We start from the raw sequence: 124,077 nt of genomic DNA, 5'->3' as shown, positions 1-124,077 counted from the left end.
TACACAGAATCTTGTTAACTACACAGAATCTTGTTAACTACACAGAATCTTGTTAACTACACAGAATCTTGTTAACTACACAGAATCTTGTTAACTACACAGAATCTTGTTAACTACACAGAATCTTGTTAACTTCACAGAATCTTGTTAACTTCACAGAATCTTGTTAACTACACAGAATCTTGTTAACTACACAGAATCTTGTTAACTTCACAGAATCTTGTTAACTACACAGAATCTTGTTAACTACACAGAATCTTGTTAACTACACTGAATCTTGTTAACTACACAGAATCTTGTTAACTTCACAGAATCTTGTTAACTACACAGAATCTTGTTAACTTCACAGAATCTTGTTAACTTCACAGAATCTTGTTAACTTCACAGAATCTTGTTAACTTCACAGAATCTTGTTAACTTCACAGAATCTTGTTAACTACACAGAATCTTGTTAACTTCACAGAATCTTGTTAACTACACTGAATCTTGTTAACTACACAGAATCTTGTTAACTTCACAGAATCTTGTTAACTACACAGAATCTTGTTAACTTCACTGAATCTTGTTAACTTCACAGAATCTTGTTAACTACACAGAATCTTGTTAACTTCACAGAATCTTGTTAACTTCACAGAATCTTGTTAACTTCACAGAATCTTGTTAACTTCACAGAATCTTGTTAACTTCACAGAATCTTGTTAACTTCACAGAATCTTGTTAACTTCACAGAATCTTGTTAACTTCAAAGAATCTTGTTAACTACACAGAATCTTGTTAACTTCACAGAATCTTGTTAACTACACAGAATCTTGTTAACTTCACAGAATCTTGTTAACTTCACAGAATCTTGTTAACTACACAGAATCTTGTTAACTTCACAGAATCTTGTTAACTACACAGAATCTTGTTAACTTCACAGAATCTTGTTAACTTCACAGAATCTTGTTAACTTCACAGAATCTTGTTAACTTCACAGAATCTTGTTAACTTCACAGAATCTTGTTAACTACACAGAATCTTGTTAACTTCACAGAATCTTGTTAACTACACAGAATCTTGTTAACTACACAGAATCTTGTTAACTACACAGAATCTTGTTAACTACACAGAATCTTGTTAACTTCACTGAATCTTGTTAACTACACAGAATCTTGTTAACTACACAGAATCTTGTTAACTACACAGAATCTTGTTAACTTCACTGAATCTTGTTAACTACACAGAATCTTGTTAACTTCACAGGCAAATTCTCGCTGTTTAAGTTAGGCTTCCGCTGGATCATTTATAGAATCACAGCACTGTGATATTTCCATGATTATTTAAGTGATTTTTATAATATATCGGTCAAGTTTTACTTCAGATGTAGCAGAGTATATTTAGCCTGTATTGGTTCAACAGTTTTGTCATCTATTGAAGAACATATTTGGCAATTGAAGAACATTAGGAATGCATTTATGTTCTCCAAGTGTGTGTAGAATGTGTCGAGAGAACAGTGCCACGCAGAATACTAGGACCAGACTGCAACTCTGGTATAAGCAAAGTGTTAAATTCCTCCTTTGTTAGGTAGGTTAGGTTAGGTTAGGTTAGGTAGGTTAGGTTAGGTTAGGTAGGTTAGGTTAGGTTAGGTTAGGTGCAGTTGATTGAGGGGAAGAATGGCATCGTCCCTTTACCAGTCTGTTGTTTCAACAACCCGTTCGGAGCCGGTCGGCCGAGCGGAGAGCATGCTGGACTTGTGATCCTGTGGTCCCGGGTTCGATCCCATTCGCCGGCGAGAAACAATGGGCAGAGTTTCTTTTACCCCTATGCCCCTGTTACCTAGCAGTAAAATAGGTACCTGGGTGTTAGTCAGCTGTCACGGGTTGCTTCCTGGGGATGGAGGCCTGGTCGAGGACCGGGCCGCGGGACACTAAAGCCCCGAAATCATCTCAAGATAACCCGTTCTCCTAATAGCACGTCGCGTTTTGACGAATATACTCTACCTAAAGCCAAAAATTGTCGTGTTAGAAAATGATAGCAGCTGTGTACTCCCGACTGACTAGTTAGGTAACTTACAAGAGCTACTTAAACAGGCATCACATCAACAACGGTATTGCAAGTCTCAGCAACACTGTGCAACATGGCCAGTTGTGTGGTTACTATATGCTCCATATAGCTCCATATATAGCTCCATAGCTCCATATAGCTCCATATAGCTCCATATAGCTCCATATAGCTCCATATATAGCTCCATAGCTCCATATAGCTCCATATAGCTCCATATAGCTCCATATAGCTCCATATAGCTCCATATAGCTCCATATAGCTCCATATATAGCTCCATATAGCTCCATATAGCTCCATATAGCTCCATATAGCTCCATATATAGCTCCATATAGCTCCATATAGCTCCATATAGCTCCATATATGCTCCTCTTGACTATCATCACGGGCAGACAGCAACACAAAATCACATTTAACGTAAAAATAAATGAGACAATAATATAAAAATGAAGCCTCAACTTATAGCGAATGACTTGACAAGGACTAACTCTGTGCTGCCGCACCAAGTGGACGAAACCAGGAATTACTTCAACAATTTGCTCAAGAAGCACCATCAACTTCATAACAAACTTAAGTCACCACTGTTGCAAACATTGAGCAAGGCACGCTAGTCATTACCAAAATAATGCCCGAGAAAATATATATTTAAGACAATGAATCCACACGGCACCTCGGGTGCATTTCCGATGGTTCCTTTCGTATACAAGGGGCGACGCCGAGGAAAACAAGCCTCGCGTCTCTACCAAAAAGACGCCCGCTAACATCCTAGTCTCCACGTAACTAAAAATATTAAACATCGCGGCGTTCTCTCACTGTGTCCTTGGTGTATAAATGTTTATAAATGCCGCATAATATGTTGACCAGACCACACACTAGAAGTTGAAGGGACGACGACGTTTCGGTCCGTCCTGGACCATTCTCAAGTCGATTCTCAAGCCGCATAATAATAACACTGTCACAGAAAACTGTCACCATGCTCAGTAGAAATCTCAATGACTCATGAGGGAAGACTGTCACGCCAGCTAAACTACCCTTAAATTGGACAGCCTCATCATGCTGACCCTTACACATGCTGAGCCCTTCACCCACTTTGCCCGAAATTTCTTGCGTTGCATCGTTGCTCACTGTCCCTTTGTCACCACTACAATCCTGTCACTTTTCCTTTACAGTGATATCTTGTATCTTCGGCTTTTTAACCCCCCATACACTGGTCCATAAACGCTGTTGTAAACTGTCTAGGGTTTTGTCATGAATTTGGTGTTGGTGGTCTTTTAAATGTTGTCTAGGGTAAACAGCCTATTACAAAACACACACACACGCACAAAAAAAAATATATATATATATATATATATATATATATATATATATATATATATATATATATATATATATATATATATATATATATATATATATATATATATTTATTTATATTTATTATATATATATTTATTTTATATATATATTTTTTAAGAAATATATATAATTTTTTAATATATAGGGGGCTACCACCTCTGGTGCAATTATAGGGACCCACAGCCTTATAGAAGGGAACACAGAGCATTCAAGGGAAAACTTGCCATTTAACTCTGAATACGTAAGAGTGTTCGCTTCTCCTGCCACCCCCCTTTTTTATGGTGTACACTTTATTATACAAGGTTATACAGTTACATATCTGATTTTATACAAAAAAATGAACATTAAGAGGACACAAAAAAAAGTTCGCTTCCTAGAGGCTGTAGATTTCTTCGAACTCCTCCGACGTCGGGCAGGAACCGAGGATGCAGCGAGCATTCCCCCTCTGGATCGCTACACTGAGGCGCTGAAAGAGAAAACTTGCCGCTCTAGGGTCTCTTGTGGTGTCAATGAGCTTGGAACCAAGATCCTTAAGAAACCTTCTTGCACTCTCTTCCCATGGGCCTAGGGTCTCAGACCCTATTGGAACGAAGTTGTACCGATGATCTAATTGCCTGTACTTGGCTGACTTGTCTCTTTCTCTGTGTGTCGCCGCGGCTCCTGCTGTGCCGGCAGAGAGGTTGATGTATGTGGTTTCCAGGGTGGATACGCAAGTATAGTCCCATGCCAACTGTCTGCCACCCTTCCACGGACGCATTGTGATTCCGTCTGGTCGGCCGGCAAAGCTAACAGAGTCACGGTTCAGTAGGTTGCGGGGCTCTCTCTCCGCTGGACACTGAGCAGAGGCAATGCTTCTTTTAATGAAGTCATTGACTTTGTCGTGTCTAGTGTGCCAACCACCAGATTTTCCACAGTGCAGGCCATGCAATCCATATTCGTCAGCATCTGCCTCGCCGCAAATACACCTATGAACAGTGTGGATAGGGGCAGCAAGACGGAGAGCGACTGCAATACGGATCTCCTGCGGATCAAGACGTGTGCCTGTCGCAGACATAGGGACTGCCAAAAGGAAGTCCCCTGCATGGGGAGCCTGCACAGCTGTGAGGCGTGCACGATCACTGGGGGTTGATGCTGCCTCCAGCAAAGCTGTGGCTTCTTTGACAATGGGGCTGTCCCAACTGAATTGTTTCTTGGCTTTCGGCATGGCTGGTCTGAGTGCTGGGTCTGTCATGGCACCCCATTTCGTGTCGCATTCCGTGTAGTGGGGGTCCTGTATCCCCGCTACATCACTCAGGGTGTCAGGTAGAATTTCCTTAACCAGGACATCTGATGCTGAGGAGGAAGACACGAAGGCTGGGACAGCAATTTGGGTGGCAGTGCGGACACCCAAGCCACACAGCCTAACTGGAAGAGTGGCTTGTTTCCACTGGCATTCGTTGAGGGAGAGGTTAACAACTTTTTCCAGCATGGTCTTCAGTAAGAGGTCATACTCTTCAAGCTTTCGGTTGTCGTAAGATGGGGCGCACCTCAGAAAGTAGGTTAGCCTCGGAAGGAATAGGCATTTGGTGAGGAGATTAAAAGCATCGTGGGCATCGATGTCACCTATTCTGTCTTCCATCCTCCTAAGGTCTTCGATTTTCTTGTCGAGGATCTCCTCAATGGTGTTAGACCCGAGGGGGGCTCCATGGAGGGTGCTGTTCTCGGCCCTAATGACATGGGCTCCAGGCAAGGCAGACCTTATTCTAGCTACGATGTCTGGGTTGGAGGAGACTACTTCACACTTGGAAGGGTTCAGGACGAGATCCAGGCTTACTTCTTGCTCCCTTATTTTCCTGATATCTGCAAAGAGGTGGTCTATGGTGCCAGCTATAGTGCCATCATCCAAAAACCAGATGTTGCACTCGCTGGACAAGCTTTCGGTGATTTTTTTTAAGACTAAGCAGAAAAGAAGGGGAGCAAGAGGATCACCTTGCTGAACACCTTCACATGATCTGATTTCATGTTCACCAAAGAGCAGTTTTGACTCGCCACTGTAGCACGATAGTATGAACGGGTAGAGGGTCCGGAAATGGCGATGTACGGCACAAAGTACTGCATCTCTTCTGACCATGTTGAAGGCATTCTTAAAGTCCAGTTTGAGCAGAGCCTTTTCATCAGAAATGTTGGTGATGTATGCTCGTGCTGCATGGGCAGCCGCTTCACAGCCTTGAGGGATTCCAAATCCTAGCTGGATTGGTTTCAGCAATTCAGCCGCTTGCTGGCTGACTACCCTCGTAGCAGCCTTGGCAATCAGGCGTCGGAGAGTGTTGCCAACAGCGATTGGCCTGATTCCTTCGTCCTTCTTTTTGAGAGCACAGAGGGAGGCAACCCAAAAAAACCTGATGACCTCAGGTATATCACCAGCCAGGCACGTGTTGACGAACCTTGTGAGTTCCATAAGAAGATCTTGTGCAGCATCACCAACCGCAGGATTTAACATTTGCTTGATGTGTTGAGGTTTTAACCCTGTAAAGCCGCCTGCTGACCCAGGTGGAAAAGAAAGGGCTACTTTGTAGACCTCAGATTCACCAACGGTTAATGGGTTTGAAATGGTGTCGGCTGATGGCGGAACGATGCTGTCGCCTTGAGGGGCTCTGGGTGGGTGCTTGCTTTGCAGGGCCCGTGCTGTGGCTGAGTTTCGAGGAGCAATTTTCTCGTCACTGGTGAGGACTCTAATAGCACTTGCGGTATTTCCCTCTTCAATTTTCTAGGTAATTTGTGCTCTGATTTTGTACGTTTCTGGTTTGTTGTTGTTACCATTTCTGCGGTGGGTGTGTTTTACGCGGAGAGGCAGGCGAACTAGGTTATCCCCCCTTGGGAATTCATTTATCGCCCTCAGGACCGAGGAAGCAAGTGATTTGTCCCTCCTTGGAGGGACGCTGAGGCATACATTGCCAAACAGAAGGACATTATGCCGCGCTTGAATGTTTTCCGGGCATCATTGACCCTTTTCAGAAGATTACAGAGTTTGGCTGCTGCATTTCCAAACAGAAGGACATTATGCCATGCCACTAATTAAGGACAGAAGAAGAAGGACATTATGCTTATGATGATGGTATTAAATGATGAAGCTCTTAGACCGGCCCACATCCCATACCCAAGGCTTTCCAATTTATTTGACCCAATAAATTTCTTACGTTATTGAAATTAGCTTTTCGAAAATCAGGTACTTTAACAGAATTTTCTCCTACAGATCTGTTCCATTCTATGCTAAATCTGATTTCTTTATGATCACTGTTCCCTAGCTCACTCCCTATTTCGATGTCCTTAATTTGTGTTTCCCTGTTAGTTAACACTATATCTAAAAATAAACCCCTAAGGGCTCACCATAGCCCGTGCTGCTTTGAACTTTGTTCCAGGTATCGAATCTTTAACAACAACAACATATCTAAAATATTATCTTCCTGCGTTGGTTCCTTAATGTGTTGCGTAAGAAAGCAATCGTCAATTAATTCTAGAAAATCTTCTGCTTCATTATTCCCTGTTTTGTTCAACCAGTTTATTCCGCTAAAATTAAAGTCACCCATGACATAAATACTGTTAGATCTAGATGCTCTAGATATTTCATCCCATAGATGCTTTGCTTCCATTCTGTCTAAATTTGGTGGCCTATATATAACTCCTATTATAATATTATTTGCTTTTTTGTTTAATTATATCCAAATAGTTTCTGTGTGTGGCTCAGACTTGATTCCCTCTTTGAGACTACATTTCAAATTGTCCCTAACGTATATGGCTACTCCCCCTCCTCGTCTAATATATCTATCTGTGTGAAATAGTTTAAATCCATTTATTTGATATTCAGCTAATAGTTCTCTATTTTCTACATTCATCCACGTTTCGGTAAGCACGATAATATCTATTTTTTCTGTGCAGACAAGAGCATTTAATTCGTTTATTTATTTCTTAGACTTCTACTGTTAGTGTAATATACCCTAAGTGAATTGTTATTTTGAGGCCCTTTTCTTTCCCTGATCATTTTGCCAATTCCTTTCTCCCACGAACACATACTTTTATTACCTCCTTCCTCCAAATCAATTCCCATACCACTATCTACTAACAGTTTAAACCCAAACAAACACCTCTAACCACTGGTTCCAACGAGTTCGCAACAACAACAACCCCAGCCCTCGATAGATGCACCCCATCCCGAGCATACATTTCATTTCTTCCATAGAAGTGTTCCCAGTTGTCTATAAAAGATATTGCATTAGATTTGCAATATCTTTCCAGCCTGCAATTGACACCAAGTGCCCTCGATATCCATTCATTTCCCACTCCCTTTCGTGGAAGAATGCCACATATGATCGGGATTCCTTTCATGCTCCTAACTAATTCTATTGCTGTCTTGAATCTCTGTATTAGTTCCTCACAACTGAATTCGTACAACTGGTTAGAAATACTAAAAAAGAGATAAGGAAAGCAAAAAGAAACTATGAAGTTCGCATAGCAGAGCAAGCAAAAACAAATCCTAAAGGTTTTTTCCAATTATACCGGACAAAGATTAGGGAAAGAATAGGTCCATTAAAAACTGAGACAGGTCAAATAACAGATAGTGATGAAGAGATGAGTAGTATTTTTAATAAATATTTAATATCTGTATTTACTAAAGAGGAACTTAACAATATGCCTTCAGCCGAACAAGTATATGTGGGTGGGGACGAGGACAGGTTGACTAGTTTAGCAGTTACCAGGGAGGATGTTCTTAAACAAATAGTTAAACTCAAACCAAACAAATCCCCAGGGCCGGATGAAGTGTTTGCCAGGGTGCTTAAAGAATGCAAAGAGGAGCTTTGTGACCCACTGTCTACCATATTTAATAAATCAATAGAGTCAGGCAGAGTGCCAGAGTTATGGAAAGTTGCTAATGTGATACCAGTTTTTAAGAAAGGTGACAGATCACTTGCGTCAAACTATCGACCAGTTAGCCTAACGTCTATTGTGGGAAAGTTACTCGAATCTATAATTGCAAATAAAATTCGTCTTCATCTTGAAAAACATAAATTAATAACTGAGTTGCAACATGGTTTTATGAATGGCCGTTCATGTTTAACAAATTTGTTATCTTTTTACTCCAGCATAGTTTAGGCAATTGATAGTGGTAAGGATTGTGATGTTGTGTATCTTCACTTTAGCAAAGCTTTTGATACAGTGCCACATGAAAAACTGATAAAAAAGATAGAGGCTCATGGTATTGGGGTGCTATATTAAGCTGGATTAGGGCATGGCTATACCAAAGGAAACAGAGAGTTAGTATAAATGGAGTCAAGTCAGAGTGGGAAAATGTTGTAAGTGGAGTACCTCAAGGCTCTGTCCTGGGACCTCTGTTGTTTATAATATATATAAATGATTTAGATTCAGGTTTGAGTAGCAACTTTTGCAAATTTGCCGATGATACAAAAATCGGTAGGGAAATTAATATGGAAGAAGACTCACTATCCAAGTTGATCTAAATAGGGTTTTGAAATGGTCAAACGATTGGCAGATGCAGTTTAATGCTGATAAATGTAAAGTTCTGAGGTTAGGTAATGAAGATAGAGTTACAAGATACGAGCTAGATGGTGTTGAGATTGCGAAGTCGGATTGCGAAAGGGATCTGGGAGTTATGATTAGTAAGAATTTAAAACAAAAGGATCAATGCATGAATGTTCGCAATAAGGCAAGTAGAACACTGGGATTTATTAATCGAAGCATTAGTAATAAGACACCAGTGAGGAAGGGACAGAGGTGGTTCACTGACTCACGCCTTAAGCCCCTGCATGACAGAGTTCTATTCCTAGCTGAGCAGTATAAAACACATAAAACAGCTGACACCCTCAACATATTTCTTAAAGCCAGCCGAGAGTTCAGAGAGCTAAAGGAACAGGTGTATAACCGGCACTGGGAACAGTTTCTGCAAGGCATCAACCATGCAACATCCTCATCCCAAATGTGGAATAAAATTAAAAAGATTTCTCGTGCTAGCAGTCGTCAACTTGATCACCATTCACCTGTAGACTATGCCGACATGCTGCTTCAGCAGTATGCAAGCACTGCTAGTATAAGCAGCCTGCCCCTAGATGTGCAAAACTATCTGGCTAGTACCAAAATAAATCGTAACTTCAATATTGAAATTGTCTGTAGTGAAATAGGGCAAGATGATAACTATGGCATAACCCCCTTTGAAATTAAAAATGCACTCAAGAAAGGTAAGGCTACCTCTCCTGGAGAGGATGGCATCACATACAACACCATGAGAGTACTTGCTGAGCTGCCAAATAGCCCTTTGCTAGAATTGTTTAATCAAAGTCTAAGGCAGGGTGTTTTACCTGACCGCTGGACACAGGGACTCATAATACCCATACCCAAGCCTAATTCACAAAAATTTAGACCCATTTCTATGACGTCGTGCATGTGTAAAGTTCTTGAGAGAATTATTCTCGACAGACTAATGTTTCAAATCAAGCCCCACCTTGCCCCTAACCTGTATGGTTTCCTTCCTGGAAGAAGCACACAAACTTGCTTTGCTGAGTATTTTATCAGAGGGGGACCAAACTCTCAGGCGGCATTTATTGATCTCCAAACTGCTTTTGATACAGTAAACAGAGAAATAATCCTAGAACAGCTAGCCTCTTTTGGAGTTAAGGGAAGACTGTTGACATGGCTCAGGGGTTATCTGAGTAACAGAACCGCCTCAGTCCTTTTCAAGGGGGTCAAAAGTAAACTCTGTGCACCCTTTGAGTTGGGTACACCCCAGGGTGGAGTGCTAAGTCCTACACTGTTCAATGTTCTGATGCATAAATTAACAATTGATATTCCCACACTACCTGACGAAGCCGTCATTTGTTATGCCGATGATATATGCATTGTTGCAAATTCCCAAACTAGACTGCAAGCTCTACTTGATTCATTCGCTGCTAAAAGCATTGAATGTGGTCTTGTTATCTCTATAACTAAATCCAGAGTTCTCCATCCCCAAGAGAATACTCATGTCCCTATAACTTTCAAGGTCAACAACCAGAACATTGAAACGTGTGGGCAGCACAAATACCTTGGAGTTGGTATTAACAGTGACATTGTAAATGATCTACACCGTAGGTTAAAAGAAAGACTAAAACCATTGAGAACACTTACTGGTAAGAATATTGGTATCAATATTAAATATGCTAGACTATTCTATATGATGTTCCTTAGATCTCTCGTTGATTATAATGCTCTGCACTTAATTAATTTCTCCTCCTCTGTGTTGGACAAACTTGAAGTAGTACAGAATGAGGCCATGAGGATAATTCTTGGTGCCCCAAGATGCACAAGAATAATCAACATGAGGGAAGAACTGAAGCTTCCAACCATACTAGAGAGAATAATGCAAGTTAACACTACCTTTTGTCTTAAAGTCATGAGAGACCCTACATCTCCTGCATTGCTCAGAGACAAATTATTTAGTGCTGTTAACACCCTTTTGACTGGTGCCGACATACCAACTCACTCCTTTTATGATAATTGGCTGAGAAACAATGCTTACAATCTCATTAAACTTAACATTCCTTTTAAGTGCAATCTACCTGTCTCTGATATTCCTCTTTATCTGTACCCCACCATTCAAGTATCATACACACCTGTCACCAAGAAAGATAATGAGAATCTTGCTCTTCCCCAAGCTGTCACTCTTGAAACAATTGCCTCCTCCATCGAGAGTTTAAGATCTCACGAGCACTGTGTCTACACCGACGGCTCAGTCCAATCCTCTATTGGACGGACTGCAGCGGCATGTAGGTTTTATAGAAATAATATTTGCACAAAGACTGTCAGTGTCAGGTTAAACAACTGGCTGACCTCCACACAAGCAGAACTAGCACCATTACACCTAGCTACCAGCACATTAAAAAACATTGGAGGAGGAATAATATTCTGTGATTCAAAGTCTGCTCTTCAAGCAATCGAAAACTTCTCTTGGAAGATCAACAGCAAGAACCTCATACTCCCAATTATAAATGATCTAATTGATGCACAGAGTAAAGGGTCTCAAATCTCCATTGTATGGATACCTTCACACATAAATATAACCCATCATAATGAGACAGACATTGCAGCCAAATTAGCGTGTAACAAGTTTGAAGATGAATTAGATCTAGGTATCCCCATCTCTGCTGTCAAAACTGTATTGATCCAAACATTCAGATCTGATAGGAAAGAACTTACTGACTCCCAACGACCTGAAAGTACTAGTATAAAAAGCTATGATTTGTTCAGATCTGAAACCTACATCTATGGACAGCACAAAACGTCCACTAGACTGTGCGACACAGTGGTTGCCAGGATCAGGTTGGGTTACCGTTACCTGTGGCAGGTGGCTACCGTTACCTGTGGCAGGTGGCTGCAGGTGACGAATCTCCCAATCCTGAGCACTTCAGTTGCAAACTCTGTGAGCAGGAACTACGGCACGATCTCCCGCACTACATCATTGAATGCCCAGTTATTAGACCTTTCAGACCAGTTGGCATGAGGTACCTGGAACTTTGCAATTACTTTATTCACTCTCGTACTCCTGAAGATATCCTCACAGTATACCCAAAATTTGCCAGTGCAGGCTATTAAACACATGGCTCTGTATGACTAACCATCCTGCGAGATGGGGACTTGTATTACCACTGCTGCCTTATTCAATCTTGTGTTGTTATCCTCAAAATGCATCCGGAGTCTGCCAGTGCAGACTGCTTATCACATGCCTCTGTATGACTAACCATCCTGTGTGATGGGGATTTTTTAGCATCACCTAGTTAGCTTTTTTTTTTTTGACACATTGTACTCCACTTCATATAGTCAAGGGTAGCTGCACTAATACAGATGTACCTCATTTCTTAATAAAAAAAAAATAAGACACCTGGTGTGGTTCTTCAGCTATATCTTGCTCTGGTTAGGCCCCATTTAGATTATGCAGTTCAGTTTTGGTCGCCGTACTATAGAATGGATATAAATTCACTTGAACGTGTCCAGCGTAGGATGACTAAGTTAATTCCCCAAATTAGAAATTTTTCATATTGTAACACGGGTTTGGGTTCCTCTCTCTTTACTTCCTTCTTTCTACTCCCTCTACCCGTATTCTTACTTTTATTTCTAAACCAAGGGACTCCAAAACTTTTACCAAAGCCAACTCCACGCCACGTGGTCCTAAGACGATTGACCGACTTAGGATTCTACACCCAGTATGACGTGACCTAAGCTCTGAACAAAACCCTAGAGTCACCTCTGCTGCCACCACCAGACCAGTAATACAAGAGCAATGATCGAGGTCTGGATCGATCACGCTAATTAATCAACCTAGGGGCTTGATCCCCACTATAAACGATGACCTTGAGTGTGGAATAAATTACACGGTAATGATAATTCCGATTCGATGTTAGAATCGGCGCCCAATGCAACTCTGCCTCGTGTGGACCACGTGACCAGGACAAGTATACACATAAAACACATGGAAACAATAAAATGCAAATTAATAACAAATTTAATTTATTAAAAGAAAACTAAAACAAAATCTAAATATGTTCACTCCCTATCACTTTAACACTCCCTACTTGACCTGAGTGGCAAATGAGACTATTTCTATACTTAACAATAGCAACTATACCTTGGGCGACCACAGCTCTAGGTGTTGGGGCTGTTCTTGGGGAGAGGTAAGATGTTGACCTCTTATCCCAGCTGCTTCCGTGACCACACTGATTTCTTCCTTGTCTGGTCTCCCCCAGACAGAACATTGTATCCTTCCGCCTAGTCAAAGTTCTACCCAGTTACTAGCAAGGTTTAAGTTATAACAATTAACCTCTGTTGTACTTAATTGATCCAGACTGGTTGAATTATTTTACTTTAATTAGATTACACAAGCATCTAACGGCAAAGCTGTTCCCGATCACAAAAATGGTTATTAAAACTTTGAGAAATATTAGACATGTCAACCCTGCTGACCTATGACCGCCGGTCACTCCGCTTTAAAAGTTAGATCTGATTCGTGACGTCACTGATGGTGACTTAAACTCAATAATTAGAATACTCTTGATATTGTATCCAGTACTATTATACAATACAATTTTAATGCAAAATGAATAAAGGCTAATTTTCTCTAAATTACTGAATACTATAGGATGATTCATTTTACGCAGCTATGAACAAAGCGTTGGTTATTTCCACCGCGAATTCCCCTGGGGGTCAGGTCACCATGCGGCTCAGCTTCCCATTCTCTTTTGTCGATAAACCACTCTGGATAATTCTTACAACAGCCTAGTTTGTTACAACCCCCCCGCACAAGCACTTAGTAAACCTTGTTAATTTGTTAAAATTCACGAGGTTTAGTATCCAAACCCACAATTCAACTCATGCCACAAACAAAAGCTAACCTAACTAATAAAATTTGACAAATAATAGTCCAACATCATAATGAACATGTTCATATTTCATAAATTTCTCAGCTGTCAACTGACAGCAATCCTCTAATATCAGGAAACATACATCCTATCCTTACTGACATAGCTAAATAACATGTCCCTACTCTACCATCAAAAACTAGCTATTAAACTCTCTTGGCTCTTCACTAGCCAAGTCCATGTGTCCTCTAGAGCCGGCCACACCGTGCTCAAACAAACATTAAAGTTATATCATCAGACTGAACTTTCAGTCATCCGGGAGCGTACTACGGAACTATCAGGTACACATCCGTGTACTAACCACTCCCCATCAATGTCAAACTTGACATGTTAAGGAACACACCTAACGTTTATTACATGTATCTAAAAAATAAAAAAAAATTCCTATACTATATCACAGGTTTCAGCTGACTGTACAGCCAAGTGTTCTCACTCACTAGAAGTGTCAATGTTTATATTGGTCCGCCTCTCCTGTGTTCAAACATTCTGAAAAAAATAGCACAACATAATTTTCCATAACCGTTTGTTCTGGGCTGAGACAATTACACAGGGGCTTCGATTTTGATTACTGACCAATTTATAGAGTAAAATTCATATATTATACCAGAATTATTATTTATCTGTTTTTCAACATTTAAAAAGTATTGATTCTAAATCTGTTTTTCAACATTTAAACAAAAGTGTCCAGATGTTCTTTACACAGATGTTCAGAGCCAACTTTGTTGTTTGTATCAATTGTTCATATTGAGTAATCGAAAAAAAAAAATCGATGCTGCTGGATGCTGAATGTAGTCGCTGACGATGACGGTGTCGATCTTGCTTCTTCTCATGTGTAGACATCAATACCTGGTCCTCTTGTACTCCCATCCGGTACTCCTGAATGACGACAGAGTGTAGTAGAGCGGAGTGCCAAGTGACAGCTGTAGAATACTGTTACTTCGGCCATTAATCTTGCTCTCGACAGTCCACACGCCTTCGTATCAATCACAGTTCACACGGTAGTCTTGATGTTAAACTTGTCGCAGATGACCACAGCAGAGCAGGACTGGATGTACCAACGGTGTCTCTTAGCAGGAGTGGTGTCAGAAGGTCGTAGACGCGGGTTGCTTGTTTGCAGAACAGGTGAATCTCGTCTTCCATCATTGCTCACGTCATCTCAGGCGTTTCTTGATGTCACCAGGTTACTAGGCCGTAAACACCAACTGTGCATACCCTCGTACCGCCGACTTTAGGCCAAAGGAGACAATTTTGCGACCTTCTATTGGCGAGTCCCGGTACTCTGTAGGGAAACCGTGCCTTCCACCTGTGACCGCCTTACTTCCGCTTTCTTGTTACTTCAGATGACGTAATCATTAATCTTCCGGCGAAATTCTTGAGTACTGCTACGTGCTTTCCATTTCTTGACCTCTCCTCCAACACTGCTGGAATGGCTGCAGTCTTGATGACGCAGCAGGTGGGTAGTGGTGATCTCGAGACAGCTACCCCGGCGTTGTATGGCACCTCCGGTGACTGCTATAATGTGGACAGCTCGCTGGCCCTGACAACCTCGTTAGTGACGTGAGGCGTCGGCCGGGTGACTCTTGGACAGTCACTCATCCCCAAAGTAACTGATGTATGGGTTACTGGGTCTGGTGGGGGGAGGGCTTTGTGTAACGTGCCTCCCCCCTCGGTCTTTACAGACAAGGGTTCACGTGTGGCTGGAACAACTGGGTCGGTGTACCAATCAGACCTGGGAACAGACAGACACAACACAGCGGAAGCATAGATATACTCTGGGTTTGGTGGAGGTGGAACCCCAGAGCACGGTAAAAGTTGCTACCTGAGTTAAGTATAGACATAGTACATCTCATTGCCTTTACAGGAAAATCTAATGAATACTAAATTATACTAACCAAGGAAGTTACTTTACTGTATAGCGCGAGATCTCGTCACCATAGGGTGGCGAGACTGCACCTGACTACTGATGAGCGATGACAGAGGGTCATCCTCATCTTCTGACTCGTCGGTGAAGCCATGAGTCAGCACTGCTGAGTCAGGAACTAGACCCGCTGAAGGCAGTTCTAATTCCTCTCTAGCATGATATTGTTTCAATTTATTTACATGAATTGTCCTTTCCACCTGGTCCTCGAACACTCCTTTTATAACAAGATTAACCGGCCCCGCCCTTTTAATTACTCTATAGGGTCCTCGCCACCTCGGAGCTAGCTTCCTGCTCTGATTGGCGGGCGCAGCCTCATTCACTCTCAATACGAGGCTTCCTTCCGTCAACTCAAGAGGGCGCACTTTCTTGTCATAAAAATGAGCATACCGAGTCCGTGCCTTCTTGGACGCTTCCGCTGCAATATTCCATGCATTTCTCATTTTTCCAAGGACCTCTGAAGGATAGTCCTCCCCGTATGCAACATTATGTCTGTTAAGCAGACCTGAGGGGAAATTGCATGAATTACCAGTAAACAAATGAAGTGGTTGGGTGTTAATTGATTGGTGGATGGCAGTATTCAAGGCGAACTGAACATAGGGTAGGTGTTCATCCCAGGTGTTTGCATCATGTTCAGCAAGGATTGCAAGCATATCCTTGACTGAACGATTAGTCCGTTCCGTCATTCCGTTTGCTTGTGGGTGGTAGGCTGTTGTAAAAGCCGAAGTTGTCTCTAAAATCTTACAAACTTCTCTAAATATATTCCCATTGAATTCTTGACCCCGGTCAGAGACTAAAACTTTAGGAGGTCCGAATACAGTAACGAACCTACGCAAGAACGCATCTGCAACCGTACGAGAATCCTTCTGAGGTAATGCAACTAGTGTAGTGTATCTAGACAGATGGTCAACTAGCACCAACACGTATCTGTTACCCGCATGACTGTGGTGTAAGTCAATCAAATCGGCCCCCACACGATCTAACGGTTCACGAATTTCAGGAAATTCCTGAAGTGGGGCTTGTACCTTAAGGGTACCTTTCCTCCTCTGGCAACGAGGGCACGACTTCACGAAATTGATTACCTCAGAAAGTAATCCTGGAAAATAAAATAGAGACTTTGCTTTTAAGTGCGTTTTAAAGATCCCCGGATGCCCTGCAATTTTTGAAGCATGTGCGAGCTTTAACGCTGATGACCGCAACGCGTCCGGAATAACTAGCTGAAATACTGCCCTATCATTCTGGCTATTAACATAATACAGGACGCCCTGTTTCATTTCAAAATCATGTATAGGTAAATTCTTTTTCTTTTTGGGGTATTTTCCTCCCTCTAAATACTCAATAATCTCTTTCCATCTAGGCTCGCTCATCTGGTATTCTCTCATTTTATCTGATGGAATGGTTTCAATGTTTTCATTAATTTGAACTGCCGCTATATTTCTACTTAGCGTATCTGGCACAACATGTGCTGGACCAGGCTTGTACAAGATCTGGAATGAGTGGGCCGAAAGTTCGTGAGACCAGCGTGACATTCGTGGGCATTTCGTTCGCTTTTTAAATATGTGTGTTAACGCTCGATGGTCTGTGTAGATTACAAAATGCCGCTGAAATAGGTAAGGCTCGAAATACCTAACTGATTCTACTACTGCCAGTGCCTCCCGATCCGTAGCTGAATAACGAACTTCAGGTCCTTTGACCTTCCTACTGAAATAGGCTACTGGATGGGGTAAATTATCTGCGTCTCGCTGAATTAAGCACCCGCCAATAGCAATACCGCTGGCGTCAGTGTGCACTTCCCACTCCTTCTCAAAATCAGGAATAGCCAATACCGGTGTCGTGATTAGTTGGTCTTTCAGTTTGCGATAGGCCTCGTCATGTTCTGATTTCCACCCAAACTTCGCATTTTTCTTTGTCAGATCAGTCAGGGGTGCTGAAATGCCAGCGAAACCTTCAATGTGACGACGAAAATATCCGGCCGCCCCCAAAAACCTTCGCACGTCCTTTGCTGTCCTTGGAGTAGGCATGTCAGCAATGGCGCGGCAAGAATCTGGGTCAGGTCGGATACCGTCTGGGCACACCTGGAACCCCAGAAATTTGAATTTCTGAGCCGCCAAGGTGCACTTCTGAACATTCAGCCTGAAACCTGCCTGATCTAACAATTTCAAAGTCTCAGTCAAGTCCTGTAGGTGTTCCTCAAACGTCCTGGAATATATCACAACATCATCCAGGTACGCTAAAGAATGCCTACCCAGTACCGGACTAAGGATAAAGTTGATGGCCCTCTGAAACGACGAAGGCGCTGTCTTCAAACCAAACGGCATCCTACGGAATTGATAAGTGTGCCTACCATCCGAGAATGCTGTTTTTTCCCTATCTTGTTCTGCCACCGGAATCGCCCAATACGCCGATTTTGCGTCAAGAGTTGAGAAATACTTAGCAGCGCCAAATTGATCTATTATCTCCTGTATTCGGGGCAACGGATACACATCACCCTTAGTTAGTTCGTTCACCTTCCGGTAGTCAACACAGAAACGATAACTACCGTCCGGTTTCCGAACTAGCACAACAGGAGAGAGCCACGGTGACGTACTAGGCTCTATCACGCCCTGTCTCAACATTTTCTGGCACTCCTCCCTGATAATGTTCTTTGCCTGTTCCGGCAACCTCCACTGTCTTGTGTACACAGGCAAATGGTCACCAGTTGGAATGGTGTGCTCGATCTTATCAAGGAGACCAATCTGGTCATCCTCTGTCGCAAACAATTTCGGGAATTTTCGTAAAACTCCTCTCAGTGCCTTCCTATCCGCCTGTGTAACATGTTGCAAATCAAGTCCTGATATTAATTTTTCTACTTCCTCTACATTCTGTGCAACATTTCTCGTTTCGTATTGTACTTTGGATGGTGTTTTAGTTTTCAACATATTCAGTGCACTACATTGTGCAGTGACGGCTGGCGTCTCAGCTGACTCATGGTGAAAGATTTCTGTGTCCTCCACCATGGTTCCCTGAGATACCCTATCACCTGCCTTGAAGCGAAAAGTCTTATGTGAAAGATTGACAACTGGAATGAGTGCCCCTTTATCGAGCACTACAACTAAGTGATGAGGAATTAATAAACTATCACATCTCCCAGCCACCTGAAGGGTGGTACCTGGTTGTATGTGACGTCCCACGGCTACTTTAATAAATTTAACAGAATGTGGTGGGCAACTCTGTTTGGTCAATGCATGCAAGGCGCATGACCTCTTAACTGTGTCTGGAAGAGACTTAAAAATCAATTTTGGAAAGTGCGCATTATATTTCAGCTTCCGTTTAATTGAAGCTACAACTGGGGGATGGTCGATCATCTCCACTGGGTAGGAAGTCTGTCCCAACTGCAACCTGCAGTTCCTAGCCCCTTTTTGAGCAGACAAGGAATAATCAAATCGCGACAGAAAATCAGTTCCCATTAAGATGTGACCAGGAAAATCAAGGTTCTCTACGATCGTACATGTGTGAGGCTGCAATTCCCCATCAATCTCAAAATTAACTGTACCTTGACCTACGATCTCAATCTTTTCCCCATTGACTGCTGTTAATGTCTTTGCGCAACGTTGAAGACGTGCATACTTAAAATTGCTGAAGGCTGACTTTTTAATTACTGTTGCCTGGCTTCCTGTATCAACAAAAGCTGTCAATCTCACACCTTCCACTTTCACCTCAAAAGTAGGCCTACCATCACTAGGAGACTGCTTTCATGCTTTCGCAGGAGTGACTTCGCAATCCCTCTGTATATGCCCGCGCTTCCAGCAGGAGTAACACCTCCGCGGATCTCTGTTGGTACCCCGCGCAGGGTGGCTCGAACTTGCAGCTGAGGGCTGCTTCCCGCCTGATGAACCCGCGCCACAGTTCCTCGGCTTGGCTCCCTCGCCTTTACTTAACACCTCTACGTATGGCGACAACTGAGTGCCCGGCGTCTCCGTGCTCATCTGCCTGTCTAAGGCTGTGGCGGCCTGGGGTTGGGGTTGAGGTATGGTGTGGGTGGCCTCGGGTTGGGGTGTGGATGGAGGTTGGGGTTGAGGTATGGTGTGGGTGGCCTCGGGTTGGGGTGTGGATGGAGGTTGGGGTTGAGGTATGGTGTGGGTGGCCTCGGGTTGGGGTGTGGATTGAGGTTGGGGTTGAGGTATGGTGTGGGTGACCTCAGGCTGGGGTGTGGATTGAGGTTGGGGTGGGTATGGGGTGGCCTGGGGCTGGAATGGGTATGGGTATGGGTATGGGTATGGGGTGGCCTGGGGTTGGAATGGGTATGGGGTGGCCTGGGGTTGGAATGGGTATGGGGTGGCCTGGGGTTGGAATGGGTATGGGGTGGCCTGGGGTTGGAATGGGTATGGGTATGGGGTGGCCTGGGGTTGGAATGGGTATGGAGTGGCCTGGGGTTGGGGGAAGGGTTGGTATGGGAACTGAGGATGGGGTAGGTATGGGAGGTGGGGTTGGGGTTGTTGTAGTGACGGATGAGGTGTACCTAGGTGTTGTGGGTGCTGTGGTATTGGTGTTATGTTGGGTAGTTCCTGCTGTTGGTGTGGTTGTTCATGTTCCCGTTGAACGGGTTGCTGTTCTCTACCGAGCGAAGTGGGACGTCCTGCCATACTAACTGAGGCCCCCTGTCTACCCTGCTGGCATGGCGTCGATGTTATTTGTGGGGGAACCCAAGACGGCTCTCCCCACTCATGGGACGACTCCTCGCAAGACTCCCCACTCATGTCAATAATAGTATCTCTCCAGGGATGGAAAGATACCCTCGACTGCCCAGTCCCATGCAGAACCCGTGAACTCGTCGCTTCAGTCCCACTGGCCCCACCTGTGGTGCCAGTTGAGCTACCTGAGCGATCCCCAGTGGTGTCGGAAGATGTTCTATCCTCTACACTCCCATTCCCACTGGTCCCTACTGACTGGTCATTATCTGGGTTAAACATTTTCTGTGATTCCTGGTGTGCCACGTCTCTTCTAAACTACCCTTTAGTACACCCTCGACCCGGACTCACTACAACCGTGATCTTACACAAATAAAAAAAAATCACAACTCTATTCTAAGAAAAAACTACTAAATTCCCAAAATAGGAAATACACCGATTTATCGAGAGAATCGCTGAAGTGAATCCAATGAATGAGTGTCTGCCCCGCACTCGTGTCTGACTGTGAAATATCCCGCAGTTCTATTGCTGAAACCTAAGTCCTTTACGTTAAAAAAAAAATTAAAGAATCTAATTTATATAAAACAATTTAAATGATAACGCAACTAACGCGCAGCACTCGTGATGGATTAATAAAGAATATTTACTGTACTTGAATACTAAACGCGCTTGAAGTGAGCAGCGTGGCCCCTGATGACTGATGGAGCGGGACCAGCTGCGCTGAAAAAAAAACTAAGTCCCGGGCTTTTTCGCTTAAACGCTGAAAAATCAAAATTTTTGTTCTGAAGGAAAAATAACTAGTTTTACGTTAATAAACCGCTCTAGCGATTAATATAGACACCCAGGACCTATAAATGCTTACTAAAAATTGAATTTTTATCAAAAAAACTACGTTTTTACTCAATTGTTGGACTCTGCCAATTTTTCTGACTTCGAGGGAAAAAAATTTCTATCACCCCAACTATCACAAAACTCGTTTAATTCACAAAAATTTGGGTTTCTCGTTCCCAGATATAAATACGTTATTATTTACTACTGACGTTGTATACAGAACAATACTGACACTTCGGGCGGTTTCAACACTCACTAATTCGATTTTTCGTTAAAATCCGAGATTTTCACCTCAAATGGACTCTGACAAAATTACAACACGATTTTCTCGAAAAATAACTAAATTCGGCAAAAATGTAATTATCACTGTTTAATGCTTACGGACAGAATTACGTCCCTTGCGCGCACTAGAGAGTAATACTGACCCTAGGATATACACGAAACCTGAAAATTAGAATTTCCGCCAAAAAGTCAGATTCTAGCCCAAGCTGGACTTAGAAAATTTTCCACCTACGTTTCTACTGAAAACAGAATTCTAAGTCTACAAACACAATTTTACCGTCTTACTGGTAACAACTAGAAAATATCACGCGCATCGACTGGGGAATCCTAATGATACCCAGAACATACACGTGACCCACGAATACAAATTAATTACAGTTAACGAGTTTCCGACATCGACTTAGCCGAAAACTTATCCCAAAATACTTAGAAATATACCACGGACTCTATTAAGCATTTACACGCAACTTACTATCCCTTAAACTCCTTCACTTATCTATCGTGACCCACATATAGCCCTAAGTCCAGAGGATTAACTACACTCTAGCAACAACGCCTCTGACTTAGACTAATACAACAGGGAATAGCAAAACTTAACGTACGCACTTAGCCTAATATGCAAGAAAACGCTAAACACTTGGGAAAAATTTTAACCGGGGATTGAATTTAGGGGAAAAAAAATTAATCTCTAGGACAACGAAAATAACGGAAATTACTTTATAAATTTAAGTATACTTAATTCAAAAATGCACTCGACTTAATCTTATAATTGTTCCTACCGGCTCGCCGTACCACACCTAGCCTAGAGGCCACACCATCTAGGTTCCAACAGAGCGACACGCAGCTTTCAGCAACAATTATGACTAGGGACGACTCAACCTCCACTAAGTGTGCGATCACTTAGTTGTTGAATCGCTGCTAGGTAGGTTACTAGTCCGTCCCTCGGAGGCCGCAACGCCCTTCACGGATTACGTTTTTCCTAGCGTTTTGGGTCGTCTAATAACGCCCTCGGACTATCTATTGGCGTCCCTCAGATATATCCGCCCCCGACAGCCCTCAAGGAACTGCTGTTGAGAGTATGGTGGCTCCCAACACCTCTGAATTAATTGCAATGGGTCGAGTATGGTACCCAGTCCAATCAACTCGGAGCGGTCTCCTTTTCAATAAATCTATTTTAACAGTCTAATCTTACTAACTAACCTTAATCCTATCAGCCCGCATGACCCAAGATTCGCCAATCCCCACTCAAACGCACTTGTGGGGCGCACTGCTAATCCTGGCCCGCGGCTGTCTCCTTAGCATCCGCGCACGTGTTCGAACGGCTAGACGCGTGAGCCTTTCAACAATTTCAAACAAAATTGTTGAAACCACCGCTGTGCACCATTGTAACACGGGTTCGGGTTCCTCTCTCTTTACTTCCTTCTTTCTACTCCCTCTACCCGTATTCTTACTTTTATTTCTAAACCAAGGGACTCCAAAACTTTTACCAAAGCCAACTCCACGCCACGTGGTCCTAAGACGATTGACCGACTTAGGATTCTACACCCAGTATGACGTGACCTAAGCTCTGAACAAAACCCTAGAGTCACCTCTGCTGCCACCACCAGACCAGTAATACAAGAGCAATGATCGAGGTCTGGATCGATCACGCTAATTAATCAACCTAGGGGCTTGATCCCCACTATAAACGATGACCTTGAGTGTGGAATAAATTACACGGTAATGATAATTCCGATTCGATGTTAGAATCGGCGCCCAATGCAACTCTGCCTCGTGTGGACCACGTGACCAGGACAAGTATACACATAAAACACATGGAAACAATAAAATGCAAATTAATAACAAATTTAATTTATTAAAAGAAAACTAAAACAAAATCTAAATATGTTCACTCCCTATCACTTTAACACTCCCTACTTGACCTGAGTGGCAAATGAGACTATTTCTATACTTAACAATAGCAACTATACCTTGGGCGACCACAGCTCTAGGTGTTGGGGCTGTTCTTGGGGAGAGGTAAGATGTTGACCTCTTATCCCAGCTGCTTCCGTGACCACACTGATTTCTTCCTTGTCTGGTCTCCCCCAGACAGAACATTGTATCCTTCCGCCTAGTCAAAGTTCTACCCAGTTACTAGCAAGGTTTAAGTTATAACAATTAACCTCTGTTGTACTTAATTGATCCAGACTGGTTGAATTATTTTACTTTAATTAGATTACACAAGCATCTAACGGCAAAGCTGTTCCCGATCACAAAAATGGTTATTAAAACTTTGAGAAATATTAGACATGTCAACCCTGCTGACCTATGACCGCCGGTCACTCCGCTTTAAAAGTTAGATCTGATTCGTGACGTCACTGATGGTGACTTAAACTCAATAATTAGAATACTCTTGATATTGTATCCAGTACTATTATACAATACAATTTTAATGCAAAATGAATAAAGGCTAATTTTCTCTAAATTACTGAATACTATAGGATGATTCATTTTACGCAGCTATGAACAAAGCGTTGGTTATTTCCACCGCGAATTCCCCTGGGGGTCAGGTCACCATGCGGCTCAGCTTCCCATTCTCTTTTGTCGATAAACCACTCTGGATAATTCTTACAACAGCCTAGTTTGTTACAATATGAAGAAAGATTAACAAAGCTTAAATTGCATTCACTGGAAAGGTGAAGAGTTAGGGGTGATATGATAGAGGTTTACAAGTGGATGAATGGACAGAACAAAGGGGATATTAATAGGGTATTAAAAGTATCAACACAAGACAGAAAACGAAACAATGGGTATAAATTGGATAAGTTTAGATTTAGGAAAGACTTGGGAAAGTACTGGTTCGGTAACAGGGTTGTTGATTTGTGGAACCAATTACCACGTAACGTGGTGAAGGTGGTGTCCCTCGATTGTTTCAAGCGTGGGTTGGACATGTTTATGAGTGGGATTAGGTGGTTATAAATAGGAGCTGCCTCGTATGGACCAATAGGCCTTCTGCAGTTACCTTTGTTCTTATGTTCTTCTTATGTTCTTAAGACACCACAAGACAAGACACTCACAAGACACCACAAGACAAGTCACTCACAAGACACCACAAGACACCACAAGACAAGACACTCACAAGACAAGACACCACAAGACACCCACAAGACAAGACACCCACAAGACAAGACACCCTCAAGACAAGACACCCACAAGACAAGACACTCACAAGACAAGACACCACAAGACACCCACAAGACAAGACACTCACAAGACAAGACACCACAAGACACGACACCACAACAGAAGACACTCACAAGACAAGACACCACAAGACACCCACAGGACAAGACACCCACAAGACAAGACACCCACAAGACAAGACACTCACAAGACAAGACACTCACAAGACACCACAAGACACCCACAAGACAACACATGACAAGACACCACAAGACACCCACAAGACAAAACACCACAAGACACCACAAGACAAGACACCCACAAGACAAGACACCACAAGACAAGACACCACAAGACAAGACACCCACAAGACAAGACACCACAAGACACCACAAGACAAGACACCACAAGACAAGACACCACAAGACAAGACACCACAAGACAAGACACCACAAGACAAGACACCCACAAGACAAGACACCCACAAGACAAGACACTCACAACACACCACAAGACACCCACAAGACAACACAAGACAAGACACCACAAGACACCCACAAGACAACACAAGACAAGACAACACAAGACAAGACACCCACAAGACAAGACACCACAAGACAAGACACCACAAGACAAGACACCCACAAGACAAGACACCACAAGACACCACAAGACAAGACACCACAAGACAAGACACCACAAGACAAGACACCACAAGACAAGACACCCACAAGACAAGACACCACAAGACACCACAAGACAAGACACCCACAAGACAAGACACCCACAAGACACCACAAGACACCCACAAGACAACACAAGACAAGACAACACAAGACAAGACACCACAAGACACCCACAAGACAAAACACCACAAGACACCACAAGACAAGACACCCACAAGACAAGACACCACAAGACACCATAAGACAAGACACCACAAGACAAGACACCACAAGACACCACAAGACAAGACACCCACAAGACAAGACACCACAAGACAAGACACCACAAGACAAGACACCACAAGACACCACAAAACAAGACACCACAAGACAAGACACCACAAGACACCACAAGACAAGACACCACAAGACAAAACACCACAAGACACCACAAGACAAGACACCCACAAGACAAGACACCACAAGACACCACAAGACAAGACACCACAAGACAAGACACCACAAGACAAGACACCACAAGACAAGACACCCACAAGACAAGACACCACAAGACACCACAAGACAAGACACCACAAGACAAGACACCCACAAGACAAGACACCACAAGTCAAGACACCACAAGACAAGACACCACAAGACAAGACACTCACAAGACACCACAAGACAAGACACTCACAAGACACCACAAGACACCACAAGACAAGACACCACAAGACAAGACACCACAAGACAAGACACTCACAAGACACCACAAGACACCACAAGACAAGACACCCACAAGACACCACAAGACACCACAAGACAAGACACCACAAGACAAGACACCACAAGACACCACAAGACAAGACACCACAAGACAAGACACCACAAGACACCACACCACAAGACACCACAAGACAAGACACCACAAGACAAGACACCACAAGACAAGACACCACAAGACACCACAAGACAAGACACCACAAGACAAGACACCACAAGACAAGACACACTCAAGACACCACAAGACAAGACACCCACAAGACACTACAAGACAAGACACCCACAAGACACCACAAGACAAGACACCCACAAGACACCACAAGACAAGACACCACAAGACAAGACACCACAAGACAAGACACCACAAGACAAGACACCACAAGACAAGACACCCACAAGACAAGACACCACAAGACAAGACACCCACAAGACAAGACACCACAAGACAAGACACTCACAAGACACCACAAGACACCACAAGACAAGACACCACAAGACAAGACACCACAAGACAAGACACCACAAGACACCACAAGACAAGACACCCACAAGACACCAAAAGACAAGACACCCTAAATAGTGCCCAACCACTTATGAACGGTCGGGTATTGAACGGCGACCTGCATGAAGCGAGACCGTCGCTCTACCGTCCAGTCCAAGTGGTTGGTCTCATGCAGAATGAGAGAAGGAGGAAGGAGGCAGTGGTGGAGTCTGCAGCCTCCACCACTACTCTTCCTCCTCTCTCACTCCATACGAGGTCAAGGGAGGTCAAGGGTGGGACTTACCTGATCAAAGTGGGTGGAGGTGGAGGTCGGGTGTTGGACAACCAGTTGATATAGACGTGAACATGGTGTTCACTTCGGCAAGTTGCCGACGAGTTTGGTAATTTTGTCCACGGCGTTCATGACATTATCGCGAGGTCCGGTCACTTGCACGTCCTCGTTCGGCTAGTCTTCTCCGGGGACGGTTATTTTTACTTGCCAGGAGTCTTGTAATTACTTGAGACGCTTTTGCTGCCTGCCCACTAGAACATACCTATTGCTGAAAGGCACGGGTACCGCCATGGTCACAACGTCTTGGTTGGAGGTGATTGGGGTAGTCTCTGGGGAACTGGTACTTCTTGTAAGTCCTACAATCACATTGATCTTCTCCAGGGCTACTCTGATATTGGCGGGAGTGCCTGTGACCTCTACATAGTCGCCTGTCTCGCCCTTCTCCGGCACGCGTATCTTCACCCCACAACGACTTTAGAGCATTTTTAATGTTCTGTTCTGCCGCCCACAGATTATGCGTCTCTCGCACGAGATTGGTGCTCGCACAGTGGTAACTTCTTCCGTGGTGTCGACGGAGCTCACTTGACATTACGATCCGGTGGAGCCGCCATCACTGGTGGAGCCGCCGCCATCACTGGCGGAGCCGCCGCCATCACTGGTGGAGCCGCCGCCATCACTGGTGGAGCCGCCGCCATCACAGGTGGAGCCGCCGCCATCACTGGTGGAGCCGCCGCCATCACTGGTGGAGCCGCCGCCATCACTGGTGGAGCCGCCGCCATCACTGGTGGAGCCGCCGCCATCATTGGTGGAGCCGCCGCCATCATTGGTGGAGCCGCCGCCATCATTGGTGGAGCCGCCGCCATCATTGGTGGAGCCGCCGCCATCATTGGTGGAGCCGCCGCCATCATTGGTGGAGCCTCCGCCATCACTGGTGGAGCCGCCGCCATCACTGGTGGAGCCGCCGCCATCACTGGTGGAGCCGCCGTCATCACTGGTGGTCAAAGAGTCGGCCAGTCGGGTTCTTTTTGCGTGTTCGGTGTTGTCCTGGACAACTACGGTTGTATCAGTGGGACTGTGCTGGTAAGCTACGGTGTATTGTGATTAATTGCCGACGAGTTGGGTAATTTTGTCCACGGCGTTGATGACGTTGTCACGATGACCGGTCACCAACACGTCCTCGTCCGGCTAGTCTTCTCCGGGGACTGTTATTTTTACTTGCCAGGAGTCTTGTAATTACTTGAGACGCTTTTGCTGCCTGCCCACTAGTACAGGCCTATTGCTGAAAGGCACGGGTACGGCCATTGTCACAACGTCTTGGTTGGAGGTGATTGGGGTAGTCTCTGGGGAACTGGTACTTCTTGTAAGTCCTACAATTACGTTGATCTTCTCCAGGGCTACTCTGATATTGGCGGGAGTGCCTGTGACCTCTACATAGTCGCCTGCCTCGCCCTTGTCCGGCACGCGTATCTTCACCCCACAAAGTCTTTAGAGCATTTTTAATGTTCTGTTCTGCCGCCCACAGATTATGCGTCTCTCGCACGAGATTGGTGCTCGCACAGTGGTAACTTCTTCCGTGGTGTCGACGGAGCTCACTTGACATTACGATCCGGTGGAGCCGCCATCACTGGTGGAGCCGCCGCCATCACTGGTGGAGCCGCCGCCATCACTGGTGGAGCCGCCGCCATCACAGGTGGAGCCGCCGCCATCATTGGTGGAGCCGCCGCCATCACTGGTGGAGCCGCCCCCATCACTGGTGGAGCCGCCCCCATCACTGGTGGAGCCGCCGCCATCACTGGTGGAGCCGCCGCCATCACTGGTGGAGCCGCCGCCATCACTGGCGGAGCCGCCGCCATCACTGGTGGAGCCGCCGCCATCACTGGTGGAGCCGCCGCCATCACTGGTGGAGCCGCCGCCATCACTGGTGGAGCCGCCGCCATCACTGGTGGAGCCGCCATCATTATCAGTGATGGAGGAGCCATGATGAGGTTCATCCACACTGGCGGTAAAGCAGAGATGACCATCACTGGCGGTCAAAGAGTTGGGCAGTCGGGTTCTTTTTGCGAGTTCGGGGTTGGGCTGGACAACGATGGTTGTATCAGTGGGGTTGCCCTAGTCCACTACGGTTGTATCAGTGGGGTTGTCCTCGACAGCTACAGAGGTTACAGAGGAGTCTGGACATTGAAGATAGATGAATATCATCATACCAACAGTAAGAACTAGTAAGAGCGCCAGAGGCCACCAGCCTGTCATGGGAGCGCTGACAGGAATTTCTCCCACGAGTTCCAGGAAGGTCTTCAAGCCCTCCACCTTCGGGGACATCTGGTGTTATCTCATGACGGGGCCTACGAGAGGCGACCAGTTTAGCAATGGGCTCAGTTCTTCATTAGAAAATAAATTTAAGTCGCAGACTGGTTCAGGTGTGATCAAATGAACTCCTGCTACCAACCTCCTTACGATTGCAGACACTCTAGACTTTTCACTGCGCCAGGCCAGAGTCTACTCGCGCAGTAGACGGAGGTGGGTGGCCGTTTAGCCTTCCCAGCCTTACAGCCACAGGTGTAATCCCACAAAAATTACCACCAACACAACACAGATAAATGACCTTGCAGTAGAATTCATTTTGAATGAGGTATTTATCTTTCGAAATCCGACTGTAATTCTCAGCAGCAGTTATGTGATTATGTTAATATTGGGAGTGGAACTAATGTAGGAAACTTGGTATTTTGTTGTAATTAGGCTTATTTGTCTGTGTATTAGGGGTTACTTGGTACAGAATAGTTAGGTTCGCACCCCTAACTGTTGGGACTGTGTAATGTTCTCCGGCGGGTTATGGAACCTTCACTCTCAGTTACTCATGCGTCGAGAATTAGCAAGTGGTGAGCTCAAGAGGAGTTCTTTCCTCCTTGGAATGTTAGCAGAGAAATGCCTGCATAGTAGCAGCTGTTGAAGGTGGATTTCCAGTGAAGAAAATCCACAGGAAATCCACCTTGTGATACAATGTGATACAATGTGATACATCGCAGGAGTGGACGAGTGAATGAGGCAGCGAGAGATGTGTTACCGATCTGAAGAGTATCGTGATCGTCAGGGTATCGTGAATAGGCTCAGCCAGACTCATCAACAAGGCTCCATTGTTTTGTTGTGATCTTCGAGGAGCTTGTTTTAGTGACCACTGAGTGGAGGTTGTTTTAGTGACCACTGAGTGGAGGTTGTTTTAGTGACCATTGAGTGGAGGTTGTTTTAGTGACCACTGAGTGGAGGTTGTTTTAGTGACCACTGAGTGGAGGTTGTTTTAGTGACCATTGAGTGGAGGTTGTTTTAGTGACCACTGAGTGGAGGTTGTTTTAGTGACCACTGAGTGGAGGTTGTTTTAGTGACCACTGAGTGGAGGTTGTTTTAGTGACCATTGAGTGGAGGTTGTTTTAGTGACCACTGAGTGGAGGTTGTTTTAGTGACCATTGAGTGGAGGTTGTTTTAGTGACCACTGAGTGGAGGTTGTTTTAGTGACCATTGAGTGGAGGTTGTTTTAGTGACCACTGAGTGGAGGTTGTTTTAGTGACCATTGAGTGGAGGTTGTTTTAGTGACCACTGAGTGGAGGTTGTTTTAGTGACCACTGAGTGGAGGTTGTTTTAGTGACCGTTGAGTGGAGGTTGTTTTAGTGACCATTGAGTGGAGGTTGTTTTAGTGACCACTGAGTGGAGGTTGTTTTAGTGACCACTGAGTGGAGGTTGTTTTAGTGACCATTGAGTGGAGGTTGTTTTAGTGACCACTGAGTGGAGGTTGTTTTAGTGACCACTGAGTGGAGGTTGTTTTAGTGACCACTGAGTGGAGCTTGTTTTAGTGACCACTGAGTGGAGGTTGTTTTTAGTTAAGATCGTGTGCAGTGAACATTGTACTCACCTAGTTGTGTTTTCGGGGGTTGAGCTCTGGCTCTTTGGTCCCGCCTCTCAACCGTCAATCAACTGGTGTACAGGTTCCTGAGCCTGTTGGGCTCTATCATATCTACACTTGAAACTGTGTATGGAGTCAGCCTTCACCACATCACTTCCTAATGCATTCCACCTGTTAACTACTCTGACACTGAAAAAGTTTTTTCTAACGTCTCTGTGGCTCATGTGGGTTCTCAGCGTCCACCTGTGTCCCCTTGTTCGTGTCCCACCCGTGCTAAAGAGTTTGTCTTTGACCACCCTGTCAATTCCCCTAAGAATTTTGTAGGTGGTTATCATGTCTCCCCTTACTCCTCTGTTTACCAGAGATGTGATGTTTAGCTCCTTTAGCCTTTCCTCGTAGCTCATACCTCTCAGTTCCGGGACGAGTCTGATGGTATACCTCTGAATTTTCTGTGTGTGTGTGTGTGTGTGTGTGTGTGTGTGTGTGTGTGTGTGTGTGTGTGTGTGTGTGTGTGTGTGTAGTGATGATTGTATTTTTTTTAGCAAAGATCGTGTGAGGTGAAGATTGTTTTTAGTAAAGATTGTTTTTTATTGAAGATTGTGTAGTGAAGATTGTTTTTAAGGAAGATTATGTGTAGTGAAGATCGTGTGTAGTGAAAATTGTTTTTTTTAGTAAAGATTGTTTTCTAGTAAAGATTGTTTTAGTAAAGATTGTTTTTAGTGACCATAGTGTGTAGTGAAGATTGATTTTAGTGAAGATCATGTGTAGTGTAGATTGTTTTTAGTAAAGATTGTTTCATAGTAAATATCGTTTTAGTAAAGATTGTTTTTTAGTGACAGTAGTGTGTAGTGAAGATTGTTTTTTAGTATAGACAGTTTATCGTAAAGATTGTTTTTAGTAATGATCTTGTGAGGTAAGATTGTTTTATAGTGAAGATTGATTTTTTTTGGTAAAGATTGTTTTTAGTAAAGATTGTTTTTAGTAAAGATTGTTTTTTAGTAAAGATTGTTTTAAGTAAAGATTGTTTTTAGTAAAGATTGTTTTTTAGTAAAGATTGTTTTTTAGTAAAGATTGTTTTTAGTAAAGATTGTTTTTAGTAAAGATTGTTTTTAGTAAAGATTGTTTTTTAGTAAAGATTGTTTTTAGTAAAGATTGTTTTTAGTAAAGATTGTTTTAAGTAAAGATTGTTTTCAGTAAAGATTATTTTTAGTAAAGATTGTTTTTTAGTAAAGATTGTTTTTTAGTAAAGATTGTTTTTAGTAAAGATTGTTTTTAGTAAAGATTGTTTTTAGTAAAGATTGTTTTTTAGTAAAGATTGTTTTTAGTAAAGATTGTTTTTAGTAAAGATTGTTTTTAGTAAAGATTGTTTTTTAGTAAAGATTGTTTTTAGTAAAGATTGTTTTTAGTAAAGATTGTTTTTAGTAAAGATTGTTTTTAGTAAAGATTGTTTTTTAGTAAAGATTGTTTTTAGTAAAGATTGTTTTTTAGTAAAGATTGTTTTTAGTAAAGATTGTTTTTAGTAAAGATTGTTTTTAGTAAAGATTGTTTTTAGTAATGAACGTGTGAGGTGAAGATTGTTTTATAGTGAAGATTGATTTTTTTTGGTAAAGATTGTTTTAGTAAATATTATTTTTTAGTAAAAATTGTTTTTTTGGAATGATTTTTTTTTTTTTAGTGATGATAATGCGTACTGAAGATAGTGTGTAGTGAAGATTGTTTTTAGTAAACATATTCTCATTCTCTTTCTCTCTCTCTCTCTCTCTCTCTCTCTCTCTCTCTCTCTCTCTCTCTCTCTCTCTCTCTCTCTCTCTCTCTCTCTCTCTCTCTCTCTCTGTCTCTCTCTCTGTCTCTCTCTCTCTCTCTCTCTCTCTCTCTCTCTCTCTCTCTCTCTCTCTCTCTCTCTCTCTCTCTCTCTCTCTCTCTCTCTCTCTCTCTCTCTCACTCTCTCTCTCTCTCTCTCTCTCTCTCTCTCTCTCTCTCTCTCTCTCTCTCTCTCTCTCTCTCTCTCTCTCTCTCTCTCTCTCTCACATTTGTAAATCCAGGCCGATTTGTAAGCCTCATTCTGGATACATTCATGTATCAACACGTCAAGCAGGCCACAAGAATGAGGGATGTTCCAGTAGTGTAAAGTACGCCTACGACCGTCCGCAGCACCTGAGCATGTGAGCTCATTAGGCTCCCCTGCTCAGGTGGGGCACAGGTACATAGACGCATGATGTTTTGGGGGGTTCCCCGGGCGTTTGGCGGCGCATGGCATCAGGGTGCGCGGGGCCTTTGACCGAAGGTTGTGTTGGAGTGGGGGGCGGGAGGCTATGTGGTTGTATGTGGTCATGTAGGGAGAGTAAAGGAAGAGGAGAAGAGGAATAGTAGTAGTACTAGATGAATATGTATGAGTATGTGCCGTAGAGTTAATCCTGTGTGTAGATAGAAAAAATAGATAGATGGGAGTATGTAGGTTATGTAGAGGAGGGAGGGAGGACTCCCCTACATGGCAAGGATATGTTGAGGAGGGAGGGGGGGGGGGCCCCTACCCTGAGAGGGTAGGAGATCAGAGCTAAAGGAACAGGTGTATAACCAGCACTGGGAACAGTTTCTGCAAGGCATCAATCATGCAACATCCTCATCCCAAATGTGGAATAAAATTAAAAGATTTCTCGACCTAGCAGTCGTCAACTTGATCACCATTCACCTGTAGACTATGCCGACATGCTGCTTCAGCAATATGCAAGCACTGCTAGTATAAGCAGCCTGCCCCTAGATGTGCAAAACTATCTGGCTAGTACCAAAATGAATCGTAACTTCAATATTGAAATTGCCTGTAGTGAAATAGGGCCTGATGATAACTATGGCATAACCCCCTTTGAAATTTAAAATGCACTCAAGAAAGGTAAGGCTACCTCTCCTGGAGAGGATGGCATCACATACAACACCTTGAGAGTACTTGCTGAGCTGCCAAATAGCCCTTTGCTAGAATTGTTTAATCAAAGTCTAAGGCAGGGTGTTTTACCTGACCGCTGGACACGGACTCATAATACCCATACCCAAGCCTAATTCACAAAAATTTAGACCCATTTCTCTGACGTCGTGCATGTGTAAAGTTCTTGAGAGAATTATTCTCGACAGACTAATGTTTCAAATCAAGCCCCACCTTGCCCCTAACCTGTATGGTTTCCTTCCTGGAAGAAGCACACAAACTTGCTTTGCTGAGTATTTTATCAGAGAGGGACCAAACTCTCAGGCGGCATTTATTGATCTCCAAACTGCTTTTGATACAGTAAACAGAGAAATAATCCTAGAACAGCTAGCCTCTTTTGGAGTTAAGGGAAGACTGTTGACATGGCTCAGGGGTTATCTGAGTAACAGAACCGCCTCAGTCCTTTTCAAGGGGGTCAAAAGTAAACTCTGTGCACCTTTGAGTTGGGTACACCCCAGGGTGGAGTGCTAAGTCCCACACTGTTCAATGTTCTGATGCATAAATTAACAATTGATATTCCTACACTACCTGACGAAGCCGTCATTTGTTATGCCGATGATATATGCATTGTTGCAAATTCCCAAACTAGACTGCAAGCTCTACTTGATTCATTCGCTGCTAAAAGCATTGAATGTGGTCTTGTTATCTCTATAACTAAATCCAGAGTTCTCCATCCCCAAGAGAATACTCATGTCCCAATAACTTTCAAGGTCAACAACCAGAACATTGAAACGTGTGGGCAGCACAAATACCTTGGAGTTGGTATTAACAGTGACATTGTAAATGATCTACACCGTAGGTTAAAAGAAAGACTAAAACCATTGAGAACACTTACTGGTAAGAATATTGGTATCAATATTAAATATGCTAGACTATTCTATATGATGTTCCTTAGATCTCTCGTTGATTATAATGCTCTGCACTTAATTAATTTCCCCTCTTCTGTGTTGGAGAAACTTGAAGTAGTACAGAATGAAGCCATGAGGATAATTCTTGGTGCCCCAAGATGCACAAGAATCATCAACATGAGGGAAGAACTGAAACTTCCAACCATACTAGAGAGAATAATGCAAGTTAACACTACCTTTTGTCTTAAAGTTATGAGCGATCCTACATCTCCTGCATTGCTCAGAGACAAATTATTTAGTGCTGTTAACACCCTTTTGACTGGTGCCGACATACCAACTCACTCCTTTTATGATAATTGGCTGAGCAACAATACTTACAATCTCATTAAACTTAACATTCCTTTGAAATGCAATCTACCTGTCTCTGATATTCCTCTTTATCTGTACCCCACCATTCAAGTATCATACACACCTGTCACCAAGAAAGATAATGAGAATCTTGCACTTCCCCAAGCTGTCACTCTTGAAACAATTACCTCCTCCATCGAGAGTTTAAGATCTCACGAGCACTGTGTCTACACCGACGGCCCAGTCCAATCCTCTATTGGACGGACTGCAGCGGCATGTAGGTTTTATAGAAATAATATTTGCACAAAGACTGTCAGTGTCAGGTTAAACAACTGGCTGACCTCCACACAAGCAGAACTAGCACCATTACACCTAGCTACCAGTACATTAAAAAACATTGGAGGAGGAATAATATTCTGTGATTCAAAGTCTGCTCTTCAAGCAATCGAAAACTTCTCTTGGAAGATCAACAGCAAGAACCTCATACTCCCAATTATAAATGATCTAATTGATGCACAGAGTAAAGGGTCTCAAATCTGCTTTGTATGGATACCTTCACACATAAATATAATCCATCATAATGAGACAGACATTGCAGCCAAATTAGTGTGTAACAAGTTTGAAGATGAATTAGATCTAGGTATCCCCATCTCTGCTGTCAAAACTGTATTGGTCCAAACATTCAGATTTGAAAGGAAGAACTTAATGACTCCTAACGACCTGAAAGTACTAGTATAAAAAGCTATGATTTGTTCAGATCTGAAACCTACATCTATGGACAGCACAAAACGTCCACTAGACTGTGCGACACAGTGGTTGCAAGGATCAGGTTGGGTTACCGTTACCTGTGGCAGGTGGCTGCAGGTTACGGATCTCCCAATCCTGAGCACTTCAGTTGCAAACTCTGTGAGCAGGAACTACGGCACGATCTCCCGCACTACATCACTGAATGCCCAGTTATTAGACCTTTCAGACCAGTTGGCATGAGGTACCTGGAACTTTGCAATTACTTTATTCACTCTCGTACTCCTGAAGATATCCTCACAGTATACCCAAAATTTGCCAGTGCAGGCTATTAAACACATGGCTCTGTATGACTAACCATCCTGCGAGATGGGGACTTGTATTACCACTGCTACCTTATTCAATCTTGTGTTGTTATCCTCAAAATGCATCCGGAGTCTGCCAGTGCAGACTGCTTATCACATGCCTCTGTATGACTAACCATCCTATGTGATGGGGATTTTTTAGCATCACCTAGTTAGCTTTTTTTTTTTTGACACATTGTACTCCACTTCATATAGTCAAGGGTAGCTGCACTAATACAGATGTACCTCATTTCTTAATAAAAAAAAAAATAAGACACCTGGTGTGGTTCTTCAGCTATATCTTGCTCTGGTTAGGCCCCATTTAGATTATGCAGTTCAGTTTTGGTCGCCGTACTATGGAATGGATATAAATTCACTTGAACGTGTCCAGCGTAGGATGACTAAGTTAATTCCCCAAATTAGAAATTTTTCATATGAAGAAAGATTAACAAAGCTTAAATTGCATTCACTGGAAAGGTGAAGAGTTAAGGGTGATATGATAGAGGTTTACAAGTGGATGAATGGACACAACACAGGGGATATTAATAGGGTATTAAAAGTATCAACACAAGACAGAACACGAAACAAAGGGTATAAATTGGATAAGTTTAGATTTAGGAAAGACTTGGGTAAATACTGGTTCGGTAACAGGGTTGTTGATTTGTGGAACCAATTACTACGTAACGTGGTGGAGATGGTGTCCCTCGATTGTTTCAAGCGTGGGTTGGACATGTTTATGAGTGGGATTAGGTGGTTATAGATAGGAGCTGCCTCGTATGGGCCAATAGGCCTTCTGCAGTTACCTTTGTTCTTATGTTCTTCTTATGTTCTTAAGACACCACAAGACAAGACACCCACAAGACAAGACACCACAAGACAAGACACTCACAAGACAAGACACCACAAGACAAGACACCCACAAGACAAGACACTCACAAGACAAGACACTCACAAGACACCACAAGACACCACAAGACAAGACACCACAAGACAAGACACCACAAGACAAGACACCACAAGACAAGACACTCACAAGACAAGACACCACAAGACAAGACACCACAAGACAAGACACCACAAGACAAGACACTCACAAGACAAGACACCACAAGACAAGACACCCACAAGACAAGACACCACAAGACACCCACAAGACACCACAAGACACCCACAAGACAAGACACCACAAGACAAGACACCACAAGACAAGACACCACAAGACACCACAAGACAAGACACTCACAAGACAAGACACCCACAAGACAAGACACCCACAAGACAAGACACCACAAGACACCCACAAGACACCACAAGACACCCACAAGACAAGACACCACAAGACAAGACACCACAAGACAAGACACCACAAGACACCACAAGACAAGACACTCACAAGACACGACACCACAAGACAAGACACCACAAGACACCACAAGACACCCACAAGACAAGACACCACAAGACAAGACACCACAAGACAAGACACCACAAGACAAGACACCACAAGACAAGACACCACAAGACACCCACAAGACAAGACACTCACAAGACAAGACACCACAAGACAAGACACCACAAGACACCACAAGACAAGACACTCACAAGACACGACACCACAAGACAAGACACCCCAAGACACCACAAGACACCACAAGACACCCACAAGACAAGAAACCCTCAAGACAAGACACCCACAAGACAAGACACTCACACGACAAGACACCACAAGACACCCCAAGACACCACAAGACACCACAAGACACCCACAAGACAAGACACTCACAAGACAAGACACCACAAGACAAGACACCACAAGACACCACAAGACAAGACACTCACAAGACACGACACCACAAGACAAGACACCACAAGACACCCACAAGACACCACAAGACACCCACAAGACACCACAAGACACCCACAAGACACCACAAGACAAGACACCACAAGACAAGACACCCACAGGACAAGACACCCACAGGACAAGACACCCACAAGACAAGACACCCACAAGACAAGACACTCACAAGACAAGACACCACAAGACAAGACACTCACAAGACAAGACACCCACAAGACAAGACACCCACAAGACAAGACACCCACAAGACAAGACACCCACAAGACACCACAAGACAAGACACCCACAGGACAAGACACCCACAAGACAAGACACTCACAAGACAAGACACCACAAGACAAGACACCCACAAGACAAGACACCCACAAGACACCACGAGACACCACAAGACAAGACACCCACAAGACAAGACACTCACAAGACAAGACACCCACAAGACAAGACACCACAAGACAAAACACTCACAAGACAAGACACCCACAAGACAAGACACCACAAGACAAGACACCCACAAGACAAGACACCACAAGACAAGACACCCACAAGACAAGACACTCACAAGACACCCACAAGACACCACAAGACACCACAAGACAAGACACCCACAAGACAAGACACTCAAAGAAAGACACCCACAAGACAAGACACCACAAGACACCCACAAGACAAGACACCACAAGACAAGACACCACAAGACAAGACACCCACAAGACAAGACACCACAAGACAAGACACTCACAAGACAAGACACCACAAGACAAGACACCCACAAGACAAGACACCCACAAGACAAGACACCACAAGACAAGACACCACAAGACAAGACACCCACAAGACAAGACACCACAAGACAAGACGCTCACAAGACAAGACACCACAAGACAAGACACCACAAGACACCACAAGACAAGACACCACAAGACAAGACACCACAAGACAAGACACCACAAGACAAGACACCACAAGACACGACAAGACAAGACACCACAAGACAAGACACCCACAAGACAAGACACTCAAAGAAAGACACCCACAAGACAAGACACCACAAGACACCACAAGACAAGACACCACAAGACAAGACACTCAAAGAAAGACACCCACAAGACAAGACACCACAAGACACCACAAGACAAGACACCCACAAGACAAGACACCCACAAGACAAGACACTCACAAGACAAGACACCACAAGACAAGACACTCACAAGACAAGACACCCACAAGACAAGACACTCACAAGACAAGACACCACAAGACAAGACACCCACAAGACAAGACACCCACAAGACACCACAAGACAAGACACCCACAGGACAAGACACCCACAAGACAAGACACCCACAAGACAAGACACCACAAGACAAGACACTCACAAGACACCACAAGATAAGACACCACAAGACACCACAAGACAAGACACCCACAAGACAAGACACCACAAGACACCCACAAGACAAGACACCACAAGACAAGACACCACAAGACAAGACACCCACAAGACAAGACACCACAAGACAAGACACTCACAAGACAAGACACCACAAGACAAGACACCAGCAAGACAAGACACCCACAAGACAAGACACCACAAGACAAGACACCACAAGACAAGACACCCACAAGACAAGACACCACAAGACAAGACGCTCACAAGACAAGACACCACAAGACAAGACACCACAAGACACCACAAGACAAGACACCACAAGACAAGACACCACAAGACAAGACACCACAAGACAAGACACCACAAGACAAGACACCACAAGACACGACAAGACAAGACACCACAAGACAAGACACCCACAAGACAAGACACTCAAAGAAAGACACCCACAAGACAAGACACCACAAGACACCACAAGACAAGACACCACAAGACAAGACACCACAAGACACCCACAAGACAAGACACTCACAAGACAAGACACCACAAGACAAGACACCACAAGACACCCACAAGACAAGACACTCACAAGACAAGACACCACAAGACACCCACAAGACAAGACACTCACAAGACAAGACACCCACAAGACAAGACACCCACAAAACAAGACACCACAAGACAAGACAGCACATGACAAGACACCCACAGGACAAGACACCCACAAAACAAGACACCACAAGACAAGACACCACGAGACAAGACACTCACGAGACAAGACACCACAAGACACCCACAAGACAAGACACCCACAAGACAAGACACCCTCAAGACAAGACACCCAAAAGACAAGACACCACAAGACACCACAAGACAAGACACCCACAAGACAAGACACCCACAAGACAAGACACTCACAAGACAAGACACTCACAAGACAAGACACCCACAAGACAAGACACTCACAAGACAAGACACTCACAAGACAAAACACCACAAGACAAGACACTCACAAGACAAGACACCCACAAGACAAGACACTCACAAGACAAGACACTCACAAGACAAGACACCCACAAGACAAGACACCCACAAGACAAGACACCCACAAGACAAGACACTCACAAGACAAGACACTCACAAGACAAGACACCCACAAGACAAGACACCACAAGACAAGACACCCACAAGACAAGACACCACAAGACACCCACAAGACAAGACACTCACAAGACAAGACACCACAAGACAAGACACCACAAGACACCCACAAGACAAGACACCCACAAAACAAGACACCACAAGACACCACAAGACAAGACACCACAAGACAAGACACCCACAAAACACCACAAGACAAGACACCACAAGACACCCACAAGACAAGACACCACAAGACAAGACACCCACAAAACACCACAAGACAAGACACCACAAGACAAGACACAACAAGACAAGACACTCACAAGACAAGACACCACAAGACACCACAAGACACCACAAGACAAGACACCACAAGACAAGACACCACAAGACAAGACACCACAAGACAAGACACCCACAAGACAAGACACCACAAGACAAGACACCCACAAGACAAGACACCCACAAGACAAGACACCCACAAGACAAGACACCACAAGACACCACAAGACACCACAAGACAAGACACCACAAGACAAGACACCCACAAGACAAGACACCACAAGACAAGACACCACAAGACAAGACACCCACAAGACAAGACACCCACAAGACAAGACACCCACAAGACACCACAAGACAAGACACCACAAGACAAGACACCCACAAGACAAGACACCACAAGACACCACAAGACAAGACACCACAATACAAGACACTCACAAGACAAGACACCACAAGACAAGACACCACAAGACAAGACACCACAAGACAAGACACCACAAGACACCACAAGACAAGACACCACAAGACACCACAAGACACCACAAGACAAGACACTCACAAGACAAGAGACTCACAAGACACCACAAGACAAGACACCACAAGACACCACAAGACACCACAAGACACCACAAGACAAGACACTCACAAGACAAGACACCCACAAGACACCACAAGACAAGACACCACAAGACACCACAAGACACCACAAGACAAGACACCACAAGACAAGACACCACAAGACACCCACAAGACAAGACACCACAAGACACCACAAGACAAGACACCACAAGACACCACAAGACACCACAAGACACCACAAGACACCACAAGACAAGACACTTACAAGACAAGACACCACAAGACAAGACACCACAAGACACCCACAAGACAAGACACCACAAGACAAGACACCACAAAACACCACAAGACAAGACACCACAAGACACCACAAGACACCACAAGACACCACAAGACACCACAAGACACCACAAGACACCACAAGACACCCACAAGACACCACAAGACACCACAAGACACCCACAAGACAAGACACCACAAGACACCACAAGACACCACAAGACACCACAAGACACCACAAGACACCACAAGACACTCACAAGACACCACAAGACAAGACACTCACAAGACACCCACAAGACAAGACACCACAAGACACCACAAGACACCACAAGACACCACAAGACACCACAAGACACCACAAGACACCACAAGACACCACAAGACACTCACAAGACACCACAAGACAAGACACCACAAGACACCCACAAGACAAGACACCACAAGACACCACAAGACACCACAAGACAAGACACCACAAGACACCACAAGACAAGACACCACAAGACACCACAAGACACCCACAAGACAAGACACCACAAGACAAGACACTCACAAGACACCACAAGACACCACAAGACAAGACACCCACAAGACACCACAAGACACCCACAAGACAAGACACCACAAGACAAGACACTCACAAGACACCACATGACACCACAAGACAAGACACCACAAGACACCACAAGACACCCACAAGACAAGACACCACAAGACAAGACACTCACAAGACACCACAAGACACCACAAGACAAGACACCACAAGACACCACAAGACAAGACACCACAAGACACCACAAGACACCCACAAGACAAGACACCACAAGACAAGACACCACAAGACACCACAAGACACCACAAGACAAGACACCCACAAGACACCACAAGACACCCACAAGACAAGACACCACAAGACACCACAAGACAAGACACCACAAAACACAACAAGACAAGACACCACAAGACACCACAAGACACCACAAGACACCACAAGACACCACAAGACACTCACAAGACAAGACACCACAAGACACCACAAGACACCACAAGACACCACAAGACACCCACAAGACAAGACACCACAAGACAAGACACTCACAAGACACCCACACGACAAGACACCACAAGACAAGACACCACAAGACAAGACACTCACAAGACAAGACACCCACACGACAAGACACCACAAGACACCACAAGACAAGACACCACAAGACACCACAAGACAAGACACCACAAGACACCACAAGACAAGACACCACAAGACACTCACAAGACAAGACACCCACAAGACAAGACACCACAAGACAAGACACCACAAGACAAGACACTCACAAGACAAGACACCACAAGACAAGACACCCACAAGACAAGACACTCACAAGACAAGACACCACAAGACAAGACACCCACAAGACACCACAAGACAAGACACCACAAGACAAGACACCACAAGACACCACAAGACAAGACACCACAAGACACCACAAGACACCACAAGACACCACAAGACACCACAAGACAAGACACCCACAAGACAAGACACTCACAAGACAAGACACTACAAGACAAGACACCCACAAGACACTCACAAGACAAGACACCACAAGACAAGACACCACAAGACAAGACACCACAAGACAAGACACTCACAAGACAAGACACCCACAAGACACCACAAGACAAGACACCACAAGACACCACAAGACACCACAAGACACCACAAGACAAGACACCACAAGACACAACAAGACAAGACACCACAAGACACTCACAAGACAAGACACCACAAGACAAGACACCACAAGACAAGACACCCACAAGACACCACAAGACAAGACACCACAAGACATGACACCCACAAGACAAGACACCTACAAGACATGACACCCACAAGACACCCACAAGACACCCACAAGACATGACACCCACAAGACACCCACAAGACACCCACAAGACATGACACCCACAAGACACCACAAGACAAGACACCCACAAGACAAGACACCCACAAGACAAGACACCACAAGACAAGACACCACAAGACAAGACACCCACAAGACACCATAAGACAAGACACCACAAGACAAGACACCCACAAGACACCACAAGACAAGACACCACAAGACACCACAAGACAAGACACCACAAGACAAGACACCCACAAGACACCACAAGACACCACAAGACAAGACACCACAAGACAAGACACCCACAAGACACCACAAGACAAGACACCACAAGACAAGACACCAACACGACAAGACACCACAAGACAAGACACCACAAGACAAGACACCCACAAGACAAGACACCACAAGACACCACAAGACAAGACACCCACAAGACACCACAAGACAAGACACCCACAAGACTAGACACCACAAGACAAGACACCCACAAGATAAGACACCACAAGACAAGACACCAACAAGACACCACAAGACAAGACACCACAAGACAAGACACCCACAAGACAAGACACCACAAGACAAGACACCAACAAGACACCACAAGACAAGACACCACAAGACAAGGCACCCACAAGACAAGACACCCACAAGACAAAACACCACAAGACAAGACACCCACAAGACAAGACACCCACAAGACAAGACACCACAAGACAAGACACCCACAAGACAAGACACCACAAGACATGACACCCACAAGACACCACAAGACAAGACACTCACAAGACACCACAAGACACCACAAGACACCCACAAGACACCACAAGACAAGACACCACAAGACACCCACAAGACAAGACACCACAAGACACCCACAAGATACCACAAGACAAGACACCACAAGACACCCACAAGACACCACAAGACAAGACACCACAAGACAAGACACCACAAGACACCACAAGACACCCACAAGACACCCACAAGACACCCACAAGACACCCACAAGACACCCACAAGACACCCACAAGACAAGACACCCACAAGACATGACACTCACAAGACAAGACACCACAAGACACCACAAGACACCACAAGACACCACAAGACACCCACAAGACACCCACAAGACACCCACAAGAAATGACACCCACAAGACAAGACACCACAAGACACCCACAAGACACTCACATGACACCACAAGACACCCACAAGACACCCACAAGACAAGACACCCACAAGACAAGACACCACAAGACACCCACAAGACAAGACACCACAAGACAAGACACCACAAGACACCCACAAGACAAGACACCACAAGACACCCACAAGACAAGAGAACCACAAGACAAGACACCTCAAGACAAGACACCCACAAGACAAGACACCGCAAGACACCCACAAGACAAGACACCACAAGACAAGACACCCACAAGACAAGACACCCACAAGACAAGACACCACAAGACAAGACACCACAAGACAAGACACCCACAAGACAAGAGAACCACAAGACAAGACACCACAAGACAAGACACCCACAGGACAAGACACCACAATACAAGACACCCACAAGACAAGACACCACAAGACAAGACACCACAAGACAAGACACCACAAGACAAGACACCACAAGACAAGACACCACAAGACAAGACACCACAAGACAAGACACCACAAGACAAGACACCCACAAGACAAGACACCACAAGACAAGACACTCACAAGACAAGACACCACAAGACAAGACACCACAAGACACCACAAGACAAGACACCACAAGACAAGACACCCACAAGACAAGACACCACAAGACAAGACACTCACAAGACAAGACACCACAAGACAAGACACCCACAAGACAAGACACCCACAAGACAAGACACCAAAAGACAAGACACCCACAAGACAAGACACCCACAAGACAAGACACCCACAAGACAAGACACCCACAAGACAAGACACCCACAAGACAAGACACCACAAGACAAGACACCACAAGACAAGACACCCACAAGACAAGACACCCACAAGACAAGACACCCACAAGACAAGACACCACAAGACACCACAAGACAAGACACCCACAAGACACCACAAGACAAGACACCCACAAGACAAGACACCACAAGACAAGACACCCACAAGACAAGACACCACAAGACAAGACACCAACAAGACACCACAAGACAAGACACTACATGACAAGACACCCACAAGACAAGACACCACAAGACAAGACACCAACAAGACACCACAAGACAAGACACCACAAGACAAGACACCCACAAGACAAGACACCCACAAGACAAAACACCACAAGACAAGACACCCACAAGACAAGACACCCACAAGACAAGACACCACAAGACAAGACACCCACAAGACAAGACACCACAAGACATGACACCCACAAGACACCACAAGACAAGACACTCACAAGACACCACAAGACACCTCAAGACACCACAAGACACCCACAAGACACCACAAGACAAGACACCACAAGACCCCCACAAGACAAGACACCACAAGACAAGACACTCACAAGACACCACAAGACACCACAAGACACCACAAGACACCACAAGACACCACAAGACACCCACAAGACAAGATGTAACCGGGGGGGGGGGGGGGAAGGGGATGATTTGTATGGTAGTAGTGAATGTCAAGTAAAGCGAAGTAAAGGTAGAAGGAGGAAAGAGGAGGAGGGATGGGTGGATAGAACATGGGGGAGGCTGAGGCAGGAACTGAAGTGGAGAAGAAGGCGAGCGGGCATAGAAAACGGGAAGCGAACGGGAAGAGGGGAGGCAGGAGGGAGAGAATGAAGGAGGAGGAGTAGCGTGATGTAGGAGGAATAAAAAGAAAGGGGAGAATAGCCTGATTTGTTTCTATCTATGATGTTATACTAAGATGTTCTGATGTTTGCTGCCACCACCTGTCATTGAATCTAACTTCACTTCCACTTAAACAATGCGACAGGAACACTGCTTAATTTAGTTATCTCTCACGTGTTCATCAAGATATCTCTCTAGCCTTAACTCTCACTTGTGGGGACATTGATTCAAAAAGAGGACTGAACAAAAGTCAAGTTTGTTATTCTACACATAGATGTTTATTACCAAATTATTTCATTATTCCAAATTTTAGCAATTGATATTTAACACTGACATTCTATTATTTAACACCATATTGACCAAATTAAAGGGGGGGGGGGAACACCCACACCATACACGCCCACACCATACATGCCCACACCATACACGCCCACATCATACACGCCCACACCATACACGCCCACACCATACACGCCCACATCATACACGCCCACACCATACACGCCCACACCATACACGCCCACACCATACACGCCCACATCATACACGCCCACACCATACATGGCTAAATGGTTCAGCTCGTCACCACTAAGACACCCAATCAAGACAATGCATTACTGACACTCTTACCTCACAACTCAGACGGATACACCCTGAGGGTGCCTGGAGTGTCACCCGTCAGGGTGAGGAAGACTGGCTGGTCACCTTCTCTCTGTAAGGCGGTCGCTAACTGAAAACTACCACCCATCTCTCTGGCCGAGCCAGGGTTGGTACTCTCGCAAGCCAGAACAGGGCTTCTTTGTTCAATAGTACTAGCCAGGCCGGTCCACTCCTCCACTACCGCAGCCTCCTCACCAACACACACTCACACGCACACACAATTACAACTCACAATTATACATGAAAGAGTGCAAAATACTTGCACTGTTACAAAGACACTCACAAGACAAGACACCCACAAGACACCCACAAGACAAGACACCCACAAGACAAGACACCACAAGACACCACAAGACAAGACACCCACAAGACAAGACACCCACAAGACAAGACACCCACAAGACAAGACACCCACAAGACAACACACCACAAGACACCACAAGACAAGACACCACAAAACAAGACACCCACAAGACAACACAAGACAAGACACCACAAGACAAGACACCACAAGACAAGACACCACAAGACACCCACAAGACAAGACACCACAAGACAAGACACCACAAGACAAGACACCACAAGACACCCACAAGACAAGACACCACAAGACAAGAAACCACAAGACAAGACACCACAAGACAAGACACCACAAGACAAGACACCACAAGACACCATAAGACAAGACACCACAAGACACCACAAGACAAGACACCACAAGACACCCACAAGACACCACAAGACAAGACAAGACACCACAAGACAAGACACCACAAGACAAGACACCACAAGACACCCACAAGACAAGACACCCACAAGACAAGACACTCACAAGACAAGACACTCACAAGACAAGACACCACAAGACAAGACACCACAAGACAAGACACCCACAAGACAAGACTCCACAAGACAAGACACCCACAAGACAAGACACCCACAAGACAAGACACCCACAAGACAAGACACCACAAGACAAGACACCCACAAGACAAGACACCCACAAGACAAGACACCACAAGACAAGACACCACAAGACAAGACACCACAAGACACCACAAGACACCACAAGACACCACAGGACAAGACACCACAAGACACCGACAAGACAAGACACCCACAAGACAAGACACCCACAAGACAAGACACTCACAAGACAAGACACCACAAGACAAGACACCCACAAGACAAGACACTCACACGACAAGACACCACAAGACAAGACACCCACAAGACAAGACACCCACAAGACAAGACACCCACAAGACAAGACACCACAAGACAAGACACCCACAAGACAAGACACCACAAGACAAGACACTCACAAGACAAGACACCACAAGACAAGACACCAGCAAGACAAGACACCCACAAGACAAGACACCACAAGACAAGACACCACAAGACAAGACACCCACAAGACAAGACACCACAAGACAAGACGCTCACAAGACAAGACACCACAAGACAAGACACCACAAGACACCACAAGACAAGACACCACAAGACAAGACACCACAAGACAAGACACCACAAGACAAGACACCACAAGACAAGACACCACAAGACACGACAAGACAAGACACCACAAGACAAGACACCCACAAGACAAGACACTCAAAGAAAGACACCCACAAGACAAGACACCACAAGACACCACAAGACAAGACACCACAAGACAAGACACCACAAGACACCCACAAGACAAGACACTCACAAGACAAGACACCACAAGACAAGACACCACAAGACACCCACAAGACAAGACACTCACAAGACAAGACACCACAAGACACCCACAAGACAAGACACTCACAAGACAAGACACCCACAAGACAAGACACCCACAAAACAAGACACCACAAGACAAGACAGCACATGACAAGACACCCACAGGACAAGACACCCACAAAACAAGACACCACAAGACAAGACACCACGAGACAAGACACTCACGAGACAAGACACCACAAGACACCCACAAGACAAGACACCCACAAGACAAGACACCCTCAAGACAAGACACCCAAAAGACAAGACACCACAAGACACCACAAGACAAGACACCCACAAGACAAGACACCCACAAGACAAGACACTCACAAGACAAGACACTCACAAGACAAGACACCCACAAGACAAGACACTCACAAGACAAGACACTCACAAGACAAAACACCACAAGACAAGACACTCACAAGACAAGACACCCACAAGACAAGACACTCACAAGACAAGACACTCACAAGACAAGACACCCACAAGACAAGACACCCACAAGACAAGACACCCACAAGACAAGACACTCACAAGACAAGACACTCACAAGACAAGACACCCACAAGACAAGACACCACAAGACAAGACACCCACAAGACAAGACACCACAAGACACCCACAAGACAAGACACTCACAAGACAAGACACCAGAAGACAAGACACCACAAGACACCCACAAGACAAGACACCCACAAAACAAGACACCACAAGACACCACAAGACAAGACACCACAAGACAAGACACCCACAAAACACCACAAGACAAGACACCACAAGACACCCACAAGACAAGACACCACAAGACAAGACACCCACAAAACACCACAAGACAAGACACCACAAGACAAGACACAACAAGACAAGACACTCACAAGACAAGACACCACAAGACACCACAAGACACCACAAGACAAGACACCACAAGACAAGACACCACAAGACAAGACACCACAAGACAAGACACCCACAAGACAAGACACCACAAGACAAGACACCCACAAGACAAGACACCCACAAGACAAGACACCACAAGACAAGACACCCACAAGACAAGACACCACAAGACAAGACACCCACAAGACAAGACACCACAAGACAAGACACTCACAAGACAAGACACCACAAGACAAGACACCACAAGACACCACAAGACAAGACACCACAAGACAAGACACCCACAAGACAAGACACCACAAGACAAGACACTCACAAGACAAGACACCACAAGACAAGACACCCACAAGACAAGACACCCACAAGACAAGACACCAAAAGACAAGACACCCACAAGACAAGACACCCACAAGACAAGACACCCACAAGACAAGACACCCACAAGACAAGACACCCACAAGACAAGACACCACAAGACAAGACACCACAAGACAAGACACCCACAAGACAAGACACCCACAAGACAAGACACCCACAAGACAAGACACCACAAGACACCACAAGACAAGACACCCACAAGACACCACAAGACAAGACACCCACAAGACAAGACACCACAAGACAAGACACCCACAAGACAAGACACCACAAGACAAGACACCAACAAGACACCACAAGACAAGACACTACATGACAAGACACCCACAAGACAAGACACCACAAGACAAGACACCAACAAGACACCACAAGACAAGACACCACAAGACAAGACACCCACAAGACAAGACACCCACAAGACAAAACACCACAAGACAAGACACCCACAAGACAAGACACCCACAAGACAAGACACCACAAGACAAGACACCCACAAGACAAGACACCACAAGACATGACACCCACAAGACACCACAAGACAAGACACTCACAAGACACCACAAGACACCTCAAGACACCACAAGACACCCACAAGACACCACAAGACAAGACACCACAAGACCCCCACAAGACAAGACACCACAAGACAAGACACTCACAAGACACCACAAGACACCACAAGACACCACAAGACACCACAAGACACCACAAGACACCCACAAGACAAGATGTAACCGGGGGGGGGGGGGGAAGGGGATGATTTGTATGGTAGTAGTGAATGTCAAGTAAAGCGAAGTAAAGGTAGAAGGAGGAAAGAGGAGGAGGGATGGGTGGATAGAACATGGGGGAGGCTGAGGCAGGAACTGAAGTGGAGAAGAAGGCGAGCGGGCATAGAAAACGGGAAGCGAACGGGAAGAGGGGAGGCAGGAGGGAGAGAATGAAGGAGGAGGAGTAGCGTGATGTAGGAGGAATAAAAAGAAAGGGGAGAATAGCCTGATTTGTTTCTATCTATGATGTTATACTAAGATGTTCTGATGTTTGCTGCCACCACCTGTCATTGAATCTAACTTCACTTCCACTTAAACAATGCGACAGGAACACTGCTTAATTTAGTTATCTCTCACGTGTTCATCAAGATATCTCTCTAGCCTTAACTCTCACTTGTGGGGACATTGATTCAAAAAGAGGACTGAACAAAAGTCAAGTTTGTTATTCTACACATAGATGTTTATTACCAAATTATTTCATTATTCCAAATTTTAGCAATTGATATTTAACACTGACATTCTATTATTTAACACCATATTGACCAAATTAAAGGGGGGGGGGGAACACCCACACCATACACGCCCACACCATACATGCCCACACCATACACGCCCACATCATACACGCCCACACCATACACGCCCACACCATACACGCCCACATCATACACGCCCACACCATACACGCCCACACCATACACGCCCACACCATACACGCCCACATCATACACGCCCACACCATACATGGCTAAATGGTTCAGCTCGTCACCACTAAGACACCCAATCAAGACAATGCATTACTGACACTCTTACCTCACAACTCAGACGGATACACCCTGAGGGTGCCTGGAGTGTCACCCGTCAGGGTGAGGAAGACTGGCTGGTCACCTTCTCTCTGTAAGGCGGTCGCTAACTGAAAACTACCACCCATCTCTCTGGCCGAGCCAGGGTTGGTACTCTCGCAAGCCAGAACAGGGCTTCTTTGTTCAATAGTACTAGCCAGGCCGGTCCACTCCTCCACTACCGCAGCCTCCTCACCAACACACACTCACACGCACACACAATTACAACTCACAATTATACATGAAAGAGTGCAAAATACTTGCACTGTTACAAAGACACTCACAAGACAAGACACCCACAAGACACCCACAAGACAAGACACCCACAAGACAAGACACCACAAGACACCACAAGACAAGACACCCACAAGACAAGACACCCACAAGACAAGACACCCACAAGACAAGACACCCACAAGACAACACACCACAAGACACCACAAGACAAGACACCACAAAACAAGACACCCACAAGACAACACAAGACAAGACACCACAAGACAAGACACCACAAGACAAGACACCACAAGACACCCACAAGACAAGACACCACAAGACAAGACACCACAAGACAAGACACCACAAGACACCCACAAGACAAGACACCACAAGACAAGAAACCACAAGACAAGACACCACAAGACAAGACACCACAAGACAAGACACCACAAGACACCATAAGACAAGACACCACAAGACACCACAAGACAAGACACCACAAGACACCCACAAGACACCACAAGACAAGACAAGACACCACAAGACAAGACACCACAAGACAAGACACCACAAGACACCCACAAGACAAGACACCCACAAGACAAGACACTCACAAGACAAGACACTCACAAGACAAGACACCACAAGACAAGACACCACAAGACAAGACACCCACAAGACAAGACTCCACAAGACAAGACACCCACAAGACAAGACACCCACAAGACAAGACACCCACAAGACAAGACACCACAAGACAAGACACCCACAAGACAAGACACCCACAAGACAAGACACCACAAGACAAGACACCACAAGACAAGACACCACAAGACACCACAAGACACCACAAGACACCACAGGACAAGACACCACAAGACACCGACAAGACAAGACACCCACAAGACAAGACACCCACAAGACAAGACACTCACAAGACAAGACACCACAAGACAAGACACCCACAAGACAAGACACTCACACGACAAGACACCACAAGACAAGACACCCACAAGACAAGACACCCACAAGACAAGACACCCACAAGACAAGACACCACAAGACAAGACACCCACAAGACAAGACACCACAAGACAAGACACTCACAAGACAAGACACCACAAGACAAGACACCAGCAAGACAAGACACCCACAAGACAAGACACCACAAGACAAGACACCACAAGACAAGACACCCACAAGACAAGACACCACAAGACAAGACGCTCACAAGACAAGACACCACAAGACAAGACACCACAAGACACCACAAGACAAGACACCACAAGACAAGACACCACAAGACAAGACACCACAAGACAAGACACCACAAGACAAGACACCACAAGACACGACAAGACAAGACACCACAAGACAAGACACCCACAAGACAAGACACTCAAAGAAAGACACCCACAAGACAAGACACCACAAGACACCACAAGACAAGACACCACAAGACAAGACACCACAAGACACCCACAAGACAAGACACTCACAAGACAAGACACCACAAGACAAGACACCACAAGACACCCACAAGACAAGACACTCACAAGACAAGACACCACAAGACACCCACAAGACAAGACACTCACAAGACAAGACACCCACAAGACAAGACACCCACAAAACAAGACACCACAAGACAAGACAGCACATGACAAGACACCCACAGGACAAGACACCCACAAAACAAGACACCACAAGACAAGACACCACGAGACAAGACACTCACGAGACAAGACACCACAAGACACCCACAAGACAAGACACCCACAAGACAAGACACCCTCAAGACAAGACACCCAAAAGACAAGACACCACAAGACACCACAAGACAAGACACCCACAAGACAAGACACCCACAAGACAAGACACTCACAAGACAAGACACTCACAAGACAAGACACCCACAAGACAAGACACTCACAAGACAAGACACTCACAAGACAAAACACCACAAGACAAGACACTCACAAGACAAGACACCCACAAGACAAGACACTCACAAGACAAGACACTCACAAGACAAGACACCCACAAGACAAGACACCCACAAGACAAGACACCCACAAGACAAGACACTCACAAGACAAGACACTCACAAGACAAGACACCCACAAGACAAGACACCACAAGACAAGACACCCACAAGACAAGACACCACAAGACACCCACAAGACAAGACACTCACAAGACAAGACACCACAAGACAAGACACCACAAGACACCCACAAGACAAGACACCCACAAAACAAGACACCACAAGACACCACAAGACAAGACACCACAAGACAAGACACCCACAAAACACCACAAGACAAGACACCACAAGACACCCACAAGACAAGACACCACAAGACAAGACACCCACAAAACACCACAAGACAAGACACCACAAGACAAGACACAACAAGACAAGACACTCACAAGACAAGACACCACAAGACACCACAAGACACCACAAGACAAGACACCACAAGACAAGACACCACAAGACAAGACACCACAAGACAAGACACCCACAAGACAAGACACCACAAGACAAGACACCCACAAGACAAGACACCCACAAGACAAGACACCACAAGACACCACAAGACACCACAAGACAAGACACCACAAGACAAGACACCACAAGACAAGACACCCACAAGACAAGACACCACAAGACAAGACACCACAAGACAAGACACCCACAAGACAAGACACCCACAAGACAAGACACCCACAAGACACCACAAGACAAGACACCACAAGACAAGACACCCACAAGACAAGACACCACAAGACACCACAAGACAAGACACCACAATACAAGACACTCACAAGACAAGACACCACAAGACAAGACACCACAAGACAAGACACCACAAGACAAGACACCACAAGACACCACAAGACAAGACACCACAAGACACCACAAGACACCACAAGACAAGACACTCACAAGACAAGAGACTCACAAGACACCACAAGACAAGACACCACAAGACACCACAAGACACCACAAGACACCACAAGACAAGACACTCACAAGACAAGACACCCACAAGACACCACAAGACAAGACACCACAAGACACCACAAGACACCACAAGACAAGACACCACAAGACAAGACACCACAAGACACCCACAAGACAAGACACCACAAGACACCACAAGACAAGACACCACAAGACACCACAAGACACCACAAGACACCACAAGACACCACAAGACAAGACACTTACAAGACAAGACACCACAAGACAAGACACCACAAGACACCCACAAGACAAGACACCACAAGACAAGACACCACAAAACACCACAAGACAAGACACCACAAGACACCACAAGACACCACAAGACACCACAAGACACCACAAGACACCACAAGACACCCACAATACACCACAAGACACCACAAGACACCCACAAGACAAGACACCACAAGACACCACAAGACACCACAAGACACCACAAGACACCACAAGACACCACAAGACACTCACAAGACACCACAAGACAAGACACTCACAAGACACCCACAAGACAAGACACCACAAGACACCACAAGACACCACAAGACACCACAAGACACCACAAGACACCACAAGACACCACAAGACACCACAAGACACTCACAAGACACCACAAGACAAGACACCACAAGACACCCACAAGACAAGACACCACAAGACACCACAAGACACCACAAGACAAGACACCACAAGACACCACAAGACAAGACACCACAAGACACCACAAGACACCCACAAGACAAGACACCACAAGACAAGACACTCACAAGACACCACAAGACACCACAAGACAAGACACCCACAAGACACCACAAGACACCCACAAGACAAGACACCACAAGACAAGACACTCACAAGACACCACATGACACCACAAGACAAGACACCACAAGACACCACAAGACACCCACAAGACAAGACACCACAAGACAAGACACTCACAAGACACCACAAGACACCACAAGACAAGACACCACAAGACACCACAAGACAAGACACCACAAGACACCACAAGACACCCACAAGACAAGACACCACAAGACAAGACACCACAAGACACCACAAGACACCACAAGACAAGACACCCACAAGACACCACAAGACACCCACAAGACAAGACACCACAAGACACCACAAGACAAGACACCACAAAACACAACAAGACACCACAAGACAAGACACCACAAGACACCACAAGACACCACAAGACAAGACACCCACAAGACACCACAAGACACCCACAAGACAAGACACCACAAGACACCACAAGACAAGACACCACAAAACACAACAAGACACCACAAGACAAGACACCACAAGACACCACAAGACACCACAAGACACCACAAGACACCACAAGACACTCACAAGACAAGACACCACAAGACACCACAAGACACCACAAGACACCACAAGACACCCACAAGACAAGACACCACAAGACAAGACACTCACAAGACACCCACACGACAAGACACCACAAGACAAGACACCACAAGACAAGACACTCACAAGACAAGACACCCACACGACAAGACACCACAAGACACCACAAGACAAGACACCACAAGACACCACAAGACAAGACACCACAAGACACCACAAGACAAGACACCACAAGACACTCACAAGACAAGACACCCACAAGACAAGACACCACAAGACAAGACACCACAAGACAAGACACTCACAAGACAAGACACCACAAGACAAGACACCCACAAGACAAGACACTCACAAGACAAGACACCACAAGACAAGACACCCACAAGACACCACAAGACAAGACACCACAAGACAAGACACCACAAGACACCACAAGACAAGACACCACAAGACACCACAAGACACCACAAGACACCACAAGACACCACAAGACAAGACACCCACAAGACAAGACACTCACAAGACAAGACACTACAAGACAAGACACCCACAAGACACTCACAAGACAAGACACCACAAGACAAGACACCACAAGACAAGACACCACAAGACAAGACACTCACAAGACAAGACACCCACAAGACACCACAAGACAAGACACCACAAGACACCACAAGACACCACAAGACACCACAAGACAAGACACCACAAGACACAACAAGACAAGACACCACAAGACACTCACAAGACAAGACACCACAAGACAAGACACCACAAGACAAGACACCCACAAGACACCACAAGACAAGACACCACAAGACATGACACCCACAAGACAAGACACCTACAAGACATGACACCCACAAGACACCCACAAGACACCCACAAGACATGACACCCACAAGACACCCACAAGACACCCACAAGACATGACACCCACAAGACACCACAAGACAAGACACCCACAAGACAAGACACCCACAAGACAAGACACCACAAGACAAGACACCACAAGACAAGACACCCACAAGACACCATAAGACAAGACACCACAAGACAAGACACCCACAAGACACCACAAGACAAGACACCACAAGACACCACAAGACAAGACACCACAAGACAAGACACCCACAAGACACCACAAGACACCACAAGACAAGACACCACAAGACAAGACACCCACAAGACACCACAAGACAAGACACCACAAGACAAGACACCAACACGACAAGACACCACAAGACAAGACACCACAAGACAAGACACCCACAAGACAAGACACCACAAGACACCACAAGACAAGACACCCACAAGACACCACAAGACAAGACACCCACAAGACTAGACACCACAAGACAAGACACCCACAAGATAAGACACCACAAGACAAGACACCAACAAGACACCACAAGACAAGACACCACAAGACAAGACACCCACAAGACAAGACACCACAAGACAAGACACCAACAAGACACCACAAGACAAGACACCACAAGACAAGGCACCCACAAGACAAGACACCCACAAGACAAAACACCACAAGACAAGACACCCACAAGACAAGACACCCACAAGACAAGACACCACAAGACAAGACACCCACAAGACAAGACACCACAAGACATGACACCCACAAGACACCACAAGACAAGACACTCACAAGACACCACAAGACACCACAAGACACCCACAAGACACCACAAGACAAGACACCACAAGACACCCACAAGACAAGACACCACAAGACACCCACAAGATACCACAAGACAAGACACCACAAGACACCCACAAGACACCACAAGACAAGACACCACAAGACAAGACACCACAAGACACCACAAGACACCCACAAGACACCCACAAGACACCCACAAGACACCCACAAGACACCCACAAGACACCCACAAGACAAGACACCCACAAGACATGACACTCACAAGACAAGACACCACAAGACACCACAAGACACCACAAGACACCACAAGACACCCACAAGACACCCACAAGACACCCACAAGAAATGACACCCACAAGACAAGACACCACAAGACACCCACAAGACACTCACATGACACCACAAGACACCCACAAGACACCCACAAGACAAGACACCCACAAGACAAGACACCACAAGACACCCACAAGACAAGACACCACAAGACAAGACACCACAAGACACCCACAAGACAAGACACCACAAGACACCCACAAGACAAGAGAACCACAAGACAAGACACCTCAAGACAAGACACCCACAAGACAAGACACCGCAAGACACCCACAAGACAAGACACCACAAGACAAGACACCCACAAGACAAGACACCCACAAGACAAGACACCACAAGACAAGACACCACAAGACAAGACACCCACAAGACAAGAGAACCACAAGACAAGACACCACAAGACAAGACACCCACAGGACAAGACACCACAATACAAGACACCCACAAGACAAGACACCACAAGACAAGACACCACAAGACAAGACACCACAAGACAAGACACCACAAGACAAGACACCACAAGACAAGACACCACAAGACAAGACACCACAAGACAAGACACCCACAAGACAAGACACCACTAGACAAGACACTCACAAGACAAGACACCACAAGACAAGACACCACAAGACACCACAAGACAAGACACCACAAGACAAGACACCCACAAGACAAGACACCACAAGACAAGACACTCACAAGACAAGACACCACAAGACAAGACACCCACAAGACAAGACACCCACAAGACAAGACACCAAAAGACAAGACACCCACAAGACAAGACACCCACAAGACAAGACACCCACAAGACAAGACACCCACAAGACAAGACACCCACAAGACAAGACACCACAAGACAAGACACCACAAGACAAGACACCCACAAGACAAGACACCCACAAGACAAGACACCCACAAGACAAGACACCACAAGACACCACAAGACAAGACACCCACAAGACACCACAAGACAAGACACCCACAAGACAAGACACCACAAGACAAGACACCCACAAGACAAGACACCACAAGACAAGACACCAACAAGACACCACAAGACAAGACACTACATGACAAGACACCCACAAGACAAGACACCACAAGACAAGACACCAACAAGACACCACAAGACAAGACACCACAAGACAAGACACCCACAAGACAAGACACCCACAAGACAAAACACCACAAGACAAGACACCCACAAGACAAGACACCCACAAGACAAGACACCACAAGACAAGACACCCACAAGACAAGACACCACAAGACATGACACCCACAAGACACCACAAGACAAGACACTCACAAGACACCACAAGACACCTCAAGACACCACAAGACACCCACAAGACACCACAAGACAAGACACCACAAGACCCCCACAAGACAAGACACCACAAGACAAGACACTCACAAGACACCACAAGACACCACAAGACACCACAAGACACCACAAGACACCACAAGACACCCACAAGACAAGATGTAACCGGGGGGGGGGGGAAGGGGATGATTTGTATGGTAGTAGTGAATGTCAAGTAAAGCGAAGTAAAGGTAGAAGGAGGAAAGAGGAGGAGGGATGGGTGGATAGAACATGGGGGAGGCTGAGGCAGGAACTGAAGTGGAGAAGAAGGCGAGCGGGCATAGAAAACGGGAAGCGAACGGGAAGAGGGGAGGCAGGAGGGAGAGAATGAAGGAGGAGGAGTAGCGTGATGTAGGAGGAATAAAAAGAAAGGGGAGAATAGCCTGATTTGTTTCTATCTATGATGTTATACTAAGATGTTCTGATGTTTGCTGCCACCACCTGTCATTGAATCTAACTTCACTTCCACTTAAACAATGCGACAGGAACACTGCTTAATTTAGTTATCTCTCACGTGTTCATCAAGATATCTCTCTAGCCTTAACTCTCACTTGTGGGGACATTGATTCAAAAAGAGGACTGAACAAAAGTCAAGTTTGTTATTCTACACATAGATGTTTATTACCAAATTATTTCATTATTCCAAATTTTAGCAATTGATATTTAACACTGACATTCTATTATTTAACACCATATTGACCAAATTAAAGGGGGGGGGGAACACCCACACCATACACGCCCACACCATACATGCCCACACCATACACGCCCACATCATACACGCCCACACCATACACGCCCACACCATACCCGCCCACATCATACACGCCCACACCATACACGCCCACACCATACACGCCCACACCATACACGCCCACATCATACACGCCCACACCATACATGGCTAAATGGTTCAGCTCGTCACCACTAAGACACCCAATCAAGACAATGCATTACTGACACTCTTACCTCACAACTCAGACGGATACACCCTGAGGGTGCCTGGAGTGTCACCCGTCAGGGTGAGGAAGACTGGCTGGTCACCTTCTCTCTGTAAGGCGGTCGCTAACTGAAAACTACCACCCATCTCTCTGGCCGAGCCAGGGTTGGTACTCTCGCAAGCCAGAACAGGGCTTCTTTGTTCAATAGTACTAGCCAGGCCGGTCCACTCCTCCACTACCGCAGCCTCCTCACCAACACACACTCACACGCACACACAATTACAACTCACAATTATACATGAAAGAGTGCAAAATACTTGCACTGTTACAAAGACACTCACAAGACAAGACACCCACAAGACACCCACAAGACAAGACACCCACAAGACAAGACACCACAAGACACCACAAGACAAGACACCCACAAGACAAGACACCCACAAGACAAGACACCCACAAGACAAGACACCCACAAGACAACACACCACAAGACACCACAAGACAAGACACCACAAAACAAGACACCCACAAGACAACACAAGACAAGACACCACAAGACAAGACACCACAAGACAAGACACCACAAGACACCCACAAGACAAGACACCACAAGACAAGACACCACAAGACAAGACACCACAAGACACCCACAAGACAAGACACCACAAGACAAGAAACCACAAGACAAGACACCACAAGACAAGACACCACAAGACAAGACACCACAAGACACCATAAGACAAGACACCACAAGACACCACAAGACAAGACACCACAAGACACCCACAAGACACCACAAGACAAGACAAGACACCACAAGACAAGACACCACAAGACAAGACACCACAAGACACCCACAAGACAAGACACCCACAAGACAAGACACTCACAAGACAAGACACTCACAAGACAAGACACCACAAGACAAGACACCACAAGACAAGACACCCACAAGACAAGACTCCACAAGACAAGACACCCACAAGACAAGACACCCACAAGACAAGACACCCACAAGACAAGACACCACAAGACAAGACACCCACAAGACAAGACACCCACAAGACAAGACACCACAAGACAAGACACCACAAGACAAGACACCACAAGACACCACAAGACACCACAAGACACCACAGGACAAGACACCACAAGACACCGACAAGACAAGACACCCACAAGACAAGACACCCACAAGACAAGACACTCACAAGACAAGACACCACAAGACAAGACACCCACAAGACAAGACACTCACACGACAAGACACCACAAGACAAGACACCCACAAGACAAGACACCCACAAGACAAGACACCCACAAGACAAGACACCACAAGACAAGACACCACAAGACAAGACACCACAAGACAAAACACCACAAGACAAGACACCACAAGACAAGACACCACAAGACACCACAAGACACCACAAGACAAGACACCCACAAGACAAGACACCACAAGACAAGACACCCACAAGACACCACAAGACAATACACCCACAAGACACCACAAGACAAGACACCACAAGACACCCACAAGACAAGACACCACAAGAGAAGACACCCACAAGACACCACAAGACAAGACACCCACAAGACACCACAAGACAAGACACCACAAGACAAGACACCACAAGACACCCACAAGACAAGACACCACAAGACACCACAAGACAAGACACCACAAGACACCACAAGACAAGACACCACAAGACACCCATAAGACAAGACACCACAAGACACCCACAAGACAAGACACCACAAGAAAAGACACCACAAGACAAGACACCACAAGACAAGACACCCACAAGACAAGACACCACAAGACAAGACACCACAAGAGAAGACACCACAAGACAAGACACCACAAGACACCACAAGACAAGACACCACAAGACACCCACAAGACAAGACACCCACAAGACAAGTCACCACATGACACCACAAGACAAGACACCACAAGACACCAGAAGACAAGACACCACAAGACACCACAAGACACCCACAAGACACCCACAAGACAAGACACCCACAAGACAAGACACCACAAGACACCCACAAGACAAGACACCACAAGACAAGACACCACAAGACAAGACACCCACAAGACAAGACACCCACAAGACACCACAAGACAAGACACCCACAAGACAAGACACCACAAAACAAGACACCACAAGACAAGACACCACAAGACACCACAAGACACCCACAAGACAAGACACCAGAAGACACCCACAAGACACCACAAGACAAGACACCACAAGACACCACAAGACAAGACACCCACAAGACACCACAAGACAAGACACCACAAGACAAGACACCCACAAGACAAGACACCACAAGACACCACAAGACACCCACAAGACAAGACACCACAAGACACCACAAGACACCCACAAGACAAGACACCACAAGACAAGACACCACAAAACAAGACACCACAAGACAAGACACCACAAGACAAGACACCACAAGACACCCACAATACACCACAAGACACCACAAGACAAGACACTCACAAGACAAGACACCACAAGACAAGACACCACAAGACAAGACACCACAAGACACCCACAAGACACCACAAGACACCACAAGAAAAGACACCACAAGACACCACAAGACAAGACACCACAAGACAAGACACCCACAAGACACCACAAGACACCACAAGACAAGACACCCACAAGACACCACAAGACACCACAAGACAAGACACCACAAGACAAGACACCACAAGACAAGACACCCACAAGACACCACAAGACAAGACACCCACAAGACACCACAAGACAAGACACCACAAGACAAGACACCACAAGACAAGACACCACAAAACAAGACACCACAAAACAAGACAACACAAGACAAGACACCACAAGACAAGACACCCACAAGACACCCACAAGACAAGACACCCTAAATGGTGCCCAACCACTTATGAACGGTCGGGTATTGAACGGCGACCTGCATGAAGCGAGACCGTCGCTCTACCGTCCAGTCCAAGTGGTTGGTCTCATGCAGAATGAGAGAAGGAGGAAGGGGGCAGTGGTGGAGTCTGCAGCCTCCACCACTACTCTTCCTCCTCTCTCACTCCATACGAGGTCAAGGGAGGTCAAGGGTGGGACTTACCTGATCAAAGTGGGTGGAGGTGGAGGTCGGGTGTTGGACAACCAGTTGATATAGACGTGAACATGGTGTTCACTTCGGCAAGTTGCCGACGAGTTTGGTAATTTTGTCCACGGCGTTCATGACATTATCCCGAGGTCCGGTCACTTGCACGTCCTCGTCCGGCTAGTCTTCTCCGGGGACGGTTATTTTTACTTGCCAGGAGTCTTGTAATTACTTGAGACGCTTTTGCTGCCTGCCCACTAGAACATACCTATTGCTGAAAGGCACGGGTACCGCCATGGTCACAACGTCTTGGTTGGAGGTGATTGGGGTAGTCTCTGGAGAACTGGTACTTTTCGTAAGTCCTACAATTACGTTAATCTTCTCCAGGGCTACTCTGATATTGGCGGGAGTGCCTGTGACCTCTACATAGTCGCCTGCCTCGCCCTTGTCCGGCACGCGTATCTTCACCCCACAACGACTTTAGAGCATTTTTAATGTTCTGTTCTGCCGCCCACAGATTATGCGTCTCTCGCACGAGATTGGTGCTCGCACAGTGGTAACTTCTTCCGTGGTGTCGACGGAGCTCACTTGACATTACGATCCGGTGGAGCCGCCATCACTGGTGGAGCCGCCGCCATCACTGGTGGAGCCGCCGCCATCACTGGTGGAGCCGCCGCCATCACAGGTGGAGCCGCCGCCATCACTGGTGGAGCCGCCGCCATCACTGGTGGAGCCGCCGCCATCACTGGTGGAGCCGCCGCCATCACTGGTGGAGCCGCCGCCATCATTGGTGGAGCCGCCGCCATCATTGGTGGAGCCGCCGCCATCATTGGTGGAGCCGCCGCCATCATTGGTGGAGCCGCCGCCATCATTGGTGGAGCCGCCGCCATCATTGGTGGAGCCTCCGCCATCACTGGTGGAGCCGCCGCCATCACTGGTGGAGCCGCCGCCATCACTGGTGGAGCTGCCGTCATCACTGGTGGTCAAAGAGTCGGCCAGTCGGGTTCTTTTTGCGTGTTCGGTGTTGTCCTGGACAACTACGGTTGTATCAGTGGGACTGTGCTGGTAAGCTACGGTGTATTGTGATTAATTGCCGACGAGTTTGGTAATTTTGTCCACGGCGTTCATGACATTATCACGAGGTCCGGTCACTTGCACGTCCTCGTCCGGCTAGTCTTCTCCGGGGACGGTTATTTTTACTTGCCAGGAGTCTTGTAATTACTTGAGACGCTTTTGCTGCCTGCCCACTAGAACATACCTATTGCTGAAAGGCACGGGTACCGCCATGGTCACAACGTCTTGGTTGGAGGTGATTGGGGTAGTCTCTGGAGAACTGGTACTTTTCGTAAGTCCTACAATTACGTTAATCTTCTCCAGGGCTACTCTGATATTGGCGGGAGTGCCTGTGACCTCTACATAGTCGCCTGCCTCGCCCTTGTCCGGCACGCGTATCTTCACCCCACAACGACTTTAGAGCATTTTTAATGTTCTGTTCTGCCGCCCACAGATTATGCGTCTCTCGCACGAGATTGGTGCTCGCACAGTGGTAACTTCTTCCGTGGTGTCGACGGAGCTCACTTGACATTACGATCCGGTGGAGCCGCCATCACTGGTGGAGCCGCCCCCATCACTGGTGGAGCCGCCCCCATCACTGGTGGAGCCGCCGCCATCACTGGTGGAGCCGCCGCCATCACTGGTGGAGCCGCCGCCATCACTGGTGGAGCCGCCGCCATCACTGGTGGAGCCGCCGCCATCACTGGCGGAGCCGCCGCCATCACTGGTGGAGCTGCCGCCATCACTTGTGGAGCCGCCGCCATCACTGGTGGAGCCGCCGCCATCACTGGTGGAGCCGCCGCCATCACTGGCGGAGCCGCCGCCATCACTGGTGGAGCCGCCATCATTATCAGTGATGGAGGAGCCATGATGAGGTTCATCCACACTGGCGGTAAAGCAGAGATGACCATCACTGGCGGTCAAAGAGTTGGGCAGTCGGGTTCTTTTTGCGAGTTCGGGGTTGGGCTGGACAACGATGGTTGTATCAGTGGGGTTGCCCTAGTCCACTACGGTTGTATCAGTGGGGTTGTCCTCGACAGCTACAGAGGTTACAGAGGAGTCTGGACATTGAAGATAGATGAATATCATCATACCAACAGTAAGAACTAGTAAGAGCGCCAGAGGCCACCAGCCTGTCATGGGAGCGCTGACAGGAATTTCTCCCACGAGTTCCAGGAAGGTCTTCAAGCCCTCCACCTTCGGGGACATCTGGTGTTATCTCATGACGGGGCCTACGAGAGGCGACCAGTTTAGCAATGGGCTCAGTTCTTCATTAGAAAATAAATTTAAGTCGCAGACTGGTTCAGGTGTGATCAAATGAACTCCTGCTACCAACCTCCTTACGATTGCAGACACTCTAGACTTTTCACTGCGCCAGGCCAGAGTCTACTCGCGCAGTAGACGGAGGTGGGTGGCCGTTTAGCCTTCCCAGCCTTACAGCCACAGGTGTAATCCCACAAAAATTACCACCAACACAACACAGATAAATGACCTTGCAGTAGAATTCATTTTGAATGAGGTATTTATCTTTCGAAATCCGACTGTAATTCTCAGCAGCAGTTATGTGATTATGTTAATATTGGGAGTGGAACTAATGTAGGAAACTTGGTATTTTGTTGTAATTAGGCTTATTTGTCTGTGTATTAGGGGTTACTTGGTACAGAATAGTTAGGTTCACACCCCTAACTGTTGGGACTGTAATGTTCTCCGGCGGGTTATGGAACCTTCACTCTCAGTTACTCATGCGTCGAGAATTAGCAAGTGGTGAGCTCAAGAGGAGTTCTTTCCTCCTTGGAATGTTAGCAGAGAAATGCCTGCATAGTAGCAGCTGTTGAAGGTGGATTTCCAGTGAAGAAAATCCACAGGAAATCCACCTTGTGATACAATGTGATACAATGTGATACATCGCAGGAGTGGACGAGTGAATGAGGCAGCGAGAGATGTGTTACCGATCTGAAGAGTATCGTGATCGTCAGGGTATCGTGAATAGGCTCAGCCAGACTCATCAACAAGGCTCCATTGTTTTGTTGTGATCTTCGAGGAGCTTGTTTTAGTGACCACTGAGTGGAGGTTGTTTTAGTGACCATTGAGTGGAGGTTGTTTTAGTGACCATTGAGCGGAGGTTGTTTTAGTGACCACTGAGTGGAGGTTGTTTTAGTGACCATTGAGTGGAGGTTGTTTTAGTGACCACTGAGTGGAGCTTGTTTTAGTGACCACTGAGTGGATCTTGTTTTAGTGACCACTGAGTGGAGGTTGTTTTAGTGACCACTGAGTGGAGGTTGTTTTAGTGACCATTGAGTGGAGGTTGTTTTAGTGACCACTGAGCGGAGGTTGTTTTAGTGACCACTGAGTGGAGGTTGTTTTAGTGACCATTGAGCGGAGGTTGTTTTAGTGACCACTGAGTGGAGGTTGTTTTAGTGACCACTGAGTGGAGGTTGTTTTAGTGACCATTGAGTGGAGGTTGTTTTAGTGACCATTGTGCGGAAGTTGTTTTAGTGACCACTGAGTGGAGGTTGTTTTAGTGACCATTGAGTGGAGGTTGTTTTAGTGACCACTGAGTGGAGGTTGTTTTAGTGACCATTGAGTGGAGGTTGTTTTAGTGACCACTGAGTGGAGGTTGTTTTAGTGACCACTGAGTGGAGGTTGTTTTAGTGACCACTGAGTGGAGGTTGTTTTAGTGACCATTGAGTGGAGGTTGTTTTAGTGACCATTGAGTGGAGGTTGTTTTAGTGACCACTGAGTGGAGCTTGTTTTAGTGACCACTGAGTGGAGCTTGTTTTAGTGACCACTGAGTGGAGGTTGTTTTAGTGACCACTGAGTGGAGGTTGTTTTAGTGACCATTGAGTGGAGGTTGTTTTAGTGACCATTGAGTGGAGGTTGTTTTAGTGACCATTGAGTGGAGGTTGTTTTAGTGACCACTGAGTGGATCTTGTTTTAGTGACCACTGAGTGGAGCTTGTTTTAGTGACCACTGAGTGGATCTTGTTTTAGTGACCACTGAGTGGAGGTTGTTTTAGTGGCCATTGAGTGGAGGTTGTTTTAGTGACCATTGAGTGGAGGTTGTTTTAGTGACCATTGAGTGGAGGTTGTTTTTAGTTAAGATCGTGTGTAGTGAACATTGTACTCACCTAGTTGTGCTTGCGGGGGTTGAGCTCTGGCTCTTTGGTCCCGCCTCTCAACCGTCAATCAACTGGTGTACAGATTCCTGAGCCTATTGGGCTCTATCATATCTACACTTGAAACTGTGTATGGAGTCAGCCTCCACCACATCACTGCCTAATGCATTCCACCTGTTAACTACTCTGACACTGAAAAGGTTTTTTCTAACGTCTCTATGGCTCATGTTGGTACTCAGCGTCCACCTGTGTCCCCTTGTTCGTGTCCCACCCGTGCTGAAGAGTTTGTCTTTGTCCACCCTGTCAATTCCCCTGAGAATTTTGTAGGTGGTTATCATGTCTCCCCTTACTCTTCTGTTTTCCAGAGATGTGATGTTTAGCTCCTTTAGCCTTTCCTCGTAGCTCATACCTCTCAGTTCCGGGACGAGTCTGATGGTATACCTCTGAATTTTCTGTGTGTGTGTGTGTGTGTGTGTGTGTGTGTGTGTGTGTGTGTGTGTGTGTAGTGAAGATTGTATTTTTTTTTAGTAAAGATCGTATGAGGTGAAGATTGTTTTAGTAAAGATTGTTTTTTAGTGAATATAGTGTGTAGTGAAGATTTTTTTTTTTAGTGAAGATAGTGTGTAGTGAAGATTGTGTTTTAGTAAAGATTGTTTTTAGTAAAGACTGTTTCTTAGTAAAGATTGTTTTTAGTAAAGACTGTTTCTTAGTAAAGATTGTTTTTAGTAAAGACTGTTTCTTAGTAAAGATTGTTTTTTAGTGAAGATTATGTGTAGTGAAGATTGTTTTTAGTGAAGATTATGTGTAGTGAAGATTGTTTTTAGTGAAGATTATGTGTAGTGAAGATCGTGTGTAGTAAAGATTGTTTTAGTAAAGATTGTTTTTTAGTGAAGATCATGTGTAGTGAAGATTGTTTTTAGTAAAGATTGTTTTTAGTAAAGATTGTTTTTTTGAAATGATTTTTTTTTTTAGTGATGATAATGCTTAGTGAAGATAGTGTGTAGTGAAGATTGTTTTTAGTAAACATATTCTCATTCTCTTCGTTTGACAGTGGAGTTATTATTTTTTCTTAAAGAATGACTGTTTTATGTAAACCAAAGAACCGTTTAACTTTTTCTCACCCAATCCAGCTGTGTTGGTGGTGATCAAAGACGTCGATTAGTTAGCCATCAAACCGCGTCGTGTTGGCGGTAGGGACATCTCACCATCAAATGGTGTGTGACAATGGACCCCCCCCTCCCCCCTTCACCCTCACATCTAGCTTGCTTCTAGAGGGAAGCGTATAATGTCCATATAGACCCGAGGTAAGCACTAGGGCGTAGTAGCAACAGGAGTGGGTGGCTCACCCCTCCCTCAGCTTTGCTTGTGCCCCTTGCGTACTCTTGAGCGTTCCGCACTCGAGTGAACAGTAACGGCATTAGCTGGTGGGTCATATGTCCCTCCCCCTCTCACCCCCTCGCAGCCTCTCCCGCCATGTGACAAACTGCATCTATCACCTGACAATTTCACACACACACACACACACACATCCCCCAGATCCCCCCTGCCCCCAGTCACCCCCCAGACACCCCCCAGATCCCCCCAGACCCCCAGAGAAAGGGAGAACTCTGGTACAAGAGTTTCCATGAAGAATCTCAAGGTTTGGTACACCAATGCTGATGGGGTATCTAATAAAGCAGAAGAGATAAAAGAAAGAGTGAGTGAAGCAGATCCTGACATAGTTGCAATTGTGGAAACTAAAATTAATTACATGATCTCAGATGCAATATTTCCTGAAGGGTACCAGGTGATACGAAAAGAGAGGACACAGAGACAGGGAGGGAGAGAGGCACTCCTAATAAAGCGGAAATGGAACTTTGAAGACCTGGGAAATCGAGTTACCAATGAGTGCACAAGCTTCATACATGGAACTCTGACAGTAGATGGGAGGAAGATTGTGATCTTGGTAATCTACAATCCCCCACCAAACAGTAGAAGACCTAGGCAGGAGTATGATGACAACAACAAAGCATGTATAGATGAACTGCAGAAGGCAGCAACACTAGCCCACAGAATGAGAGCGAAGCTGCTGATCATGGGGGACCTAAATCATGGAGAGATAAATTGGGAATCAAGGAATCCCCATGGAGGGGACGAAACGTGGGGAGCAAAATTAGTAGATGTTATAGACAGGAATTTCCTGACACAACATGTGAAGGAAGACACAAGGGAAAGAGGAGGAGATGCACCGAGCCTATTAGACCTGATTTTCACCCAGAACGTAGAAGATATCGAGAATTTAGAGCATGAAATACCTCTAGGGGCCAGTGACCATTGTGTCCTAGTCTTTGACTACATGATGGAATTCAAACTTATGACCATGGGACAAGAGATCTGGGAAAGGAGAGCTGACTACAGGAAAGGGGACTATATGAGGATAAGGGACTATCTGGGTGAAGTGCAGTGGGAGGAAGAAATTAGAGGAAAAACAGTCCAAGATATGATGGACCTAGTCATACAGAAATGCCAGGAGGCCGAAGAGAGAGTTATACCAACGGTAAAGGGAAAAAATAAGAAGGAATATAATAACCCATGGTTTAATAGACAGTGTCAGGAAGCAAAAATGGCCAGCAGGTGGGAGTGGAGGAAGTACAGAAGACAAAGAACAGAGGACAACAGGATCAGATACAACAGAGCTAGGAACGATTACATTAACATAAGACGAACATCGGAAAGGGACTATGAGAACGATATTGCAATCTAAGCGAAAAAACAACCTAAGTTACTACACAGTCATATAAGAAGAAAAATGTCGGTGAACGACCAAGTGACAAGACTAAGGAAGACAGAGGGGGCATATACTGAAAGTGACAAGGAAATCTGCGAGGCACTGAATGCCAGTTTCCATGGAGTGTTCACTACCGAGCCTGAGCAGCTCCCATTGTTGGAAGGGGTTACCCTAGATGAAAGACTATCAGATATAGAGGTGACAGCAGAGGAGGTAATGAAACAGTTGACAACTCTAGATGCAACTAAAGCAGTTGGATCAGACAAAGTATTACCGTGGATACTAAAAAAAGCAGCACAGGCCCTCAGCGTGCCTCTGGCAATGATCTTTAATGAGTCACTTATGTCAGGAGAATTGCACAGTTGCTGGAAGAAGGCAAATGTCGTGCCGATCTTCAAGAAAGGTGATAGGGAGGAGGCACTTAACTATAGACCTGTATCACTGACAAGCATCCCCTGTAAAATACTGGAAAGAATAATTAGGCTACGACTGGTTGCACACCTGGAGAACATTAAGTTTGTGAACAAACATCAACATGGGTTCTGGACAGGGAAATCGTGCCTAACAAACCTTCTGTAATTCTATGATAAAATAACGAGGATAAGATTGTTGCTATCTTGAGGTTATCTTGAGATGATTTCGGGGCTTTAGTGTCCCCGCGGCCCGGTCCTCGACCATGCCTCCACCCCCAGGAAGCAGCCCGTGACAGCTGACTAACACCCAGCTACCTATTTTACTGCTAGGTAACAGGGGCATAGGGTGAAAGAAACTCTGCCCAGTGTAAGTCGCCGGCGCCTGGGATCGAACCCAGGACCACAGAATCACAAATCCAGCGTGCTGTCCGCTCGGCCCCGACCGGCTTTAACCCGGAGTGGGTTAAAGCCAGGAGTGCCCACCACAGTCTCATCTCGCCACAGATGAGTGCAGCCTCACGGGAATGGCCTTGTTACCTGCTGTCACTGCCACAGGACGTCATCAAGCCTCCACCCTAATCGTCACTAAGATTCATCACAACATTGTCTCCAATATGGAGGCTGTACTTCAGTCGTAGTTGTGAAATCTTTTGTTTTTCCTTTCTTTACTTCGATAAAATTATTTTGATGGGCCTGAGAGATTGGCAGAAGGCTAGGGAAGGAAGAGAGGCAGCAGGAAGGAAGTCAGCAGTTTAATGATGAAGAAAGGGTCACTTCCTTCATCAGGAAGGCGGCAGGGAGTAAGGAAGGCAGGTAATTAGGCTGCGGTAAAAGAAGGCAAGAAAGAGATCAGGTGGAAGGCAGTAGGAAAGGGAGGCAGGAAGGAAGAGAACAGGGAAGGGAGGACGAGTGAGAGAACGGGGAAGCAGGAGTGTAAAGATGAAAAAGGGAGAGAAGCAGAATTTAATGAAACCAGGGGAGGAGGACAGGAAGGGCCCCTTGTCTGTTTAAAAGTGTATGACGCACTTGTGTACTGCAATGTTGAGATGTTACAGTGGTTACTGCTAGCCCTGTCTCTCTGTCTCTCTCTCTCTCTCTCTCTCTCTCTCTCTCTCTCTCTCTCTGTCTCTCTCTCTCTCTCTCTGTCTCTCTCTGTCTCTCTGTCTCTCTGTCTCTCTCTCTCTCTGTCTCTGTCTCTCTCCCTCCGCCGCTCCCCAACACAACGACCTGCGAGGGACTCATATACATACATGCATAATCATAGGAATTAAATATACAAGAACCACCAGTCCCGGGTATCTAAAGCCTCGTTTTCAAACATAATCGCCTTAGCGCCAATTCAAGGAGGATTGGAGCTGACTGTGTTCACTGGAAGCATTTTATCAGAGGATCAGAGAGTGACTAGCGCGCTCCTTGTGACTCCTGAGGTAAGTTCGGGGTGTGTTGATGGTTGTTGGTTGATGGTGGTGGTGGTTGTGGTTGTGGAGGTAGTTGTGGTGGTTGTGATGCCTATCTAATAGCGCTTACCCCAAGATTAACTACCCGGAAGGGATGTCTGGCCAGCTCTCCATTCCTCGCTTTCTCGTGATGTTCCATTTGCTTTATTATTAACATTTCTAACATTCGAACACTTTATCGAACGTGGCCTTAAAGCTGTGGATGTAGGAGACGTCCTAAGCTCTCTCCCTTTAGTGTGTTCCAATTGTCACTGCTGAAGCAGCTCAATGGTTAAAAAAAGAGCTGCTATTGTATCACAGGATAGTTGTGTTATGTATAGAGCCAGTGTAGAGCTGAGGATATAGAGGGACGTAGTTACTGGACCAGTTAACGAGCTCTAAGGTTCAGCCTCTGGCTAGGTGTAGAAGCTGAGAGAACCAGCTGTTACCTCCCATTAATGCAAGAAGATAGGAAAATAGGAGAGAATGGTTTATGTCAAACCATAAAAAATAGGAGACAATGGTTTATGTCAGCAGCAGTCCAAGGAACTGCTGCTGAAGATATCATTAATTTTCATTCATTTCACTGAAGAAATTGCTGAAGATATCATTAAATTTCAGTGGATTTCAGAAAGGTGTGGATTTATTAACCAGCCACACCACATCCCATCATTCTGTTGCATTACATTATGCACTGCAAATGCACTCTTACCACATTCTCCTGGCTATACACTGAAGGCTCGCACCACCTACTTAGGTGGGCATCACCCGGGGGTTAGTGGGGGACACAGGTGGTCGCTTGACTTCCCACCACAGGCATCTGGGGGCGACCTCAAGCTGAGCCAACTATGCCGGCTTGAGGGTCTTTGACAGGTCTGAATCTCTTCTGAGTCTCACCTTAATGTGGTATTCCCCATGTGACATGCCCATAACATACACATGGGAGATGGACATCCCATACACCATGAGGTAACCCAGTATACAACGGCCTCATTGTATGGAACTGGCCCATGAAGACATTTCATATATTACATTTGAAACAATACAACCGACTCAGAGATATACTCGAGTATGTCACTTTAATGATAGATTCATATAGCAGGGCCGAACTGAGGTACAAAGCTCACTCTCACACTCCACTCTGGCACTCATAATTTCTCATATTCTCATAATTAACTCACTTGTTACAGCTAGTGGAAGGGGCCCATGCCCATCTCCGGCACGTGATCTTAGAATGTGTGGCTCGCGACGCCAGCCAGCTAGACTATCGATATCAACAAACACCTATATGAATCCCCCATTTAGACGGTTGCATATTCATGGACCTTCTCGGGTTAGTTCATTTCCTGGGTGCTTATGGCGTCACCAGCGATAAGTTGATTAAGGGATTTCTGCTTCGGCTCGAAGGACTATGGTCACTGGACTATCTAATTTCCGGTTTACAACACACAATTGGTTGTTGTTCATTCAAGATTGCGGAATCACTTGTGAACTATCTCCAAGTTCAATCCTTTAACTTACACCTTAACATGATATTTTCCGTCCTACAATATCTAGATTTTAAAATGATGAGTCTATTCGCCAACTTGAGTTTGGTCCAATTCAATTCACGTTTTAGCTGCTTTTACACATTTGTGTGTGTGTTCTTCCTTCACCTTCATCCAGCGTGTACCATCAACTCCAAAATCCCTCTCTCCTCCCAACTCTCAAACTTTCTAACTCCTGACTTCTACAGTTCAAGACTTGTTGACTTCTTGCAGCCTCTGTCACTTTGGATTTAATAATCCGCATTCTCTCTGAACTATTGTTTACTTCAATAAGGTTGTTATCTGGTGTTGTTGTCTTGTATCTCAGTTATACTCTCAGTCCTTGTTATTCTCACCCTGTGTGTAATTACCTAGGTGTAATTACCTAAGTATAGTTACAGGGTGAGAGCTACGCTGGTGGTTGTGACTCATACGTCAGGCTGCGAGCAGCCGCGTCCAACAGCCTGGTTTATCACTCTAGCAACCAGGAGGCCTGGTCAACGACCAGGCCGCGGGGACGCTGAGCCCCGGAAACACCTCAAGATATTGAAGATATTGTGGTGTCCCGTCTTCCCAGTACTCTTTGTCGTATAATGCTGAGAGGTATGTGTGTTTGTCAGAGAGTGTAGTTCTTGTTCTCTTTGTAGTTCCTTGCATACCTTGTGTGTGTGTGTGTGTGTGTGTTTGTGTGTGTGTGTGTGTGTGTGTGTGTGTGTGTGTGTGTGTGTGTGTGTGTGTGTGTGTGTGTGTGTGTGTGTGTGTGTGTGTGTGTGTGTGCTGCGAGGAGAGTTAAGGGTCTATACCCAGTTGATCATCCTTCTTGAGGTTATCTTGAGATGATTTCGGGGCTTTTTGGTGTCCCCGCGGCCCGGTCCTCGACCAGGCCTCCACCCCCAGGAAGTAGCCCGTGACAGCTGACTAACACCCAGGTACCTATTTTTTACTGCTAGGTAACAGGGGCATAGGGTGAAAGAAACTCTGCCCATTGTTTCTCGCCGGCGCCTGGGATCGAACCCAGGACCACAGGATCACAAGTCCCGTGTGCTGTCCGCTCGGCCGACCGGCTCCCTCCTTGCCCAGGGTTCGAACATGTCGAAATAGCACACAAGGCGGGGGTCAGATGAACTGACAATATACAAAGTGAACTGAACTAGAATTTTGTATGTGTTAATCATGTCTCGTTTGGTTCTTCTCTCTAGAGAGAAGATCCAAAGGAGACATGAACACCACATACAAAATCTTCAAGGGAATAAACTTGACATACGATGAACTCAACACTCAGCTTCACATAGATATCAAAAGGCTTGTACATCAGTAAACTGGAGATTGAGAGCCATGCCCCAAGAGTTAAAACTCAACCACTGCAATAACAGTTATGTAAATACAATTCAACGAGTACACGTACATACATGTGTCTGTGTATATTTCAGCAGGGAACATTTGCAGTGCTGACATACACAAAAGAGACTGAATATTCATACAAGTCTGAATTGAAGCCTTTGTCTACAGCGGTGAAGCGTTGCCAGTATTTTCTAATCAAAATACTGGCGATGTATGACTGTAAATATTGTATGTACTCACCTAGTGTGTATGTGTGTCCAGGCACCTACTTGTGTCTAGAGCATCGAACATTAGCTCTTGGACCCCACTTTTCTAGCCGTCTGTTTATCTAATGCAATGACACCTGACTTATTTCCCTCTCATATCTGTTTTTACAATTATGATTGGAGTTTGCTCCCACAAGCTGCCCCTTTAGTTCATTCCGTTTTTCCCTTCTCTTACGTTAAATGAAAATTTTTTAACATCTCTATGATTCGTCTGAGTCTCAAGCTTCCACCAATACCCTCTTGTTGTATTGAAATTAATGTTAAAAATTTAGTTTTTTCCCTCTCTGTCAATCCCTTATGTATATTATATGTCTCAATCATGTCTCTCCTCTCTTCTCTTTTCTAGTGTAGTCAGGTTCAGTTCGTTCAGTCTCTCTTCATATCCCATCCCTCGCAATTCTGGAACGAGCCTTATCGTAAACTTCTGGACCTTTTCGGGTTTCCTTGTGTTTTTTTCAAAGTGGAGGGTCCACGATAGGGCAGCTTGTTCTCACCTAGTTGTGCTTAGGAGGTTGAGCTTCAGCTCTTTGGTCCTGGTTCTCAGCTGCTCAGCTGGCAATCAATTTATGTACAGGTTCCTGAGCTTTTTGGGCTCTATCATATCCACATTTGAAAGTGTGAAAAGTCTTCCTCCACCAGGGGAGCCGGTCGGCCGAGCGGACAGCACGCTGGACTTGTGATCCTGTGGTCCTGGGTTCGATCCCAGACGGCGGCAAGAAACAATGGAAGAAGATAACCATATCATCATTCAATATGTTTACCGTCTTCCAACTATCTGGTAGAACAGTGTCTTATTGTACACCATAGAGGCATACACAGTCCTCCTGCACCGTCTTTTAGTATCCACGGAGACATTGTTAAGTCTGACAACTTGGTCATCTCCCCATTCAACAGATGCCTCTTGACCAGTAAAGGTTTCTTGTAATTTCAAGTTCTTAGAAATGTTCTTTTCTTACCTCCTCCCCTCTCAGTTCAGGGACTTCCCCTTGATCTATTGTTGTGAAGACCTCCTGAAATATTGTGTTAAGTTCATTACACACCTCCTTGTCATTCTTTGTGTGTCTGTCCTCTTCCTTTTTCAGTTTCATCACCTGTTCTTTCATTGTGGTTTATTTTCTGATGGGGCTATGTAGTAGTTCTGGTTGGGCATTGTCTTCATTTGCTATATCATTTTCATACTGCCTCTCTGCTTCTCTTCTCGCAATGAGGTACATTTTTCTCCTCGCTCTCTGATGTCTCTCTCTTATTTCTTCAGTTTCTCCACGTCTTAATCCTAAATTTCTTTGCTTACTTACATGCCTAATTGAACCATGGACTCATCTTTAGCTTTCCAGCTTTTTCTTTTGGACTGGGATAAACATGTATACTGCCTCCTACCAGTTCTGTGTGGTTCAGTCTATCATATTTTGTATATATATTCAAAAATTTTTGTACCAAAACCAACATAATTTTAATTGTATTGTTTGGTATAGTCTTTTCTCTGTTTCCAGGGGAAACAGAACTCTGGGAGTTCTTTGTATTATCTGAAAACAATGAGTATTAGCTAACTCTTTTGGGTCGAACATTAATATTCGGAGTATAATATTAATATTTAATATTAATTTGGAACAGAAGGGTTTCCAAGACCTAGGTTTAAGGGGCACCAGTTGTTACATTCTTCTGACGGATTTCTCGCTTCTGATTATGACTTTTAGCCAGTTAATTACCAATTAACTAATTATCCCAACTTGCTTCTCCATCTTGTTCACCAGTCTCTTGTGAGAAACAGTGTCAAATGCTTATTGATAGTCAAGGAAAATGCAAGCTACCCAGCCTTCTTTTTCCTTGTCATATTTTAGTATCCATATATAGAATTGGATCAACTTTGTCACGAAAGACTTTTTTTCCTTTCTAAGTCCATGTTGCTATCTTGTTGCAAAGTTTATCCTTAGCAGATACTCACCTAGTTGTGATTGCGGCGGTTGAGCTTTGGCTCTTTGGTCCCGCCTCTCAACAAACTCACACTAAACATGGAAAAGAGCTTCAATGCAACACTAGGTGTTGCATTGTTCTTGTTCTTCACCCTCTCTACGTGAAACACTTGTCAGTAACACTGGTTTGTAATTCAGTGCCTCTTGTCTGTTCCCTTTCTTAAATATTGGAGCTAAATATTGGAGCTACGTTTGCCTTTTTCCAGAATTCTGGGAGATTTCCTGTTTCAAGTATTTTATTGAAAACATCGGTTAGCGAGTGTCAAGCACCTCTGCATCCTTCTTTGACAGCTTTGGTGATATTAAGTTTGAGCCAATTGATTTGGATAATAGAGATAAATACCCGAAATTAACGATATACAACGAAAACAGACCAAAATAAATACTTCAAACCATATTAAAAAAGGAAATAGAGATGACATGTTCCTAATGTGCAAGACACTGAGATATGACAAAATTCTGAATAGACAATGACCTTCAACAGCAAATATGATAGACTACTGGAATGCCAGGAGGTATATGATAGCGAGGTATCAGGCTCTTTAGTTATATCTTTCCTCCCACATAGACTCTACTTGGATATCACATAGATATCACATGATTGACCAATCTGTCAACCACACCATTGATTCCCGTACCACCTCATCTTCCTCATCTTCGGATTAATCTCAGCAGCAATCACCCTCACCAGCACCTCATTAACGCACAGGATATCATGCAATCTCATTTCCCCTCACCTCTCACCCCTCCTCATTTCCTTCTCCCTCTCCATCCCTCCCCTTACCTTAGCCATCATCCCTCTCCCCACCCATTCACCCACTCCTCCCTCCCTTACCTATCCCACCCTCTCTTACCTAAACACGTCACAATCTTTCTCTATCCTCCCTTTCAAACTCTCAAAGAGCCCAAAAGAGCCCAAAAGAGCCTCTCTGCCACTCCCCCCTGGCGGAGGCTGACAGAGCATCCACATACACTTGAAGAGCTATCAGATCTCCGACCTGGGGACCCCATTGTCCTACTGATTGACAGACAGACACTGGAGAGACGGTCAGCACAGACAAGATGGAGAGGGGAGGCGGGGTGTAATAAAAAGGTTCGCAGCCTCCCAACCATTCTTAAGCTGGGTTTTTTGTTTGTTTGTGTGTTTTTTTTGTTTTTGAATGTGTTCGTTGTTGTGGTTTTATACGGGAGAGAGAGAGAGAGAGAGAGAGAGAGAGAGAGAGAGAGAGAGAGAGAGAGAGAGAGAGAGAGAGAGAGAGAGAGAGAGAGAGAGAGCAGGTAGGAGGGATGGATAGGTTTCAAATGTATGCCCCAAGGTGTAGGGAATGTGATCAGGGTGTTGCCAGAACCAAGAGGTCATGGGGCTTGACCTCTAAAACGTGGGAGCCTGATGAGTTTAGTGCCAAGATGTATAGGTTTCGTTTATTTGAAACCTCCATTTTCTTCAGTGTTTACCGAGTGGTGAACATTCCCATGGCTTAAGGCCCATATCTAGGGCTAGATATCTTATTATATATATATATATATATATATATATATATATATATATATATATATATATATATATATATATATATATATATATATATATATATATATATATATATATATATATATATATATATATATATATATATATAGGCGCCTGACAGCTGGGTGGACTGACAGCTTCGGATTCGTAGTCCTGAAGTTCTGGGTTCGATCCCCGGTGGAGGCGGAGACAAAAAACAAAACAAAACAAAATGTTTCTTTCACCCTGATTTTCCTGTTCACCTAGCAGTAAATAGGTACCTGGGAGTTAGACAGCTGCTACGGACTGCTTCCTGGGGGGGGGGGGGGGGGTGTAACAAAAAAGGAGGCCTGGTCGAGGACCGGGCCGCGGGGACGCTAAGCCCCAAAATCATCTCAAGATAACCTCAAGATAGAAGAGCCTTGAACATTTTTATTGGTTGATGAAGTACTTTACCTCCACCGGAGTGTTTGGAGGTAAAGGTGTTTGGAGGTTTGGCTTCTTCTGAAGCCAGTCCAGGTAAACCTGGACTGGCTTCAGAATGTAACGGGGGGTGGGGGGAATAGCTCTATCTTGTCCATTATTCCACCCCCCAGTTAACTAACGAGGCCGGGGAAAACAGCTCTCTCTAGTCCGTTATCCCGTCCTTAGTTAGCTGACTATTCTAGAGCACCCTCCAGAGTTCCTAAGGCAACCTCTCTCGTTCAACACCTTGTAACCTAGGTATTTGACTACCAAGGTGCTAAGACTACAAGGCGTCGTAACTGGATCAGCTACCCGAAACTCTAGAGAGAACTCTAGAATACAGAATCTGCCACAAACGTATAAGAGGAAACGAAAGGAAAGAAATGAATAGTGAAGTAATTAGTGAGGGTTTGGGGTAAGAGGTAGGGAGGTGGGAGGAGCGAGGAGGGTCATTAGTTGAAAGTGAGAGTTTAGAGATGGGTGGAGGGAGAGGTGTAGATAGGTAGAAGTAGAAGAGTAGATAGAAGTAAAAGAATAGATAGTAGAAGACGAAATGCTGCCACCATCCATTCATGATCATTACATACAAGACAAGGAATGGAACTTGCCTGTATCACAAAATTCTCAAAAGATGTTATCATGAGTTCATTATTAGTAGTTCCCATCTTTATCATGTACTCATTCTAAACCATGAAACCAGTAACTACAGAGGCTTTCTCACCTCAACTCAAAATCTCTAGGGAACAAAGTTAAACACAATTTAAATAATAAATTCATAATTATATTTCACATGAAGTATCATAATTTAGCAATTCAATTAAAATGTTCCAGTTTAATCTGCAAAGTGAGTCATCATCCAAGAATTCGAGAACCCTACAACTTGACTGCCCCTGATCATCACACAACATATGTAAAACACGACCAAGTCACCTAAATGTTCACTCACCGAGGACTGAGTCTAAGTTGAATAGAGAGGGGGGGGGGGTCTGTAGCTTGACAGAGACTGTCTCGCCCCTGCCGGCCGACAGCCTCCCTGGTAGGGACGTCTTCTCTCTCTCTTCTGCTGCTCTGTCTGTTAATGCTTTATAGCTCTCCGAGTTTATATTGGGGAACCTAGTAGCTAACTCCGCCCATAAGTAGATAGCCTCCGGCACTCTACCAAGCCACTCCTTAAACGTCGGCATGTTTGAAGGCTACCCGGCTCCAATTAAGAGCTTAGCGGAAGCAAGGTGAAATTCTCATGATCTGACCTCAGGTCACTTGAGGTCATTAACGGTTAGAGGTGTGAGATCTCAGGCAGACAACTGGCGCCTCTCCGATCCTTGTCTGTGACTCGTGTACTCTATATATATTTTAAATAAACTAACTCAAACACTTTTACAGTGTTACATCTCCCCTTCTCCCCGAAATAAAGTTTTTGCAACACTGCTAAAGCAAGCTAGCTGTGTGCAACAACTTTATTAACGAAAAAAAAAAAATACATCCTAGCTAAACAAATATACCTCATCCTACTCTAAAAAATGAAATATATAGACAGACGTCCATTGTCTCTGGCTGGGCGACGTCACTGCTTGGTCTTGTAGATAATCCTGTACCACATTTCTTCAACACAACTGCCTCCGTCGCTTCTCCGTCGTTAACGCACAACAACACTTGGTCAACCCGAAAGCCGTTACTACTTGAACTGAGCACAGGACCGTGGAATTCGGTTGTCCCAGCTGATCTGTAATTGGCCCTACGTCAGTCACCATGAGAGACGTATATTGGGGTTCTTCACAGCTATAGGGACTACAAGTTTCGAGACCTTCATATAGTTGCCAACAGTAGAAATCCCATCCTACTCTTCTTCCTCCCTGTTGCTCCAGCACGCCTCCTTCAGAGAGCTACTTCTGACAGCCACATCAAGTCTGCATGACACAGGAAGAATCACTCAACAGAGCTACCTGCTTGCAGGAGGGGCGGCCAGTCAAGGCAAACGATCCTGTCTTGCAATTACGCTCGATGCAATGATGCTGACACCAGCAAGGGACACTAGGTATCGTGTCTCAGCTTGTCTTATCTTCTTCTTTCTTCTCTCTTCTTTTTTTCTCTCTTCCTTCTTCTCTCTTCTTTCTTCTCTCTTCTTTCTTCTCTCTTCTTTCTTCTCTCTTCCTCCTCCCATGGGTCTTTGACAAGCGACCTGGGGTCCATTGGGGTCCGTCCGTCCTGGGGTCCATCCTGGGTAGACCGATGTTGGTGGGACAGACTGGAGTCGTTGTTGCTCCTCTTCCATCATTACTGGGTCGTCTGGGGTCGTCTGCAGAACGACCTGGGGTCCACTGGGGTCCGTCCGTCTTGGGGTCCACTGAGGTCCGTAAGTCTTGGGGTCCACTGGGATCCGTCCGTCCTGGGGTCCACTGGGTAGACCAATGTTGACCGACCGAGAGGGCTGCATCTTGGGGTCCCCTGGGGTGGTGGTGGTGGTGGAGCCATGACCTCCAGGTAGTGGGCTGGTCGTGGTGGTGGTGATTAACGCCCGTGAGTGTGGTACACAGCAGCCGTCTCCCTCTTTTGTATGTGCGTCTCTCCTCTCTTCTGGCTCCCACCTGTGGGTGAACAGAAAGGCGACAATATCGTGCTCCCAAGATATGTTATGTGACCCTGTAGTTTGTATAGGGTTACACAGTCCAGTTATACCGCTCTCCTCCTGGCAACAACTACACTTAAATTTTTTTAAAAATAATCCAATTAACTCTGAATGATACTGACTTGGTGGAACATAAGACAGTAACAGAGGAAAGTTAGAGAAGAGAGAATAAGGTCATCACTACTTTTAACTTGTCACAAAAAAAAATCAAAACTAATAGACAAAACACTAGCCTAACTTAACTATACCTTTCCTAATCTTAAGTACATAATTAACCATTACTCCCACCCTTAACCTACAGCCACCTACGTGACCCAGAGTGTCTCCCTAGCTTCTCCGCCGGTCAACAACCCCAAACTGTTGCCACCCCTGTGACCAGACTATCTAACGTCGAGCGTCCCCAACGTGAAGTCTACTGACATACTAAGGCTCCCCCTAGCATGCTGTACAATACCAGTACACCTCGGGTTATTGCGTTCAAATGGAGTAAAACAGTCGATCGCAATAATCTGAGCAGAACCACCACTAAATTCTACTTAAGAACTACACCTGCCACTCCCCAACTGACCTGGAGACCAGCGGTGGCTGGGTGTCCCCGTGGGACATGCGAGGTCACCTGTCACACTCAGGTGAGCTCCACTACCAACACCGCTAAGTTCCCAAATCGCCAAATCTTATTACTAACTGTTACGGTGCCCTCTCCTATTTCTTTCGTTTGCCGGCTTAAAGAGTCATATCAGCTCTCCCTACTGATTCTCTGAGGTTCAGGGAGTCTAATGATATATGTGGCGACCAGACCGGCTGCCAGTTAAGGCATGGAGGTTATATTATAAGTTGTAAATAAAGGAAAATTGGCGCCCTGTTATAAAATGAAACAGTATCCCCTACGGCAGATATGACCTTGTGGAAGGGACACTATGCCGATCGCGGATTGGCCGACGTAGGTCGCGGGCGACGAATCAGGGCCCGCCATGACGTCACCGAGTGCCCCGGGCGGCGCCAACGTCAGAGTTGTACTGACCGTGGAAGCGACAGGACGCGCCTCGGTCTGCTCTCAAGGATTGGAGGCTCTGCAAGCCTTGTTCAGTGGATTGAGCTGGCCTTCGTTGCCCACCATAGTTATTGGAGACCCTGCGCTTCTGGGAAGCAAAGAGGAACCAAGTTCAGTGAGCAGAGAAGTGCCCAAACTTGGAAAATATTCGGCGACGACGCTGGGCGGCGCCGCTGGCTGGACGTTGAGGTCTGGAAGGTGGGCGAGCAAGCTAGCTGTGACTGGGGTCACATCCACCGAGAATCTTGGAAGGACGACACCGTGCCTAGGACAAGGAGCGACGCCCTGTGGGAGAGGCGAGTGTGGGGAAAGATAGTGATTAGCTCAGCGCCCATCGATGAACCAGGATTGGGGCAGCTGAATCTCAGGGATTGGAACGGCGACGACGCGAAGGCTTCACGACACCTGAGGACTTGTGGAACGCCCTGGATCGTCGAGGATCGACCCAAGGAAGCGTGGGACCCTCACACCATCGAGGGACAGGCGTCGTGAGCCAGGAGTGTAAGGTAGATCATTTTCCCTCCCATTACCCCTTGTATGAGTAGGCTAGTTAGGCCACAATATTTACTTGTGTATGTGGCAGCAAGACTTTATTACTTTAATAGTAGAATAGGCTGCAAGGCAGCTTGTGTCCAGGACTGTCAGAGAGGACAGTGTGTATGGATGGCAGGACAGTGAAGAAGAGGTGCCGACGTGGTGAAGAGGCCCTCCTGTGAGAGTGTGAGACTCCTGTCTTCCTGCCCATTTGAAGGAGTGTTGGAGGTCGTGGAAGAAGAGGCTGACGATCTCCAGACTCATCATCCATATTCCATATTCATGTATTACTTGTGATTGTGTGTGTGTGTTCATGTAATTTGCGTCAGTAAATCCACACATTTTATTACTGTGTTTGAGTGTGCCTCCATTTGTGATATTTCTCTATGAGCATACATTTCTGGCTACAAACGATATATGATACACCCACTGAACTGCATTGCTGGGGTGCAGATATAATAACCCAGCTGGCGACCTTGCTAAGAGGAAGATAGAGAAGACAGGCGGGAAAGGAGTTCCTGCAACCTTTTTTTTTGTCTGGCAGGCAAGACTCAGAGAGGCTATGGTTATAGGTAAGCCTGAGTCTTCCTTCACTCCCCCACGGGTCTAGGCCGGAACTGTTAACAGCAGTTTCCCCGTGGTTGACTGAAGGGCTTCCAGGGTGAATCAGTGGCACCCCTTTGTGGTGGAAGCAAAGACCTGCGGAGGTGGGCATTGTTGGTCCTATCTTGTGTGACCAAGGAGACTCCGGTGAATCCAGGGAGTCGGAGGGGCTGAGTATTTGGGCCCTTTGAGCCCCTAGCAGCCGAGTGTTAGCAGAGCCCCGGACCGCCCACCCCCCACGTGACAAGAGAACTGGCGACCTCGCCAGGATTCGAACCCCAGTAGCCAAGAACTGGGAACTTCGCCAGGAAGCGCGGATCAAGCTACAGTGTGGACCAAATTTCAAGACAAGTGTTGCCAAGTGAATACAGTGTGGCCAGTGAATTTGGTGGTACTGTTACTCAACCAGCTAAGGGACTGAAACGGTGAAATTAGTGCCTACTAACTTGTCTGTGCTGTCGTGTATGCTTGTTGATATAGAGATGGAGGAAGACAAAGTAAAGAAATTTATTGACACAAGGGACGAGAGAATTTTGGAGGAGTGTACCAAGGCCCAGCTCCAACAAGTGGCAAACCACTTTGGGATCAGGTTGAGGACGACTAAGGTAGCGGAGCGAAGGATAGAGATCATGGCACAGCTCACAGCTCGAGAGGAAGCGACGGGAGAGGAGCCATCTCAAGAGGAGCCGTCCCGAGGAGAGCCGTCGCAAGGTGAACCGTCCCGACTAGGGCCCCCCCCAAGCGCCTACCAGTGTGGAGAGAATTCACAGTGAACATGGGAGCAGTGGAAGGTCCAGCTGTAGTAAGAGGAGCCTGCAACTGGAAATAATGAAGATGCAACTGGAAGCCCAGCTGCAGCGAGAGGAGCGAGAAGCACGGCTGCAGCTGCAGCGAGAGGAGCGAGAAGCTCGGCTGCAGCGAGAAGAAGGAGAGAGACGACTGCGACTGGAGGAGATAAAGGCAAAGAAAGAAGTCGAATTGCGTCGCGTTGAACGTGGTCTGCCCTCACTACCTGCACGGCGGGATGACCCCAAGGTAAGGGAACGTGACTTACCTACGTTCGAACCACAAGAAGCTGAGGCGTTCTTCGAACACTTTGAACGGATAGCGACTCTGAAGGAGTGGCCGGAAGATGATTGGGCTGCTCTGGTCCAGGGCAGGTTGACTGGAGAGGCCCGGGAAGCCTATAACATGCTGGACCTAGAGGAGTGTACTAGTTATGACGCGATTAAGAATGCGGTTCTCCACTCATTCCGGCTGACTCCGGAGATGTACCGGAAGCGGTTCAGAGAGTGTACAAGAGCGTCGGGAAAGACTTACGCCGAGACCGCCAGGGATATGGAACGGAAATTCCTACGATGGTTGAAGGCGGAGGAAGCGGAGTCGGTGGATGATATCAAACGACTGATAGTGATGGAGAAGTTTATGTCAGTGCTCCATCCTGAGTTGCGAGTAAGGGTGAGAGAAGCAGGTATTAAGGACCTGAAGGCTGCAGCGGATCGAGCCGACATGCTGGAGGAGGCACTACATATCAGGAGGGAGGGGCCGCACAGACACTCGCCTTACCCCAGGTCGGGAGGGAACTTTAGGAGTTCAGGAGGAGCGAGGACGAGTGGGGACTCTCCCAAGAGTAGTGTGCCCGATGAAGTGACGCGGTTCAAGAGCTCAAGAGACGCGGGGAGGAAGCCCCAAGCTGTAAGCAGTGGACCTAACTCGGGAACAAGTGCTGCAGTCCCGGACACGACGACAGGGAGTCCAAGGAGGACACAGGGGACGTCTGCAAGTGGTACCGCCAGAGTGACTGGCGAGTGGCCGCCCAGGGGAGGCAGCCGATGCTACAACTGTGGCGTGAGAGGACATTATGCCCGCGAGTGTGAGGAGCACCAAAGGAATGTAGGATTAATGTTGGAAGAGGAGAGAGTGTTTGTTCACACCCCATATTATAGTGGACCCAACGTGAATGGTTGGGAAATGAAGTTGGGTGAACATCCCTTCGTTTTCGGGGCCAACGTGAAGTTTGGAAAGTCAGACCCAGTGGAGGTTGCCGTGCTTCGAGATACGGGTGCTGACATAAGTATGGTGACCAGGAGTATTCTCCCCAAGGAATTTAATGATTCACCTGTGGGAGTGGTGAGGATACGCAGTGTGGGGGAGGAATACAGGTTGCCACTTCACGAAGTACAGCTGATTGCCGACTGCGGAGTCGAGAAAGCTATAGTAGCTGTAGCCCCTAAGTTACCCCTAGAGCATGTACAGATGGTGCTGGGTAATGACCTCGGAGGAGGCAGGATACAACCCGATTGGGCCAGGAGTGCCTATGTTGCAAGCGGCGGTACAACCCTGCCAGGTGAGGTATCGGTCGTTCCAGATGGTCGTGAGGAAGCCGACTTCGCCAGGGAAAACGTCGCCAGAGACGACGACAACGAGGGCGAGAGTGCAGAGAGGTCGTCGGAGGTTGTGGAAAACCCCGACGAAGCCCTCCGACTAAGCCTGATGATGCGTGTGGAGGAGTGGCGAGGAGCAGCTGTACAAACGCCTGGGGCGGTGAAGAGGCTGCAGACCGCACTCCCTCCATACAGAAACATGAATAAAGTAAGCTCAGCGGATGAGCGAACGGCAGTGAGGGGCAGAGTGGAGGAGCCACGACGCAAGGCACCCTATGCCGGCCAGATGAATAGTGGTAGGTGCAAGACGAACCACCGTAGTGAGGTGAGCCACAGGGAGGTGGATGAGCCCAACCACGAACCGAAGAAGACGTCTGCAGGGAAGAGAATCTCATGGAGGAGTGAAGATGTTCGTCGGGAACGAAGGAGCGAGTGGTATAGGAAAGGCAATACGAAGAAAGCAGGGAATAGGTACACCCAGGGTAGGCGCCAGCCTAACCAGAGGGGCATTGGGCCATCGCAAAAGCCTAGTGTGGAAGAGAGGGAGCTGCTGGATGGAGTACGGGTTACAAGTGCCACTGTGAGGAGACAACGCACCTACGGGAGAAGAGGAACCGAGAAGAGAGAAGATTGGCGAAGAGGAGATCATGAGAGGAAACATGGAGTACCTGTAGGACGCAATGGAAATGCAAGACTATCTCGGAGTGCATGACGCGGTGGAGGCGCTGCATGCACTGAATCTTACAGTGGTAACGAGCCGTGGGAGTACACTTGTAGCCACGGAGAGAGGATTTCTTGTAGGTGTTCAGGGAACACCCATCACACCCGGTCCTATGCGAGGTGGAGATATAATGAGACAAGTGACTGGCAAGGTGGAACGAGCCACATCGCCAACTGGAGGAGTGACACTTCAGGAACGGAGGGAGCAAGAGTATAGATTGCCCTCTTGAGTGCTGCTCTTCCGATATGACTCTTATTTTAAGGGGAGGGGTATGTTACGGTGCCCTCTCCTATTTCTTTCGTTTGCCGGCTTAAAGAGTCATATCAGCTCTCCCTACTGATTCTCTGAGGTTCAGGGAGTCTAATGATATATGTGGCGACCAGACCGGCTGCCAGTTAAGGCATGGAGGTTATATTATAAGTTGTAAATAAAGGAAAATTGGCGCCCTGTTATAAAATGAAACAGTATCCCCTACGGCAGATATGACCTTGTGGAAGGGACACTATGCCGATCGCGGATTGGCCGACGTAGGTCGCGGGCGACGAATCAGGGCCCGCCATGACGTCACCGAGTGCCCCGGGCGGCGCCAACGTCAGAGTTGTACTGACCGTGGAAGCGACAGGACGCGCCTCGGTCTGCTCTCAAGGATTGGAGGCTCTGCAAGCCTTGTTCAGTGGATTGAGCTGGCCTTCGTTGCCCACCATAGTTATTGGAGACCCTGCGCTTCTGGGAAGCAAAGAGGAACCAAGTTCAGTGAGCAGAGAAGTGCCCAAACTTGGAAAATATTCGGCGACGACGCTGGGCGGCGCCGCTGGCTGGACGTTGAGGTCTGGAAGGTGGGCGAGCAAGCTAGCTGTGACTGGGGTCACATCCACCGAGAATCTTGGAAGGACGACACCGTGCCTAGGACAAGGAGCGACGCCCTGTGGGAGAGGCGAGTGTGGGGAAAGATAGTGATTAGCTCAGCGCCCATCGATGAACCAGGATTGGGGCAGCTGAATCTCAGGGATTGGAACGGCGACGACGCGAAGGCTTCACGACACCTGAGGACTTGTGGAACGCCCTGGATCGTCGAGGATCGACCCAAGGAAGCGTGGGACCCTCACACCATCGAGGGACAGGCGTCGTGAGCCAGGAGTGTAAGGTAGATCATTTTCCCTCCCATTACCCCTTGTATGAGTAGGCTAGTTAGGCCACAATATTTACTTGTGTATGTGGCAGCAAGACTTTATTACTTTAATAGTAGAATAGGCTGCAAGGCAGCTTGTGTCCAGGACTGTCAGAGAGGACAGTGTGTATGGATGGCAGGACAGTGAAGAAGAGGTGCCGACGTGGTGAAGAGGCCCTCCTGTGAGAGTGTGAGACTCCTGTCTTCCTGCCCATTTGAAGGAGTGTTGGAGGTCGTGGAAGAAGAGGCTGACGATCTCCAGACTCATCATCCATATTCCATATTCATGTATTACTTGTGATTGTGTGTGTGTGTTCATGTAATTTGCGTCAGTAAATCCACACATTTTATTACTGTGTTTGAGTGTGCCTCCATTTGTGATATTTCTCTATGAGCATACATTTCTGGCTACAAACGATATATGATACACCCACTGAACTGCATTGCTGGGGTGCAGATATAATAACCCAGCTGGCGACCTTGCTAAGAGGAAGATAGAGAAGACAGGCGGGAAAGGAGTTCCTGCAACCTTTTTTTTTGTCTGGCAGGCAAGACTCAGAGGGGCTATGGTTATAGGTAAGCCTGAGTCTTCCTTCACTCCCCCACGGGTCTAGGCCGGAACTGTTAACAGCAGTTTCCCCGTGGTTGACTGAAGGGCTTCCAGGGTGAATCAGTGGCACCCCTTTGTGGTGGAAGCAAAGACCTGCGGAGGTGGGCATTGTTGGTCCTATCTTGTGTGACCAAGGAGACTCCGGTGAATCCAGGGAGTCGGAGGGGCTGAGTATTTGGGCCCTTTGAGCCCCTAGCAGCCGAGTGTTAGCAGAGCCCCGGACCGCCCACCCCCCACGTGACATAACATTAATCACTACACACGCAAGTTCTGGTGAACATTCCCTGAACACCACAAAACTCACAAAATCACTAAACCACAACACTAGAGAATCACTATCTCCTAGCCTGAAAAAAACTCGCTAAATCGCGAAAGTAAAACACCTGTCAAGATCTCCCTGATAGCGCCTGAGCGGCAAAAGACACGTGGGACTGAACAATGTTAAAAGAACACCAACTACCTACAACATTGTTCAACACCGCTGCCATCATTGTAACGGGGGGTGGGGGAAAATAGCTCTATCTTATCCATTATTCCACCCCCCAGTTAACTAACGAGGCCGGGGGAAACAGCTCTCTCTAGTCCGTTATCCCGTCCCCAGTTAGCTAACTATTCTAGAGCACCCTCCAGAGTTCCTAAGGCAGCCACTCTCGTTCAACACCTTGTAACCTAGGTATTTGACTACCTAGGTGCTAAGACTACAAGGCGCCGTAACTGGATCAGCTACCCGAAACTCTAGAGAGAACTCTAGAATACATAATCACTGCCACAAACGTATAAGAGAAAGCGAAAGGAAAGAAATGAATAGTGAAGTAATTAGTGAGGGTTTGGGGTGAGAGGCAGAGAGGTGGGAGGAGCGAGGAGGGTCATTAGTTGAAAGTGAGAGTTTAGAGAGGGGGTGGAGGGAGAGGTGTAGATAGGTAGAAGTAGAAGAGTAGATAGTATAAGTAGAAGAGTAGATAGTAGAAGACGAAATGCTGCCACCATCCATTCATGATCATTACATACAAGACAAGGAATGGAACTTGCCTGTATCACAAAATTCTCAAAAGATGTTATCATGAGTTCATTATTAGTAGTTCCCATCTTTATCATGTACTCATTCTAAACCATGAAACCAGTAACTACAGAGGCTTTCTCACCTCAACTCAAAATCTCTAGGGAACAAAGTTAAACACAATTTAAATAATAAATTCATAATTATATTTCACATGAAGTATCATAATTTAGCAATTCAATTAAAATGTTCCAGTTTAATCTGCAAAGTGAGTCATCATCCAAGAATTCGAGAACCCTACAACTTGACTGCCCCTGATCATCACACAACATATGTAAAACACGACCAAGTCACCTAAATGTTCACTCACCGAGGACTGAGTCTAAGTTGAATAGAGAGGGGGGGGGGGGTCTGTAGCTTGACAGAGACTGTCTCGCCCCTGCCGGCCGACAGCCTCCCTGGTAGGGACGTCTTCTCTCTCTCTTCTGCTGCTCTGTCTGTTAATGCTTTATAGCTCTCCGAGTTTATATTGGGGAACCTAGTAGCTAACTCCGCCCATAAGTAGATAGCCTCCGGCACTCTACCAAGCCACTCCTTAAACGTCGGCATGTTTGAAGGCTACCCGGCTCCAATTAAGAGCTTAGCGGAAGCAAGGTGAAATTCTCATGATCTGACCTCAGGTCACTTGAGGTCATTAACGGTTAGAGGTGTGAGATCTCAGGCAGACAACTGGCGCCTCTCCGATCCTTGTCTGTGACTCGTGTACTCTATATATATTTTAAATAAACTAACTCAAACACTTTTACAGTGTTACAAGAAGAAGCCTTCAGACTCCCTGTGTATTCAGTGGAATCCCTGATTGTGTAACTTACCTGGAAACACAAACCGAAACTGTCTCCATTTTCCGCTTGTTACAACTTGTAATAAAGTTGTTACATCTTGGCTTAACGTGTTTATGACGTATTAGAACGTTGTTACAACTTGCTATATTGGTTGTTATAACTGGTTAGGAGGTGTTAAAACTTGTTCGAACGTTGTACCAACGTCGTAGTTTCGGTGTGTGTTTGGCGGGTTGTTACCATATCGTGATACAGGTGGGTAAAATGGACGCCTGGGAGTACCCCTGATCGCTGACTCCAGTCACCTCATTGCTACAATGAATCTTATTGATAATGATAATAATAATAATAAAAATAATAATAATGATGATGAATAAAAATTGCATTAATAATAAATACAAAAATGACAACGAGGAAAATCAAATGAGGGGTCTAATCAATGACTCGAAGGAGTAACCAAGCATATCCCAGCCACAGCCGCTAGCCACAAACCACAAAGCCAAGGGTTCGATTGCTGGTTCGAGTCATCTCAGAGTTTCAGTTGACTTTCTCACTGATATACCCACCACGTTAGTGTGATCTCTCTGTGTGAATAGCGATAACACTAATACAATATATTAACTTCCTTAGCCAGGGAAAGGACATATGCTCCACGAACGAGCGAAAACAGTCAAATCCTGGACACAAAGTTAACGGGCTTCAGGACATTTCCGGGACGAGGTTCGGTTCGGCAAAGCTCCGCTTGAATCTGTGAAGGAGAGAATGTAAACAAGGCAGAAGACTGTTAGAGAAAAAATACGTTCTCAGATTCATTATTCACATGTCAATTCATTCTCTATGTGTCTCTGTGTTGATCTAGAGAGCCTTCTGAGGACAGGTTATCTTGAGGTTATCTTGAGATGATTTCGGGGCTTTAGTGTCCCCGCGGCCCGGTCCTCGACCAGGCCTCCACCCCCAGGAAGCAGCCCGTGACAGCTGACTAACACCCTGGGGCCTATTTTACTGCTAGGTAACAGGGGCATAGGGTGAAAGAAACTCTGCCCATTGTTTCTCGCCGGCGCCTGTGATCGAACCCAGGACCACAGGATCACAAGTCCAGCGTGCTGCCTGCTCGGCCGACCGGCTCCTCCTAAGGGCCGTGGACACATGCTACCGTGGACACGTGGACAAAACGCTGATGTAATTTACACAGATTTCGCAAAAGCTTTTGATAAATGTGACCATGGTGTTATTGCACATAAAATGCGTTCAAAAGGAATTACCGGGAAAATAGGCAGATGGATCTACAATTTCCTGACTGACAGAACCCAATGTGTAATAGTCAACAAAATAAAATCCAGCCCATCAACCGTGAAGAGCTCAGTCCCCCAGGGTACTGTGCTTGCTCCAGTACTTTTTCTCATCCTCATATCGGACATAGACCAGAACACAACCTATAGCACTGTATCATCCTTTGCAGATGACACTAGGATTTTCATGAGAGTTGGCAACATAGAGGACACGGCAAACCTCCAATCAGATGTAGATCAGGTCTTTCTATGGGCTACAGAAAATAATATGGTATTCAACGAGGATAAGTTTCAGCTCATGCGCTACGGAAAAATTGAAAACATAAAAACAGGAACCACGTACAAAACGCAGGCAAATCATAACATAGAACGAAAAGGCAATGTAAAGGACCTGGGTGTACTCATGTCGGAAGACCTTACCTTTAAAGAACACAATAAAGTAGCCGTCACAACTGCAAGAAAAATGACAGGTTGGATAACAAGAACTTTTCACACTAGAGATGCTATACCGATGATGATACTTTTCAAAACGCTTGTGCTATCTAGAGTGGAGTACTGCTGCACAATGACAGCCCCTTTCAAAGCTGGAGAAATTGCTGACCTAGAGAGCGTGCAGAGATCCTTTACTGCTAGAATCCACTCAGTAAAACATCTAAATTACTGGAACCGACTAAAGAGCCTAAATCTGTACTCCCTTGAGCGCAGGCGGGAGAGATACATAATAATTTACACGTGGAAAATAATTGAGGGGCTGGTCCCAAACCTGCACACAGAAATAACACCACATGAGACCAGAAGACATGGCAGGATGTGCAGAATACCCCCGTTGAAAAGCAGAGGTGCAACAGGTACTCTGAGAGAGAACTCTATCAACATCAGAGGCCCGAGACTGTTCAACACGCTTCCACTACACATAAGGGGCATAACTGGCAAACCCCTCACAGTGTTCAAGAGAGAACTGGATAAGCACCTCCAAAGGATACCTGATCAACCAGGCTGTGACTCATACGTCAGGCTGCGAGCAGCCGCGTCTAACAGCCTGGTTGATCAGTCCAGCAACCAGGAGGCCTGGTCGACGACCGGGCCGCGGGGACACTAAGCCCCGGAAGCACCTCAAGGTAGCCTCAAGGTAGGTACCTGGAAGGATAATATCTCGAAGGATATTACGTGGCAAGGCTGGAAGTGGATGGGTATTACCATGGAGGCATAACTTATATTGGGATCATTGTGTGTCTGTTGGTCTCCCTACATGGCCAGTGACACAGGGTGGGAGGGGAGATGAATGATCGCAGTAGGGAAATCTACGACTAGAACCGAGTGCAGGGTCCCGTGCAACATTGCACAGCTGGTGCAATGGTGTGTGCATGTTGCACAGATGGTGCATGGCTCTAGCCCCCAACCACATGTTAATGAATGTTGCATGATAATGATAATGATGATGATGAGGATGATGTAAAGGGGTGAATGATGTAATGTTGGAAAGTATTGAAGAAAAAAATTTGAAAAAAGTAATACGTGATAGTACAATCATCTTGACAGTCAATCAGTCACTCAGGCAGTGAGTGATACAGTCAACCAGTCACTTTGAGTGAAAGAAAGAGAGGTGACTACTCTTACAGCATTAATATTTAAAGTTGGCAATAGATTTAGATAAAAAAATTACACTTGATGTACATAGAAAGAATGACAGACAGACGTTATCCTGTTCCCATTCACACGCATTAGTACAATTATCTTGACAGTCACTATGTCTGTCTTTCTATCTACTTCAACTGCATTTTGTTATCTAAATCTATACCTAATTCTAAATATTACCACAGTGAGAGTAATCACCTCTCTTTCACTCAAAGCGACTGGTTGACTGTCTCGCTCACCGCATGAGTGACTGAGTGACTGTTAAAATGATTGTACTATCGCATGTGAACGTGAAGAGGATAACATTTTGGCAGCATCTCTCTCGCTCAGTGAAACGATAGTTTCCCCTAAAAAAATCCTTATACTTTGTGCTGTTTAGTTTCCTTAAGCAGACTCAGAAGAGGAGATTAAGATACACAGGTGATGAGACTTGATCAGGTGACTATGGGGGGAGGGGCAGAAGGAGGGCAGGAGAGCAGGGGAGGGTGTGGTCTCACGTGGCTGTGGTGGTTAGTTTAGTTGTAAGAAACGTGTTGGGATGAGAGAATGTCGGGGCAGTAAGGGGAGTGAGGGGGACCCACAACAATGAAGTGTAAATCAGTGTGGTCACGTCACGTCGGGAGAGGGGAACCCTGCTGCGGAAGTCCTCTCCAGGCTACTACAGTTTAACCTTCAAGATGTGCGTTCAGTTTTACGTGATTTCACTCGTGTGAGTGTGAGGGTCATAGACACCAGGAGCATAATGTGGTTTCTTCTGCAGGTGGTAGAGAGAGCCACCACCTTGTGGGCGGAGCCTCACGCCCTGCAGTGCCCCCGAAATTTGTACAAGATTTACCCCATTGTTTGAGGGAAACAGGATAAATCCTTATCATCTGTTGTTCTTCACCACGACTGACGCTTGGAGGGGGAGGCTATCTTGAGGTTATCTTGAGATGATTTCGGGGCTTTAGTGTCCCCGCGGCCCGTTCCTCGACCAGGCTTCCACCCCCAGGAAGCAGCCCGTGACAGCTGACTAACACCAAGGTACCTATTTTACTGCTAGGTAACAGGGGCATTGGGTGAAAGAAACTCTGCCCATTGTTTCTCGCCGGCGCCTGGGATCGAACCCAGGACCACAGGATCACAAGTCCAGCGTGCTGTCCGCTCGGCCGACCGGCTCGACCGGGGGAAGAATCATTTCTACATTCGAGACATCACTAACTGCACATGCAACTTGACTGTGTACCCATCTGCACATGCGACTTGACTGTATACCCATCTACACAGGTGGGTTTACTATGTAATCTTCCTTACTCATATATTTTTATTCACACCTATTTCCTATCACTCATCTTCATACTTAAATTCATCTCCACCATATTACACTCTAATATCAATGTCCTTCTATTTTTTCAATGTTCTTCCATGCTTGTATTTTTTTCACAAAAAATCTATAAACGAACCATTTTGATACTCAGATGAAACATTTTAGGTTTTTCGCTCACTCGTTCATAGAAATGGAACTTCATACCCGGCATACACTGAACAATCCTTTTGACGTTTTTAATTTATTTTTATTTTTCATTTTTTTCCTGTTTTCTTTTTTCTAATACTTTTCAACATTACATCATTCACCCCTTTACATTCTCATAATCGTCATCATTATCTTTATCATGCAACATCCATTAACATATGGTTGGGGACTAGAGCCATGCACAATCTGTGCAATATGTGCACCAGCGGAGCAATGTTGCACAGGACCTTCCACCCTGTTCTAGTCATAGGTTTCCCTACTGATCACAGGATGGGAGGTGTTACGACCCTGGGTTCTCCAGTGGAAACCAGAGGTCAAAATTGAGCTATTAAACTTCCTAAGTAGTACAGTTGGCGCATTTCGAATGGAAATTGTTTGTATCTTCCCTGCCAGACGTAAGACTATTATTGTTTCTCAAAGAGCATTTAAAGACTGAGCTGGGGGTTGATTATTAAATAATAACATAGGCACCAACTTTGCTTACTAATACTTTCTAATCATTCATAAAGTAACAATACGTTGCATAGGGGAAGATCTTTAATGTGCTTAGCTGCACGATCAATTAGGCTCCTCCCGGCACCACAACATGAGGGAGGCAGCTGGTGGCTAGCGCGGTCTTCTCTTGGCTGGTGGTGTGAGGTTAAGACCTACTCTGTGGCTGTATCCCTACTCTCCTTCCTTCTCCTCTTACTTATTTCCCTTACCTGAAGTTCCTGTACCCTTAAGTTAAGTATTATATGGTGTAAGTGTGCCTACTCTGGTAGTAACGATTGGGGAGACCTGGGGATAGTATTTTGCCAGTGTTTGGGTACCCCTAAGTGTTGTGTTTTGTATTAGGGTCCCACGTGGTTTCACTACCCTAAGCTGCATCCAGCTTCAGTGCTTATCCAGTAGTACTTTACCCTAGCTTGTTATTAGTGTAAACCTTGTATCCTGCCTACGTGGACCAAGGCTTTTAACGTAAGATAGTGTGGTAAAGTTATTATTATTATTGTTATTGGTGTGAGTGTATATGGGGGGTTGTTAACGGGTTAATAAATAAGTACATGAATTACAGAGTATCTCTTCTTCCAAGGTGGGAGCGCAGTGATCAACCCTTAGACGAACATATTTGGTCTTGTAGCAAGTTATTACTACTGTGGATAGTTTATTTTGGGGGCCGGGCCTTTTAGCTCTCCCATATTTGATACTCCTGTCTTCTAACTACCTATACCCCTTAATAGTACCAGTACCCCATAGAAGCCCCACTCATATCAGTTGTAACAAGTGGGGGCCTGTCCGGGATGAACATTATAAGTGTAAAAAATTAGATTCTTGAGTGCCAAAATTAAAATTTTTTATTTCCGCAGAACGGTTGTGTGCTAGCCTAGGGTCCAGCTCATCTAGCAAAGGACATTCTTGCACTGACTGGACACCCAGCTGGATCCCTTCACGATTAAGGTTAGTGTGGCCTTGTGATAGGGGCCGTGCAAATTTTTGTTTTTTTTTCCAATTTTTATTTTTTAATTTTTTCTTTGGCTGGGAGCTAAAATTATTAGTGATGTCTTCTGAAATGCAGAAACTGGCAAGGGAGCCTTCAGTGGTAGAGATAAAGAAACTTAAAAAGTCTAATTTAGTATTGTTAGGCCAGGAATTTGGCCTAGAATTAAATGTCGCAGATAAAAAGTGGACTTTGGTGAATGAAATATTACAACATTGTATTGATGAACAACTATTGGCAAGTGATACACCTTTATGCCAGCCTAGCCAAGCAGAAAGTGCAACTCATAGGGAAAGTGAATTAGCTTTAGAGTTAGCAAAAATAAAATTAGAGGAGCAAAGACTCAAAACCGAGGAGGCTAAAATTAGAGCGAATGCCACTGGAACTCCACCTGCCGGGGATTCAAACCCCAGGCATTATGAGAAAAAGCATAATTTGCCTGAATTTTCCGAGTCTGACCCTGAAAGGTTTTTCAACCATTTTCAGAGAGTGGCCACGTCCATGAACTGGCCAAAGGAAGAGTGGGTGAAAATCCTACAGGGAAGACTTAGGGGTAAAGCACAAGATATTTTTATAAACATGCCTGACGACGAGTGTTTCGAATATGATAAAGTCAAGGAATGTATTTTGCGGGCATATGAAATTACTCCTGAAGCTCACCGCCAAGTTTATCGTAACCTTAGGCCTACTCACAACCAACCGCTCACTGAATTTGTGAATGATCAGATTCGATTATTTGATAGATGGATTCGCTCGGCGAAAGCTGAAACATACGAGGCTCTCAGGAACTTAATTTTAATGGAGCATTTTATAGATGTTATGCCAGAGAACGTATCACAGTACATTAAAGGAAGGATAGAGTTAAATTCTAAAATAGGGGATTTGGCCAAGTTGGCAGAAAACTACCAATTGGCGGGCAAAAGGCCCAATAAAAATAATTATACCCCACAGAGTAGCAAACCTTATACCCACAGCCAGTCCAGACCAGCTCATTCTAACCCTTTACCTAATGCACCTTCTGTTTCAGACATAACTAACCCTGTTAAAGTGTCTAGCCCAACGGCACCTAAAGGTGAACCGAAGGGTAATTCTGTTAGTAATGTCTCTTCTCCCCGACGTTTTTGTGGTCACTGTAATCGTCCAAACCACACTATTAGCCGTTGTTGGCAACTGCACCCTGAAAAAAGACCCAATGCTCTAGTTGTGACACAGGGCTTGAGGCTTTCAGAAGGGTTAGGGAGTAAGACCTCCAACCCACAGTGGTTGGACTTGCTTACCCCATTCTTATCGAAAGGGAGACTACTTTTGTCTGAGGGTTCTTCCTGGAAGGACGTGGTGATCTTCCGAGACACCGGTGCCATCCAGACTTTAATTTTAGAGAGTGCGTTGCAAGGTGCCAACACTCTCGACACTGGAGAGGTGGTACTGGTCGAGGGTGTCACTAGTGATACTCGGGCAGTACCCCTCCATAAGGTTACCCTGGAATCTGATTTCCACAAGGGTGTTTGTACAGTCGGAGTCACTTCATACCTACCTTTCCCTAATGTTGATGTAATAGTTGGTAATGATTTAGCAGGGGATAAGGTAGGGGACTCCAGACTGCCTATTATGTTGCCTACCCCTAAGGTTTGCCTGGATCCACCCGCCGCAGAGGATAATGTTCTGTACCCTGCGTGCGCGGTGACCAGGTCTATGGGACTTAAATGTAAGGGCAGCCCTGTGCTTGCCAAGGTGGTAAATCCCGAGGTCACGAGGAGCTTCCCGAGTGGTGAAAACCAAGTGGACCTCGCGGACACATTCATGGCCCGACTCGATGACGTGGCCGAGGACATTGTGGAGAGCCTGCCACCGCCATCTACCGAGAGTAGTGGGGAGGTGGAGAACACTGTTGAGCCTCGGCCAATGGCATCTGACCAAGGCCTAGATGCCTCCTTGAGTGAGTTACAGAAAGCTGACCCCACTCTTGCAGATTGTCATGAAACAGCCGTCTCTATGGAGGAAATTGTAGACGCAGCAACTGGGTACTACTACAATGATCGGATTTTGATGAGAAAATGGAGACCACAGAGTGCTCCCTTGTCAAATGAGTGGGAGGTAGTCCACCAGGTTATGTTGCCGACCTGCTATAGAGAAAGAGTTTTGGCAGCTGCTCATGATGATCCTATGGGGGGACATCAAGGTATTAATATTACGTATCACAAAATTTTAAAGTATTTTTTCTGGCCCAAGCTGAAAAGCGACGTGGCAAAATTTTGTAATGCGTGTATTGTTTGTCAACTGGTTGGGAAACCAAACCAGACTCCACCTAAAGCTCCTCTAAGGCCTATTGTCGTGCCAGAGGAACCATTTTCTCATGTGGTAATGGACTGTGTTGGACCATTACCTAGAACTAAGTCTGGTAATATTTACCTAATCACGATGATGTGTATCACTACTCGTTACCCAGAGGCTTTTGCTGTAAGGAACATCCGAGCAAAAACTGTTGTTGCTCGTATGTTGCAATTTTTTTCCACTTTTGGACTGCCTCGGGTCGTGCAAACTGACAATGGTACTAATTTTAAGTCTGATGTTTTCGAGCAATTTTGTAAGGAACATGGAATAACTCATAAGGTTTCCAGCCCATACCATCCACAGAGTCAGGGGGTAATTGAACGTTTCCATCTAACTCTGAAGCAGATGTTGAAGACATCGTGCGAGAGTTCCCACACCTTCTGGGATGAGAATTTACCGTATGTTTTGTTTGCGGCTAGAGAGGGACTACAAAGTTCACTGGGCTGTTCTCCTTTTGAGTTAGTCTTTGGCCATAAAGTTCGTGGACCCTTGCAAATGTTACAGGAGAATCTGTTAGGGAACGTAACGTTATCCGAAGGTTCGGCTTTCTTTGCGCAACACCACCAGAGACTCAAGGACTGCAAGGCGGCTGCATTAAAGTATCTTGGCAAGGCCCAAGAAAAGATGAAAGAACGTAACGATGCTAAATCTAAGTTACGGGTATTTCAGCCTGGCGACCCTGTCCTGGTATTAAAGCCTCGACTAGGGAACACTATGTCCCACAAGTACGAAGGCCCCTACATTGTGACAGAAAAGACTGGGGACCTCACGTACAAAGTGAGGCACTCTGACAAACGTAACCAGGTAATGCTCATACATGTAAATCGACTGAAGAAGTTCCAGGGCCCCAGGCCCATTGCACTAACCAATGTTTCCATTTCCAGTGAGAGAGGGGATGATTGTTCTGGGGACCCAACTAATCTCATTTTCAATAATTCTAGTTCTGTGAATGCTGTGGAGGAACTGTCCCATTTGCAGATGGCCCAACGTGAAGAGGTGCAGTCGTTGGTTGCTGAATTCTCCAGTCTGTTCGGGGATGTCCCGACCCAGACTGATGCCATTTGCCATGATGTCGAATTGACGGACTACACTCCCATTCGCCTTCAACCCTATCGGATGAGTCCAGAAAAGAAGGCCATCGTACGGAAGGAGGTCGACTTCTTGCTCCAGCACGGCCTCATCCGGCCGAGCCAGGGCTCTTGGTGCTCGCCCTGCCTTTTGGTCCCCAAACCAGACGGCTCCTGGCGATTATGCACCGACTATCGGCAGCTCAACAAGGTGACCATTGTGGATGCCTATCCGCTGCCCCTCCTCGAGGACTGCATCGACGAGTTGGGAAATGCCAAGTACGTTTCGAAATTCGACCTCTCGAGGGGGTATTATCAAATCCCACTCACTGAACGTGCTAAACAGCTCACTGCGTTCGTGACACCCGAGGGTGTTTTTGAGTATCAAGTGTTACCGTTCGGCTTGCGTAATGCCCCTGCCACGTTCCAGAGACTCATGAACTCTCTACTCGCTAAGGTGCCAAATTGTCGGGCGTATTTAGATGATATCGTGCTGTTTGACAGTAATTGGGCTGACCACATAGCTAGGTTACGCCAGTTGTTTGCCATCTTGAAAAGGGCAAATCTTACCTTAAATGCTAAAAAGTGTCATTTTGGCCAAGGCACAGTGACGTATCTCGGTTATGAAGTGGGCCAAGGAAAAGTGTTACCTCGGCAAGATAAAATCAATGCCATTCTGGAGTATCCAGTACTAAAATCTAAAAAGGACGTTCAAAGATTTATCGGTATGTGTGCGTACTATCGACGTTTTTGTCAGAACTTTTCCAGTGTTGCCACTCCTCTCACAGACTTGTTGCGGAAAGCCGTTAAATTTAAGTGGTCATCAGACTGTGCAGAGGCATTTAAAAATTTGAAATTGATCTTAGCTTCCGCCCCAGTGCTTGCTAGTCCAAGGTTCGACCGACCGTTTAAAATTCATGTTGACGCGTCTGACTCGGGTGCTGGTGCAGTGTTGTTGCAAACTGGGGATGATCAGGTGGAACACCCAGTATATTATTACTCTGTGAAATTCGACAAGGCGCAACGCAATTATTCAGTGGTAGAAAAAGAGGCGTTGGCGCTAGTGTTAACATGTAAAAAGTTCGAAGTTTACCTCACAGGTAATATAGTGGAAGTGTACACGGACCATAACCCACTAGTCTTCCTGACTCAGATGAAGGGTAAGAATAAACGCATCCTCAGGTGGGCGTTGTACCTACAGGACTTCAATCTTTCCATTACCCACCTACCGGGCAGACTCAACGTGATAGCCGACGCTCTGTCCCGGTTGCCTGAATAACATTCATCTGAGCCACAGAAAGCCATTTACCAACTGTCATGCTTTAGTTTTTTTTAGGTTCTCCTGTGACATTAAATATTCCGTGTCCAATTTATTTACTTCCCTGTTCTTTTATTTTTTTGTGTATGTTTTTTTTTTTTCTCTTTCAGAGAACTCCTTTGTATTTTTTTTTTTGCAGAGAAATTGCTTTTGATTGATTTTTTGTTTTTGTCATGTTTTTCTTTTTGTTCTCTGTATACTCTTACAAAAAAAATATGACTACTATTCTAGTGGTCACATTTTTTTTTTTTCTCTGAAGGGGGGAGGAGTGTTACGACCCTGGGTTCTCCAGTGGAAACCAGAGGTCAAAATTGAGCTATTAAACTTCCTAAGTAGTACAGTTGGCGCATTTCGAATGGAAATTGTTTGTATCTTCCCTGCCAGACGTAAGACTATTATTGTTTCTCAAAGAGCATTTAAAGACTGAGCTGGGGGTTGATTATTAAATAATAACATAGGCACCAACTTTGCTTACTAATACTTTCTAATCATTCATAAAGTAACAATACGTTGCATAGGGGAAGATCTTTAATGTGCTTAGCTGCACGATCAATTAGGCTCCTCCCGGCACCACAACATGAGGGAGGCAGCTGGTGGCTAGCGCGGTCTTCTCTTGGCTGGTGGTGTGAGGTTAAGACCTACTCTGTGGCTGTATCCCTACTCTCCTTCCTTCTCCTCTTACTTATTTCCCTTACCTGAAGTTCCTGTACCCTTAAGTTAAGTATTATATGGTGTAAGTGTGCCTACTCTGGTAGTAACGATTGGGGAGACCTGGGGATAGTATTTTGCCAGTGTTTGGGTACCCCTAAGTGTTGTGTTTTGTATTAGGGTCCCACGTGGTTTCACTACCCTAAGCTGCATCCAGCTTCAGTGCTTATCCAGTAGTACTTTACCCTAGCTTGTTATTAGTGTAAACCTTGTATCCTGCCTACGTGGACCAAGGCTTTTAACGTAAGATAGTGTGGTAAAGTTATTATTATTATTGTTATTGGTGTGAGTGTATATGGGGGGTTGTTAACGGGTTAATAAATAAGTACATGAATTACAGAGTATCTCTTCTTCCAAGGTGGGAGCGCAGTGATCAACCCTTAGACGAACATATTTGGTCTTGTAGCAAGTTATTACTACTGTGGATAGTTTATTTTGGGGGCCGGGCCTTTTAGCTCTCCCATATTTGATACTCCTGTCTTCTAACTACCTATACCCCTTAATAGTACCAGTACCCCATAGAAGCCCCACTCATATCATTTGTAACAGGAGGGAAGATGAGTGATCACAGGATGGAAGGGGAAATAAATGGTCACACGATGGAAAAGTGGATGAATGTAATGGTTGGATAAATTACAAATGAAATGACAATACTCCATTGATTCTACTCTACTCTACTCTAATGATAATACTCTACTGATTCTACTCTACTCTACTCTAATGAAAATACTCTACTGAAATAATACACGTGATTCTCCTCTGAAATATTATAGAACGTAACACTCAAAATGATAATATCATAGACTATAACTCTTAAAATGGTAACATTAAGTAATAGACATTGTTATTGGTCCCCGAGGCTGATAACCAGTGCAACAATCAGTGAGGTTAAGCTGAGAAAAATTTGGATGGTGATCAAAATCTTGCAATCTAGGGAGAGTGATCTTGGAATGTATTCAGCAGCACATTTCCTAAATATATTTTCCCACACAATGCGATGATGATGCAATGCAAACAATGCCCAGTTTGTGAGACCCAGGAGCTGAAGCACGACATTTAGTGCTGAAACCTTTATCGTTACAGTTTATTAAAAGTCCATAGACCGAGACCAGGAGCTAAAACATAACCTCGAAAAGTTATCTAAGCTGAGTATGGAAAACATGATTTAACTCACAAACTGAACAACATAAAAATAAAATAAAATAAAATATATAAAGGCTATAAAATTACATATTTTACAAAGCCCTAAATCGTAAAATGCTGTAGATCAATGTTGCACATCATGAAATATTTACAAGCCAATGTAAACACATGTCACCCTGGTGTTAAACCTCAGTTTGTAAACATTTCCACCAAGGATGCCAATATCCAGGACCTGGCGTTGGCAAACAAGGAATCGCCGATCAGTGAGTTATAAATTGAACTGGATTGCCCAAGGTGAACTGCCTTCCACAGTGCAATAGACTCTCCACGTCGCTTCTGTGGACATAATTGTCATTAGCCAGACAGAAAGTATACAGGGAGAACATAGGATGACACTCTTTCACCGGGGAACTGAAAATGTAATCGAATGCACAATCTAGATGGCGCTGATATCGCTACTTCACTCACCAGAGGACATCATCATTGACCTCACCTCGTAACTAAAGTATGAAACAGGACGCCACATCTCCGACATCGGATGACGTTGTCTTCATCTTAATACCTTGGCGTTGGAATGCTGGTCCAAAGATGGCGTTGATATCACCACTCCTCGCTCCACCAACAGTGTTGATATCGTAACAGAGCTCAACCTAAATTCTGGGAAGAAGCAAAGGATGACGAGGGAGGTGATTAAGGTCTTCAAATAGAGGAAAAGTCAGCCAGAGAGATGAACTCTTGCTGAATCGGAAAAGACGACGTTTCTATCCGTCCTGTACCATATTAATGACATTGTGATAATGGTCCAGGACGGACCGAAACGTCGTTGTTTCTTCATCTCCCGATGTGTTGTTTGGTCATCATATCTTCGGCCCCATATCTTATTGCGACTCATCGACTGTAAACAGACACCAGTTATATGATAATTTCACAACGAAGTCGTAAGTGCTCGCGTCCTTTCACAAACCCCAAGACATACGGTTTTATTCCATGTGGTGACACTAATGAATTCCCTGACCCAAGTGTCAGGTAGGGAACTAAATACAGTGGCAACACTTTATCAGCGTTGTCCCTAGAAGTCAGTATGACAAGAGGGGCCCCACCAACATCTCAAAGGTATCCACCAACCCCAGACAACTGAATCATAAACTTACACAACTTCTCCTGCTTCGCCAAGATTGTAGTTACCTAAGGAGGAGGAGCAGAATTTGGAGGTATAACTCTCTCAAGCTCTCAGGAAGAGTCAGTAAGAAAGGGTTGTGGTGAAGGTTTGGCCTCGTTCTAAGTTCTTATGGTTGATATTTAAAAAGTCTGGCATTCGTCCACGAATCTTGGAAAGCTAATGAGTAGTGAGAATTAGCTGTTAGCGATCCCTAACTCATAATATATCATCTTGATTTTCATACGGTAATTGACTTCCTGATTTGGAGGTGAAGTCAATTGTAGTTCGAGGCTACACAGTGATTCAAGATGATACACGTAGCAATTGTTTTAGATTAATAAATGTTACTTTATAATGTTCTAGACAAAATTCAGAGAGTAAGTCACATTAACGTGTCTGAAAATCAAACATTCAATAACATTTCTGTCCGTCCTGGACAGACCGGATAGTCTTCCCTTCCTCTATTTTCACACGTGCTGGCTGGGTGTGATTGTTTCAGACCATAATTCAGCCTTCACCACGTGATGAGTTGAATGGTCTGATCGAGAGGTAAACGGTAAGTGTTTTTAACTGTTAACGAGACAACCACTCATAATTACCAATATTTATGGAGCGTATCACTAACGATTGGCCAATTATGTTAAGTACTCAGCCATTAACTTGGATGCTTTGGTTAAGAGACCATAATGTGCTAATTTTAGTCAATTCACTGATATGGATGATCAATAATGGATGGCTTACACTGGATGGTTAATACTGGAGGGTTACCACAGTGTCTACTGACTCCGTCATGGACCTTCCGTCCAACCTCTCACCTCTCCACTAGGAACCTTCTATTAATCCGGTCAGCAAGGGAATGTTCTTTTAGAAATAACTGCAGAGCTGTTATTCCAAAAATTGTAACAGCCTTTATATCTCTCTGAGTTGTGTGTGAGAGAGAGAAAAGAGTGGTATTGTAAAAGAGTCAGAATACAAGTATAAATGTTAATCTTCTTGTTTGAGGAGCTGTTCACTTGAGACAGTTAAGCAAGTCCCAGCTGTGTCTGGGTACAAGTGACAGGATGAACAACCCAGCGGGTTTTCTTCCTATTGGGGAGTGTTGTACATTCTGCTATGGCGGTGTGTCCACTCACAAGATGAGTGGCGCTGCCCAATACTGTCACTATGGCGGTGTGTCCACTCACAGGATGAGTGACGCTGCCCAATAAACTCGCCCCTCGGGGCAAAATTTAAAAAGTATATAGGATTTCATCTTCTGGCTTCTATGTAGTTCTAAGACTGTTAGCGGTAAACACAGCCATTAGTAAGAAGAGAGAGCAGGAAAAATTGACCTATTTTCAAGAAACAAGAAAAATTGATCCTGGGAATAATTAATTTACTGTCAAACAGTATCCTGGAATGAAGAGGTAAAACTGATGTGTTTGCAATAGGATTTATGAGTGTTTCTTTCTGAAATAGCTGGGGCCTATAGGTTTAATCGGAGAAGGGACTCTAAGGAGGGGAAAGACCATTATTGTGTTGACAAGGGTTGCTAAAGGGCGCTGTGGGGGACATTAGCATACCTAAGTTTTTGAAAAATGGCAGAAAATATCCTTGTCAGTTATCTGCGCTTAGATGTTTATATTAGAGACAACTGGAGGCCGAAAGACTCATGTTAAATCAGGCTTTCCCCTTTCACTGCTGTGCTTACTAGCAACTTGAACTAAAGTTATATTTGTTTAACGAATTTACGAATAATAAACGAAACTCATGACGAACTTAAGGATGTTCAACATACCTCTATCAACATACATGATAGAGTATGCTCCCAATTGTAAAATTCTCTTTTTCCGACCACTTCTGCTTGCAGTATAGCCTGCATATTGCAGACAGCTTACAAGGGCTATCTAGAAAGATCACAGATGCACAGAGTAACGAGCCATGATACTAAGTCTTGTAAAGGTAGATGCTTCTGTGGCTAGACTCCTGTAACAGATGTCCCCTGGATTGCACAACTTAGATCTTGCAATCCTCTGCAATATTGGGCAGGTAGTATTGCAAAGGTCCTGATCATATTTAGTAAAATAGGTCACTAGGCACAGTCATTTATAGAGATAGGTCTGACTGAGTGTCTAGTTAAAATTTTGACATTAACCTAATAGTTAAACATAACAACTGTGGAATCTTAGAGGTTTATAGCAATGTTTCAACAGCCACTGAGTAGAAAGACTTTCTCACAGAGCTAGTGAATGGATTCGAAAAGTCTCTGGTCAATTCCCCAGGAATGACCTGGCGGGCTTAACACTTCATGCGACAACTCTTGCAATATTGCTTGAACCTCTGTTCAAGTCGGTAATTGGAAAACACAGGAGGCCAATCAGGACCAGAATTCACAAAGCAGTTATGCAAGCACTTGCGAACCTGTACATCCTTTCTCAGTCTTTGATGGCTTTGTTTACAATTATTATTAAGTTAATGAGCTCCGAAGCACCAGGAGGCTGTATATAACAATAATAACAGGTGATTGCGAAGTTTCATGCTTGTACATTGTTTATTAAATGCAACCAAAGCCATCAAAGATTGAGGAAAGATGTACACGTTCGTAAGTGCTTGCGTAACTCCTTTGTGAATTCGGGTCCTGATCCACATGCAGCAACAGCAACACACATATGCTACATGCTACTAAGAAGAACGTCACTCCTCTTCAGTCACAAGATCCACAGTGAATTTGTTAAATCGTGCGCAGTTTCTCTTGATTAAAATCCAATGCAATGTTTCCTTCCCTTGATTGTTCTGACACGAAACAAAATGAACATATTTCATATCTGGTTGATTAAACAGCATTTGTCTAAGCATTCTTGTTGTCATGACTGGGGGCTGATAAAATCACCTCGTGTGAGATCGTGTAATACTGTGCTCAGATGGTCACTTGTGATCCATACCCACAGTTACTCTGGACACTCAACCACATTCACCACACATGAGGTGTCCCGCTTGGGGCTAAGGTAGATTGAAATTGAAATAAGTTTATTGAGGTAAAATTGACACAAAGGTATGAGGTAGCTCAAGCTATTCTCACCCTGTACAAAGGTCGATGGTGTTATGGCATACAGTTGGTTCCCGGTGGGACCCGGTGTTCATACATCGGTGGGACCCGGTGTTCATACACCTGGGACCCGGTGTTCATACATCGGTGGGACCCGGTGTTTATACACCTGGGACCCGGTGTTCATACACCGGTGGGACCCGGTGTTCATACACCGGTGGGACCCGGTGTTCATACACCAGTGGGACCCGGTGTTCATACACCTGGGACCCGGTGTTCATACACCGGTGGGACCCGGTGTTCATACACCGGTGGGACCCGGTGTTCATACACCAGTGGGACCCGGTGTTCATACACCTGGGACCCGGTGTTCATACACCTGGGACCCGGTGTTCATACACCGGTGGGACCCGGTGTTCCGGATCCGGTATCTTCTGAAAGTCCGCTTTTCTTGCCACGGTTACCGTCGCCTCGTTGCCATCAACGTCAACAGGTCCTACTGTTGTTGCCCTGTCGATGGCAGCTGCAATTTCGCGCTCTGAGCGCTTGTAGACTCCGTGGAGTCGCACTTTCACTTTTGTCTTGTAAGTCACTGTTCTCTGGCGACGCCTCAATGGCTGGCGTTGTCAGGAGGACCTGGGTCCAGATTCACGAAAGCACATACGCAAACACTTACGAACCTGTACATCTTTTCTCAATTTTTGGCGGCTTTGTTTACAATTATTAAACAGTTAATGAGCTCCCAAGCACCAGGAGGCTGTTTATAAGAATGCCAACAGTTGAATGGGAAGTTTTCATGCTTGTAAACTGTTTAATAAATGTAACCAAAGCCGTCAAAGATTGCGGAAAGATGTACACGTTCGTAAGTGCTTGCGTAAGTTCTTTCGTGAATCTGGCCCCTGGAGTGTAGAGTGGTTGGTCACCAGGACCATATACGACCACAACTATCAAGAAGGTCCCACCTAGGATACCTGGGTATATAGCATACAACAACAGTATTGGAACTGGTTTACTAACGTATATTAAGAGTGGATTAATCTGTAAACTAATTAAAAATCATAGGAGTGATAGTATACATTATCAAAAATTCAAATTGCAAACTGCAAATAGCCATTTCCTACTGTATAACATATATGGACGATGTAATGTACTTAAAGCAGACCTGCTACCGAAACCTACAGGTAACACAGCTATGTTATGTATGGGTGACTTTAATGCTCGTCACACTGCTCTTGGTGACGTTCAGTGTAACAATAATGGAAGGGTCTTCTTGAAATACCTTAATGATCATAATATTACTGTGTATGATACTGATAAACAGACCCATTTATTGGGGGGTAGACTGGATTATGTGATTGGATACAGCCTAGTAGATAGCAACGTCAACGTTAAGCTCATCCCAGAACTAGTAAGTGATCATTTTGCAATATATTGTGAATACAATGTGGCGGATATTAGGTCCAATCCTCATCCTAGAGTTAAAATTAACATTCCAGACAATCTTAAACAGCACTTTAAGGCTTATGTACATAAGTGGTACACTGGGTATACACCTGTATCAGTGGACCACTTTTACAATGATCTTGTCAGTATCATTACCAGTTATTATGATACCTGGGTTAAATCAAGGAAAAAAAAGAACACTCGTTCTTCCTCATGGACAGAGGATCCTATTATTATTGCAGAGCGAGCTAAAGTGCTTCAGCTTGCTGACTCTTATAAACGAGACAAAACAGCTGACAATTTACTTGCATTCCTTAATGCCAACAGAGATTTTCGCGAGCTTAAGGGTCAAGTTAAGAACACATATTGGGAACAATTCCTACAAGGTATCAATAGAACTACAACATTATCAGAAATGTGGAACAAAATTAAAAACATTACCAAACCTTCAGCCCCAGTTCAGCTTCATCATACTCCTGCAGAATATGCTGACATGCTCCTAGCTCAATGGTCTAGTGTCTCACAAATTTCTTCCTTACCCCCAGATATACAGCAGCATTTAAGACATACCAACATTAACAGAAACTTTAATATTGAAATAGCACGCTCCTCACCAGATTTAACGGATCAGTTTCCTATAACCCCCTTTGAATTAACATCAGCATTAGGAAAACCTAAGCAAACTGCCCCTGGTGAGGATGGTATAACTTATAACATCTTGAGCTTACTGAATGATGTCCCTAGCCACCCTCTGCTTGACCTCTATCAAATGAGTCTCTCACAAGGTATCTTGCCAAAGAAATGGACACAAAGTCTCATAATACCAATTCCTAAACCTAACTCTCAAAAATTCAGACCCATTTCCCTTACATCTTGCATGTGTAAAGTCTTGGAGAGAATTGTTCTCAATCGTGTCATGTTTCAGGTCAAAGAAAAACTGGCCCCAAACCTATATGGGTTCATGCCCAAGTGTAGCACACAAACATGCTTTGCTGAATACTTTGTAAACTCCCAGGATGGGACACAGGCAGCCTTTATTGACCTAAAGTCAGCTTTCGATGTAGCGAATGGCGAAATAATATTAGAGCAACTTGCTGAATTTGGAATCAAAGGTAATCTTCTGAGTTGGATAAAGAGCTACCTATCCAACAGGCGTGCTAGTGTCCTATTTAAAGGAGTTAAAAGTACAAGAACAGATGCATTCGAACTAGGCACACCTCAAGGCGGTGTCCTAAGCCCTATGCTCTTCAATATACTTATGCACAAACTTATCCATGACATACCTGTACAACCTACGGAAACAGTTATATGTTATGCTGATGACATTTGTATTATGGCACACAGTAAACCAAGGCTACAAATGTTACTTGATGCATTCTCCAAGAAAGTAGTAGAATGTGGCCTCATAATCTCTGTTGATAAAACAAGGGTTCTTATTCCCCATTCTCTTCATGCTAACTATACTATTAATGGAGTGCCCGTGGAGACTTGTGAGTCTTATAAATATCTTGGAGTCGAGGTTAATGATACAAATCTCATCAGCAACCTGCGTAAAAAACTTGTTGAGCGTCTTAAACCTCTCAGAACTCTTGTTGGCAAAGGATTTGGCATTAACATAAAATTTGCTCGTAGTTTTTATATTGCCTTTATACGATCTGTTGTTGATTATTATGCCTTGCATCTTCTTAATTTTTCTCCTAAACAATTACAAGGCCTAGATGTAGTACAGAATGATGCCATGCGCATCATCCTGGGTTGTCCTAGAACTGTCAGAATTGTTAACATGAGAAAGGAACTAAACTTACCTTCCATTTACGAAAGAATAGTTCTACTTAGTACTATGTTTTGCGCCAAAACTTTGAAAAATAATGGTCCCCCCAGCTCTATTCAAATTAAATTGAGATCCATTCTAAACAATTCTGACTGTTCCCTCAATCCGCCGCAAAAAGCTCCCTACAGTGTGTGGCTCAGTTGTTGTGTCTATAATCTTCAGAAACTGAATGTATCTCTTAACCCTGATAAAACTGTTCACTATATTCCCCCTTGGAAAGATGTGGAGGTCTCTCTGCATTATACTCCCATCAGTGTAAAACAAATGTATAACACTGACATTTTGAGATGTATAACATTAGAAGCTATTGACAGTCATCTTCAAATTCTCAAACCGACTGAATCCTATGCCTTTACTGATGGCTCTGTGCAGTTAGGCACTGGTAGAACAGGTTGTGCATGTGCAGTGTATAAAGGGAATGAAATGATCATGACTAGTACACAGAGATTGAACAACTGGGCAAGCACGACACAGACCGAGCTATTGGGTATTTATCTAGCCACTGAATACCTTAAGCTCAATGGTGGTGGAGTTATTTTCTGTGACTCTAAAAGTGCTCTGCAGTCCTTAAATAACCCATCACAATGTATGTCGGAAGTAGCTTGTAATATTAAATGGAATGTAATTTTTGCCAATGATAATAATTCTTGTATAAAATTTGTGTGGATCCCATCCCATGTTGGAGTTGAAAAACATGACTTTGTAGATCAATTGGCCAATGAGGCTTGCAGGAAAGAAAACATTGATTATGATTTTGGACTATCTAATGCAGTTATTAGAAACATACAAATTAAAGAAATTAATTCAGATTTAGAAGAACTAAGAAATGCACAGAGACCTGAAAGCTGCAGTATTAAAAGTTATGACAAGTTCTGTAATAATAGGTATTTGTATGGTCAGCACAGTAACCGGACCAGGCAATGTGATGTAGTAATCGCGCGAATTCGCCTTGGCTATAGACACATCTGGCAGGTTAGTGAGGCTGAGCCACTACCAGAATATTCAGATTGTAAACTCTGTGATAAACCTTTAATGCATTCACTAGAACACTATATTGATGAATGTGAAACCGTAAAGGACTTTAGACCTCCTGGCCTATTGTACCACCAACTGTGTAACTATTTTATTGACTCAGGTGTTCTGGACGACATCCTAACAATTTACCCAAAATTTGCTTGTCCATTTTAAAGAATGAAGAACAATTTCTACTTATATTCTAAGCTGTATCACTTATGAACCCATCCCTGCACTTGTGTGGCAGTGCACAATAGAAAGTTGTTTTCACATATCCACACATTAAAACATTGATTGTAACCGTGATATATATGTGCTTCAGCCTACAGTTTAGGCCTATTGTCTTATGTATGACCCTCTGTCCTGCGTGACAGTGAATACTAGCATTATCCTCAATTTAATAAGACTATCAAAATCCTCAGATTAGGCAAAATTGTAATTAATTTTGTCAATAAAGATGTTAATAATAATAACAGGAGAGGAGACCGGGACGCCCGACCACATGGCTGCTCAGAACAAACTTGCCTCTTGAGTTGTTATTGTTTTAGATTTAGCTACACGGAACAAAAGTTCCAAGTAGCACGGGCTATGGTGAGCCCGTAGTGGACTTACCTGGCACAGGAGCGGGGCAAAGTAGCACGGGCTATGGTGAGCCCGTAGTGGACTTACCTGGCACAGGAGCGGGGCAAGTAGCACGGGCTATGGTGAGCCCGTAGTGGACTTACCTGGCACAGGAGCGGGGCAAGTAGCACGGGCTATGGTGAGCCCGTAGTGGGCTTACCTGGCACAGGAGCGGGGCAAGTAGCACGGGTTATGGTGAGCCCGTAGTGGGCTTACCTGGCAAAGGAGCGGGGTAAGTAGCACGGGCTATGGTGAGCCCGTAGTGGGCTTACCTGGCACAGGAGCGGGGTAAGTAGCACGGGCTATGGTGAGCCCGTAGTGGACTTACCTGGCACAGGAGCGGGGCAAGTAGCACGGGCTATGGTGAGCCCGTAGTGGACTTACCTGGCACAGGAACTGGGCAAGTAGCATGGGGTATGGTGAGCCCGTAGTGGACTTACCTGGCACAGGAACGGGGCAAGTAGCACGGGCTATGGTGAGCCCGTAGTGGACTTACCTGGCAAAGGAGCGGGGCAAGTAGCACGGGCTATGGTGAGCCCGTAGTGGACTTACCTGGCAAAGGAGCGGGGTAAGTAGCACGGGCTATGGTGAGCCCGTAGTGGACTTACCTGGCAAAGGAGCGGGGTAAGTAGCACGGGCTATGGTGAGCCCGTAGTGGACTTACCTGGCAAAGGAGCGGGGTAAGTAGCACGGGCTATGGTGAGCCCGTAGTGGACTTACCTGGCACAGGAGCGGGGTAAGTAGCACGGGCTATGGTGAGCCCGTAGTGGACTTACCTGGCACAGGAGCGGGGCAAGTAGCACGGGCTATGGTGAGCCCGTAGTGGACTTACCTGGCACAGGAGCGGGGTAAGTAGCACGGGCTATGGTGAGCCCGTAGTGGGCTTACCTGGCACAGGAGCGGGGTAAGTAGCACGGGCTATGGTGAGCCCGTAGTGGACTTATCTGGCACAGAAGCGGGGCAAGTAGCACGGGTTATGGTGAGCCCGTAGTGGACTTACCTGGCACAGGAGCGGGGTAAGTAGCACGGGCTATGGTGAGCCCGTAGTGGACTTACCTGGCACAGGAACTGGGCAAGTAGCATGGGGTATGGTGAGCCCGTAGTGGACTTACCTGGCACAGGAACGGGGCAAGTAGCACGGGCTATGGTGAGCCCGTAGTGGACTTACCTGGCACAGGAACTGGGCAAGTAGCATGGGGTATGGTGAGCCCGTAGTGGACTTACCTGGCACAGGAGCGGGGTAAGTAGCACGGGCTATGGTGAGCCCGTACTGGACTTACCTGGCACAGGAGCGGGGCAAGTAGCACGGGCTATGGTGAGCCTGCAGTGGACTTACCTGGCACAGGAGCGGGGCAAGTAGCACGGGCTATAGTGAGCCCGTAGTGGACTTACCTGGCACAGGAGCGGGGCAAGTAGCACGGGCTATGGTGAGCCCGTAGTGGACTTACCTGGCACAGGAGCGGGGTAAGTAGCACGGGCTATGGTGAGCCCGTAGTGGGCTTACCTGGCACAGGAGCGGGGCAAGTAGCACGGGCAATGGTGAGCCCGTAGTGGACTTACCTGGCACAGGAGCGGGGTAAGTAGCACGGGCTATGGTGAGCCCGTAGTGGACTTACCTGGCACAGGAGCGGGGCAAGTAGCACGGGCTATGGTGAGCCCGTAGTGGGCTTACCTGGCACAGGAGCGGGGCAAGTAGCACGGGTTATGGTGAGCCCGTAGTGGGCTTACCTGGCAAAGGAGCGGGGTAAGTAGCACGGGCTATGGTGAGCCCGTAGTGGGCTTACCTGGCACAGGAGCGGGGTAAGTAGCACGGGCTATGGTGAGCCCGTAGTGGACTTACCTGGCACAGGAGCGGGGCAAGTAGCACGGGCTATGGTGAGCCCGTAGTGGACTTACCTGGCACAGGAGCGGGGCAAGTAGCACGGGCTATGGTGAGCCCGTAGTGGACTTACCTGGCACAGGAGCGGGGCAAGTAGCACGGGCTATGGTGAGCCCGTAGTGGACTTACCTGGCACAGGAGCGGGGCAAGTAGCACGGGCTATGGTGAGCCCGTAGTGGACTTACCTGGCACAGGAGCGGGGCAAGTAGCACGGGCTATGGTGAGCCCGTAGTGGACTTACCTGGCACAGAAGCGGGGCAAGTAGCACGGGCTATGGTGAGCCCGTAGTGGACTTACCTGGCACAGGAGCGGGGCAAGTAGCACGGGTTATGGTGAGCCCGTAGTGGACTTACCTGGCACAGGAGCGGGGCAAGTAGCACGGGCTATGGTGAGCCCGTAGTGGACTTACCTGGCACAGAAGCGGGGCAAGTAGCACGGGTTATGGTGAGCCCGTAGTGGACTTACCTGGCACAGGAGCGGGGTAAGTAGCACGGGCTATGGTGAGCCCGTAGTGGACTTACCTGGCACAGGAACTGGGCAAGTAGCATGGGGTATGGTGAGCCCGTAGTGGACTTACCTGGCACAGGAGCGGGGTAAGTAGCACGGGCTATGGTGAGCCCGTACTGGACTTACCTGGCACAGGAGCGGGGCAAGTAGCACGGGCTATGGTGAGCCTGCAGTGGACTTACCTGGCACAGGAGCGGGGCAAGTAGCACGGGCTATGGTGAGCCCGTAGTGGACTTACCTGGCACAGGAGCGGGGCAAGTAGCACGGGCTATGGTGAGCCCGTAGTGGACTTACCTGGCACAGGAGCGGGGTAAGTAGCACGGGCTATGGTGAGCCCGTAGTGGGCTTACCTGGCACAGGAGCGGGGTAAGTAGCACGGGCTATGGTGAGCCCGTAGTGGGCTTACCTGGCACAGGAGCGGGGCAAGTAGCACGGGCAATGGTGAGCCCGTAGTGGACTTACCTGGCACACGAGTGGAGGCTGTAACTGGTGTCACTTGCCTGATTGTTGTTTTAGAGTTAGCTACTCAGAACGAAATGTCCATGTAGCACGGGCTATAGTGATCCCATAATTGACTGATTGATTGATTAATTAAGCCCCCCAAGAGGTAGCATGGGCATGAATAACCCGCATGAAAGAGACGAAGTTGCTGTTGTTTCCACTTGCCTCTTGTTGCTATCCTTTTTTGAAGAGGTAAGGAATGAGAAGGAAAGGAAGGAACTATCAGGGGGAAAGTGCAAAGCCATTACGGCTATATAGCACTGGGAAGGGGTCAGGATAAGGATTTGGGATGGGACGGGGGGGAAAGGAATGGTGCCCAACCACTTATGGACGGCCAGGGATTGAACGCCGACCTGCATGAAGCGAGACCGTCACTCTACCGTCCACCCCAAGTGGTTGTACAGAATGAGAAGGGAGAAATATGTATCCATATTTCGGTTCCTGGAGATAAACGACACATGAGCTTAAGAAACAAGTAGTGTATCGTGAAGACTAATAACGATAACAAACAGCTCTCCTATGACCCTTTAATATCTCCACAACTACAACGATTGTGTATCAGCGACAAGATAATACCATCAGTGTATAATGACTATCTGTAAATACATAGCTACTGATGTGGAATAATCTCTAACTAGCTGACAGTATAATTATAAGTGGGGAAGGATGGATGAAATTGTTAATGTAATTATATCCGTTAAGGGCTGATGAAGAACTTTTGTATCCTCTGAAATTTTTGCGCTACAGTTTTCGAAAGACAATTAAAGCTTCGCCATGTAATGGCTGATTCCCTCCTTCCTTCCCCCCTTCCCCCCCCCCCTTTGCCCATTTGTCAAGGGACATTAGGTTGACCTGAGGGTGGTCTTGTTAGCTTGGTCCCCTCGGTGCCTATGCTTCCCCACAACATTCCCCCACTTTTCCCTCTCCATTCCCCACCGAATTCCCTCTCTTCCCTCTCTCACCGGTCCCCCCCCCCTCATACCAGGCGAGTCAAATATCCTTATCTTTTATCTTAGAGGAGACAGGTTTGAACATAAGTGGCTTTAGGCATTGTATGTACTAGCTCTATCTATAAGTCCACCAATCTTTGTAAAAAATCTCTTGCATGTATGTACCTTACCTAAATAAACATTTATTTTATTTTATTTTGCAATTTATTAGTTTCTGTAAACATTGTTCCTATGTGCCCCAGGCTTGGGTGGTCCACTACAGAGGTGCCTTGTCCCCTTCCAATAGCTGGGGAGAGCTGACTCAATCTTCGAGACTTTCATGTGTCTTTCAGCCGGATCACGGAAGGTGATTGGCGGTAGATAAGTGCCAAGTCCTTATTGGCCAGGGAGAGCCAGACTTCAGGCCTAGTTTTAAATGGTTGGCTGTAGCCAAAAATAATGAGTGGAGCCCTGGGGGGCTGTATTAGATTGTGGGAGGAGCTATTCTTCCACTGGTAAGCTGGTGAAACAAAATTCAGCAGTGTGTTCTGGGAGTACTTGGGGGTGGGAACTCGGTCCCGCATCAAAAGGGTGAGGGCAGCCATCGACATCTTGGCCGAAGTGCGGTATTAAGTTATTGTGCACTTGAGTATTCATGTCCTCAGTAGATATACATTTGCCTCTTAGGGATAATAGAGTAAATTATATGTTCATTTGCTTTCAATATGTGTTTAAATAAAATAAAGTTATTAACTGGTTTTAGTTGTTTAGTTATCTCTGTCCCTTTTGTTATTAATGTGGAGGTGTTTCTATATGCAGTATATATAGATGTGGTTATTAATGTGGAGGTGTTTCTATATGCAGTATATATAGATGTGGTTATTAATGTGGAGGTGTTTCTATATGCAGTATATATAGATGTGGTTATTAATGTGGAGGTGTTTCTATATGCAGTATATATAGATGTGGTTATTAATGTTGAGGTGTTTCTATATGCAGTATATATAGATGTGGTTATTAATGTGGAGGTGTTTCTATATGCAGTATATATAGATGTGGTTATTTGGAAATCCCCCCATGTTCTCCTCCATTTAATGGATATTAAAGTTGCCCTTGAACCTAAATAAGCAAAGTAAATTAAACGAACTAATTCTCAAGATTTATCTGCCAAACACACACCGAAACTACAACGTTGGTACACCGTTCGAACAAGTTTTAACACCTCCTAACCAGTTATAACAACCAATATAGCAAGTTGTAACAACGTTCTAATACGTCATAAACACGTTAAGCCAAGATGTAACAACTTTATTACAAGTTGTAACAAGCAGAAAATAGAGACTGTTTCGGTTTGTGTTTCCAGGGATATTAGCGAAGTTCCTATTGCCCAGAGTTCATGATTACTGACTCCTTGCCTTCCTGGGGGATCGCTGATAGACACATTCAGGTATGTTAGATCGGGAAGGTGGTGGCAGTGTCTAATGAGTTGCTAATTATTAGTTTTAAAATAATAACCCCCATTCTTGTTGCTTACTCCTCATTTAATATTTCAGCCTATATTCACAGCAGCCCAGTGAGGGGTCATACTGAACTGTGGCAGTGTTAGGCTGGGGTGTTGAGAGAGAGAAAGTGGAGAGGAGATAGGGTCCTTACAGCCAGTTCTCTGTAGTTGTTCATGAGGCTTCAACAACTCATTGTTCTGAGTCTGGAAGCCTCTGTACTCACCTAGTTGTGCTTGCGGGGGTTGAGCTCTGGCTTTTTTTTACCGCCTCTCAACCGTCAATCAACAGGTGTACAGGTTCCTGAGCCTATTGGGCTCTATCATATCTACATTTGAAACTGTGTATGGAGTCAGCCTCCACCACATCACTGCCTAAAGCATTCCATTTGTGACAGTATTGTCACCGACATAGTGACAGTATTGGGCAGCGCCACTCATCCTGTGAGTGGACACACCGCCATAGTGACAGTATTGGGCAGCGTCACTCATCCTGTGAGTGGACATACCGCCATAGTGACAGTATTGGGCAGCGCCACTCATCCTGTGAGTGGACACACCGCCATAGTGACAGTATTGGGCAGCGCCACTCATCCTGTGAGTGGACACACCGCCATAGTGACAGTATTGGGCAGCACCACTCATCCTGTGAGTGGACACACCGCCATAGTGACAGTATTGGGCAGCGCCACTCATCCTGTGAGTGGACACACCGCCATAGTGACAGTATTGGGCAGCGTCACACATCCTGTGAGTGGACACACCGCCATAGTGACAGTATTGGGCAGCGCCACTCATCCTGTGAGTGAACACACCGCCACAGTGACAGTATTGGGCAGCGTCACTCATCCTGTGAGTGGACACACCGCCATAGTGACAGTATTGGGCAGCGCCACTCATCCTGTGAGTGAACACACCGCCATAGTGACAGTATTGGGCAGCGCCACTCATCGTGTGAGTGGACATACCGCCATAGCAGCATGTACAACACTCCCCAATAGGAAGAAAACCCGCTGGGTTGTTCATCCTGTCACTTGTACCCAGACACAGCTGGGACTTGCTTAACTGTCTCAAGTGAACAGCTCCTCAAACAAGAAGATTAACATTTATCAACCCTTAAAATCTTACGTTATCTTGCGGGTGCAAAATGGGGAAATCTTTTAAGAACAGTATCAATATTTGACAAATAGTGTTTTCCTAACTCAAACAATGTGAGGTTTATTATTCTACACATATTCCTAATGTCTCTCAGGTGTTCACATTCACGTAGATAGTGGTCAAGGCGGTGTCCGTCACTCTCACCACAGATTCTGCAACTCCGCTGATCCACAGTAGTTTCCTTCCCGAATCTCCATGGATATTTGTACCCGAGACGGATTCTCGCTGTTACTGATTCTCTCCCTCGTCCTCCTCCTCTTCGTCCATAATGATTGGGATTGGCAGCTGCAACCATGTTGTACCATCGTACAGATATTCACTGGTTTGTGCTTCTATCTTCTTGTCCTCAGTAACGTTATCACGGTGATGTTGCCTGATAATACCTCTGATTTGTAGCAGCCTTGGTTCACTGGAGGTGTTCTAGTGATGGACTCTGTCGTGCAAGACAACATTCATTACCTTCACTTTCTTCCATCAAATTAGCCTCCAACTGATATGGAAGATTACATGTGTAAATTATCACACATCAATCTTTCCTCTTATCAGGATAAATGAGCTCTATTCACTCAGCTAACTTAAAAAAACAGATGTATCCTCCTGTATGTGATGGAGTTACTGTCAAGAAATGAGGTGTTGGTAAACCTGAAAGACCATTGTTACCAGATCACCGAGGCCCGGCTTGCCTTAATTGTTAACTTTTACATGTCATCCTAGTTTACACCAGTCACCCAAGGTCTAATTGTATAATGAGTTGTACACCTTGGGCCATCCTTAGCACCCAGTGCCGGTTTCACAACAGATAATTACTCCCTCCAGCAACAACAATAAATTTTGTATCTCATTATATTGCAAAAGATCTTTTCTGTACTATTGGTGGCTGTTCTAGTGGGCAGGGGACCATAGAGGAGACTTCATGGGTATAAAGTTTAATTTAGACTTTATCCAGCATCATTTACAAGGATTCCTTACGAGGAAAATGGTCTAACAGTCGTCTCAGCAGCATGTGACAAGTCATGGGGACAGCTCCCCAAGAGACTGCGTGGAGACATGATATTTATACCCTGTATTCCAATGGTACCAATGGTACTTGTTAAATCCTCAGGTTCACCCATGAAGCTGGAATAACGATACCTTGTGGCATCATACTCTCGTCCAGCGAGAGTATACACATTCAGTTATGGAAATTGGGGAGAGCTGACAAGGTATGGGGAGCTTTGAACAAAGAGGACTGAATGGGTAAGAGGGAGGGTGAACATGTGAACAGGGACCCCTTAATCTCCACCATTAGCACGACCTCACCTGAAGGCTCACCAATTCACAGCGCTAACAGCACAAATTCACGAACCACGTCAGACCACCACCTTGACAGACAGTAATTAAGAAGCGGTAAACACCCCCTTCAGTGAGTCCGGTCAGACCAGTATGTTAAAGTGTCTTGAGCGACGCGAGTGTGTATATTACTATGTATATATATATATTATATATATATGTATATTATTATATTTTATATATATATATATATATATATATATATATATATATATATATATATATATATATATATATATATATATATATATATATATATATATATATATATATATATTACTATGTATGTATATATACGCGAGTGTATATACTGTGTATATTTTGAGGTTGAACAAACCCACACACTAGAAAGTGAAGGGACGACGACGTTTCGGTCCGTCCTGGACCATTCTCAAGTCGAGTGTGTGTGTGTATACACAGATTTAAACGAAGAATAAGGAAGCTTTACGTGGTAAGGGGATTTATAGAGAGAACCTGCACCTTGTAGTGTACTTCCCCTTGGTAATATAAACTACAAGATTGTCTGAGTATCAGGAGTGTTCAATAGGATCTTAGAAAATTATTGGAGCAGCAAAGAGAATTGAATCAGCGTTCCAAGACAAGCTCCCGTCCACAGGATGGGTATGGGGTCCACTACCACCCACAGGATGGGTATGGGGTCCACTGCCACCCACAGGATGGGTATGGGGTCCACTGCCACCCACAGGATGGGTATGGGGTCCACTACCACCCACAGGATGGGTATGGGGTCCACTACCACCCACAGGATGGGTATGGGGTCCACTGCCACCCACAGGATGGGTATGGGGTCCACTGCCACCCACAGGATGGGTATGGGATCCACTACCACCCACAGGATGGGTATGGGGTCCACTACCACCCACAGGATGGGTATGGGGTCCACTACCACCCACAGGATGGGTATGGGGTCCACTACCACCCACAGGATGGGTATGGGGTCCACTACCACCCACAGGATGGGTATGGGGTCCACTACCACCCACAGGATGGGTATGGGGTCCACTACCACCCACAGGATGGGTATGGGGTCCACTACCACCCACAGGATGGGTATGGGGTCCACTACCACCCACAGGATGGGTATGGGGTCCACTACCACCCACAGGATGGGTATGGGGTCCACTACCACCCACAGGATGGGTATGGGGTCCACTACCACCCACAGGATGGGTATGGGGTCCACTACCACCCACAGGATGGGTATGGGGTCCACTACCACCCACAGGATGGGTATGGGGTCCACTACCACCCACAGGATGGGTATGGGGTCCACTACCACCCACAGGATGGGTATGGGGTCCACTACCACCCACAGGATGGGTATGGGGTCCACTACCACCCACAGGATGGGTATGGGGTCCACTACCACCCACAGGATGGGTATGGGGTCCACTACCACCCACAGGATGGGTATGGGGTCCACTACCACCCACAGGATGGGTATGGGGTCCACTACCACCCACAGGATGGGTATGGGGTCCACTACCACCCACAGGATGGGTATGGGGTCCACTACCACCCACAGGATGGGTATGGGGTCCACTACCACCCACAGGATGGGTATGGGGTCCACTACCACCCACAGGATGGGTATGGGGTCCACTACCACCCACAGGATGGGTATGGGGTCCACTACCACCCACAGGATGGGTATGGGGTCCACTACCACCCACAGGATGGGTATGGGGTCCACTACCACCCACAGGATGGGTATGGGGTCCACTACCACCCACAGGATGGGTATGGGGTCCACTACCACCCACAGGATGGGTATGGGGTCCACTACCACCCACAGGATGGGTATGGGGTCCACTACCGGGGCTTCTACCAAATCTACTGTTTCCATAGTTTTCTATAACACTACTGCTTCTAGGGGGTTTCCTATCACCTATCCTCATTCAGCACCTCATCTATTCATCACCTTATCCACCAATCGACTGCTACCATCTATTGCCTCATTTATTCATCACCTCATCAATCTATGGGACTTAAGTCATCAATTACCTCACCCATCCATGCACTCATACATTTCCTGACTCATCCAACACCTCACCCTTAGATCATCCATTCACTCCCCTTTCCTCCACCTGATCATGGTCCTGTCCCGTCACCCAACCATTCACACCATCCCTTCTCTCACCCATTCCATCACTCATCCAACCCCTCACCCCCTCACACAGTCCCTTCAACCAAAACCATCCTATTCCCCATTCCAGTTCTGTTATGAACAATAAGGTCGAGCGCCCCCATGAATGATAAATGAGATATCAAGGGAGAGAGAGAGAGAGAGAGAGAGAGAGAGAGAGAGAGAGAGAGAGAGAGAGAGAGAGAGAGAGAGAGAGAGAGAGAGAGAGAGAGAGAGAGAGAGAGAGAGAGAGAGAGAGAGAGAGAGAGAGAGAGAGAGAGAGAGAGAGAGAGAGAGAGAGAGAGAGAGAGAGACAGAGAGAGAGAGAGAGAGAGACAGAGACAGAGAGAGAGAGAGAGAGAGAGAGAGAGAGAGAGAGAGAGAGAGAGAGAGAGAGAGAGAGAGAGAGAGAGACAGAGACAGAGAGAGAAAGAGACAGAGAGCTGGGTGGTATAGCAATTGGAACTGTCAATTATTCTGTTCATTAATAATTCAGAGCTGGCGTGTGGCGTATGTGTTGTGGTCATAGCGTAGTCTGCCAACACTCTCAGCCTCTCTCCTCTACATTAATGACAGTTGGTTGGACCGTTTGGTGGGTGTTTATGGTTGCTTGGCCCATCTGGTGTTTGCTTGTCTGGGCAGTTTTCTTGCTTCTGAGATTGATTGGCTCGTCTGGCTTGCTTGAATGATGATTTGAGTGTATGATTAGATGAGACCAGTGAGTGGTGTGTATAAGTGGCTAATGTGCTCGTCTGATTTCCGAGTAGAATGACCTGATTGGTGTATGTAGATCAGCACTAACTTCAAAATTGACAGGCAAATGGTTACAAAGTTCACTTTGAATGCCGTGACGATCACGACACCCAATAGACCAATAAGTGGGCTTAGAGCGTGAAGCCTTTTAGTAAACTTGCCCCTTTTCATGGGGGGAAGGGGGCTGTATATCTCTTTATAGAGTAGTAGGCATCCATCAGTGTCAGGAGAATATGGGGCGCAAAGCCAGGGTAGGTTCATACGAGGGAGAAGCTGTTACCCATGCAGCAGGAAGGTGTCACCCATGCAGCAAGAAGCTGTCGCCCATGCAGCAGGAAGGTGTCACCCATGCAGCAAGAAGCTGTCGCCCATGCAGCAAGAAGCTGTCGCCCATGCAGCAGGAAGCTGTCGCCCATGCAGCAGGAAGCTGTCGCTCATGCAGCAAGAAGCTGTCACCCATGCAGCAAGAAGCTGTCGCCCATGCAGCAGGAAGGTGTCACCCATGCAGCAGGAAGCTGTCGCCCATGCAGCAGGAAGCTGTCACCCATGCAGCAAGAAGCTGTCGCCCATGCAGCAGGAAGCTGTCGCTCATGCAGCAGGAAGCTGTCACTCATGCAGCAAGAAGCTGTCACCCATGCAGCA

General features: G+C 45.8%; 3 protein-coding genes across 3 annotated transcripts; 2 read left to right on the top strand and 1 right to left on the bottom strand.

Annotated features, from left to right (window-relative positions):
* The first annotated feature begins 2,487 nt into the window (after window positions 1-2,487).
* On the top strand, window positions 2,488-28,511 carry LOC138364313 (Golgi-associated RAB2B interactor protein 3-like). Its single transcript, XM_069323914.1, has 3 exons — window positions 2,488-2,647; window positions 27,426-27,994; window positions 28,437-28,511. Exons 1-3 carry the CDS (start codon window positions 2,488-2,490, stop codon window positions 28,509-28,511), a joined length of 804 nt encoding a protein of 267 aa, XP_069180015.1.
* Window positions 28,512-28,513: 2 nt separating this feature from the next.
* LOC123749522 (loricrin-like) lies at window positions 28,514-60,601 on the bottom strand. Its single transcript, XM_045731617.2, has 2 exons — window positions 60,450-60,601; window positions 28,514-28,937 (listed from the first exon to the last, which is right to left on the bottom strand). The coding sequence occupies exons 1-2, from the start codon at window positions 60,599-60,601 to the stop codon at window positions 28,514-28,516; spliced, it is 576 nt and encodes a 191-aa protein (XP_045587573.2).
* Window positions 60,602-60,607: 6 nt separating this feature from the next.
* On the top strand, window positions 60,608-65,345 carry LOC138364312 (glycine-rich protein 1-like). The gene is made up of 3 exons (XM_069323913.1): window positions 60,608-60,752; window positions 64,281-64,828; window positions 65,271-65,345. Exons 1-3 carry the CDS (start codon window positions 60,608-60,610, stop codon window positions 65,343-65,345), a joined length of 768 nt encoding a protein of 255 aa, XP_069180014.1.
* Window positions 65,346-124,077: the final 58,732 nt, after the last annotated feature.

The sequence above is a fragment of the Procambarus clarkii genome, chromosome 13 (assembly GCF_040958095.1).
Source record: "Procambarus clarkii isolate CNS0578487 chromosome 13, FALCON_Pclarkii_2.0, whole genome shotgun sequence".
Classification (NCBI taxonomy): domain Eukaryota; kingdom Metazoa; phylum Arthropoda; class Malacostraca; order Decapoda; family Cambaridae; genus Procambarus; species Procambarus clarkii.
The sequence above is the reverse complement of the archived record's forward strand: the minus strand, read 5'-3'. Positions and strand labels throughout refer to the sequence as shown.

Coding starts and splice junctions, on each gene's coding strand:
- LOC138364313 (XM_069323914.1), top strand. CDS start 2,488: ATGAAGCCTCAACTTATAGCGAATGACTTGACAAGGACTAACTCTGTG. Junction 2,648..27,425: donor GCAAACATTGAGCAAGGCAC/GCTAGTCATTAC, acceptor TGCCGCCCACAG/ATTATGCGTCTCTCGCACGA. Junction 27,995..28,436: donor GTATCAGTGGGACTGTGCTG/GTAAGCTACGGT, acceptor TGCCGCCCACAG/ATTATGCGTCTCTCGCACGA.
- LOC123749522 (XM_045731617.2), bottom strand. CDS start 60,601: ATGTATGGTGTGGGCGTGTATGATGTGGGCGTGTATGGTGTGGGCGTG. Junction 28,938..60,449: donor GGCGTGTATGGTGTGGGCAT/GTATGGTGTGGG, acceptor TTTGACCGCCAG/TGATGGTCATCTCTGCTTTA.
- LOC138364312 (XM_069323913.1), top strand. CDS start 60,608: ATGGTTCAGCTCGTCACCACTAAGACACCCAATCAAGACAATGCATTA. Junction 60,753..64,280: donor TGGCTGGTCACCTTCTCTCT/GTAAGGCGGTCG, acceptor TGCCGCCCACAG/ATTATGCGTCTCTCGCACGA. Junction 64,829..65,270: donor GTATCAGTGGGACTGTGCTG/GTAAGCTACGGT, acceptor TGCCGCCCACAG/ATTATGCGTCTCTCGCACGA.